Raw genomic sequence first — 144,179 nt, 5'->3', positions numbered from 1 at the left:
AGGGCTGTTTAGATCTATCAGCGCATACACAACATATAAAATGGATAGTTATTAGATGAGGAGTCTGACATCAAACTTATCAAGTTATTGTTTAAGGTGGGACACTTAATGTACTGTTCAAGTTTGAGATGTTGATCTATTATCTATTATTAACTAACAACTGGTGGTATGTTTTAGTTATTTTGTTTATCCTATTCATCTTAATTGCCTGACAAATGTATGCAAGTTAGCACATTTTAATTACTTAATGCCTGGTTTACATATCAATGAGGCAATTCTGATGACGTTATTAATTTGACTGTGTTCAGCTGTCGTTTCTCCATCAACTTAGCATGTATGCCAATGATATACTGCCTCAGCCTTAGGGAAACTTTAGCTATTAGCTTACTCATTAGCTCATAAGTGATGGATGTTAGCTAAACAATATTTGCAGTTTGTCTTTTGGATAATTAGGTGTGAATTCGAAAGCACATGTAGCTAGTCTGTTCATCACTCACCTCTACACCAAGAAGAAAAACGCTACTGCAAAGGATGGAGGTCTTCACTTCTGTGACTGTCTCTGCATGACGTGCTACACACACAGCTGTGCTGCGCGTGCCCGCTATGTGCGCCTGCGCGCTTGCGTGGAGACGCGGATGGGAGAAAGGCATCGGCAACTCTCAACATTTCCCGACCTGACCTGACATTTTCTAATTGTTTGACAAGGAAAGCCGTGCGCAAACAGAAACACATACGCGTACACATTCATATATCCAATTATAAAAAAATCCAAGAAAAAGGGCACTTTCTCTCGAGGAAGAAAATGGGCCTGGGCTCAAGCCCCCAAAGCACCCCCCTCTGCACGTGCCTGCTGAACAACATGTTTTTGACATTGACATTATTAACAAAAATATAGAAAAACAACTAAATCTAGATAAATGTTTGTTTTGCAGGGTGGCTACACCATTTGGTGGTTTTGATAAAGCCCCGCGAGGAATAACTTTTAAGCTTCCAGAGGTGGACTTGAATGCCCCGAGATATCCAGAGCTCCAGGATCATACAGCCAAGCGGCCTACTTTCAACAGGACCGCCCAGGGGTGGATCTCTGAAGGCCTGCCTGTCATTTTACCTACTCTCTCTCTAGAGCCTTTTGAGATTCCAGAGTCTGAAGACCTGTAACATATTCAACCCTTTCATGTCCCCTAAACCAACCTTCCTGACTGCAATAGGAATTTAGATGTCATTCAGAGCTTCTGATTTTAGACCAGCTTTGTAAAAAGTATTTAGAACTGAATTTAGGACTGCTGGTCTTTGAACAGCTTTTTTACATATCATTTTAGAGTGTTCGAGTTTTGTTTAATAAAATCACAATGTAATGTCTAGACAATTGAGTACCGCAGAGATGACGTATTTTTGTATGCAGACCCCAGAAGCAAGTTTAAAGGTGTCCTGAATTGGCCGTTTTTATTATTTTATACTGTTGTCTATGGGGTCTACTTATGGCGTTCGCGTGGTTTTTACTTTCTAAAACATCAAAATAAATTTTTTGGCCTTGGGTTTTATCGGGTTTTTATGGGCTTTTGCACATATGACACGGGGCTAGCCGCTCTCCAGGGTTGCCAGATCTTCACAGACAAAATAAGAAAATAAAGACAAGACAAAAACAAACCTTAAAATGCAAATTGTTTATATATTTTATAGACCAAAAATTCTTAAAATATGCAACAGACCATTTATTAAGACCTAAGTGCCGAGGCTTTTTGATCTAAGACCATACAACATGCATTAAAACTCTTTATTAATAAAAAACATGGCAACACAGCAAAAGAGCGCTGTGTGATGTAGTCTTCCGAGCATAAACACAACACAGCGCATATCAGCAGTTTAGTTTAAACTGACGGACAAAACGAATATTTAGCCAATATGTCGCTATGGGTACCAGTTTGTCAATCATCACAAATGCGGGAGTGTGTATGTGTGGCTAAAGCAAGGGGCAATCTTCCGGTCTCTCTCGTCTCGTGAAACCAATACGGAAGTGACTAAAACTGCAATTCATCGACTGGCCGCTAGAGGCTGTGTCAAAAACAGAGCAGAATCTCATTGAGCCCCATGTTAAAATGGCCAACTTTACAGCACAAAAAAACATGTTTAAAGCCTGGTACAAAAAATTATTTTGGTCTATAGGCCTATAGGTAATTTTACCCTTCATGACAACTGTGAGGAGGATGATTTTTTTATAACTCACCCGTTTAACTTATATTAAGCCTTAAAATTCTGCAGAATAGTTGCGTGGCCACTTGAGTGACAAGTAGATTCAGCCAACCGGGCGCCTCAGCTCCAACCACGTCCCGCCTCTTTGCCCATTTACGATTATCCGGGAGTGACGCGCAATGACGTGAGGCCAAGATGGCGACGACCGGCTCCTCCTACTTTAGGCTTCATTTTTACTCTTCACAAACCTACGGGTGACGTCACGGACACTACGTCCATATTTTACACAGTCTATGGGCTAAAGTCATTTTCGAACCAGTGGGCGGGGCTAGAGAAGTAGTCGTTGATATTTTTCTGTGGAGGCGGTGTTCAACATATCTAGATAGGGCACCAGTTATAACCCGCTTGTGATTTTTTAAACCTTTATTGTGTCTTTAAAATGGCGGTTGCTAACAAGTTGCTAAAAACGACTATTGGTGGATAGATTAATTAGATGTAATCGCGCATATAAATCTCACAAATAATGTCTAAAATTATTGTTGGGGATTCATTCACGGAGTAATTACTGGAAACACGTTTTTAATAAAGTTTGAGAAAGTTGTACGAGGATTGGTGGTGGTGACGTTGATATCGAGCGACCATAGTGTAGTCTGGTTATAGCCTCGTGTTTTTTTACTTCTGCCGATTGTATTTAGGCCTCAAAAATAGCAAATATTGTTAACCTACAAAAATACGTCATCTCTGAGCCACTCCATACGGGCTGCATGGAGAATAATACATTGTTGATTAGCATCAAAAGCAAAAAAATTGCTTTTCAACAGTGTACCTCTATCAGCACAAAATGCATTTTGTCAGACTTGTATTAAAAACCATAAGCATCATCATTGTTTAAAGCAGACAGTGAATTTTACTAACACACTGTGAAATTTAATCAGTACAGTGGGGCATAATAAGTCCTAAAGGTTTTTGTGTATTAAGTATTCATACCAATATAGTGTAAAATTAAAATCAGTACATTTTAAAACAGTGAAAAGATTTCCTGTCAGTAAATTTTAAAATCAAATTGATCAGGGATGGAGCAACAGTGGAAACAACCATGTAAATATATTTTGTGTTAGTGCCTAAAAATTGTTATTTCAGATTTTTGGTGAAATGTATTTCTGTCTTGGGGTGATGTTTAACATGATAGTTACACTTTGCTTGTATTGTAGTTCTAAACAGTGATGTACAGGACCTGTACAAATAAAATTCATATTTATTCAGAAAATGTATGTGCATCTGTACCTAAAAAGTATGCATTTGTCATAATTCATTATATTGCACCTGTAAAATGTAAAAACAAGTTGTTTTAATAATAGTGATAATAATAATTTAATATGATCAACATTAAAAAATGGCTTAAATATACTTTTATTCCACACAGTGGAAGAAGAACCTGTTTACTATACAGAATATTTTGCAAGGTTTTTTAAGCACATACTGCAGTATATTCGGAGCCTTCAGCAAAATAAATCATCACCCAAAACAGTTTCTAGAAGAATCTGTCTCAGTTACACTCTGAGACTTAGCAGACATATCTTCTGACACTGGCTATATTTACAGGGGTCATAAGTAGCCTTGAATTTGACACTCTCTGAACTACAGTTACAATAAACACAGAGACTTCCAGACAGTCAGCAAATGCTTCCTATGGCTCCGTCATTTGAGCTCTTTATTATAACATGCATTCTGTGCATCATGTTAGCTGTTTTACTGTTACATATTTTACTATGAAGTCAATAAAATACCCAACAGCACTACATATAAATCCTTCATAATGTAAAGCACATCTTAATGGCTAAAGTCACTATAGAGTTTTTTTAGAGTCTTATTAATTTAAAACACAGTCCATGGATTACTATGATTAACCAATAAAGGCCTTATCAAAATTATATATTTTTTCTCCACATAACTCCCTTTAATATTTTGGTGGGTCTCAAAATAGATTACTACTTCTTGGTGGTCCTGAAATAAAAATTTTGGGAATTTAGTGGATGAACACTGTAACTGCAGTGACAGATACACATCACTGTAAGGCTGATGTAATCTTTGTTGTCTCAGTTACAGAACCGTTCACAGGTCAGACGTCAAGGCAGTTCAAGCCTGCAGCATAGTACCAACTAATTATTCACAAAACAATGACCTAGAAACACTAATTATAGCCAACAAAATATGGGCAGTACATGCTATTCTTCAAAACCAGAACCACATGGCGTGCCAAAGGAAGAGAACATAAAAAACTCACATAAATTTGAAAACAAATGTGCGTGTATATTCACGTGAAAATGTAAAAAATATAGTGAAAATTACCAAAAATAAAAAAATGTATAGTTCAAACAAAATGTTTTTTTTAAGAGAATTTTCTTACATTTGATCATCTTTAAGTCTGGCATGCGACGTATTTGTCCCAGTTTTAAACAGAGTTTTCGGTTTATATCTCTGATTTCATTTACGTCATGCTGTTTTAAGGATTTCCTCAGCCTAAATAACAAATAACACCGTAACACACGATGAACCTAAAAACACCAATATAGCCTAAAGATAATTTGATTACAACCCTTAAATAACATATGCTATCTGTAACGTACATATGTGTATGTTTTTATACAACAAACTCTGTAATGCAGTTCAGAAATCTAATGTCAAATCGGTTGTTCGGTTTGTGAGTCTCGTGAGGAGGATATGACTGAATCCACGCCCTCCAAACACGCTGGTTATTCTGCGGAATGGCAGTAAATAGTGTAGCGGTATATGAGGGGCGGAGTCTGAGCTTCTAACTCCACATCCATCAGAATAATCTCTAGCTCAGGATCTGAAAGGACAACATGTCGATGAGTGTGGAGCAGGAAGGCAAGAACACGGACACAGTGCGGCATTAGGACTGTGGATTTATCGCGCTTTATAACCGAGCAAAGAAGGATTCCGACAACAAGTAACTTGAGCTAACCGTGCAGAATGAACTCTCAGCTTGTCATGTGTATGGATAAACATGTTTATAAAAGCAGGATTTGATCGCCAGTAAACTGGACACGTGTAGGTAAGCCGTGTTTGTTTATTAACCGCTGTGCCTTATTTTGGGGCATCATAGGCGCGTTCTAATGCCACAAAATGCGGCATTGAGCAGGTCACCGGATGCGCATGCGCAGTAACAGGTGTACAGGCATGCTGAGCGCATTTCTGTTTTTGTTTATCATCTCCTTTATCCAAATACCGTTACATAGCAATATCATATGCCTTCTGTTGCATACCTTCATTGAAGAAAATCCTGCTTGTCAGAGACAGTGAAAGAAATATAACATTTTGCAGTGTTTCAGTGTGTTTACAAAGACTGTAAAGGCAGACTTGACATTCTGTGAAGGAAAATCCGTTGTTTTTTTAACTATTGGGTGCTTCAGGATTACTTTACCCTACAATAATAACTGTAAGACAATTTGTTATTATTCTAGCAAGCAGTGTTGTTCCATAAACAGTCTGTCCAATGATAATAATGTACTTTTTTTCTATTTAAAGAAGAACTAGTCTCCATGGTTGTATTTACTTTTTGTCAGGTGCATATCAGAAGCACAAAAATTCCTCAGAAAATCCTTTATTCTTGCACATCTTTATGTCATACATCCTGGATTTTTAGTGATAAAGGGAAATAATTCAGCATCAGTGCTGCAGCTGCCTAAAGCCCATCATTTTCATGCAGTAGCCATGGCAATGGTCCAGCATTTACAGTAATATACTGCGACACTGCGGCAACAAGTTCCACATTCATCCTGACCCTGGACACAGAGGATCTGGATGAAGGATTGGTGCTTAAAACTGAACACCAGTCAGATTTCTGTACACAATACTCAGCCATTATCAATGACACTGGTAAACCTCTTGCTACAATAAATACTGTCTCTTTAAAGACATCACACATTTATGTATGTCTGATATTTAATCAACTGTGGAATAACAAATAATATGATACCTTACAAGTATGTCTTGACCGAAATTTTGTAGAAAATTTCAGGTATATTCAAATTTTTTTATGGGCTTGGTTAATTACGTCAGGACTAAAATGTCAGGATACGCTGTCCATATTTTATGAGTTCAAGCACAAGTGCAAGCAGCATGTGACTAATTAAGATCGTTTAAGAATTTAGTAGCCTACTATAAATGAGAGTTGATTATGAAACACAGAAGAAGAAAAAAACATTTTTAGATTCTTCTAAAATATTCTAAAGTTACATAGAAATGCATGTAGCCTAATGCATGTTCTTTAAAATTACCTGTTCCTGCATTGATTACTCATAAAGTGTGGTCTGATCTCAGAGGTGTAAAGAGTACCTGAAAACCATACTTAAGTAAAAGTACAGATACCTTGCAGTGAAAATTACTCCATTACAAGTTACAAGTCACCAATTCCAAAACGACTTGAGTAAAAGTCTTTGAGTATCTGATTTTAACAGTACTTGAGTATTTTACTCATACTGAATGTATAGGCTCAAAGCAGCACTAGTCCTCAACACTTAAGAGACACAGCAGTGAAAAACTAGAAACAGTTGATTTGTGAAGTGAGCAATCGCATTTATTTTCTTAAATCATAATAAGACTGAACACCTCAAAATTGCAACAAATCATGGTCGACACCATAACCTACGTCATTACAAACACCCTAAGTCTCATTTAAGCTCAAGTGCTCATAAGTAAACCAAAGTCCTTCAAAAAGGTCTCTTCAATATAACAGATAAATAAAATAATGTTAAGTAGAATTAAAAAGTCAAAGCCTTTTTGCACTGGACATGCTGGTTTGGGCCTCATCGCCAGCTGCAGTCATGTCCTCATTTCACATACACTGTTAGCCCTTACCTGCCATTTCTACAGTAATACATTGGCAACACTGTTGCCAGCTAGTTACTGTAGGTGTTTTACAGTAAACTACTGCAATGGCTGTTTGAAGATACATTATTAAAGAATCTATTAACGCACTTAAGTCACACAGTCTTAGATGAACAAGTGTAAATAACAGATGAACACAATAAATCTGTCAAGATTTCACCAGAGGATAATTAAACACAAACATCAATAACATCTTCACATATTACAGACACCACTTTCACTTTATTTCTGTCATCTGTGTAAGATCTTATTGAGATTTAACTCTAGTTCATAGTGGTTCAATTATGTTTTAAGTCACCATTATGGCGATCAGTGTTTGCTTTGGTTGGACTCTTTGACTTTCTTGTAGCTTTAAAATGTACACTTATACAATAACACTGAAAGGGACTTTACAGGAACCGCAACTTTATGTTTGCTTAGTAACTGAAGATACATCTGAAAGAATTCAATCATTAAATAATAATAATATAGCATTTAAGATTTATTAAGATATGTTTGGTAAAGTGATTACATGTTATAATGGAAAGATCTCTGTCAGAAAATCTTTCTTTGCAATTGAGACACAGTTAGACACTTGACATACAAACCTCATCAATGGTGACAAACAATCATGAATGAGTTTTGTACTATGTACCCAGCATGCATTGCAGCATGAAGCTGTTCAGTTGATTGTCACCATTGTTGAGATTCATATGTGAATTGTTCATTTCTCTGTGTCCGACTCATTCTATAGGTTAATATTTTGTCTATATAGTGTGAGAGCACTTTTGAAAATTGAAATACTATACATTCTTTTTACTGGTTTACATCACTTCATGGCAATAGTCCCACCATATGGTCAAATTTTGAGCAAACATGTTTAGAGCACATTTAGGAAGAGTTAGTTTTAAAAACAAGAGCTTTTGTAGATGTGTGACCTACAGTAACTAGCTGGCAAGAGTGTTGCCAATATATTACTGTAGAAATAGCGGGTAAGGGCTAACCATGTATAAACCGCCAGCGATTGACATCTACCTGATACTGCACTCACATTCATATAAAGAAGCCATGTTGACAAGTGTTTGTAAGTTATGGCAAAATCCACAAGATTGTAGTACCTTCATTGCCCTGTAAATGGCAATATTAATTATAAGATAGGTGGCATGCAAAATGTAATGTGTAATTGCATTAGTCATTACAAATGTAGTGGAGTAAAGAGTACATATACTTGTTCAAAAATGTAGTTAAGTAGAGAGTAAAAGTTGCTAATATCTTTAATACTCAGTACAACTACAAAGTAGCCAAAAAGATACTTAAGTAAAGTAACTAAGTACATTTACTCCAATACTTTACACCACTGCCATTAAATGTGTAGATTTGTCATACAATTTTTTTACAGTATTCAATTCATGCTTACAACTCTTCAAATAGTAAATATAAACATTCCTCTATTAGAAAAAAAGGAAAAACAAATGATTTTGTGAGCATCCATTACAGTAGAAAAGGCATGTCTAAAGCATTTTAACCTAAAACCATTATAGCAGGCATTTTATATATTTTATCTGATACTTGTCATTATGCCTCCCAGCACTGAGGTAAATACCAGTGATAGTCTGGCTAAGTATTTGATGTTACATTGGTGGATTGTTCCAAATATTACAATTTCATGTCACTGCAATCATTTTTTTCATGATGTAATATGACATATACAGTGTACAATATGTACAAACAGTATTTACTATCCAATATACACACACAAATGTGACTAATGTTGTGCCTGGTGCAATTGTGTCAACTGGACAGAATTATTGGGGGCACTGTATGTGAGAACAAGTTGTTTCTGTGTGAGTATGTTTTTGTTCTGACAGTTCGGCAGTACTTTTTGTAAAGATGAAAGACAGATTGAGCAGAGTATGAGAGGTCTTGATCTTGACTCATGAAGGCCCTGGAGGCAAGGCAAACAGCAACCAATAGTTTTCTGAGTTGAGCATGCAATACCGTAGTCTGCTCATGCCTCAGATCATGTGCTGGGGCTGCTTGTTGATTGTGAGTGAGAGATGAGGAGCAATATGCCTTAAATGCTTTAGGAGAAAGGTCCCGCAGTCCTGATTTGGACAAAATGGAAATAAATTGCCTGATGTGTGGGACATGTTAGCTTTGGATTATTCAAAACTATAGACCGTTTCATCTGACACCTGTGCCTGACCCCCAGTTAACTTCCGGTTTGTATTTGTCTAGTGTCTAATAATATAACTATTTATATATTTATTTAATTTATGTTCATATTAATTTGTATTATTATTTTACTGTATAATAATTGTATTAAATAAACGATTTGTTGAATTTTGTATGTTAATTTTATTAAATTAAAAAAATGTTGAATGGGTCCTGTAGGTCGGTCGCATTTAAACAAACCGTATGGTACATTGACATCTAGCGGTTAAACTTGGTAACGCAGTCTAAACTCAAAACATTATAGAGATACAAGTTTAACCAATTAACGGTTCTTCTCGGTTTCTTTTGATTGTTATCAGAAACAACTTACAGGCATTCTATTGTTTGTGAATGTGTACCAGAAGTTAAGGTGGGGGTCACAAAAGTGCGCATGCGCAGTAACATTTGTTTATGTTGTTAAAATGAAACCTTCTTTAATAAATCTTATTCAGATTATTAATATTCAATCAAATTAGACGTTTGGTTGCGTCTTACATTTATTTTCTGAGTTTAACCAGTGAAAGTCCACCTAGATTGAACCTTTCTTAAGTTTTGGCGAACTATTTTTTGAGCTATTGACCTGTAGACTTGAACATATTGTCATGGCTCTGCTTCATTTAGTCATGTTTTTCTTGGTCCTGTAGCAGAGCCATGACAAAGCCTTTGGTTATGTGTGGAGAGAAACATATTATTGTCCTTTTGACAATAATATACGTTCTCTCCAGTGTCTCGTCATTGGCCCCGCCCCTCTCATTTCTTGTATTGCTTTCCTCTGGTGTCTTATGTTCCACACCTGCCCTCGCTCGTTATCCCTCATTTGTCTTTCCTATATATACCCTCTTGTTTCTTTGTCCTGTGCTTGTGGATTGTTCTGCGTTTTGTACTGTGTATGTGAACCCTTACCATGTGCTATGTTTCGTGTGTTTGTCTACCTGTTCCCCGAGTTCTTGCTGTGTCTGTAAGTTTGGTTTATTTCTTTAGCCTTAGTTTCTGTTTTGCCCCATAGGGGGAAGTTTTTCTTTGTCTTTTTGAAAAGCTTTTGGTTATTGTGTTCAGTGATCCCCATCGTGGGTTTTTGTTTTGTCTTTTGTATTTATTATTAAAGTCTTGTTTTGTTAAACCCCTTCACGCCTGCCTGCAATTGGGTTCTTCCTGCCTCATTCGTGACAGAATCCACGAGCCACTATGAACCCAGCAGGCAGCACCTCGGCCTCTACCAGGCGGGAGTTGGCCAATTGGTGGCAGTCAACCACTGCCAGGATCCAGAGGGGCGACGGCCCATTTCCTCCGCAGGGCGACCGGGCCCTCGCCGAATATGCCCAGACATCGGCAAGGAGGAGAGGCTTTCTTCCCGAGGCTATTATGAACGCCTTCTTCCTTGCGGGCCTGGTCAACCCTCCATCTCTGGAGGACCGAGAGAGAATGGTCAGGGGGTCATTCAAAGACATGGTTAATGGCCTCTCCTCCAGCGACCACCCAGGCTCCTCAAGCTCCAGCCTACCTCCTATTGCGGAGGATTGTGTAGTGGCGGTCGCCACCCTTGGGAACGCCACACCTTCCGCTTCAGCCCCTGCAGTCTCGTCTCCACCAGTCAGCCTGGGTGGCAAGCGGGGAAGGCGAGCGTCCTGGGGATCCACCTCCGAGGAGTCCCAGCCGGAGCCAGCCGTGCCTTATACCTCCTTCCATCACCCGACCACCAGCCGGGTGGCTCGGCGGAAGAAGAAAAGGCAGTGGCGGGCAGCGTGGACTCCAACCCAGCCGGTGCAGCCGGCATCCAGTCCGGTGTCCAGTCTTGTGTCCAGTCCTGTGTCCAGTCCGGTGGTCCAGCCGGAATCCAGTCCGGTGGTCCGGCCGGCGTCCAGTCCGGTGGTCCGGCCAACGTCCAGTCCGGTGGTCCGGCCGGCGTCCAGTCCGGCGTCCCAGCTGGTGATCCAGCCGGCCTTCCAGCCGGCGTCATGCCCTGTTCAGCCGGCCTTCCAGCCGGCGTCAAGCCCTGTCCAGCCGGCCTTCCAGCCGGTCCCCAGTCCGGTAGCCAAGCCGGCCCCTGGGAAACTCCCAGGGCCAAAGACTGTCCCCCCCAGGACTCCCCCTAAGTCCCCCAGGACTCCGCGCCCTCGAGCGCAGCCGGGGACTGGGACTATTCCCCCCAACCTTGTCCTGTGCTCGTGGATTGTTCTGCGTTTTGTACTGTGTATGTGAACCCTTACCATGTGCTATGTTTCGTGCGTTTGTCTACCTGTTCCCCGAGTTCTTGCAGTGTCTGTAAGTTTGGTTTATTTCTTTAGCCTTAGTTTCTGTTTTGCCCCATAGTGGGAAGTTTTTCTCTGTGATCCCCATCGTGGTTTTTTTTGTCTTTTGTATTTATTATTAAAGTCTTATTTTGTTAAACCCCTTCACGCCTGCCTGCAATTGGGTTCTTCCTGCCTCATTCGTGACACATATAATCTCATCACTGCATACTCATCACTGCATACAGAATTCTGAAAGAGCAAATGGGCAAGTTTCTTCCAAAGCTTTTCACCATACTAATAGCACAGATCTCAACATTTAGTGTTTTAAATACCCATGTGAAGTAGCATTATTTTATTTTTGAAGCATGATTTTCCATAGTCAGTTAAGTGCCGCTTTTAGAACTATCACATCCGTAACGGTCCATATTCCTGATAAATGGGCACATGAAAATGAAAATATAGAAACTATTTAATGTTCTATAAGAGTCATCCCTTCTCCGTTTGTTGGGTTTTATTGCTTCTGGTTTATTCATTTTAATTCACTACGAAGTATGTAGTCTCTCAAAAATTGTCCTTTTGTCAACACCTTTTGTAACGTGTTTGTTCCCCTAGTAGAAAACGTGTATAGAGACAGATATTTTTCTGTTGTTTAGACTCTATCAGCAGGGGTTTGGTAAAATATAAACAGATAGTTTGCTAACAAATAGGTTCTCTGAGTGTTTATTTGTTGCATCCATAACGCAACATGTCATATCCAAAAGCTGGAATTCCCCAAACAGTTTTTTGTGGAATTCAAGAGGTAATAGTACTCTGTATGATCTATAAACCTATAGAAAATGTTGCTTTTTATTGAAATGGGAGTTCTTGTTATAACAACATATCAAATGTCTGTTGTAATCTGAAGTACCTTTTAATCATTTAACAACATTGATTTTCTTTTCTTTTACAATGTCTAATCTAATCTTTCTTTCCCCCTCTCTCTGTAGGTCTTCCCTTAATAGCCATTGTTTCACCTCAGTGCCTGTCCTAAGGAGTCCTTATGGATAACCCCCTTCAATGACCTCCGTTGACTTTGCTGGAAATGCTGAGGAGAGTAATGGATTTATTTTTCCATCTGCATCCCTTCCCTTATTTCCAGAGTGCCTGGATGCAGTTAAACCCAAACAAACAGAGGAGACTTAGTGTAATCATTGTCACAGTAACAGCAGGACTGCTAAAGCAATGTGCTGCAACTTGTGGCTAGATGTCAAAAGCTCACATTAAATAAAAAGCCACTGCGTTGAATGATTCGCTCATATCCCAATGGTGTGCTTTCAAATCCTGCACATTGAACGAATTGCAGTGCAGTATAACAGTTTTACTCAGTTTGTATTGCCACTAGAGCACTGTGAGGTTGTCCGCTCTGTCAGGTACTGGGACTGCTGGGCACTAATGTTGCCCAAGACAGAAACACCAACCTCAAGTTGCTTGAGTAATTGACTCCAGCTGTCTGCTGGAGAGGGTCAGGCTTCCAATCTTATGGCATGGGTCAAACTGTTTAAAAAGCCTGGAGGCAGCATGGCTGGTACTGGTGCCTGCAGCGGCACTGGGCTAGGCAAGTCCTACCAGCCAGGCAGCATGATCTCACTCGCCCTGACCAAAGGTCTTCTTAATGAGCCAGGCCAGAACAGCTGTTTCCTCAACAGTGCTGTGCAGGTGAGTGAAGTGATGACAAAATATGGTGGTGGATGATTGGGCAAAAATAAACCCTAAACCCTGTAAATGTGTCCTGAATAGCCCCCATATCCTTTTAATATAGTGCACTATTGGGGACTGACATTCTTAGTGGTGTCTGAAACTGAAAGTCGAGTGCACTTATTCAATCCCATGAGGCACCGTGATAATGAGCCCTAATAACCCCTAACCATTTACTGTGAGGGTTTGCACTGAATGAATTTCTGCATTGCAGAAAAAGATAGATGCACTCAATTCACTTGTTTTCATCTTCAAGTGAACAGTCTTGATAATATAGGAAAGAGTAAAATCCGGTATGGGGGGAATGGGGCGATTCTGGACAGTCAGTGACAATTCTGCATTTTTTTGATCACTTTTTTGGGCATGTATAGAAATGCCAAAAAAAACAGTATATGGCTTCTTATTGCAGCAGAACATGGATGGAATATGGTGTTGTATTGTACTGTAGGCTGTGTACAAATTAAACACCAGTTTCTTACAGGTTCTTTGGCAGCTTGACATCTTCAGGAGGAGCCTACGACAGCTCTCTGGTCATTTCTGCTTGGGTGATGCCTGTATTTTCTGTGCTTTAAAAGTGAGTACCGAAAGGTTCCTGCTGTATTTAGACAACATTGTTTGGCATCATTGACAAGCTTCCAACAAGTTTAAAATTGTTTGAAGAAATTTGTTTATAAAACAGGAAACTTTAGAACATAGAGAACAAAGGAATAACTGGATGTCAGGTTAAGTTAACTTAGGCCTGGGACACTAGATGATATCAAATCTTAACCGATTTTAAATCTATGGGAGACCACAGACATTAGGACAATTTTATGTTTGATCAATAAAAGCTAACAACATTTGGCTAAAGTTTGCTTGCTTCCTTTGGCTATTTTGGGTGTCTTGTTGGAAAAGGCTAGATATTTACGATTTGGGATCGGGGCGCCAACGTGATTGGGAGCAGTAAAGTAATCTAAATGTCACATATGTAAGGATTTATACAAAAAGTCAGTTGAGATAAGCTCTGAATTCGCTGGGGGTGCAAAGTGAAGTCTTCAGGTGTGTGGCCAGCCTTATTTACCTACATTCAACTTAAACCAAACTTGAAATATTTTTATACAACATTACAAAAATTGAATCTGTTGTGTACTGTGGTTGTTAATAGAGTTAACACACCTGAATCATTAAATCAAGGTTTGTATATGCTGTCTGTTTAGAGTTGGAGCAAAAGAGTAAGAGACACAAAATGACTGAGTCAGCTTACTGCTGTAGGACACAACCAAACTGTCAAAAAACACAAATTTACTCTCTAAAAACTATACCTGCATTTCTGAGTTTGTGAGTGAGAGGTTTATGGCACGCTTCGCTTCTGTTTCTTTTTGCAGAGCATTTTCTGTCAGTTCCAGCAGAGTAGAGAACGGGCTCTGCCGTCGGACACCTTGCGTCATGCTCTGGCCGAGACCTTTAAAGATGAGCAGCGCTTCCAGCTGGGCATCATGGATGATGCTGCAGAGTGTTTTGTATGTCTAAAGTGGTTTATACATCATCACTGTGTCAACATAACTCATTAAAATTAGATCAGGGTAGAGCTGAAGATCTTTGCCCGAACCTGACGTGACCCGACGGGTTCGGGCTAAATTTCTATCGTTTTACACGGGCTCGGGCCGGGCTCGGGCGGTAAATGAGCGGTCATGTGATGCGTTCCGATTAGCGCAACAAAGATGCAAAAATGGATGCTGAGGGTTGCAACACATTCTCACTCCCAACTCGTCACATATTTATGCTCGGTCAGCGCCCTTCGGCGTCACTTTTGAACGTGCAGGGTACTCCTTTGACGTCGTTTTTCGACATGAAGGGCACGCGAATTTCACCGTGATTATGAAAATGTATATTAGATATAATTTGCAATGATGATGTTTCGGGGTTTAATTTAAGTTTAATGGCCAGGATAATTGCATTTACATGACACTATTCAGACAGTTTGAGCAAGTAATGTTTATTGAATGTTTAAAACAGTTTATTTATCGTAATATAAAACACATAATACAAGCAGTCACAATGTTGTTCAAAAATACAGATATTCCAAGGGTACCACTACCAACGCGAAACGATCGATTTGTATGAGGAACAGATGCGAAAGCGATCACCGTCCGCCGTAAATCTCAAATCCAGTGAAGAACGAAGTTCAAAATTTGCTGCCCGAGGAAGTTACGTCAGCTTCGATGCCATTGGCTTTCCCGTGGCTCGTGTCCGATCGCGTCATTTTGTTGGCTTTGAACATGAAACGGTATTGGCTCCCGCAACCGACTGCATCTAGCTGTTCCGGTTTATCTTTTGAATGGGAGCCTCAGCCGAGTTCATGTATTCACGGACACGCACGGCATCTCCATTGTAATGTTATCGTAAGGCTTTGGTGCAAAAAGGTATGCGAAACAAGTTGTTTGTTTAATTTTGTAATGCTTTTGGTCAGTTTGTGTAATAAATACCTGTGACTGTACTTTTATTCGCGTGTTGTGTTTTATATGGCTGAGAAGTGGTTAGGGTTAGGTTTAGGGTGAGGTTGGGGTTAGGTGCTACAAAATATTAAAACCATAAATAATTATGAAATGCTAAGAATTGCACGCATCTCGGTCTGGAGCATTTAGAAAACAGCAACGCAGTTCCCTGTTTGTCGAAAAACAACGCCAAAGGGGTACTCTGCGCGTTCAAATGTGACGCCGTGGGGCGCTGACCGAGTGTAAATATGTGACGAGTCGGGAGTGAGAACGGGTTGGCTGAGGAGGTGAAACAGAGGCTTGCCTCTGGCGATTACGTTTTGGTTGCACCAGCAACTAAAGCAAAGTCTGAGGTGTGGAAAAGTTTTGACCATGTGCATAATGAGAATAATGAGCCAGTGGGATATGTGAGATGTTACGATGTTACAGAGGACTTATTTATTTCTTTGTTCCAACATCCAAGTGGCCTATAGCCTACGTTCAGGGGCGCAACTGCACATTTTCTGAGGGGTATGCGAGATCAGTATTGGCGCCCCCCATCGGCCACCCCAATGTAGAAAACACACAACAAATAAAAAATCCGCAGACAAGTTGTATATTACCTTTGGAGTCATTCTATTTTACATCATGTGAAGGTGACAATCAGATTTGCATCTATAACAGATGTCACGAACGAGGTGTGAGACACGGAGAGAGGACCCAAGTGCAGACAGGGTAAGGGGTAAACTAGACTTTAATAAATAATAAGACGAAACAAAAACCCACGATGGGGCAAAACCAAAACACGGGTATACACAAAACCAGGTAAGGGTAAACACGAAATACCTGGTCACATTACAAAGCTACACATAACATATACATGGGGATACAAAAAAACTAACTATACTAACAAAGACTCAAGACACAGACTCAACACACCGTCACACACGAGTGACAACAGAACAATGATCAGCACAGGACAGAAAACACAGGGACCTTATAAAGGGGGACAAAACAAGAGGGAACAGGTGTGGGGCATGAACTAATTAACAATCAAAACGAGGAGACGAAAGGGCGGGAACAGAGACGCAACACCGGAGAGTGGAAGGCCAACAGGGTCAAAACGCTTCTCTCCACATAAAACAAGAGGTTCTGTCATGGTTCTGCCACTAGGTCAAGAAAAGCAAGACAAGATGGGGCATGACAGAAGCCCCTCCTCAAGGAACAAACAAGACTAGACAGACTGTGACAAAACAAACATAACCATACAAAACACGACCAAAAACGTGATACATAGAAAAAAAAGTCCAAACAAAGACATGGCGCCAGCTGGAAGGCCGGCTAAACAGCACATGGCACCCGCTGGATGGCCGACTGGACAGTACATGGCGCCGGCTGGATGGCCGGCTGGACAGTACATGGTGCCGACTGGAAGGCTGGCTGGACAGTACATGGCGCCGGCTGGATGGCTGGCTGGACAACACATGACGCCGGCAGGACAGTATATGGCGCCGGCTGGATGGCCGGCTGGACAGTACATGGCGCCGGCTAGAAGTCTGGCTGGACAATACATGGCTGGGAGGCCGGCTATCACCGGCTGGTCAGGCCTGGATGCCGACGAGACGGGACGGGAAGTCGGTGACTGGGCAGCGCTCTCTGGCGGCTGGGCAGCGTTCTCCGACGGCTGGGCAGCGCTCTTTGGCAGCTGGGCAGCAAACAAGGACAGGAACAACACAAAACAAGGTGTCGACTTCGACAGGCCTGGGTACCAGCTGGGAACAGGACACCGGCGGTCTCGACCCTGGAGGGAAACCCGATGACCTCAACCCTGGAAGGGAGCCCGGCGGTCTCGATCCAGGACGGGGTTCCGGCAGTCTCAACCCTGGAAGGGAGTCCGGCGGCTTCAACCCTGGAGGGGAGTCCAGCGGTATCGACCCCTCCCGCTGCGATCCCTCTGTCTGCTGGGTCCGACGTTGACTGATCCTTCTGTCACGAACGAGGTGTGAGACACGGAGAGAGGACCCAAGTGTAGACATGGTAAGGGGTAAACTAGACTTTAATAAATAATAACAAGACGAAAACAAAAACCCACGATGGGGCAAAACCAAAACACGGGTATACACAAAACCAGGTAAGGGGAAACACAAAATACCTGGTCACATTACAAAGCTACACATAACATATACATGGGGATACAAAAAACTAACTATACTAACAAAGACTCAAGACACAGACTCACCACACCGTCACACACGAGTGACAACAGAACAATGATCAGCACAGGGACCTTATAAGGGGGACAAAACAAGAGGGAACAGGTGTGGGGCATGAACTAATTAACAATCAAAACGAGGAGACGAAAGGGCAGGAACAGAGAAGCAACACCGGAGAGTGGAAGGCCAACAGGGTCAAAACGCTTCTCTCCACATAAAACAAGAGGTTCTGTCATGGTTCTGCCACTAGGTCAAGAAAAGCAAGACTAGATGGGGCAGAACCATGACAACAGAAGCATAAAGATTTCCTTTTACAGAAACACTTTTCCAACTGCTTCACAGTATAACAGATACACAATTCTGAAAAGATAAATAACAATCTGAAAAATAATTAAACAAAGGAGCAAAAAGTAGTAAAAGTACATAAAGTTTATGTTCAGACATACACAACAAATTAGGGCAGAAACTAACGATTATTTTAATAACCGTATAATTGTGGACGATTGTTTTTTTTATTAATCGGATAACAGGCTGAACAGTTTTTAAATTGATCTTTTGATTATAATAACTAAATAAGACTTCAAATAAGGCTATTTATTGTATTCTTTGAAAAGTGAGTTTCACTTATGTAGTCTAGAATTTTGACATTTAAAACCTTTAACAAAAAAACTTGTCAAGTTTTAAACAATAAAACTTCTTTAAATATCCCAAATATAAGTAACAATCGAGTTGTAGCCCATTAGAGATATGCTGATGAGGAAATAAACTTATTTTGATCTTTAAAGTTATACAGTTAGGTTATTGTTATCAGAATAAGACGTATCACATGATATACTCGCATTGTATTTTTTTGTTCTTTTCCCACTTAGGCCTACTTTAAAACGAATGCTTAGTTTGTGGTTCATTAATATTGAATAAAAACACAACAATAAAATTAGCCTATGTTAAACATACCTTTACTGTGCACTTATAATTAAAATATTATTGAAAAAACGAAATAAGATGGATAACAGATATTATAACGCAAATAAATAAAAAATCTTTGGATTTTCCCCTTGCTTTAAGCATTTTTAGTTTGTGGTTCACATTTTATGAAAACATCATTAGAGTAAAACAAAGACAAACTCACTTACATTGAACGCTCAAATTATTTTTTTATTAACAAACGTTCTTTTGCGCTCTTGTCTCTGTCATCCTATCAATCATTGCGCTGTTTCAGTGTCCACACGCAATATCTCCGGTGCTCTGTGCTGCGCGCTGTTTGCAGAAGACGTAACTGCTCGCGTTATGTGAAGGACACGGACCTGACGTTCAAACTGCACAGCTCGCTTTGTCATATGGGGAAAACGCGTCCGACGATTAATGAAGAACCCGATAATGCGTGATAGTGGGAGACGTAACAGCTTTAACAACTCAGACTCACCCGAATGTAATTATAAAGTGTCATGAATGGTGGGTGGTGAGAGACACGGAGACAGAGGACCCAGGTGCAGACAGCGGGTAAGGGGTTAACACAAACTTTAATAAATAAAAAGCAACAAAACAAAGACCCACGTGGGGGTAAAGTAACAAACATGGAAACAGGAACAAGACTAACTAAACTAACAGGACTAGACTAAAACACATCACAACTACAAAATAAACTAAACTAAACTAAACTAACTCAAAGACAGGAACTCACCACATTACACAAACACGACACAGTACAATGAACCAGCATGAGACAGAAGACACAAGGGCATAAAGGGGATAAATCAAGAGGGGACAGGTGCAGGACATGAACTAATTAACAAACAATAACGAGGAGACGAAAGGGCGGGAACAGAGACGCCACACCGGAGAGAGGGAGTATATGGAATGCCAAAACTGACTCTCTCCACATAAAACAAGAGGTTCTATCATGGTTCTGCCACTAGGTCAAGAAAAGCAAGACAAGGTGGGACAGAACCATGACATAAAGCTCCTTCACAAACATAGATTTATTTTATAAGCGCCAAAGATGTAGGCCTAGAGGTGACCTGATATTGTATTATAATATGAACTACCTCTCAGGCAACGTTAAATAACTTGTTTTTTACTTGTCAATTTACTTTTCATTTTCATGTTCTGTTCTGCGCTTTGGGAAGTTTCTTTGCTCGATCCATTTGGTCATTTGACTGTGAAAGAGTGATTGGTTGACATAATAACTTGATTAAATAAATTATATATTTATTGAACTCGTTTAAAATGCTAGACAAAAGTGAAACTAAAACGTTTTAGATAATTACTTTTTCGTTATATTTTTTATAACGTTTTATTAAAAAAAACGTTAAATAATTTTTTGGCATAATGGCGCCCCCACTTGTGCGGCGCCCCATGCACCGCATATACTGCATACCCCATTTTTGCGCCCCTGCCTACGTTAGTCATTAATAAATTATGTTAAAACATGTATACATGACTCATTCTTGACAAAAAACTGTGTGCGTGCGCACATTTGAATAGCCTAATGTCGGGCTGTAAACGGGTTCGGGCTTTTAAAAAGCTGTCAATCAAAATGTACTTGTCGGGCTCGGGCCGAATTCTGTCGGGCTCGGGCACTGTCGGGCCTAACTTTTAAGGCCCGATTACAGCTCTAGATCAGGGTCACTGCTGGCGTTCACTTGTTGTGACCATCAGAATTTACGTGGTCAACGGTCTTTAGATTTCATGAGCTTTGCAGTTTGTGTTTTATAGTGTAAACTACACAACATAAAGCCTTTGATGACCTTTAAGCATCATAATAGTGAACACAATGGCGTTTAAAGGACAATCTCTGAGACCGTTCACCAAGAGACTGCACAGATTTTTGGCCGTACACATTTCTAGATACAGATTTTGTTCTATACGTGTTGGGTGCATTGGCTAGTTGTAAACTGTATGAGGAATCAAATATAATCACTGAATAATTGTAATCCTATTGGCATCAATTATTTGGAGTTGCTTTGTGTCTTTAATCTACTTTGTGATATGCTGCTTATGCTTATAATAATGACGATTATGACAAAAATAACAGTAGGAACTATCAGGTTACTGCTAAGAATAACTCTAGAAGGCAGTCAGGTATCAACATAATCTCATTCCCCATTGATCATTGCTGTTCTTTTCTGTACATTTTGGGAGACAGGAGAACATTCTGGAAAGGATACACCTGCACCTTGTGTCTGACTCAGCAACAGAAATTTGTACTTCCAAATCATGCATCACCCACCAGAAGTTTGCCATGACTCTCTATGAGCAGGTACTTTGTCTCTGACTCATGTTCATTGTTGCAATTACATAATACAATTGACTTTTCACACATTTAATGCAATTATTAACCCAAGCATGTTTTAAATTATTTCAAGGAATTAAATTCTTAATTCCAAAGAGTGTTTATACACTTTACAAATAGTAAAAAGCGACCAAAATAAGACTTATACAGTATGAAAGCACTATACAGTATGTTATATATTTATGTTACTAATCCACAGCAGTCTAATAAAGTACAATGTATGGGATGTTTCTGCTGTTATATTTGTTTGGTTAGACCCTCACTTTAGTTTCTTTCCCTGTATAGTTTGTTTGTCGTAGTTGTGGGGCATCATCAGACCCTCACCCTTTCACTGAGCTTGTGCACTATGTGTCTTCCACAGCACTCTGGTGAGTGAAATCATCAAGTGGTTTATATTCTGTAGAGAAAGTTTTCTTTACTCCAGTTAACAAATATTCCTCCAAATATTACTGTACTGTGTGTACTTTCTTTGTTAAGAACCCTAAAAATGAAAATTCTGAACAACGGCAAAACCCATTTACTTCTATTGTACAAACCAATGCAAGTGAATGGGTACCGTCGTTGTTCGGTTACCAACATTCTTCAAAATATCTTTTGTGTTCTGCAGAAGAAAGAAAGTCACACAGGTTTGAAATGACAAGAGGGTATGTAAATGATAACAGAATTTACGTTTTTGGGTGAACTATCCCTAAGTGGATAGTGTCCCGTTGACCCATTCTAATCATCTCATGGAAATTGTCGTCTTTGACAGGGACAAAAGATAAAATTTGACAGCTCGAGAAACTGCATAGAAAAACATTGTTTGCATTGAAGAGTTTAGGTTACATTTATTACACTGTCTACAATTAATGCTTCCTCTGTGCTCTTTTATCAGTCAACAAGTGGAGCGTGTCCTGGAGAAGACAGACAGACTGCGCTCAGACATGTTTGGTGAACTGCTGCAGGCAGCTAACACTATTGGAGATCTCCGTAACTGCCCAGTATATAAACTCTTATTTTCTTTAAACAAGTTGCATGCTCGCCAGATGCTGCCACATTTGTTTATATATATTTGTTTGTTTGTCTTTTTTAGAGGCATGATGAACTGAAATAATGGGTTACTTAATGTAATCCCTGGTTCTTTGATAACAGAGTGAACTGTTTCACGAAAATGACTTTAGGCATGACTAAATCCCAATTCAGACCGTACTTGTTTTCTAAACGGGTTTGAGTTACAATTCATATCACCTGATAGATGTGATTGCTGGAACTGATTCGGACGGGACTGAGATTTCTGTGTATATTGCAGAGATGGGAGTGTTCAACCTTTGGGCATTGCAGAAGATTGCATGCTTTTGATGTGTACATTGCTACTGTATGTTGCGGTATGATCAGTTCTTTTAATGGCACAGTTCACTCAAAAAGGAAAATTCTGTCATCATTTACTCACCCTCATGTAATTCCAAACCTTAGGGACATTCTTATGCACAAATGAAGAAATTTTGAAGAACGTTGGTAACCAAACAACAATGTCCCTTATTGACTTCCATTGACACAATGCGACTGAATCATCATCTTTTGTGTACCACAGAAGAAGGAAAATCATTTATGGTTTGAATATGGTTGGTGAATTATTTTTTAGTGAACTCTCCCTTTAAACTTTATCTTTGTACTTTGTTTGTTAATTATTTATACAATTTATTTCAGTTAACCCAATTGAAACTCAACTCTGTTTTTAAATTCAAATTACTGTGCCTGTGGAAGGAGGGAAGAAAATTAAAACACCTCAATCTGTTGTCAAAGAACCTGTGATTTTGTTTAGAAGCCCATAATTCTTGTTCAAACCTTGCTCTGTGTTAGTACCATAGAAAGTACCAAAATGTTGATTTCACTCATTTTCTCATTCTCCGGCTGTACACCAGAAACTGTCACCTGATAGGTTTCTTCCAAGATCTTTGCTTAATAACACAACAATAACACAAAAATATTAAGCAAACACCTTAAAAACTTGAAATGTGAAAACGAAAACAGGAAGTGCTTCTGGACCATTGTTATTCAAGCTCCTATTCAAGCTCATCTGCTGCTGGTTTCTTCTTGGAGTGCTAACTATCAACACATCAACAGGAAACTAGAACAAAATGACAACAAGAAATAAAAAATACACTCTGTAAGAATATTGCTATTTCAACTTAAAAGGCCGGCCTTAAATGTTTAAGCTAAATCAAATTGGCTTTACGTGTCATTTGAATTTAAATGATATTAAACCGATTTCCTACTAGCATTTTATATAACTTTTTTCATATAAATTTCAACTTCATTTTATAAGACAGTTTAATATAATTTCAATTTAAGTGACTTGTGAAGCTAATTTGATTTAATTAAAAAAATGAAGGCAGCTAGCTTTTGTACTACATTTTTTAAGTGCAGGTTTTAATTTTGTACAGTGCAAGTTTACAAAATAAAAGTAAAGAGTTAAACAAGCACACATGTACAAGGGGATTTTTTTAACTTCCAGCATTGTAAATTTGCAACAATAACACTGTTGGGTTATTGTGAAAATATTCTGCATTAGCTTTATTGTGACTGTTCATGTGGATAAAGACACTGTGGCCCGGTTTCACAGACACGGCTTAGCTTAAGACAGGACAATGCCTTAGTTGAATTAAGATATGTTGCTTTAATAAAAATGCATTAGAAGAATACATTACTGGTGAGAATCTCGAGACAAAACAATGGCACTGATATATTTTAAGATATTTCTGGCCAAGTTATATTCAGTTAAGACAGGTCACACATTCATTTTAGTCTGGGACATACAGCCTTAAACCTTGTCTGTGAAACCGGGCATGTGTTTCCTATAGTGTGTGTATACTACAGATTTCAATTCAGTTTTTATAAATTATTCAAACTTCAAATGAGTGCTGTCACAGGAACAAGGAGTCTGATGGTATCTGTAAAGCATCCAACATTTTTTGGCAACTCATATCTTGACCAAAGACTTCATATACTGTAGTATGGCCGCTAAATAAGGATGTTGATACCTCGACCACATCTTAATCTTGTGCTTGTCAAAATACAGTATTTCCCAGTTTTACATGAACAAGCTTTACATAAACATCTTGTTAAATCCAGTTAAATCTTGTTAAATCAGTTGCGATAGGTTACTTGTTTTTTTAAAGCGTATCATGCCCCTAAAACCTATCTGAGTTTTTCCATCCCTCCTCTTTCCATTCTTTGAAATCCTCTTGAGATTTTTTTTTGCTAAAGATTTGTTTCCAAATGTAAGTTATTGCAGGTCATTTAAAGCTGCTGCTTTTAGGCACTGAACATTTATCTTTTGCAAAAAAAAAGATTTTTACATATTTAACATTAATTAAACTGTTGATTTACTGAATAACTTATTGGTATGTATTTTTATTTCTAAATATAATTTAGTCAAATGTAATTTAGTCATGCTCTTGTGGATTGCAGAGTAACTGTGGGCAGAGTATCAAAATCCGCCGTGTGCTGATGAACTGTCCAGAGATTGTCACTATTGGCTTTGTCTGGGATGCTGAACAGTCTGACCTCACTGAAGACGTCATTCGCTCCCTAGGACCAAACCTCAATCTCTCTGGGGTGAGGGTCAAATCTCAGTTTTGATTCTATTGCATGCAGGAGGATTTTGTTATATATGTATATACATACACGTAATTACAGATTAGCACTTAATCTGACAAAACAAACACATTTTATCATATATTATAGATGTTTTGGTAAAGAATGTTGCATGGTTGAGAAAGTCCAACCGGATGGGAGTTTCCCATCACACGTACAACAGGAAAAGATTCTGAATTTCTTTGGGCTATACTTCTATTAAAAAATTGCACATTATAACTCAACCTTGCATGTCAGTTAAAGGCGAAATGCAAAAGTCTTTTTACTGAGAATAAAAATAGTAATGACTATATATATATTGGACAATTTCTATAGCTTAAACGGGAAAGCACAGTGCTTCAGAATGGCTTTCTCATCTTGCGTGTTTTTATTGTTCTCTCTTTCCTAAGCTGTTCTATAGAGTGACTGATGAAAATGCCAAGAAACGAGATCTCCACCTGGTGGGAATGATCTGTTACTCTAGTCGACATTATTTAGCATTTGCTTATCACAGCAAGTCTTCCAAATGGATCTTTTTTGATGATGCAACTGTAAAAGAGGTATTTAGCACATATTATACAACAAAATCTTTTGGAGTAGGGTTTTCTGTAATGCCAGGCTGTTGTGGTACCATGCAATTTTAAAGTTATATTTGGGTTCTGAATTACGAATTGTGGCAATTGGTTATGTTCTGGAAAACCAAACTAATGCAGCAAAACAAAATTTTTGACAGGTAGATGTAGGTGACATACTGGAAAGATTTTGTGACTTTAATAAAAATGACTGATTATAGAGTGCAGAAGATTGCTTAAATACTGGGGAGTTACACTTTTACAATCTTTATTAGTAATATGACAGAAGCCAGTGCAGCAATGATATGGTCAGATTTTCTCTTTCAATATTTAGATTGGCTCCAAGTGGAAAGATGTGGCATCTAAATGTATCCGGGGTCACTTCCAGCCGCTTCTCCTGTTCTATGCCAACCCGGATGGTACTGCAGTGTCTAATGAGGATGCTCCCAGACAGACCACCATGTGGTCCCGTTATAACTTCCCCCTTAATGGAAAAGGGACAGGTGAGACAACTCCTAATAGTGGATTCAAATCTGTGTACGTTTCTATCCAACAGTTTATAATGACAAAACATGTTAATCAAGCTATTGTAATAAAATATGTGCATAATAATGATATATTCATTTATTTAAGAGACTTCTGTATTACAAAGTAACTTTGTATAAAAGAATGTACAAGACCACCTTTTGACAGGAGCTGTGAGTTACGTAAATTGTGCTTTTATCCATTCCGACGTTCCATTTGTTTGTCTGATTTTGAGCACAAATTCCAGTTTTATGGTGAACATTTACTAGGTGGATGAGTTAATTTCTGCATGGGTCTCTGAACTCTAGAGGACAGGGATTATCACCCACGCGCTCACTCTCTCTGCTTTTACTTTCTCTCTCTCTCTCTCTCTCTCTCTCTCTCTCTCTCTCTCTCTCTCTCTCTCTCTCTGTCTGTCTGTCTCTCCTAATCCCTTCACTCTGGCCTCTGCATAGCGCTGTTATCACCCGTCCCCTCCACCGAATTCTCCCTCCATTCTCTCTTCCATTCTTGCTTTCCTCTCACTGATGTGATAAATGGATATTCTGCCCAGGCTGTCATACTCACAAACCCCTATTGGTATGGGAAAGCATTCTTATTTTCCCATGAATATCTGTAAGTAGTTTTACTTTTATTTTTCATTCTCTTTTTTTCTGTTACTTTATTTTTATGTTATTTGTCAAAACAGCTGGCCTCTGAAAGCAAAGGTTTTGCTGTTGTACAGTACATTTTCATTCGTAGTGGGATGCGGCAAAGGGCAGAATGCTGCATTGGTATCTATTGCAGTTCTACTAGCTATTTTTCATCGGTACTGTTGAATAAATATGTCCACTTAATAACTTACATGCTCTGCTGGGCTTTTGAGTATCTTACTGAGTCTTTTGGAGACTGTGAAAGGTCTTAATGTTTTTGCTGGATTTGTTCCTCTGGTGCTTTTGGAAGGATGTTTAATGTGGGATTTGTGCTGGCTTGCTCTTCTGGTCCCTGCTGAGCTTTGTGCTTTAGACTGAACTGGCAACATTTCTGCTGAGCAGAACACCAGTGCTGTCCCTGTAGTGATAGACCGCTTGCAGTGCCATAAGTTTACCAACCCTTTTACTGTCCTCAAATGTAAGACTATAATACAACATTGCCAATTAAAGTTTGGCTTTGCTGTCCATTACTGAATGGGAAACAGTTGCGTTTTATTTTAAATGTATTTTATTTAAAACCAACTAGTATTAACACTGTTGCTGTATTTTTATACTATATATTTAACAGACTTAAATGTAAAATAAAAATGTTTGTGGTATAGTGAGTTTGAATGTTGTTCCCTCTTCTCCTATTCTCTTCCCACTTCCCTGTTATTTAATTTTATTATATCACTGTGTGTACACTAGTCAGTGGCAGATTTGTTTAGCTATTCACCTGTGGGATGTGCAGTAATCCGTGAACTTGTTTTTTCCTCTGCAAACATCTGGGGCATCTTACAGGGTGTCCTATATAAGCACATAATAAGCAAGCGTGTCCTCTTTCTCTCTCAGCAGAAGTTTGCAGATGGAGCAGAGATGTAATGTAGTTTAGGAGGTCATCTCTACCCAAAGCTGTTTGCTCAGTTGAAAATTGCAGTGGTTTATTTGATTACACAATATACAGAATATATAATATATTTGTAATCTTAATTAGCATAAACCCCATTACAGCAGTTCTGTTAGGATAAAATATGACAGGATAGACTTTGGATAGATACATTTTAACAGGATTATTGTTAATAATAATAGATTGTGTATTTTGTCTGTGGAGCACAAAGGAGGTTAGTAGAAAGTTTAAACTGCAGTTATATGACTTTTTTGGAGTTCAACAGCTTCTGGTTACCATATGCGTACACTGTATAAAATGAGCAGCTTGGAGAATTTACCAAAAATGCGTAAATTATGAAAAGTTTTGAAAAGCATTGCATACTGTAGTATGGATTTGGAAAAAAAACGTTCGGTCTAAAGTTTAATTAAATGATTTCTCTCTCTATGATTTAGACACTCAGCTGTCAGGCTCTAGGAAACTCGACAGTGTGAGAGATGTGAGTGTTGGTTCCCAACGAACAAATCAGGGATCCCACAAAACAACAATGCAGTCTTCTACCAATCGGTGTAAGTCATTGACATCAGCACATGTCCACACAGTATTTTAGGCCTCTATAGGGATTGCATTTGAAAATCACTGTTATGAAAAGAAAGTACTTTCCATTAATGATCTTACCGAAATCCTTCTTTTCAATATCCCAGTTAAAGTGCTTCCAGAAAGTCCCAGCAGGTACAGGGAGTCTTCCAGGGAATTTTCTCACCGAGGACAGAGGAGAGAGAGTGAAAGAAGCTACCGAAGATCTGACTCCCTCCCACACAAAGGTACCCGGATAATTGTTTTGCTATTTCATAGCTCAGGAGATTTTATGGAGTTTGATTTAAGTATTAGCTTTGTCTCAGATGTCTCTTTTGAACCTTTAATGGAGACATTTGTCAGATTTGGCGCTGGTTTGTACGGTGTCTCTGAATTGTCAAAACACCTTTCAAAATCCTTGCTACGGATGCGAAAAATGCAGAAAATCGGACCCAGTCCGAATTTTTTTATGACGGACGAAAATATCGGAGGCAGTGTGTAAATGTGGTTGACACAACATGAGGTCGTGTTTATTTTTTAACGTGTGAAAATTTCGGATGCAAATTTCAGATGTGCAATGGGCTTTAATGTGCAATCAGTCATTATTGCAAAAGAACTCTGACAGTGTGACCAGGGCCACTTCGTAAAGTGAATTGACTGTAAAGGTCTTTGCACATACAGTCCGACATTTTCGTATGCGGTTTTTTCGTATTTGTCTCTCGTTTGTACGGTGTCTCTGATTTGTTATAAAAGGCCACTCAAAACGCTTGATACGGATGCGAAAACGCAGAAAATCGAACCCGGTCTGAATTTTTTAATGACGGACGAAAATATCGGAGGCAGTGTGTAAATGTGATTGACACAACGTGAGGTCGTATTTATTTTTTAACGTGCGGAAATTTCGGATGCAAATTTCGGACTCAATGTGCAATGGGCTTAAGACAGGAGATGAGGGTTGAGGGTTGTGATTCCTATAGGGAACACATATACTGAAAAGATTTATAAATTGAGAGAAAAATGTAAGTCACTTTGGATAAAATCCTCTTCCTAATGTGTAAAGGGCTGTCCCTACAATCAAAATGAGGGTTTGTTTGTACTTAAAGTGTAAACTTTTTGCATGTTCCCTTACCTACCATTTTTCATTTACCAATATGCATTGTATTTGGCAGACACTTTTGGATAACTTACAGTGCATTCAAAGTATACTTTTTATGATTATGTGTGTTCCCTGGGATCAAAGCCCATTACGTAATCCTTACTCCTATTAGGGGAATAAAAAAATCGAATTCAGGGCAGTAAATTAAAAACCAAAATGTATCGTACTTGGACCTTTTTAATTGATGCTGATTAAAGGCTAAACTAGAGTGGTCTCTTCATTTTTTTTCTGTGAATGTATGTACTGTCTGAACAGCAAGCTTTTGATGGAATTTGCCCCAAAAAATGTTTTTTTTTGTCTTCATAAGATGTGTTATATCCTCGCTCATCCTCTCCCCCTGAGAATGGCCCGAGATCTCATTCTGACCAGAGGCAAAGAACTCTCCCCTCACGAGTCTGTCGAGCCGAGTATTCTTTAACATACCCTCGCGGATCACCCCAGGAGTCTCGCTCAAATGACGGAATGGCAACCAGTACCATCCGTCACAACGACTCATCATCTCTCAGCCATCGCGGGTCAACGAATCTCCCCGAGCGGGGCAAATCCAAGCCCTCGTGGAGACCAGTGCGAGAAGTCCTAAATGTCGACAGCGTGTTGAGTGAGCTAGAACGACGTAAGCAGCAGCAACAGCGTGGAAGTCCTCGATGCATCCGTCGCTTTGGTCAGGAACGAGGTCTGATGAAGGAAAAGCAAAAAGGTCTGATGACTATCTATGAAGATGACTCACGGTTAGAGACGGAAAGCCAAAGCTCCCAGGAGTCCCAGCGTCAGATGATGGCAACGCGGCCTAAAGGCGGAACTAATGTAGCACAGCGGAGTGATAACTGGATGATTCAGAGGACGGAGTCGGGGTACGAGAGCAGTGATAGGTTAAGCAGTGGCTCCACCAATCCAGACTCACCAGGTGTGGAGAACTTCACAGGCAAAGAGCTTAGAGCCAATCAAGATGCACAGCACCTCAGGTAAGGAATATATTAAGGAAAAAAACATATTGTCGTTGTCCTTCCTAAAGCTCGGATGTCTAAATTGAAAAACACTGTACTTTTTAAATGATTAAATATTGTGTTGTCAAAGTTGAAAAACACTTTTTAATACTTTTAATTGATTAGATATTTGCAAAACCCAGTGACAAACATAAGGGTGAATATTAATATTGATTTATGGGAAAAATAGAAACCACGAAAAGTGGAGAGATACGAAGTGTAATTGAAGCTTTGGCGTTCTTATGCTGTGTTCACAATAAATCATGAACAATCGCGTTCCTCGCTCTTTATTACTCGTGGGAAAAGCAAATCGCTTAATTCGCGTTTGGTGTGAACACAGCATTAATCCATTAAAGCATTAATTTTGTCTGTTTCCTTAGGGATCAAGGCCATAATAGTCAAGGTGACTCAAAAATGGAGGCAGTGCGCTCTCCACTGTATCATAGTAAGTATTACTTTAACGAAACCTTTATGGCATGTCATCAGAAATATAGGGCAAATAAAGGACATCCTTACAATCAATCTTCACATTTTGCTTACTTTTTTAATAACCACGTTGAAAAACTTTAGTTAACCTCTTCAAATAAACAGGAACCTCAAATGATAGCATTAAAGTCATCTGTATTTTCATTCGCATTGCTTTAGTCCCAAATGAAAAAAGTAATGTAAAGTTATAAATAGCACTTCCCAAAGTGATCAAAGACAAAAAAACTTGTAACAAAGACTTAATGGCGATTAGTTATATAAGAATCCTGCAAAAATAGTAGACATATTTAAAAAAGCATCTTCTTAATGACCTACTCTGAGTGGCAGCACAGTACAAGGAGAAATATGCAGTGAAATGAAATACTTATTGTGGAACCATGACACAGATAACATTCCCCTTTCTGTATTTCATTCCTCTTTCCTGTGATGCAACTCAAATACACAATGCCAAGATCATGGGTTAAATTCCCAGGGAATGCATGGATGCAATAAAACATACAGTATACCTTGAATGCAATGTAAGTGGCTTTGGATATACTGTAGTATCTGCTAAATGCATAAATGTATAACATAATTTTCCACTTTTTAATTCATTTTCTCTAAGTTATAGTAATTTATATTAATATAGGGTGCAGATTTAAAAAATGTATAACCAGCCATTAATTTGATGTATTTATAGACTATGTTGTATGAAGCATCCGGATCTCATTTCCCCTATGAGAGCAAAAACTATTTTTGCTTTCATGCTTTGGAATAGAAATGCTGTTTTGTAGGCTGTTTTTGGTAAAGCTACGTGCAGAACTATACTACTGTAGATAATTCCCAAAGAAAGGAGTGCTGCAGAGCCATTAGTCATCTGGAGTGTTTCCAAAAGGCTTACAGAAATCATCTACAGTTTTGTCATGTATCCTTTGTGTGATTTTATGCAACCGTAATTCTCACTAATTCTACAGCAGCTTGCCAGAAACTGAGAAAATCCCCATCCCTCTCTCTCTCTTTTGCTCTACGTCCCCTCCGACTCTGTAAAAAGAGATCAGCTTGAATTTGAAACATCTCACAAAAGAGTGATGCAGTATAATGGAACATGGGAATGAAGCAGGAAGAGAGAGACTCTTTACTGTTGTTGCACTGCGGTTGCGGGGCAGTTTCAAAATCAAGCTCTTGATATCTCTGTGTTTCAAAGCTGCATGTAGTATTTACCAACCATCTCAGTTTCCCAGAAGGCCTGGAATAATAAAGCCCTGCTTGCCACAGAGGAAAAAAAACAGAAGCTTTTTAACCGTTAGGAGAGCACACAGAAAGAGAGAATTACAAGTGGCCAGAGAGAGAGTAAAAATCCAAAAACATCATCAGTTGTTAAATGTATTCCATGGGCTTACTAAAGCCTAAATCTTAGACTTAGCAGCACATGTCATATCCTGTGGCTCGATCCTCACATGGAGCTCAGCAGGTTGGCAGGAAAGAGATGAATAGTCTGTCTATTTATAAACAAGTGAGTAGGATGTGTCCTAGTGAGTGTGTCTGTGCCTGCTGTGATCAACTGAGGGGGATTTTGGCAGTTCTGTTACTCTGACACTACACACCTAAGCCAGAGAAACAAAAGCAACCTCTTAAACTTTACTGTCTGGTTTATGTATTAAATCTATTTTTGCATGTATTTTTGTTTTTTGTCTCTTGTCTCTTTTAGGCAAACAAGGGGTTAAAATTCAGGGACACATCTCAGAACATCTCATTAAAGGAAGTCCAAGTTCAAGGTATTGACTGGCTTTATCTAAACCTAGCAAGTATATCACAAAGTCATTGTTTGATGGGTATATTTTTACTTGGTTAATAAAGGCGAAATGGATAGTTTATCCCAAAATGTTATTAAAGCGGCCCTAACACACGAGGTTTCTGCCAATCTCATATTAATCTTGAGTACCTATAGAGTAGTATTGCATAGTTCGTATCTTCGAAGAGTATTTAGTTTGATCACATTTATAAAAGATAGATACAGCTGTACGATTATTTCCGAAAGTATACGGCACGTGCGGGAGGGAGGGGTAGGCTGAACTAAAGCACGTGCGCATCCATTGCCAACAAAACACAGACATCAGTTTCACTTACCGCATGCGGTTCAAGTCCGGCATCTTTTATCGCTGGGACGGCTCCATATATCAGTTTCAAATGATCTCCAAATCCAGCGTTATATCCACCGTTTATATAACATTCATCACCCAAATGCAGTGAACCTACAAACACCTGAACTTCGTGAACGTATGCTCTCTCTCCTGCACACAAGTGAAAGTGACGTCTGCGCATGCTCCTTCTCCTGCTCTCCTTGCTGCCGCGTGCTTTTCAGGGAGAATTGTCCAATAAGGGTCTAAGAAAAATAGTTATGAAACAGTTTTATATGTTCGAAAAAAAACTTTCCGAAACCTGTACAATCGCTGGGGGAGTGTATCGAGCACAGAAATACTACGTAATACGCCCAACTCGTTTTTTGACAAGTTGACCATGTTAAGCATTAGAAGACAACACGTTTAACATTGTAAAGAAGTCAGAATGCATGACACACCATTGCACCACCCCTTTAAATATATACTTCAGTGTAAAACCAAACATTTGACAAATTTTGAAAATGAAAATCATTTGACAGATATGTACTTACAATGGAAGGCAACCATATTTTGCATATTTGTAGTTTTTTGTTTGTATTGATAATCTAGGCAAAGTATATAAAAAATTATTAGGGCTGTCAAACAAAATGTTTGTCTATGTACTGTGCATATTAATTTTGTATTTATAAACACAAAAACATACACATACATGCAAATATATTTAGGAAATAATTTATTTATTTATTTATATTTACCGATTTAAAAAATATATAAACCTGGTTTATAAATACAAAATTAATATGTACAGTACACAGACATATATTATGTAAACACAAAATTTTATTCTGGATGCGATTAATAGCAATTTATCATTTGACATCCCTAAATATAATGAATATCTAAATACACCAAAATAAGGCAACATCTACTGTATACAGTAAATAAATCATTTTTTTACAGAAGGAAGGTTAGATATTCATCCTGCACTTGCAGGAAAGGGGGCAATGCAGAGAAGGCCACTGAAATTCAAGCAGAGAAGCAGGAAGTTTCCATGCGATGGCATCATAACCCAGAAAGCCCTCTACTGCGACGCTTGGGCAAGATCAGTAGTCCCGAGTGTAACAGTTCTGATGAACTCACAAACCCTCTTTCAGAGCCGGAAGACAGCGCTTATCGCTCCAGCACCAGTGAGGTGGCTCCTCACGAATCACCGGGCCTTAATCGCTGTGGTTACATGCAACCAAGGCAAGAGTCAGCCATACCTACATCAATACCAACTCACTCCAAACATGCACAACGACCGATTGAGATAAAGACTCCACCGTTTCGTCCCAGAACCTTACAGGAGATGTCACAGACCGTTTCCAAGGCGTCCGGTCGTGCCGTTCCATCATCACACTCCAACGCAGTACACCGAAGAACAGAAGTCAATTGCACATGCCCAAGCTCATCCGACGTGAGTTCAAAATCAGGTTCTGATCAGGAGAGGGGAGAGCAGGTGTCCAGTGAGCCTGAAGAAAAATCTTGTGGTTGGGAAAAGCCTTCTACTGTTGCATCCCAAGGATCAGGAGTAGCACTGACCACTTATTTCTCTGTGGATAACTGTATGACAGACACATACAGACTGAAGTATCACCACCAGAGGCCGCTGGTTCTCTCCATGCCTGAGCCCAGAGGACCTCTTAGAGAAGGGAGAGACTTGGTGCACATGAATTGCACGGAGAGCCAATCTGAGCGTGCCAAAACTAAACCTGACTCTGGTACGTTAAACCTCATGCTATGAATTATTTAATCTCTTGACTTTTGATTTATGTATTTTATACAATTAAGAATAGGTCAGTCAATGTCACTGATACTTTTTCACAATTACAGGATTAGTTCAGCCCAAAATGAAAATTTTCTCATAATTTACTGGGACTGCAAGATATTTGGAAACTAAAAGTTATATAACTTGCATTCATGCTTCACATTTTTTCTGGGAATCTCTCTGCTAGAAGTATTACAGTCATTCAGCAAACCACTGTGAAATGCACATTTGCGATGGCATAGTGTTGAATGATTTTGAATGTTTTAATGATTTTGTGTTCAGCTGAATAAAGGACATCATATACACAGTATGTGGGATGGCATAATATCAATAAAACACAAAAACGTGGCCTTGCTAAATATTGCTATGTAGGATATGTTCATACGATAATGCAGAAATTTTGTATAATCAATTAATTATATAAAGTATATTTAAAACCCATTTCTAGTTCACAGCATTGGAACCTCCTAAAAGCCCTTATATCCATCTCCAAGTAATAAATATGCTTTCTTAATCGAAACAGTAGACTTCTGAGAGAAAACAATTAATATTTAGAGTCATGGATCGAGCTCTAAATTCAAATGAGGTAGCACATTGATAACTTCAAATTTCATTGTATGCTCTTGCGTGTTTCGTGACCAGTTGTCATGTGATATTTTGTCATGCGACACCAATTCAGTTTGTCTAAATCTGTTAAAAACATTGCTTGTTGTCTCTCACACACCTATTGTTTTGCTTCAGGAGAAATTTATCAATCCACTTGAGTTGTTTGGGCCACTTTTTGTCACGGAATACGTGGCGAGAACCCAAACGCAGGAAAGCAGAGGATGAGGTTAACAAAATATATTTATTAAACAAATAGACAAAACAAAAACCCACGATGGGGTAAATCAAGAAAACAGGACTAAACTGAGAAACACTTGACAAACTATAACTAAACACTAAAAGACTTACTTGACTAGACTCACAATTCAACGGGAACAGGCAATAATGGTAACGCTGGACGAGAACAAGACAGCACATAGCACACGCAATGACCGACACAGGACAATGAAACATGAGGGTATTATATAGGGAAGACAGACAAAGGATAACGACACGGGGCAGGTGTGGGTAATAAAACACTCAGGGAAAGATAACGAGGAAACGAGAGGAGCGGGGACAATGACGAGACACTGGAGAGAAAGCATGTTATTGTAAAAAAAAACAATAATATGTTTCTCTCCACACCTAACCAAAGACTTTGTCATGGCTCTGCTACAGGACCAAGAAAAACATGACTAAATGAAGCAGAGCCATGACACTTTTATGATGGATATATGCTTTTTGGAGCTTCAACATTATGGGACCCATTCAGTAAATTTGGGATGGCATTGAGGGTTAATTAGGAGAGAATTTCCATTTCTGGGTGAACTAATCCGTGAATAACACAAAGGTTTAGCATCAGATAATAAGCAAAATAACCTGCATTCTTGATTTAGACATAACATAAATATACTGTTAGTTGCCTTTTATGAAAAACTTACGGAATATTAAATACTTAATTAACTAAACTAACCTTTACAGGCAATAGCAGCAATAAGCCCACTGCTAAATGGCACCCTGTCTCTTCAAAGGGACTGGATGAACATGGATATTTGTGAAGGTCATGGGTAAGTTCTTCTTTGCTTTAAACATTGTGAACTGCACTAAACATTAGGTAAAAAAATGCAATCTAAATGTAAGCATGCAAACAAAAATCAAATATACCCCAAAATTTAAAAGGTTTAATGGGTGTGCTTAATGACAATTTTAATACAAGTTTAAAGAGAGACCCCATGACGATTGGACCCTTTCATCTTTGCACTTACAACTGTTTAAACCCTGTTTAATAATTAGTATAAATGTCAAACTATACTGTTTTACTATGCCGTTCTGGCTCTTTAGCTGGGCAATTCCAATGTTATGGATGTGACATTTTCAGTCAAATCTTGAAATATAAATGTTCATATACTGTATATCAATTTATTGAATCATCTGTTTATATTTTATTAAACCCATGATAATAGAGTCCAGACATAAGAAAAATATACAGTCTATACAGAAGTTTTCTATTTTAAAAATAGAGAAAATTACATTGTCACACAGATGTGACAAAAAAGAGAGACTTCACATGAATAGTTAAACCACCAGATAGTGATATCTGACCTCTCAGGATTGTCGAAAACCTTTGGTAAAACTTGATTTTTTTCATCTTAACGTTGACATTTGCATGGAATTGCCCAGCTATTTCATATCTAAAGCTTATTTTATTGAAATCGAACAGACACAACCCAAAAAACAGCAGTGTAAGGAGAGACGATCACAAAATTGAACTGCTCAGTTGCTCTGCGAATTATAAACTATTTATAATATTTACAGTAAGCATTAAAAAGAGGGTGTGTCCCAACATTTGACTGGTGCTGTATCATTTAAAATGTTTAAGAAATACATACAATATAATCAGTTTATTTTCTTATTAGGTCCTGATGAACCAGTGAGAAATAATCCAGAAGACTTGCCAAAGAAGTTCACTTGATATAAATGGTTTTGCAATTGTAATTACAATGTAATTATGAAGACAGAGGGCAATGTATGGCAGACTCCTTGTATCCTCTTCCTGTAAATTGTGACGCCTGATTCTCTTAAAAGAGCCATCCACTGGAGGGCAGTATGCACTTTGGCTTGAAATATTTGCTTGTGAACACGAATAACCATTTTATGCTTAATATTGAATCTATTGAATACCTTTTACTGAACTCCGACTGGTAATATTTAAAACAAAAACGTTCTAGTCTTAAAGACCGAGTCCTAAAGACAAACATGGTATATGTGTCTATGGCTTTTATTTCACTGCAAATGGACCTTTGTAAATACTCCCTTGAGGTGGTTTGTGGAGTGCCTTCCTGCAATTTTTCATGCAAAATATTGACATGGTGACTCGAAATAAATGAAAGTGTAAAATTATACCCACTATATATTTTTGGAGATGTCTATGCATTTATTTTTATTCTTGTTTAATAAACTTCAAATGTTCCAGCGTTGATTTATTTCTGAGAGCGACTCGCTGACGTAACGCATTTCTGTTTTTTATTAGGTACACAACATGCAGCACAGAACTGAAAACAGTTCACAAAAGGCTTTGAATATCAAAACTCAGTGCAAATGAAACATGATTTACATGGACACACTTTGTATACATTAAATACAGGGCTGGCAATTCCTGTAAAATATTCAGTGTTAACACTAAAACGTTTTGAATCGTCCCAATACAGTTCTAACCCCTTTTGAAAATCCTCTTGGCATCGACACCTTCATAGTTATAGGTCTGTGGAGGAATAAAACAACACTGGTTTGTGCAAACAGACAATACGGTTTGTGGACATTATGAGGTGAGGTTAAGTCATCTACTCAGTTCTCTTATCAGTTTAGTTTTTTACTGTATGCCTACTGGATCGTGTGCTGGATAGCGAATGCTTGCATAATAGCACAGCAAGATTTTACCTGTACAAGTTCACCATCAACAATCTTCCTGGTTGTTATGAGCACCTTTCCATTGTCCTTGCGACTGAAGGTGCCCTTCAACATGTCACCCTCCATGACCCAGGATCCCTGTGATAAGAAGGTCAAGAGGTTAAGTTCAGTCTGAACTAAGCAGAAAAAATAAGACACATACTCTGGTTGGTCTGTGTCTAACTGTTTGCTTAGGAGGCTTCTTGAGTGTATGCTTATGGTAGGGCTAGAGGGTGTTGTAAAAGATACACAGTCTACTGAACTTTTCATGGCTCCCTCCAACCAGAAAAGAACAACTGTGGATTATGCAAAAAATGAACCACTGTATGACTTATTATTTATGGCTGCAAAGATTGTGTATGCTGTAAGTCTTAAATATGTATATGACCCTGATTTAGTTGAAGCAGTGAATAACTATTCCTAGGCAACGTTTATCATTTTGCCTCAATACAAATATTTTTTGAAATTCTCTGTTTATGCTGTGATAACACTACATTCTGGACATTACTCTTGTATTGACCAACTTTTGCAACTTTTAAAGTGATAGTTCACCCAAAAATGAAAATTCTGTCATCATTTACTTACCCTCTTGTCATCTCAATCCTGTATGACTTTCTGTCTTCTGCAGAACATAAAAGAGGATATTTTGAAGCATGTTGGTGACAAAACAGCGACGGTACCCATTCACTTCTATTATATGGACACAATACCAATGTAAGTGAATGGGTACCGCTGTTGTTCATTTTTCAACATTCTTCTAAATATATTCTTTTGTGTTCTGCAGAAGAAAGTCACACAGTTTAAAATGACAAGAGGGTCAGTAAATGACCAATCATTATAAGAGAAAAAAAGTCTAATCACAAATCAGACATGCTTACACTGAGCTCAGTGCCATCTGCCAGAGAATATTCAAAGTTGACGCCGAGAGTAAATTCTATGTCCAGTGTGCGGAAAGCACTAACTTCCTTCACTATGAACTTGTCACCGGTTTGCTCCAGGGTGATCTTCAGGTTGTCATGAGCAGCCAGTTTCCTTTTCACCATGTTGATGCCTGTTAACACAAACACATGCACATGCACTTATTGTAAATAATGACACACCCAGCAAGTCTGGATATTGTTTATAAAGAGTGTTCAAGCATTTGTTCTTAATACCAAAGACTATACATTTTTACAATTCACAGTTCATACAAGAATACATTCATAAGCATCTGCTGAATTTGACTCTGATGAATTTGATAGTAATTGCTATCTTCATTTCAATCTGATTAACTATAAAAGCTCTTACCCATTTGTTCCATAAACTTCTCGTAGTTCTCATTGCGGTCAACTTTCCAGGAACCATTATAAGTCATGATGACGGATTTGCTGTGATCCTAATGATGGCCCAGCTTTACTCCACGCCTCCCTTTTATACCCGTTTAAGTGACAACACACTTTCTAATCTGAGTATTATCTTTACGCTGATGTGGCTGAGTAAAGCTCACAGAGTGTAAATTTGACCCTCCCTCCAGGCTATACACTTCCCAGCATGCATCACTCTTTCACCGATTCTGAAAAAGAGTGGAGGCTTCGATTCATTCAATGGGAACAAGCGCTCACTTGTATCGGATGGTCAAATATTTACGTCACTGGTGGCTGTTGTTCGCACACAAAGTCCTGCTTGTGTTTGAGTTAATCACTGTTTTAACTGTGTGGGGTGTGTCTAGAGTACACATGTGGTGATTATGTGGTTAGAACTCCTGTGGCAGTATGAATAATGCAAATATTTACGCAATGATTTAGAAATATTAAAGAAATACAGTTTCAAGCATTTTGTCCATTGTATGCACATTCCAAACCTGCACAATCTCTGCTTACTCAGGGTCTCAAACGACAACATTTTGAGTTTGTCCCTTTTTGACCCAACCAAGAGTTGAAAACAACCAAGCATTTAGTAGTGTACAAGGCCCGCATCGAAGGTCAAATCCATGCAACATGCAATGAATGCATCTAAATAGCACTGGAGACTTTCATGAAAGGTTAAAGGAATATCAGTGTTGGCCTATCACTTCATTTGTAGCCTTGGATCTAAAATATTGATAATCTCTGATAATGGTGCATTTCATCATTACCTCAACCCCAATCCTCTCAACAGTTCAATAAAATAAGACCTTTGTATTGTCTGTCTTATTGTACCTGAAGATAAGAAAAGAGGTGAAAATTGATTTATTATAAGTTAAATTGCATAACTGCAACTTCACACAAATCGTAATGTTGTACTAGACCTTAAGTGAACATGCAGAATTGGTAAAAACAACACATTTTAACAAGATTTCGGCAAACTATTTAATCTAGATTGAGTCTGTATTTCATTTCATGCACAATTCATCAAATCAGAGGTGGACAGTAGTGAAGTAGTTTTACTCAATTTTTAAGTATCTGTACGGTACAGAATCAGAATCAGTGTTTTTACTTTGAAAATGTTTACTTGATTACATTATAAACCAAAAAATCTACAAATTTACTTTATATTACTTTTACTGAAGTATATTTCCTGAGTAAAAGTAAGATGATTTTAATGGCCCGGTTTCGCAGACAAGGCTTATCTTAAGCCAGGACTATGCCTTAGTTAAATTAAGATATTTAGCTAAGTCACTTTTATAAAAATGCCTTAGAAAAAACATTTCTGGTGTGCATCTTGAGACAAAACACTGGCTCAGACATATTTTAAGATATGTCAGGGCAAGTTATTTTCAGTTTAGAAAGCTCAAACATTCATTTTAGTCTGGAACTAGTTTTAAAAGCCTTGTCTGTGAAACCGGGCACTTACGTTTTATACAGTAGGTAAAAAATATTTATGAAAATTAAGTAAATTAAGTAAAAATCTCTTCCGTCAACACCTGACTGATCAGTTCTGACTTCTATCTCTTTTCTACTTCTTCTTCAAAAAAAAAAAAACTTAGCTCTGTATACTGTGATAGGCTATATGAGACCAATTTTCTTTTATTGCACTTATGCTTTTTGTTGTCCTTATGTTGTTCCAATTGCTTCCATCTGTAAGTCGCTTTGGATAAAAGTGTCTGCTAAATGACTAAATGTAAATGTATAAAGTATGACATTAAAAGTGTAGTGAAATCTAAATTTTCCACTTTAAACACTCTGATAAATGCAGATAAATGTACACCCATGTATTAGCCTATGTATACAAAATCAGATGCTGTTTGAAAACCTGGATTTTTGAATGCTTTGTAAATGTAATAGTTCTTTCACTATTACCAGTGCATTGACCTCCTTACTGACTCCTTATACACAGTTTAACAAGATCTTTTATTATGAGTCACTGTTGACAAACAGTTATCTTTTTGCATTTGACATGATGGTTTATTTTTGGACAGTACCGCCTGCAGCTGTAGGGCTGTATGCAGTGTTCTTATCATTAGCAGTTGACTTTACAAAGGTTTTCTCTCTGAATATGCTTTAGCAGTCATGTTTTGTGCTGTATTTCTGTCTGCTATTTAAAATCAAAACTGATGATGTCTGATAAGAAATGCTTTGTAGCCCACAGTTACAATAATGCAGCATGGTTCTCAAGTGTGTGTGTAAGTGACTATACCTTTAAGGTATAGTGTAGTTGAAAATGTTATGTTAGGTGTGTAGGTTAAAGGTTGGGTTGGGACACTAAAAGTATTATCACCCTCATTAACAATGGGAGTCTGTGAGACAATCGTATTAATATACTGAAACAGACATGTTTGTATGTGTTTGGTTATGGGGAAAGAGTTAGGCTTAGGACAGGAAACATCTAAATAAATCCTTACTTATACAGTGTGTGTTTGTGTATGTGAGAGAGAGAGAGCGAGAGAGAGAGAGAAAGCACACTGGATGCTTGCAGAGTGTCACGACAAAACTTGATTGCTTCTGTAATAATTAATGGAGATATCTAAATTGCAAGCAGCTGTTATGGCGTGCCTTATTAATTTTTTCGTTATGTGTATAAATAACTGGTGACCTCAGTTAACTTTATAGTAAATGAGTGTGTGTGTGTGTGTGTGTGTGTGTTTAAATGGGGTGCTATAGAGACTACAGAGGTGTGTTATGTAGGGTTGTAAGGGTAGTGTGCCAACAGTTTATGTCCAGGAGGTAATGTTTAACTGTACAAGATACAAATCAAAGATAATTTCTCTGATTAATGTTGAAAGTCTAAAAATTGTAATTGTGATATCATTGTGCATCAGAAAGGTTTCAAAGTCTATATAAAGTAATAAGCATATTTTAGAGAGATTTATTTAGAGAGATAAATATGCAAAATAGCAGCAATACAATATGATTAAGTCGGAGCAATGCTTATTTTCATAAATCAATACACACAAATCAAAATACTATTTTTTCACAAGACATACAACATAACTTACAGTAGCCTATGCTGCAAGGGTGTTAATGAAAGCATAGTGTTATGGGTAGATTTCCTATTAAAGTAATACATTTCTCTGCAAAATTCAATGAATACAAACTCCCATATCAATTAAATAGCTAACTTCTCAAATACTGAACACTCACTTATTTAGAAACATATTTAGAATATATTAACTTAATAACTATAGAATAACATCATAGTAAGTTTGTGCTGTTAATCATACAATAACTTGCTCATATGTACATGAATGGCACATTCTCTGCTGCAATGTAATTCTTAGTTTACACATTGTCATAGGAAAATTTCAAATAAAGTTGATGAGGCTTAAATAACTTATTACACTCATACAGTAATAACATGTGTTGTGTTCATATACAGTACTTGACATCTTCAGATTATTCCCTAATTAATGCACATTTTAAAAAAAGTTTTTAAAAGTGTAAGTGTTCAATTAACTATAATTAACATTAAATATTATTATATATCCAATATCAACACACAGCAAAAAAAGTGATAAAATGAAAATAACCTTTTTTGCTCAGTGATGAAATTATATTTTCCTAGACTTGCTAGTGACTTGAATAATGTCACATCCTCTACGATAAACAAAACAGGATGAAAATAGAAAAAGTCTTTTTATAACAAGTTCCAGTTGTATTTATTCTAATGTTCCATCTTAAATCAATTATATAGTTGGCACTCCAGGTACTGTAGCATCAAAGCTGACCAAATTGGACGAACATTTACATATTTTCATGTAAAATATATCCATTCTTTAATACTTTTCCATTATGTTTCATTATTTGTGAATCAGAAAAAATTGGCACTTCAACAGCAGAGGGCACTGAAGAACATTCTTCGCTGTGTCTACATCTGACCCTCAGAGGTGAAAAATAAAATGATCTTGATGAATAAACCCTATTCACATATTTCAGAATAAACACGAGACAGCTGAGAACAAAATGACAATGACATTGCTGTGGCTCCACTGGATGTCAGTTAGGTCTTACGTGAAAGAAACCACACTTTCATTGGCTCTTTTTTCCCCTTCATGGTTATGGGTCCTCTGTATTCCAAATGAAACTGAGGATCAGCGTTCTCCGCTGACAGCAAACACCTTAGAAAACGACACAATAATAGCATTACATTTATACAACTAATTCTTATCAAATATTAACTGTAAAGTTGTTCACAATCTAATTATAATATTTAAACCACATTGTACATTAGTAATTTGATAACCCTTTACAATAAGACTGTATCTGTTGAAATTGATAAATATAGCTATAAAAAAAAAACCTAACCCTCTCTCTTTCTCTCAACAGGTGGTGGTCTAGCTTTCGTTGAAACTAGTAACTTTGTATTGGCACCTATTTCCTTATTGCTCCTGTATGACATATCGCTTATTGCTCCTTAAACTCTTTGTAAGTCGCTTTGGATAAAAGCGTCTGCTAAATGACTAAATGTAAATGTAAATAGCTAACAATAACCAATATAGTTTTTTATGCATTTTTTTATCTTTGTTAATGTAATTAAAATGTTAAATCCAATACAATTGTTCATGTTAGTTTATTGTGTCTGAACTAATATTAAGAAATACAACAGTTTATTTAAAAAATGTATTAGTAAATGCTAAATTTAACATAAACTAACATTAATAAATGTCGTAGAAGTGATGTTCATTGTTAGTTAATGTCAGCTAATGCATTAACTAATTGTTACTACAACCTTGTCGTATGTCACCAGTAATTCTGTACTACCTATATAATAAAAAGACAAATAAATGAATAAAATGCATTTTCAAGTTATAACATGATTGTCTCACCTGTATGTGTACTCAGACACATTTATCTTTCCTTTCTCTCCTGTGGTCTCTGTACGACTTGTCAGGTTGACTGTATTTCCAAACAGGCAGTAGCGGGGCATTCTTTGACCTATAACCCCTGTGACCACCTCTCCTGTGTGGATTCCAATGGTGATCTGCTCCAAAACATGGCAGTTAGAAGGTAAACATATAAAGCTTAAAAACACTATACATAACCTTAATATCAAGACATGACTCTTAACAAAAGTAAATTCATCATAAATTACAGTGGAACATATTTTGGGGTCTCTGGCATTTAAAAATGTTAAGGGAAAAAAAGGACCAATCTTTGTCATCATTCTCCATTGCCTGAATCTGATGTTGCCATGTTAAAGAAGTGCCAGAGTAACATAGCTTTATTGTTTCAGGATCAAACTGATCTGGGTTTATTTTTAAATACAAAAAGAAAGGATGATCTGACGGTGTCTGCCTTTGCCAGACTGTGCACAAGCTTTTGTATGAGTCTCACTTTCTTTGTGTAAATGTGTGTAAATGTGGCCATGCCATCTGTCTAATATAGCAGGTTCTCTTGTGTGGATGCTTTTAGTATTCAAGTGGCATATCTCTAACAGTCGCACATATAATAACAAACCTGTGTCGTGTGGTTAAACAAAAGCCCCTGTTGAGACTACTGCAGACATGTCTAACGTGTTTGAGATATATTTTTGGAGCTATTTTTTGGAAGGATAATACACACATTAAACACTGGGTAAAACGCACACCCACAGGAACATCCCTGAGGCGGATCTTATCTGACATTATGTTGCATGTACAAAATATTTGAATATCATACTTTTCAAATGCTGAGTAATGTTTCGAAAAACAAGTACCTCTAACAAGTAATTAGTACTATAATGTACTACTGTACATGTATTTACAGCCACAGCTATAATCAATAAACAGATTGTTCAAATGAATTTAAAATACATGGCATAGAAAAACAAGTATTACCTTATTTGCCCTCAAGTGTATGGCTAATGTCTTAAGTATCCACAAATACTATATTGTAAAGTCTGTTATTTAATGAACACATAAATGTGAGTTTGGACTCAAAGGCATCATCACACGAAAAAAAGCATCTATATTTCGCCTCCAGACAGCTATTTCAGCCATAGCAAGACCACAGTCCTATCTACTTGAATGGGGGAAGACAGATATTTTTAAAAGCTCTAGGAAAAATCACATTTAAACATCATATTCCTGACCAACAATTTTTGGCCATGCCTCGGAAGAATGAACTCGGATGGATGCCCTGCAATGACTCATGGGCAGTGGCGGCTGGTACACAATTTTTTTGAGGGAGCGCAACAAACCATTTGACATGTGATGTAAACATATCATCACCGCTTAGCTAAAAAAAAGGTTTAACTATTAAAGCATGTAATGGTGTTAACAGTAATAGGGTGCCAGTCCAAATGAAGAATTATTGCAGTAGAGTTTATTATTATTTTAGTAAACTGTAGTAAAATTCCTAGATGGTGACCCCTTGAAAGATACCAAAGTAAATATTAAGGTATAATACACAGTTTTTTCTACAGTTTATCAATTCACTATTGTAGGGTTTGGAGTGTTCAGGAAACTCTGGAATTGAGAGAGTAACTCTGTTTAGTGTTTTGGTTTGCCATCCATCTCTTCTGTAACAAAATACGAGAGTAAATTTTCCATCACACTGTTTTGATGGACAAAACAGTCCATCGGGTGTCTCGTCATTTATTTGTGTTAAGCTATACAAGCACAACAACTATTTAGTACTACTCAAAATCGTTTATAAAATCTATATATAGCTATAAAATATAACAGCACCTTACAATTTACTACAGTTTACTAGTGTAAATACCAAAAAATGTACTACAGAATTACAGAGAGTAAACAGAAAAATCAATAACAGGGATTACTTACTCAGCGCACAGCATCCAATGCAAATAGCATCACTGATTATTGGTTTTGACTAGAAGGGTTACAGCTACCGCCACTGGGCATGTGCACTTCAATACCGCATAATGTTTGTCACAGTTGATTGATAGTTTTTTATTATTGTAAGGTTAGGTTTAGGGGTAGGCTAGGGGTAGGTGTAGGCGTTAGCTAATGTAATTTATTGTAATTATGTGGCGAGATTTTGCACCACTTCCGGCCGTAGCTGTATCCCGTCACCACTTAACAACCGAATAGTGTGTTCTCTGCTTTTGTTGCGTTGCTCGTGTGCAGTGTAAACATTTCATACTAAGGGCGAGTAAAGTTCACCCTTTATCACTGTTGCGGTGAATAGTCTACTAGTAGACATGCAGTCTAAACTTGTATTTAAACTTCATAATGTTCTGTACCGGGGTTCTGGGTGAGAAAAGGATTCTCTGTGAAACGGTTGAGAATTGTCCAATCACATGAGGTCAAACATGTAAAAATCAATATTGAAATGCTATCAGAATAAGTAGGAGGGTCTTGAGCTGCAAAGCGGACATAATTCACACGGGGACTGAATATGTCATGACACCGGCGCCCTGCATGTACAATATATATGTATTGTCACCGAAATTAAGCAAATACAATTTTAAATAATACTTTTAATGAATGCTAACACAACTACCAGGCAAATATAGTGTGAATAAATCTGTTTATTTCAAAATTATTTTGCAATTTATAATAATAATAATATTAAAGCTAAAAATATTGTTCGTGTTAGTTCATAGTAGCTAAAGCATTAACAAATGTTAAATAAAACCTTGTAGTAAAGTGTTACTGAATTTTCTGTCATGGCTCTGCCTCACTTAGTCATGTTTTTCTTGGTCCTGTGGCAGAGTCATGGCAAAGCCTTTGGTTATGTGTGGAGAGAAACATATTATTGTCCTTTTGACAATAATATGCGTTCTCTCCAGTGTCTTGTCATTGGCCCCCGCCCCTCTCGTTTCCTGTATTTTTTCCCGGCCGTGTCTGATTACCCTCACCTGCCCTGTGTCGTTATCCTTCGTTTGTCTTCCCTTTAAATAGTCCTCATGTGTCATTGTCTTGTTGCTCGTGGATTGCGTTCTATGTTTTGGATGTGTCCTGTGCTGTTAAAACCTCGTACCTTGTGGATGTTATCATGTTACCTAGTCCGTTGCCTTGTTCCTGTTTCTGTTCCCTGTCTGGTGTGTGTATTCTTCATTTATAGTAATCTCAGTATAGTAATCATAGTTTGTTTTGCCCCCCCGTGGGAAGTCTTTTGGTTTGCATTTTGTTACAATTAGTCTTGTCTGTGTTTTCCCCCATCGTGGGTGTTTTGTTTGGTTTTATTAAAGTCTTTGTGTTAATCCCTTCATTGCCGCTGCCTGCATTTGGGTTCTTTTCCGTGTGTCCGTGACAATTTTCTTTCACCATTTCCTGCACAATTTGTACTTATTTCTATTGATTACATATTTTGTTATATGAGTCTTTTTGTGTTACAGTCTCAACATTGCTTGTTTAGCTAGATTGGGTCATCTGTAATGTTCCCAGGCAAGTCATCCCAGGTTTAGGATGTCCAGCTACATCTGCAAGTCATGCAGTTTCTCGACTACATTTCAATGAAATGATTTAACAAAAATATTTTTGATACAAATATTGCTTGGATTGCCTTTTGATTCATAATGTCAAGTATAGCAGTTTTGTAATATGAATAACTAATAAAGTAATTATTGCCAAAAGTATTAAATAGTAATAATGTGTCAATATAGGTATATTGACAGTATTACAGTATTGTAAAAATGCAGTACAAATAGACCAAAATACAGTTAAAATACAGTAAAGTACCGTTTTGTAGCTATACAGTAATATTTTGTGTACCGTATAATTTATTACAGTACATGTACTGTAAATTGAAATACAGTAACTTGCTGGCAACCGTGCTGCCAGAAACTTACTGTAAAAATACATGGAAATCGTTTACAGTAACTGAAGTAAATATCACACTGTTCTGCTGATTTTCAATTCAACAGCACTTTTTCTCGTGTGAAACTTCTCAAATGTCCTACATGTACTTGAACCGGTAGTAAATCATACTGTCAAGTCATTGACTCAGAGACTCGGAGATAAGATTTGAGCAAACATTTTTCATATATTATGTCCAAATAGTTCAGGGGTTCTGACAGAGAGTGCTGAGATATTATAAAACACTTCAACTGGGGAAGATAAGATGTTCTAGAATAAAAAGACCTTAAAACAACCCAATGTGTAATGCACAAAAGATGTCGAAGCTTGAAAATAGGTTGTAGTGAAGGTTTTAAAGAGGCACTGTTTCTAAACAAACTGAACTCTGAGTGCTTACCTGCACTGGGTCCTCATCCACTTTCACCTGCCCAGCAATCTCCATCATGTCCAGCGCCAGGTGACAGATGGATTTCGCATGATGGGTGCAGGGCTCTGGGAGACCACTCACTGTCATGTACTTATCACCAACAGTCTCCACCTGTGAGTGCGAAAAACAAACATTTGGAACTAAGGGTTTCCATTCAGAAATGATTAATGTACCCCTTGCTATGATGAACCTCACAGGCGCAAATTACAAAATACTTTCTATGGGAAAACATGTTAAACTATTAAACTATTTACCATTAAACTAAAATGCACAGTAAAAATCAGCCTTAGTTTACTGTGATGTACAGCAGAAGTCAAGTAAGACTAGTCCCTCATGAGACCTTTGGACCACATAGACATCATTGGCTTTAAGTAAATATTCCTTTTTTTGGTGTGCTGGCCCTCAAATTCTACCGTTTGTTTGGTTAGCAAAGCCACATGAAGTGCATTCTTGTCTGTATGCCTAGGATGTAAATCAAGGACATCTTCTTTGCCCTTTTTTAAAAGAGCATTGTATGCGATGCGTAGTTGGGGGAAAAGGCATAAAATCTTAGGACCATTTGCATCCCTTATTTCCCAGTCCAAATATATTACAGTATTTATCGAAACGGTAAAGACAATTTTGTGTGACATCACACGACAAACATTTTATATTACCATCCACACCAATCATAAATGTAGGGCAATTACAATACATAACTGACACTGCAATTGAAATTGTAATGATAAAATATTGTTCAGAAACTATAAGAGGAAAATGTGGTGAAATTTCTTAAAAACTCTTTCTGGCTGTGTCTTTCCATAAAATTCCGAAGGACCATAACACCACAAGCAGCTGAGATTTATTCATTAAAAAGGCTGTTGATTTTGTCTGTTAAGCTTAGTGAAAAAAAATGTAATGACCCTTTTATACTGATTTGATGCTGTCAGAGTTTAATTAAGCAATAAATTCAACAATCCAATTACATTTTTAGGCCACACTTGTGTTCTGTTTGAGATAGCCAAGTTATTTACTTAAGTTATCCAGCCAAGAGTATGGTAACACTACTGTTTCATTTAATATTATATGATTACCATATGCGTTGGTAAGACCTCTGGTGAAAAACATTAGTAAATTAGATTAGGCATAGGCAGCATAAAGCAGAAGCGTTGTGGCGATTAGTCAAATCTGGATTTTTTTTATTCTAGTTAGGGTTTTTACAATTTACCCTATTTGATTTTTGGCCCTTGAATTTCTGAAGCTCATAAGTTAAATAAATTTGTTTACAGCAAGATTTTCATATTTTGGAGCTTTACAAGGCCAGTGGCTTGGAGACAGTGGTTTAACATGCTCATTGTACCTCAAGTTTTGTCAATGTATTTAAATAAATACTGTACATTTAAGAACTATAAATTACATTAAATATCTATGCATGTGCCCCAAAACATTTGTCATTGAGCATGGTCGCCAATTCATTAAATATAAAGTATTAAACATGTTTATGTGTCCTTAAGACATGAAGAATTTTTAGCAAAAAACGTTTTTCCCTATTTCCGGTCTCTGTGAAATAGGCCATTTTGTGAAATAGGCGAATTCCCCTGAACCAAAAAGACAAATCTGAATAGACACAATTTCCCCTCACCTTGTAGACATAAGGGTTCTTCCGAGAAACGGTGAGAATATCAAATCTGGTGTAGATATCGTTGAGCAGGTTGACAATTTTAATGGCTCCCTCTGCAGACGCATGTTTGCTGCAGAACGCATTGAACCCCACGATGCCGCTAAAAAGAATTGTCACGTTGTCATATCGCTTAGCCGGTACGGGCCGTTTGTGCCGCAGCTCATTGGCTACAGAGGGAGGCAGAACTGAATACAGCAACCTGAAACAAAAAGACATCCATTATTTTCATGCGCATTCCTCAATCAAACATATTCATTGCATTTAGTGTCACGAAAAAAAAGACAGATGCCTTTTACAGATGTGTGGCCAATCGAAGCAATCCAGTTGCTTACTGCAGTTTGTGAAAAAGGTTGTTCAGCAAGACATAATAGACTTTATCTCGTTCAGAATTAATTCTTTTGTTAAATTCCCGCAAACTGACCCTGGAATATCACAGTACTAGCCCTGAAGGTTAAGTCCTAATTATCCTCAGAGCTGTATGTGTACTCGCTCCCTACATTTAGACATTTATCCATCTGTTCCACCTGGGGGATTTATGGGGCTCTTAGTAATACAACATGATGAAAAACAGATTTAATCATTTTCATCATTTCATTATCATTTCATTTATTTATATTAAATAAAATAATCAAGATTTAAAATAGTATTGATCTCTATCAAAGCTATATTGCAGAAAACACGCCTTCTCACATACACTGCACTGCCATGGTAACTGCCTTTAGTATTATTGTCTGGCAAAGCTCCTAAATTATGGATAAATATGGCCGGGCTTGCTGCAGCTGAGACTTTCATGGGAAACATTTCAATGATTTGGTCTGCTCGTGGTCTCACAAGAACACAAAACAAGCTACTTATACATTTTCGTGCTATTTTTCAGACAGCATACTGTAAATAATAGACGTTATGCATTGCAGACCAAGCAGATCCTGTATGTAGTGAACAACAGTGGGATTCACAGTAAAAATAACAACCAAAACAAATAATCTGCTCTATGTGAGGCGAGACTAGCACAGAATTCATCTGCATATAAAATGCTCTGTATTAAAATCAAGTACAGAAAATGCCACGGTCGCATTTTAGTACCCCAAATTGACCAATTGCACAAGTTTAAGTGTAGGACACCTGCTAGTGAAGATAAGATGACACTATTCAGCACCTTCGGAATATTGCCTATTTTTCCACCTTTATCAAAAAGTCACATACATCCAAGAAATAAATGCAGAGTGGAAAATCAGAGAAGGCAAATTTGAAATGAACTGAAATATTTGTTCTTAGAAAGACTTCAAATCTGCTCTGTGAAACCATAACTACACGTCAGCTACTCATACATGTACTACTCAAATCAAATTTAGTAATTTGCAACACGGATGAGAATATATTCTAGTGGCTATGTATTTACTAAAGTCATGTCGTAAATTCACATTACAGAATTGTCTAATTCTACACTGGCAGTTGTGTAGCTGCAGCCAGTGTTTACTGTCTGGGAGAATGGGAGATGGAGGACCTAGTAATGTTCAAGGTTCTCCACCAAATTTAATAAACAAACACACAGCTCACTCGCTGAGGCAGACCCACTCACCCCCACAGAGGGTGCAAACACTGCCTCACTTTCCAAGAGGAAAAGAGACGGCCATCTTAAACAAACAAATATATTTGTAAATATATCAGGATATTTTAATGCTTATGCCTTTCTAATAATTTTATGTGAAGAATTGTCCATGTCATGTCACATATCTCAGATGTTACACTGCAGAGACCTGCCATGCAACATGTACTATTACAATCTTTGCTGCAATAATACATTGCTTGATAAGATCATTTATTTCCACGCAGCTAAAATTACATAAATGTTTAAAACAAGTGTGAATCTTCATTTAAACAAACACTGAACACCAAACTGGAGTTTTGCATCTATTTTCATATGATTCCATGTATGAATAAAAAGTTATTAAAATGCTTCACCACTTGGTTTCCATTCAACATAATTTGCTCACTCAGACAAGGAATTCACCAGGGCATACTGTGACCTAACACCATTTCATTTCCTTCCTCTGGATTATAAGAACCTTTATTTCCCCGAATGTGGCATGCCGGAAGCCTGACCTGTCTGTCTTCTTTTTCTCATCCTCCAGGGCTCGGAGCGTGTGCTGCAGTCGGTCAGTAAGGATCTCCAGCTCCTGGGTCAACTTGTACTCTTCACGAAACTGCTCACCCAGCAGCACAAGGTCACGGGTGGCATCGTGAAGGGGAATGTCACTTAAATAGAGACCTCTCCTCGTCAGGTCATCCAGATTCATAACACTAGGATAAACAAATAACAAAAAGCTGCATTAGGGCAATTATTTAAGGTAGCCTACCTCAAGTAAAAACTCCTAAACCCAATCTACCCATCAGGAAATGGGTGTACATATAAATGGAGATGAAAATTTTAAATTAGGCAAATTTAATGTTTCTTCATTTAGATGAATTGGCCGTAGCCTTAAAAAAATTTGCTTAACATTTTTTACAAGTTCTCTGTACTTAAAGGGCTTAGAAACAAAGTATTTGCATTTCTTTGAGTCTTTGTAATAATCATCTCATATTTTTGTTCTATAATTTTAGAGTTGCCTTCTTAAAGGTAGTTAACAGACTTACTTTTCCTGAAAATGACATACAACTGATATATTTTTTAAATGGTTCAAAATAAAATTCACTAAAGCATACTGTATAATTATTCATATTTCAGCCACAGAAATCAGATATTTTATTTTTTGTTTTTTAAATTGTATTTTTATTTTTTTGTTAATTGTTATTATTGGTCACACCACCTGTTGCAAGCTGTGTTTTTTGTGTCTTAACCAAATAACCAGCTCATATAAAGCAGTGATGACAAAAACAAGCAAAATTCACAACTAAAAGAACATGGCCTACAAAAATTTTTTTTGGCTTATTTGCCCAGTTTTTTTTACAAAAAAATTGTAATGCATCTATACTACAAATTGTGTTTTATTTCATCCTGTTTATACTATCTTCTTCATAAAAAGTGCATGAGTTGTATACATGAATGAAAACAGGGGCTGTCCAACATCTAATTTTCTATATTTAAAGTTCATGTGGAGGGCAGGAGATTTATTGATAGATGCAATATCACTGTGAGCTACAAACCATTCGGTTCATCTTTAATATTGCACATGGGTTTACCTTGGTGAGCACAGAAACAGGATGTTTTCAGTCTCTGGCAGTGAAATCATCTGGCCCTTCAGTCTGAGACAGCTGATCTCTGTTCCTGTGAGTTCATCTTCACTCTCAGCAGTCTCTACGTTCAAGAGTCCCTCCTACAGGAAGTCAAGGCAATTTCATGTTTCATATTCTCTTGTGAGCAGTGCAAGTCAAATCTTTGCTGTTCTACATGTTTTACTCCCTGCACTGTGTGTGTGTGTGTGTGATACAGTATGCAGAACAAACTCAATTTACATGTATGTCACAAACCATTAACCACAGAACAAAAGGTTTCAGTTAATGAGTGTTGATGTTTTTGTACGCATGACTGTAGTGTGTTGTAGGTCAAACAGACCTTACTCCGCAACACAAAGACGGTGTTGATGTGAGACAAGATGCCATGGAAACTGAAGTCTATGTGCGGCCGCACCAGAGAGAACACCGAGGACAGGTTACAGATGCCAGGCTGCAGCTGGAAGATAACACACATAACTTGACACTTTTTCTCCATCACACTTTATTTATACCTTCATATTTATACTTTAGAAATCTCCCATTTTCCACTTTTTAAAATAAACGATTCTTCTTGAGCAGACAACCTGTGGCAGAACTCTGAAGATGGCATTGCCACACTGTGTGAGCATGAGGTCTTTGTCAAACATCAGATGGAATGGGAAAGCCTTGCAGAAGGTGTACGGACTGATTCGTGTCTCTTGAGTTCCGTTCTCCTCGAAACCATCCAGGTCTTCATAAAACGCCTCTTCCTCTGAGTCCTTCTCTTCAATCAAGAACTTAATGTGATCGCACTCTTCACTCTTCTGCTGAATTACCTGATGCACGCCACAAAAAAAATATTTACAGTCTTATTAGTGGACTATATATTTTTAAAATGTTTATATAGATTACATGTAGACCAAGCAAAAGGAAACACTACTGTTAGTCTAATTGTGGGTGTGTTTAATAAAAAGGAATGTCTAGTATATTTATATTATGCAGGAGACACAGAACGGTCTCTTATTTTTCCCCATCTAGCAATGTTACTGAAAATTGGTCCTAAAATTGTTTTTATCGCAGACATCATATCATGTCTGAGCTGAATGCAGAGAAGCTGTTGTTTTTTTCTCTCTCAGCTTGAAGTTGAGCCCATTTCACTGACGTCAAGCCGCTGTCTCTTTGCCCTGCCATCACCATGGCGACGCTAGCTAACATTTTTTTCAACAAGTCAGGTGTTACATTTGGAGGGTCTGTCGATTGGACTCCCTCATTTCACACTAAGCCCAGATGGAGAGAGTGAGATAGAAAGAGCAGTCTGCCGTCTGGGAAATAATTAGCTCTTATTGGTTAAGGGGGATTTATTTGGAAAATAAGGCAGAGACTACAGCGCGGTGTCAAAGGATAAACCTTAGGGAGTCCATCTTACCGTTGTGTACCCATGGACCCCTCTCAGTGAGATAAAGACAACAACAAGCTCTGCTCCAGTGGAGTTTTAATGATTTTGGTGTAGTGCACTTCATTGTTTGTTTGCATTGCTTTATTTTGAGGGGTCTGGGATTCATACATTATTATTACTGTCCAATGTATTTTCCTAATTTAGTCATAACGTATGCTAATGCTAATAGTCTTGCCAGACGTACTGTTAAGGAGATTTGTGTATTTTAACTGATACTCTTGTTGTTGGTACATTGAGTATATTGAATAGTTTTTGCACCAAGTATATGCACAAGTAGTCATGTCTTTTGATGTGGATAAAAACAAGACACGAGAAAGTTCACAGACACGCCAGCAGTAACCTTTGACAACCTATCTGCCAGACAACAGACAATCAACAAAAAGACAAAGCACAGGCACAGCACAAACCAACCTTCATCTCAATCTCGGTTCCATGAATCTGCTGTGCAACTGTCTTGATGATCCCAATGACGATGTCCTGGAGACCTTCTCTCTCGGAGTAGTAGTGTAAAATAAGGTTGTTTCCTTTCTCTGCATCCGTACAGCGGAAGGAAGGCGCACGCATACCAGGGTAGATGGTGCCCAGATGGTCATGCAATGCATCCAGATTCTGAGGGAACAAGCAGATCTTAATGTGGTGATGCAATAAAGTGGGCACAAGGAAAAAGGATGAAACACAGTCTGGAATTTTAAGAATGACAGCATCAAACACATAAAAAAACACCAAAAGTAGCAAAGACATCATGAGAGTTCAAAAATAATACATTTGCCAAGTTTTAAGATGATGATGTCAATATTTATCAGTAACGATTTCACTGTTTAATCTAACAAAACTTGTATTTTTTAACCTAAAACTATTATGCAATGTTTGAAATACAAAACAGTCTTGTTGATTAATTTTGGTTGACATAAACAGTAGCCCCTTACTTGTAAAAATTCACGAACATTGGAGCCCAACACTCTGAGGATGGTGTCATAGCCTGATTCCTGACAGAACTCAAAGAACATTTTTCCAAACAGTTGTAAGATTTCTCCTGCATCTATTTCTGTTGAATCCAGTTTAGAATCAACACGGGAAAGAAAAATAGTAAAATGTCACAGTTGTTTAATGATAGAGCATTCAGTTAAGTTAACAACAGCAAATGGCATTCATGATGGCATTCTGTCACAATCTACAAGATCACAATATCTATACAGCCCAGTCAATAATAATAATAACAAATCTGAAGATATGCCCTATAGTTTTGGAAAAGGTGTTTCAAAAGGGAAAATCATTGTGCACTGCACATAGATGTAATTTGCGGGTGGGACAGATGGGACATGTCTCCACCACTTTTTGGAAGAAATTAAGAAATGCTTGCGGAAGGTGTGTATTGTTTAGGGGCCATTAACATTTAAAACTCATGGAAAACGCAGGATGCTCCACTTTCTCACCATCTCCCATTGCTCACACTCATAAGTTATATTTGCGGAAGACAGAGAGCCATGACTCCAGAAACGTGGCCAGTATGAAATGCGTGCATCATCCGCACTCGCGGCACTTGCTTGTGCATCCAGTGTCCAATGAACAAGTGACATTTTTAGTAGGAATAAACTGTTTTTAAGTGTGCACCACAACAGCCAAGTGATCTTCCCCAAATGACAGTTTGGGAACCACATACTGTGAGAGGTGGAGTCGAAAAGCGGAGTAGCCAATGAACGGTCACTATATATGATAAATATTCCCAATGAGTTATAACTAGTTATAATTTATAAAAGTATTGTTTTTGTCATCTCTGTCCCCACCACTTTTCAAAACAAAGTTAAGCCGCTGGCACTGCATTAGTGACACAAAAGTTGTGGGTTTGTTTCAAATGCATAAAAATGTAAATATGCTAAAAAACTTTGGACTGTTTTCACACATTAATTTGGCACCACAGAGTTCTCACTTTAACCTCAATTAAACTCTTTGGCGATGCTGGAGAAGACTTGGTGGATTTGGTTTCACTCTCCCATCTTGCCAAAAACGTATGCAACTCTGGACAGAAGTATTTTTTGTAAGTGATGTTGCATAAGGCAGCAGAAACAATGTGAATATGTGTTATAATAAAAGCCAGTTTTTTTTTAGGCAAAATTTAGGCAGTCCAACTAAATTTTGTATGCAACCTTTCGATTAGGTGTATGTGTGTATGTGATTGTACTCTTCTGGAACAGTATTGTAAATAAAATGTAACCATTCGTTTTTAGTTGTCTCATTTTTACATCACAAGAGGTTCATTACAAAATTCTATTAGCAATATACAGAATATTGTAACCCACCCATCCAAAACAAAACAATACATTCTTACTCAGAACTTTGCTTGCAGCAGCCACAAGGTCGTATGTTTTGGCATCTTCATATATAATTCTGACGAGAAACTGTCCCTCTACATCAACTTGAGCTTCTCTCCTAAAAGAATATAAATTTACATGAGATTTCTTCTATATAATACCACAACATTGAATTTACTGAGAATTACAATATTTGTTATTTGTTAAATATTATTATGTCAAGGCATAAAAGTGTGTGTGGAGTACATAAATACAGTATACTATTAAGACTCAAGTCATAATGAGAGAGACTTAATCATCCTGTATTGCAAGGATAAGTTAGAAAAAAAATTAAATAAATTGATCAAGTATGATGACCAAAAAAAATCTCAGAACAGCAATACAACCCCATGGGAAAGCAAAAGACTGTCTAAAAAACACAAATGTATTTTATAACATCTTGTACAGTTCACTGAGAACATTGCTAACCTTGTGATAATACTGAACCTCTGGAGTAATGCTGCAGTAACTTTGGGTCTGACTAGTATAACATTGCCAAAACATTCAGTGAGACTCACAACTTGAGCCGAAACAGACTCTAAAACATGTTTACATTAAGCACAGCTGTGACTTGAAAAGGCTGCTCTTAAAAGTCACGTCAAAGAGACGAAGGAAGTTAAATAAAGCTGTTTGTGCAAAAGGAAAAAGTTGTACGTACGTGACCTCAAGCCCACATGCTGTGCTATGATGTCTCATGCTCTGAATTCCTATTGAGCATACTGTAGCAAAGACAGGCTATCACAAAAAGTGTGAAACTAAATTTGCAATTTGATTATGTATCTAATATATTTTCACTATCATATGGATATGTCCTGTACTGTACCCTTGTACTTTTTGTACTGAAATTCTGTTTGAATTCAGGAGTAGAGAATTCCCCTCATATAAATCACATATTGTCACAGACTTTTTAGTGATTCATTAATACATATAGGTCTGAGAACAGACACAACATGCACAACCAACATGCACACAAAGTCTTTTCAAATATTGAAATCAAATGAAAGATTGGTCATGAACTCCACATGGAACTCACTTAATGTCCTCCCATACATCAGGTCCATAATTTCTCAGCACCAGAAGTTCAAGTGCGTGGTTGACAAATCCGTACTGCAAAATAAGAAATTAGAATATAAAATTATGATATTTATATATAAAACATCAATATATGCATTTATATTAAAACAACATAATCATGTGCGTTGACGAACACTGTTTACATATTCTAGCGTAAATACAAATATGTTAGAAGCACTATTTATGCGCAAATCAAAACATGAGCTGTGCGCCTCTGAAAATAAGTTAATGCAGTAGGCTAATTAAATATCTAAAACAAGACTGACAAATCTCAACAATACCTTATTTCTATTGCTTATATTTACCCAGGCGATGCCACTGTAAACTACAGCGCAAACATGTACGGCATTACTAACCAGAGAATTAATAAATATAAGGCATGTAAAAACCTCCGTCATATTTTGCTACATACCATATTTCGCCAAATTCGCCAATTCCCTGTTTTCCGTTAGATTAAAATACAAAACACCAGCACACCAGCATTGACACAGCATTCAGCGGTTACGAGAGGACCACCATTCCTGAAACGAGCCCGTTGTTATTGACAGAGGATGTAGCCAACGGGATCGCAAGGATGCAAGAGCTACGCGCAGTTGGTTCTCATTTCAGATCCCGTATTCAGGAATTATACTACGTCAAAACATTGGTTCATAAATATTCATTACGCAATCTCACGTTGGCGCAGAAGGACTATCTGATTGGCTGTAATGGAGCCGTTAGAAAGTGGACGCTAGTCAGTAACGAATCCTGCCATGGTGGAAGGCGTGGTTCATAAATATTCATTAGATAATTTGCCGCCCCAGGAAGGTTACTAAGCAACATCAGCATGACCTTATTAATATTCAGATACTATTAATATTCGATGCTTTAGCCAGTGAGATTGGTAATTACGTACTTTCATGCCGTTTACATAATATATTTATCTGCTCTCGGCATACATTATTATTGTAACGTGAGTCAGTAGAAAGTGATCGTGATTTTGATCAAATTAATGCAAAAACGACAAGCTGATCTCGTGTTTCTATATCACAAGTTCATCGACAAAATCAGTTTTTAATCTTTTTTAAGTAGAGAATCTAAATAAAATGTAAATCTAAATAAATATGAAATTCATATAGTGAATAAAAGCCAAATATATTTCTTCAGATGCTAGATTCTTTATAACTTACAACATTCCATTGAAACAAGCACACAATTAAACAAATCAAACCTTGAGTCAAGTATGTTTATTATAGATCTATGACAAAACAAAAAATCACAATGAAACATTACAAATGTTTCTTTAAAGAATGATTGTGGTCAGGCTCTGCTAGCCTTACTCCACTGAGTGTGTAGTACAATGTCAATGACATGACACATGTGCAAGTGCTCTAGTTAGATTATTAAAATAGAACTAAATGTCTTTATACGCTACAAATCACTCTTGACTTTGAGAATGTAAAGAAACCATCAATCAATATAGATACAAATGTGAATGCTGTTAGGAAGTCAAGAAATAAATCACTTTTACCAGAATAACAGAGGTTCAGTCTTTTAACATCACAAAAACCAGACAATAAAATCTGGGCTCATTGAAACCCTTCTAACGAGCATCGTTTGATAGATTGTTTGGCAACATTCAACACTTGGATGGTAATATTCCTCTGTCTCAACTAAAAGATACACAGTGACAAGCATTAGCCCACTGTTTCCAGCATTCATGGTCTGAAGGATTATTTCACGTTTCATCCACTGGGTTGAGCTTCCTCTACATAGCATCTGAAAGCAGGACATTTCCTTTGATCACAGGCCTGGAGGAAGTAACAAACACCAGGGATGTTGACGGGAAAGTTGGGTGGAAGATCCTCTCTCGTCCGGGGAATAAGGGTGAACTCTGGACAATCCTTTAACAATCTGGAATGGAAAATTTTCTCAAAAATACGGATGCAGGTATACTGTATAAAGTAGTTTGAGTAATTATTCCAGTAATTAATCTGATATTTCTGATCTGAATCATATTATGTTGCTTTTGATTAATTTAAAAATGATGAATGAAGTTTTGCATTTAGTTAAAATCTGACAATTATTAACTGTTGATATGTTTTAAAATAAAAAATACTGTACAAACATGTTTAGATTTATTATTATTATTGTTATTATTATTATTAATAATAATAATAAGCGGTTAATTAAATAAACTACCCAGTATCATTGTAATAAACAAGCAGGAGAGTGACATCTGTTTGTACCTGTATGTGGTGGGACTGACATTTATCTGTCTGGGCAGGCTACAAGACTCAAACTTATTGGCTAAAGTAACGTTGTTGCCAAAAAGGCAGTAGCGGGGCATTTTAACACCAACCACACCAGCCAGGACCGAGCCCGAGTGGATTCCGATACGCATCTGAGAAAAAAAACAGTTTCAGTTAAACATTACAAATTTAAGCTTTGAAATCTATGTTCAAACCATGTGTAAAATAAACATTTCTGATTAAATTAATTAATTTAAATAATTTATGCTTAAAAGATGTTAGATTTAGCAGCCCCAATCGCAAAACCAAACATAAAGATTATCTTATTCCAAGCAGTAAAACAAACATTTTCCTTGAGATAAGAAACATATTCAAGTTGTATCTATGAATATCAGTTTTATCAGCTCTCAAAGTCAAGCAGCAGTTTTAATATGTTTTACATAAAGTTTTATACATAAAGTGATTCACAGATCAGAGTAATAAATGATAAAAACAAATAACAAATAGAAAACAGAATTAAACAAGAATTAAAGCTATATTTTTTGATATTGCTATAGGAGCAAGTCTATTGTTTAGTATATGAAATGTGCTATATTTTGACTTCTGAACCTCAAATCGATACATAAATTGTTAGATTGCAAGTCCTGTGTTCATATTTGTAGTCATAAACATTGTTAAAAGATTTTTTCTACATCAGCAGAATAAATGTTTACTGATGAGAGAAAGATTATTTTAAATGACCAGATATTAGATATGCAGAATGTACACAGAATGCAGAAAACTTGATGAAACACTGACCTTGATGACCTCCCCCATGGGAGTCATGACCTCATCAGACAGTTCCATCATCTTTAGAGCCATGTGAGCGATCTGGACAGCGTGGGTCGGACTCTCTTTGTGTAACCCTCCAGCTACACAGTACGCATCGCCGATGGTTTCCACCTTGAGTGCGCAAATGAGGACATATAAAAGGTTACAGGAGCAGAGTGCTAAATATTTCATAACACACCTCTGGGTATATTCAAGGTTAATAGTGCTGAGCTGCCATACATTTTCATTTGCCATTTTCATTTAGGTGTTAACTAAATTTAAACAGGACGGCTGTGAAATGAAATTAATTTAACACACAAAAATTCATGTTTAATTAATAATTAGGCAATGAGTGCATTACATATCCAGGCAAGTAGACTAACACACCATTTGTAATTCTGGCCAACCGGAATTTGTTAAGTGTCTTACAAAGTGAATGACAAAGATTCAAAGCTGTTTTGAATCCAAACTAGGTTTATGTTATAAGAATTGTACATCTTGACAGCTTGAGAGACATTAATTCCCTGTTATTGCAAATACAGTATGGAGATGTTTGAGGCACCCATCAAGAACCAGCTGAGAAATGTGGGGAGAAGACGAGGTGGATCTATTTTAGGATATAGCCGCCTGTAAGAACGTAAGCAAAGCCAGACACTAAACTAAACTTGGCTTCCACTGTCTTTTACAAGAAATTCATCTCAACTGTGTATGAGAAATTCTGCTTTGTATAGACACTACAGATTACATTAGCCAACGTCCCAGCAGTTTATGAGTCTGCTTGTCTAAAACTATGATAATAATTATTTGAGGCCAAGATAGTTGAAAGTTACCCCCTTTATGTCACGTTTTGGAACTAAACCACCTAAATAACCAGAAAGAGTAGGTAGGTAAAGTATCTTTTACAGTTCTTTTAACAATATCACCCACCTTATACACATCCAATTCTCCGCAGTGGTGGTCAAATCTAGTGTACAGCTCACTAAGCATATTCACCACCTGCATGGGCGTGCATCGTGAGCAGATCGCAGTGAAGCCCACAATATCTGAAAACAGCACCGTAACGTGATCAAACTTCTTCGCCTGCACAGGAAGCCCCTGCCAGAGACGCTGAGCGACGTTCCCTGGAAATATTGTGAAGAGCAGCTCTACCGTCCGTCTCTTTTCTTCTTCCAGTGCCTGATGTGCCTGTTCCAGGGCGGCTTTGGCTTTGCCCAGCCGCTTTTTCAAACCGTCCTGGGCCTTGGTCTGCTCCCCGACCAGAACAACGTCTCTTAGTGCATTGTGGATGGGAATGTCAGAGAGGTAGAGGCCTCGGCCTGTCAACTCTTCTAGCTTATCAACACACGGAGAGCCGAGGAAGAGGAGTGCACTCATCTCTGACATGAAGATCATCTGTCCCTTCAGGTCCATATGCTACAAGGAGAAGGTCGAGAGGATGTTTTATCTTTGACTGTTTTGATCTGCTATGGATATGTCAAAACATCTTCAAAAAATATATATTTTACATATTTTGCATCTTACAGTACATACTTTTTTTCGGTGTTTTGCATAAATTTACAGACTCATAGTTTCATAGGTGTGCCAAGTCACCCCAACCTAACCTTATTATTAAACTTATTTCTGCAACATACTTTTGTTAAAGGGATAATTCCCCCAAAGATAAAAATTCTGTCATCATTTACTCACCTTCGAGTTGATCCAAATCTGTATAAATTTCTTTGTTCTTTGTTCTGAACACAGAGAAAGATATTTGGAATAAAGCTTATAGCCAAACAGTTCTTGGAACCCATCGACTAATAGGAAAAATTACTTCTGATAAACATAAAAGAAGATATTTTGAAGAGTGTAAGCAAATCGTTCTGGGGCACCTTTGACTACCCTTGTAATTCTTCCTATCATGGTAGTCAATGGGGTCCAAGAACTGTTTGGTTACATGCATTCATCCAAATAACTTTGTGTTTAACCAAACAAAGAAATTTTAATTTTTGGTTGAACTATCCCTTTAATACTGAAAACACTGAATGTTTTATTTTACCTAAATGATCTGTACTGACATTAAGCACTAGTAGTGAAAATGTATGTGCTATTCTTGAAATGCACTGCGTTCTTTTTTCCCGATGCTTATAAAAAGCAACAAATTATGCAAATTATGCAGTCATTCATAAAATAAATGTTTTCATCTCAAATTTTTTGATAGGAGGTATCAGTTGCTGTGCTATTTCATTGTTGTTGGCATAAACATGGAAGATCTCATTAGAGGCTTTGAAAGGCAAACCTTTAACTCATCTTGACATTTGGAGCCATGTTCGTTTCATCATCTGTGTGTTGCCCGGGCTTCATTGCGTTGCCCTTATTATACTGATCTACTGCTGTCCAAGAAACTGAAATTTGTTTTAAAAAACAGCTTATAAGAAAAACCTGTTCTCTCAGATCAACGTGCACCTTCCACTGACTCACGTTGGGCTTTTTAATCATCTAATCAACATAAACCCTAAGACAATCTTTGATTAGCCTTTCTGTTTGATGCCAGTGTGAGAAAATGACCTGCATGAAGTTCACATTTCCAACTTGATTTAAACACAGCAGTGCCATGCACAGCAATGCATTTCAACGCATTCAAAGCTGCAAACTCTGATGATTTTTCCCACCCAAGCAATAAGCCTGATGTTTCGAAAATTCTCAGTTAGCAGTTTCACATGTAACGGTTGGCCCGTTGTTTGCATCAGCTTTTCGATACAAGGGCAGAGAGCGAGCGAGAGAGAGAGAGAGAGAGAGAGAGAGAGAGAGAGAGAGAGAGAGAGAGAGAGAGAGAGAGATCGGAAAACAGAAAATACCTTTCCGAGACTGTCTGCAGAGCTCGTTCCAGGTTGTTTCACCCGCAGCACAAACTGTGTGTTAAGCATGGTCAAAATATCCTGGAAGCTGGCACGTATCTCAGGTGAAACAATGGTAAAGTGCTCGTTGAAGGCAGATCTCCTCTGACCTTCTCTGCAACGCCCCAGCCTCCTCCTCAACCCATCTCCAATCTGCATCAGGCACATTTCCTGATCAAAAAGTATGTGGAAGGGAAACGTGGAGTAGAGCAGCGACAGGGGGATGTCTCCAGACGAATGTGTCCTCATTGGGCTTGGCGTGAGGCTCCTGCCATCTCTGACCACCACAGAGTACACCAGATGAGGCTGATGATTGGCCTGTAGAGCACCACTGTCTTTACCCCCAATATCCATTCTGACCTCCACCCGAGTGCAGTAGAGAAAACGCGCTGCCGCCTGGATAATACCCGGGAAGAAGAGCTCAGTGGTGGGGAGGGGATTGAAGTAATAAACAGTCAGGAGTCCTGGATCTTTGTCCAGACAGAGGATGGAGGCTTGGTGGATGTAGCGCTGTACCTCAGGAGTGGGCGGTGTGCTTTGCTTTAAGAGAACATTAAAGCTGTTGAGAAAATCATGGAGCGCTCCCCCCACTACTCTCAGAATATGACCATCCTCTTCATAACAGTCCCGAAATACCTCCATGCCTAGAGAAATCCTGAGAGCGTCCATGTGGATACCTGAAATTTATTGTACAATTCATTAACAATTAGGCAGCCGGAAGCTGTATGTGGAAATTGTATTTTTGTCATGTCTGCTTGTTACCTGTTTTAAGGGAATGGTTCCTCATGACATCTGATAATTGTTCAGATTTCTCCATTGTCTGAGCTATAGCAGTAGTGCATGCTATAGGGCTTTGGAAACATGATGTATTGAGCCAGAGTCAAGAATTATTTTAATATGTTGAATGAAACATGGACATGTGCCACATTCTCATTGTGCCACATACTGTAGTGTGTAAGACAAGTGTACCATAAAACATACATTCTATGAAAGGTATATAAGACTATAATAGAATGCTGAATAATAAAAAGAAGCTACATTTAATGATAAAATCATATTGATATTATACCTTATTAAATGTGAAAAACTTTATTTAAAACAAACGGAAAAAATACTGATACATACAGTACAATGACCATACGGATTTCTAATGCGTGACAGTTGTATTGATTTTACTGACTGCGTGCAAATTAAAATGTTCCTAAAATCGTCGGTGAAACGGTAAAATAAAGGACTCATTAAATACTGTCAGATCAAAGGCAACATATAATAAGCAAAAATCATATCTTACCATGTCACGTCTGACTGCTCTTTCATGACTCTGACCATTGCATTTCGTAATTTCTCGAACTAAGAGTAAGGAAGAAACATCTTTATATATATTCTATATGTTTGTGTACATAATATACAGTATAGCCTTTGTGTGTGTGTGTGTGTGTGTGTGTGTGTGTGTGTGTGTGTGTGTGTGTGTGTGTGTGTGTGTGTGTGTGTGTGTGTGTGTGTGTGTGTGTGTGTGTGTGTGCATTTCATCTGAATAAATTAATAACAAGTGCGTAATAACAAGCCTAACCGTTTCTATTAATTACAATGTTTTATTTGGCTATTTGGCTTGGCATTTTACGCAGAGAAATATAACGGTTTATATATTTATATTACACACATATGAAATTACCTCCGGACACACCAGTTTTCGGATGCTCTCGCCCAGTGAATGCAGATTAACTTTGCTCCGGCTTGTATTGCGTCTGGGTAGAATGTTTGCAATATTGCCCTGCACCGCTCTGGATACTGGCAAAACATTCACTGCATTGCTTTCTTTAAAGTCGGCGGGTTCCTCATTTCCCACGACCATGGAAAAGGGGCATTCGCCCGCAATCTTAAGATCCTTCAGTTTAGCGCAAAACATTATTTGCGTAATACTCCTCTCCAAACGCGTATCCGAAATAATTACATTGTGGGTATCCGACCGTTACAAAAGCATAAAAGCATTCTTGACAGATGATGAAAAATATCAGCCCAAGAAATATAATTTACCCGCGCGCACACGTCTAACCCAACACAAAGGTATTTCAAACTTATCAGCACCCTGTCCGCCAGCACACAATATTCATAGTAAATTAAGGTAGCAAATGACGAGCCAAGAATAATTAGGTATGACCAATCACAGACGACAGCGAAGCTTCCAGCTAACCAATAGATGCACTTGCAGACATATCTCCTTAAAGATACATAATGTTGGTCTTGGGATGCGTTATTTTCTTTGCAAGATGCATAGGTCTGGACATGCGGTGTACCAGCATGCGCATCATCCAGTGGACACCTGGAGTTGTCGGATTGAAGGGGATTGCGTGTATGTTTGCCCGGTTCAGATCATTTGAAACGCTTCCCTAGACGCATAGCAAATATATGTAAGTGGTACATCACTCCTTATTTAATTCGCGTCCGATTGATACTATGCGCAAATAAAAACTCTCTCAACATTTCGGACTTTGATATGTCATTACCATCTCAGAAGCAAACAGTCTGCATACATTCTGTACTTTTGGCCACCCAGATGTCTGGCCAGAGTCTAGCAAACATAAATTACCATGTGTGAGCTCATTAGCCTACAGTCGCACACAGACCGTTATGTAACGGACTCAATGTATTGCAGGTTTGCCTCACTGAATCCTGCTAGAATAGACATTAGAATAGACAGCCATACATTGGCAGACTTATGATGGGCATCACACTGAAACAACTTATACCCAAAATACACGCTGGTATCAATGAAATGGATAAAAAGGAAAACAGCTGTGGGTCTTACAATGGCTGGTTTTTGCATTGCATTGGAGATGTGAGAAGAATCTAGGCAGTGCAAAACAGATTAATAGCATATACACTCATCAATGAAAAACTAACAGCAGTCAGAAGTCAATTATTTTGTTCCTCAATAATCTTTGGTCGAACACAAAAAAATTATCAATGACTTGTTCCAGAAATAATGGGTTTTAAGATGGTGAAGGGTGAAAGATTGTCCTAATGTGATTATGGATTTCTGTCAAAATAATGTCAATCCACTTCTTGCTATTTGATATATAGATGCATAAATACAGCTATTATTACAGTATGATAATACAAATAATCTACACTGTAAAACTTTGCTGTAGTTTTTGCAGCAGGTTTGCCAGTAACTTACTGTAGCTTTACTACTTAATATACTTTCCAATTACTACTGTTTTCAATAACTTTATTCAAAATGAAAACACTTTGACTTTTGAGATTCAAAATGAGCAAGAAGAGACTGGCATTAGCACAGCAACACTGCAAAAAATGACATTCTTCCTATGCATTTTTCTCTTGTTTTCTGTAAAAATATTGAAAACTTCTTAAATTACCATACATTTACATAACAAGAAAAGTGACCCAAGATATTTAGTCTTGTTTTATGAAAGAAAAATATATAAACTAGGTAAGTTTATGCTTGAAACAAAATTGTACATTAAATCTACAGTAAGTTTCTGGCAAACCTGCTGCGAAATTACAGCAAAGTCTTACAGTGTACTATTATTTGTATTCTTCTGTGAATCTTCAGAGAAACATCTGTGACATTTACATGATGGCATGTTATGATATGTACAGGAGAATTTGAAAATAAATTAGCGTATGAAGTATACACTGCATCGAAATTAAGAATGCCATGTTAGAAAAGTCGGTACTGAAAGCTGTAGACATTGAACCCCCATCAGTACATGCAGCTTAATCAGCTTCATGAGAGCACACTAATTAACAAACCAGAGGAACCATGTGGGCAGCTGCACCACAAAATCACTTGTCTGATTTATAATAGACTTTAGACAGAGCAGTTGCAATATTTAATATGAAATGAAAACATTTCCAGTAGACAAACAACACTAGAAAACAAATGTTGTGAAAATGAGACATGACTTCCTTAGGAATGTCAAATCTATTGAATGGACTGTAGTTCTGGCCCCTCAAACCCTGGATCCTTCATCTGTTGACATTATGCTTTCTAGAATGTGCTTTGATCACTTAATGTGCATAAAAGGTTTGCCTGTTATCAGTAACTCTGTCTTAGAACTGCCAACAAAGCACCCAATAACTCCTTCTAAAAGACAGAGAGTTTTGTAGCTAGTTTAGTGTCATGCTCATTTGCCTTCTGTGGCGCTTCTTGGTTGTATGATGTCTGTCTCTGCCCACATACTTTAAATATCGCACAGCACAAGCCATACTAATCATCTCTGTCGTGTCCCTTCCCCATGCACTTTCTCTTCATGCATAAACCTGACAAATTAACTGTCTCGTGCTAAAACAGCACTCCATTAGGAATCCATTGCTTTTAACGCTATTACATATTGGCAGAAAGCCATCATTTTTGTTGCTGGGGATGTAAACGTTTGTTTACACCATATAGCGCTACTGCCCTTTTCTTTTCAACAATGCAGCCGTAGCTAATGTGGAGGTCTCTATTAATGTGCTCATTACAAAGGGCACCGGCACACAAATACGTTTATTTTACCTCAATCTATCACTGAATAGATTAAAAATACATCAATACCAAAATACTCCGTGTCTGTTACAAGCATGACTCATTTAATCTTGCTATCAGTTAATTAACTAACGGCATGTTTAGTACAAGTTTCTAATGTTTCCCCTTGGTGCCAAGCATGAATAATTCAAATTCCATGGGTGCTTGGAGACATATGCCAAACCAGAATCACTGCTCGATTTGTGCCTAATTTAATAGAGCGATGGGATTGATTTTGAAGTTTGTGAGGACCGGAGCCCTCAGGGAGGCTGCTGATTGGCTGGGTGGCTTCTGTAGCGATGCAGCAAGTCCAAAATCTTGTGTAAGGCAACGTGACTCATTCCTCTGAGGTGGCAGAGGGAACAAACCTCTGTGCTGCTGATGAAACCAGCACTGGGGCTGCGGCATGGTCAACAGAACAATGAGAGCACATTGGTTGAGCAGGTGTGTATCTGTGTTTTTCATTTTGTGTACGCTCTTAACCAAATTAACAGTATTTTAAATATCTAAATAGGAACAAGAATGATTTGAAAGGTGAAGGGGCACATTAAAACATGATAAGAATTATTTTGAAGAATGTAGGAAAGCAAACAGTTCTGGGGCACTTTTATACCGTTGTAATTGTTCATACTATGGTAGTCAATGGTGGCCAATAACTGTTTGGTTAAAAGCATTCTTCCAAATATCTTTCCCTGTGTTCATCAGAACAAAGACATTTATACAGATTTGGAACAACTCCATGGTGAGTGAATGATGACAGAATTTTATTTTTGGGAGAACTGTCCATTTAACCACAAAGTAACATCCCTGACCGTGTGATCAGCCACAGTAAGAAATGTTCACCTCTGCAGCCAACTGGATCTATTGAATGCTCCTACATGTCATTTTTTATGTACTTACATACTGTATAAATGACAGGACACAATGATTCAAGACATTAAATGCGTGAAAGTTTAGATTGAGAGCTCATAATGCCACAGAAAACTCAAACAGTTCAATTCAAACAGTGCATTTATTAATTCAAGATCTTTGTTCTTAAGACGATGGCAAAAACTGAACAGTTGATTTTGCATGCAGACACAGATCTTGGACTAGGATTTATGTGACAGCATGATATGAAACAAACTGCAATATGGCATTAAACAACATTCTGTCTTGTTCCATGAGAATCATTGCATATCCTTCCATTTCATTCTAAGCAGAAATGCAACAAAATTATTCATAAATGTCAAATGTTTCATAATAATTAGCGTGACATAAATCTCATTAAGTATGATTACAATTTAGTGCCAATATTTGCTGCCAACTGTGATTCCAACATTTAGAATCAATGTAAGGGCTTGCGTACAGTAAGTGAATTTTAGTGGCAATGTGCAAAACTATTTACAGACTTCCACTCCTCCAGGAGATTAGTCTCGGCTATATCCAGGGAGAGAGCCTAGATCATTATGTAATATTGTCACGCATTTATGAACGCAATGATGGTTTCAAGCAGCACTGGGAGTTTGTGTATGTGTGTGACTAGAATGTCATAGCTCAATGCCATAGCAACACACCATCCACGAGAAAAAATGCTTTCCTAATAACGGGGCTAAAACACTTTTTTCCAAGGGAATATTAGCTAATCGCCTCTCTTTCTATATGATTTTAGCAAGCACATCTTTGAATGCTCATGTATGTTTTCAAAGCGCCTATTAAAACTCTTGCTCAAAGGATTTTGATCTTGTTTGTGGGCTACATTTTGCAATTATTTTTGCAGGGGGCCATTTATTCTTCAGAGGCTTTAGACAGCGTGATGAGCAGTTTAATCAAAGTGTTGTAGGCAGACTGGCCCCTGGAAGCTCAGTTCATTACAGCACCACCACGATTGCGGTTATTATTTTTAGCAGTAGTGCTTTTGTTAAAAGTAGATTGGTCCATGCACACTAAGAAAATGAATGAAATCAATCATTTATTTCACCATTTCTCTTAACAAAAGCAAATAAAATGCACAATAATAGCAGTCTGAAAATAATCAATCATTTTACCAAACACTCTGCTGTATGCAAAGCCCAAAAGCGGTACGTAAACACAAAGCAAATGAATTTAGATGCTTGTTCAAAGCTCTTATCCATGATAATATGAGGGCACTTGGGCATTGACCAAGGCAGGAGACATTCCTCTAGAGCATCCTCACACGGAAACATCACAAACATAAATAATAATAAATATAAATAATAGAGAGTTGAGGAGAGGGACTGAAGTGGCTCTTTCTCCTTCGCTGGAGTCTTTAAGAAAACCTTGAGCCAAATAGGAAAAAAACAATCAGAGCTGTCTTATTAATATATTATTTCACCTAACACCTTTATGAATTGACTGTTACACAAATGTCAAAGAGATCCCAAGCGGTCAGATTTGGCGTATGGATATTTCGTGCTTGTTCCCTACATTGTGACCCTGGATAACAAAAAAAAATGTCTTATGGGTCAATTTTTCTAAATTGAGATTACATCATCTGAATGAACAATTAAGCTTTGTATTGATGGGTTGTTAGGATAGGACAATATCTGGCGGAGATACAACAGTTTAAAACTCTCGAATCTGAGGGTGCAAAAACATCAAAATATTGAGAAAATTGCCTTTGAAGTTGTTAATCAGAGGCACTGTAGCAGGCCATCCTGTCACGGAGTGTGGAGTGAAGGAAGAACCCAGATGCAGGCAGCGGCAATGAAGGGGTTAACGCAAGACTTTTAATTACAAACAATGAACAAACAAATAACCCACGAGGGGGTAATGAAGACCAGACTAATCTAAAAACTGAAACAAAACACTTCCCTCGATGGGGCAAAAATAAACTAAACAAAACACGACACAACGTCAAGGCAGAACAAAAATGATACAATAACTTACACGAACTAAGCCACGACTGAGACAAGACCATCCAAGGGCAAGGTAACTAACTGGGCGAGCACGACACGCAAGCATACAGCACAAAGACAAAGCACAGGTACATACACATGCAACGCAAGAGCACAGGACAATGAAACAAGAGGGCATTAAATAGGGAAAGACAAACGAGGGATAATGACACAGTGCAGGTGGGAAACATTAGACACGGCAGGGAAACAATACAGGAAATGAGAGGGGAGGGGCCAATGACGAGACACTGGAGAGAACGCATATTATTGTCAAGATAGACAATAATATGATTCTCTCCACATAAAACCTAAGGGCTCTGTCCCGATCCTGCCACATGACTAGAAATTCATAAACAAGAAGGTAGGACCGTGACACCATCCACTCACAAAAATAGTTTTTATATATTTAAGGTAGGAAATTTACAAGATATCCTCATGGAACATGATCTTTACTTAATATCCTAATGATTTTTGGCATAAAAGAAAATTTGATCATTTTGACGCATACAATGTAATTTTGGCTTTCACAAAAAATGTTCCTGTGCTACTTAAAACTGGTTTTGTGATCCAGGGTCACAATTGTGGTTTTATAGACTTGCTTATACAAAAGAGAATTATGACCTGTACCAACAGACTAATGGCAACTCGAAAACAGAGACCCCACCATCACATTTTTCCATGGTCAAAACCTTGTCATTTTTTATAAGGGGCCATTTGAGCCCTGGCAAGGGAGTCAGACATGAAAATGAACATCTAGTTCTTTTTTACTACAAGGATTTTTCAAACAGATTAAGTGAGATTTAAACAATGGAATAAACCACACCGTTTCATTTGTTCTTAGGCTCCTAATATGGTCATCATACGTTCAGTCTGTAAGAATGTGTTATAACTACGGGTGAAATCAATACATTATAATGATATGATCTATAGATGCTGGTTATTTCACCACACATTCCCAGCTACACTGAATAATCCACAGAACAATTTGTGAGTTGCAACAGTTTTTAAACATAAACCAAATCAGCTATAAGTCTCCTTTATGCAGGGTAACTGTGCCTTTGTCACTATGCCATGGCATGTTTACACATATAGAAAAGGGATTTATCACAGCTTCGTTTAAAAACCCCACGTCATGTGTTTACAAAAAAACCCCACGACTGCCAGCCCCTGCACTTAAAAGGTAACCACGATAAACAATCGTAGGTTTCCCACAGTGCTCAGCCCATGACCAGACCTTTTAAGACTGGGGCACTGGCGCTCTGTTTACTTGGAGGAGAAGGGCAAAGGGAACCACATGGAGAACGACAACTACACATCCAAATACTGTAGCAACCTGAGATCCAGGGCTACACATCAGGAGACAAAAACATGATGGTCTATATCTATGTGTGGACACAGCTGTCTCTATAGCACAAATACAAGGAGTGTTTGCACAGCAAACTGTGAGGTACCATATGGCCATACGGAACAATACAGGGCAGAACAAAATATTCAAAGTTAAAACGTTGTTTTAGAGAATTGATAAGTAAATCCTTATGAGGAGAATGGGGGTTTTGTAGTTGCTGTTACATAAAGCATGGCTAATTTAATAGAATAATTTCTTGAAAGGTATTTAGCAAAAAAGACATTTAATTTGGCCTTTGAAGTAGAAGAATATAACCGTAAGGTACACGTGCTACACATACAACACACACACACATCTGAACAAATATTTCACATTGAAAATAAATACCTAATTTCATCTTCTAATTTTTATCTTTCTCATTTTTAAGAACAATGTCAATATTTACTGCCTATTCAAGCTTAAGACATGGCCCATTGTGGACAGACGTGGACACTTGACGCATAATTGCCTTTTGTTATTGTTGTTACATTCGGGAATTACGATAAGCTTACATTAAAACTACGCAGACTACAAATACAAACCTGGAAAACCAAAAAAGGGATACCATTGACGTACTGTATGCTATTTTAAAAGCCTATTTCCTACTTTCTTTGTCACCAGCACCAGTATTAGTTACAGTTTTATAGTTCATTGACAAAAAACACTCATGCTTTGTTGGTGTTCAAAGACATTTCCCATTTTGTTTGACACAAACCAGCAAGCATCTTACAACTCACAAATCTCAGACATTTAAAAAAGTCTAGTCCTCCTAGAAAGAGAATGTTGTGTAGAATACAACTGGTGCATTTATGCTTTATGCTTTAACTTTTACAAAGTTTATTGGTTCTTATAAAACCTACAGTTTACACTGACAACCAGCACCCATCAGCATATGCTTTGGCTTCTTCTGTTCCGTGGTGTTCTAGGTTAATTATATGTAAAATATGACAGAACATGGCAGGCAGCCTTGACCTAAGGTCAGCTGTGCACCTGTAGCAGGTCATTCTGCACAGGTACAACAGTGTTTTTCTAAATTGAATGCGCAATCAGATCACAAGGGCTGAAATGTCAAATATGATGTTTACAAAGGAGACTGATAAAGTGTGACATTTTGGAGTACTCCATCAGAATTAATCGAAGGATTTCAAAATGTAAAACACCTTGTGGATGGTGTGGCTGCAGTCGGACATTGACAAAGAGGTAATTACTAATCCAGACATGCACCCGACCTCACAACAAAAGGTTCACAGTCACACTCAGAATTAAGTGTGATTACATCGTGTTGGGCTGGCGATACATGTGGATTGAAAAGTCTTTGTGCGTTATATTGTATTGGAGGAGCCATAATGATCATGTTCTATTCCTATTATGAGCGTATTTAGTAAACAATTTATAATAATATTTTATACCTGTTCTAAAGCTTGTAAATTCAGCATAAATTTCTGCATATCAGCAGCAGATCAAAAGCAGCGTCACAAAGGATTTGTTGCTGGATGGGGAGGCTGGTGTGAGCTGTTATCAGTCTTTACTGTGAAACTGGAGCAATTTTTTATCTTTAGTGTGACAGATGATGGGCACAGATGCTCCTTTTAATGGATATAACATTAAGATATTTATAATGCAAATTTTCTGGCATTAGGTTACTTAGTGATTTTGCATTCTCCTTATTGACCCATTGTCACATACTGAATACCACTAGTTGAGTTTAGTTGAATGCAGAAAACCAGTTGCCTTAGACATCCATCATGCATTGCAGCATTAACTATGCTATTAAATAGCTTATTTTTTATTTTTGTTGTGTTGGTATTGATGTGACTTTCAGTATCAAATTTTGTAATGTTCAGAGTTTTCTTACTTTGTTTTGTGTCATACTTTTCAGTAACGTCTACTCAGTCGCTCAAGAGAGCCTACTCAGTTATACCACAACATACCATTTTATACCTGATTATTTGTAATATTAAATAATAAGAAAACTAAAACAATGTTATCCTTATAAGGTATCATAGTGCAAGAACACAACACTGTTGTACTGTTTGGAACAAGCGCATTTAGGTCCAAGTGGTTAAGCAAAAGGCATGGCTGTTTCCATGTGACTCAAATTAATAACCTTAACCTGGATCTAACCTATTTCACCGAGGTGGTAACACTGTCTTAACATTATTGTTTTTGTTTTTAAATAATGTTAGGCTAACAAACAAGATCATACTATATGATGCACATCGGTCATCACCTAATATACATTAAGCTAAAATAAGCCTACTTAAATAACATTAAAACCTAACTGGATCTCTGGACTCTGGAGCGTTTTTTCAACTCTTATAATAAGAACTCTCGTCCTTACAGACGCTGAACTGATTTAAATGTGATGTAGACATGTTTGAGACGATTCATGACCCCACCGAGCCTCTGTTATTACAAAGTAGAAAACTTTCTGATGTCTCCCTCTAGTGACTGATACTATATTATCAAGGATTTTAGACAACATGCATTTTATATAATATTTATATTTTCATTTTATACATTTTAATTATACAAATGCAAACATGTAAATAAAGCGTTTCTGTCATTGCTAATCTGAATATTTTAAATTACGTCTGAATATTATCAGCGTAACGTGACGTTCGCTCAAGTGGGGCTATCTGATTGGCAGACATAAAGACGTAGAAAGGCGGGGGTCCAGTCGGCGAATTAAACTTAAAATACGAGTTCGACTGCGCATACGGATCGACATATGACAGCAGGTACAGCGAGAGCTATTTAAACGCATACACAGCAATCTGTTCTCGAATCGCTCTCGCGGTACTTAAACATCACACGGCGATCAGTCTGCGCAGCATGAGCGAAGGCTTCGTCATAGTAGATTTCATAAACTCTCATCCGGCCGGTGGTTCCTTTGGTAACACAAGTAAACAAATAGCGCCGAACACATCAAATGAACCGAATAAAGTGCTGTAGCTTACACATTTGTTGTGAAATTCCGGTAGATTTTGTACTGTATGAGTGAAAACTGGATGAGTGTTTTACACGAAGCCGATTTGGTGTGGTTTTATTTGGTCCTAACAAAGCATTGCATAATAACTGTTTGGGAGATGCAGTAAGATGGACGACGATATTTTTTCTACAACACTTGCTTACACGAAAAGTCCAAAAACGTCAAGAAGAACAACGTTTCAGGTATTATTATCATATAAGAGTCATAAGCTATAAAAAGGTATAAAGCGCTTATGGAGCTGCATACCTAGCAGTGTTGTTTAGTATTGCATTCAGTAAAATAGATTACACATGTAACAGTTATGTTGTTGTTGCATTTCAGTATGAGTTGGAGGCAGCCGTGTCTGCTAGAGCCAACAGACAAAAACCGAGCTATAGGTACTCTGATGATTTTGACGACGATGACTATGGTAAAGATGATGATGACGACGACGACGGTGAGTTAAACAATGTGGTTTGGAATATCTGTGCTTAAATGTAAAAATAGAAATGTATATTTAGAAATGTAGCCTTTATCCAGTTAGTTTATTGCAACAAGGCACCTTAATCTCATTATATCACAAAGTTAACCTGCATGCAATTGAACTCTCTTATTAAAATTAGCCATGTTTTTACTACAGTAACCACAGTTTCACCACAGAAAAAAACACAAATGTTGGGTTACAATGGTAACCATAGTTTAACCATGATATTAAACCTGAAAAATTGCTCTCTGCAGACATGCTCGGCAAACTTCTTAGGATACAGAAACAGAAAAAGGACAGATTTAAAGCTGGGAAGACAAAGGGCAAGATAAACGATTTCAAACTTTCAGACGATGAAGAAAAAAACGTCAAACCCCACAAAGTATCTTTCTTAAAAACCAAAAGGAACAGCTCACCTGTCCACACTGAACAGTTAGATTCAATGAGAAGCGATAGCCATCACGGTTCTTTCCATTCCAGTCAATCCAGGAGTACCCCTCAAAGTCCATGGAGTTCTGTCACTGCAGAGAAAATTCAACAGTCGGATTCTCCTTTCTCCTCTCAGTCTGACAAGCCTCAACCAGAGAGCACTGTACAGACTGATCAGTCAGAGTCCGTAATGAAGATGAGAAATCAGACAGAGTCATCCTTGGTGAGGAAGAGTCTTTCAGAATCTCCTTTGCCACTAAATTCTGAGAATAGCCGACAGGAATCTTCAGTCCCCCTTCTATCAGAGGGCTCTCAGTGGGACAGTCCTGTCTCACTGCTGTCAGAAAAAGAACGCAACCAAAAAATGTATTTTGGTGAAGAATGTGAACTTCCCATTCCTCACCCTCGGGAGCGAAGTGTTAAACCAAAACTTCCCACAGGTGAGGACTCAAAAACAGATTTATTATTGTACAAAGCACAAAAGATTTAGATGCCAATATATAGATAAAATTCCTTTATTGGAAGCAGGTTGTCTTGCACAAGACATGTCCCCCAGGCCCATGCCCAGGCAGAAGACAGGAAAAATGTGCGACAGTGGTCAGTTAGAAGAGAACACAGAAGCGGAGACCCCGGCCTGCAGCGGTGTAGCCACCTCCTCTATGTCTATAGTGCTCTCCAACACATCGTCTTTAGACAAGATTCGAACCTCTACCAATGATAGTGTACAGGTGAGAATTTTCAAAGGTAGCACAATATTTAGTTTTATTGGTTATTATTTTTACATGATATTTGTTTTACATAATCATTTTAAATATGCTATGTATTTCTATAATCATTTATCCCCCAAACACAGAAGATGCCTACCCGACGAACCCAGTGAAACCTCAGACCTCCTTTCCTCTATTCATATTCTTGACTGCTCCCCCTGTCATGCATACGGCGTGGGAAATGTCCTATTGGGCAATTCAACTGTGCTGAAATAGTGGGATTATAACACCTAGTCCTATTAGTCAATTCTTCGTACATTATGATGCATTGTTTATATTTTTTAAAAGTTTAGAATGTTGTTTAGTTCGTATGTTGGAATTGTCAACCAATGGAGTCATACAGTAGGCCTATGTTGATTCTGTGGTTATGTGTTAGCAGTAGCTCATATCTAACAGAAACAAGTCTGTCGGTTTAAAAGACAAGTGCAGTTCAGCAGATGATTTGTCATTTTGCCATTGTAGGGTCAGTGTGAAGACTCGGTCATATCAGAAAAGTCCAAGACAAATTCCTCTTCAACACAGAAACACATGTCTGAGGCTCCGACAACGGCAGAAAGCGGTAATTGTCTAAATGTGATTAAGAATGCTTGTATATTGGTAATCTCTGACTTGTTTTGTGACCTTTTCACATTTTGTTTGTGCACAGTAGTTATATATTAATAAGTTAATAAATAATCTTTATCTTTGATTGTGGTTACACTAGAAGAGAACAGAGAAGGAACAGAGTCAACATCCTTTGAGGAAAATGTAAGTTTTAACAGTGAAAAAACTGTGAACATTTTTCTTATTATGTAATGTTTTAGAAGTCTTTTCAGTTTCGATTGCTAATGTCTCTAATTATTGCAGTACTCTGTAAATTATGATTTTAATGCAATTCAGTTAAGTCTTATTTTCTTTTTGATCAGAAGGTTTCTCAAAGCAAACTTGACCACACATTCACTGTAGGAGTGCAAACTACCAAATCAACAGACAGGTTAGTGAATTTGTTTAACCCCTCATACTCCCTTTTTTACCGCTTATATGAGTGTGCATCATTTCTGAGTGTCTCTGTATTTATAAAAACAAGGAACAAATTACTGAGTGCATTGCTGCTTAGATGACTGACCACTGAACACCTATTAAAAATGTTGTTCAGACATTATGGACATTAGGCTGTCTGTCATATTCTAGAAAGTCGAAGAGCTCATACACCGCAGAGTCTAAATACCTGGGAACACTGAAAATTCTGGATCAAAAAATGCAGGAGACCCAACAGATTCCTGATGCAGCAGATTCACTAAGAGCTGCTGTGTACCAGGTTAGACAAATCATCATTTACTACTCTGTCTTGAGGCTTGCATCTGTTTTTTTCATAGAAACATTTGTTTATTTTATGTTTCAAAAATTACTAAACATTTCCCCACAAAATGTAAATCTTGCTCAAATCATGCTTGTGTTTTGTCCTGTATAGGAATGGCTAAAAAAGAAAGAAGAAAACATCAAAATAAAAATGAGGGCAAAGAAGCAAGAAGAAAAATTGAACGAGGAGAAAAGGCAAGAGGTAATACAGGCAAGAGTAACCAAGTGATCGATTCATTATTTTTTTTTGTCATTGCATATCCTCAATCCTAATGTTCTTCCTAGGAAAAGCTTGCAAAAATAGCAGATGCTAAAGCCTCTTATGATGCCTGGAAAGAGAAAACAGTGGACGTCATCAGAAAGAAAGTCAAAGAAAAACAGGAGGCAATCAATGAACAACAAATGCAAATAGAAAAAAATCAAGAAAAAAAGGAAACCGCAATACAGGTCAGTGTTTTTCAGTGAATTATTAAAGTGGTGTTATGTTTCTTTAAAATTTTGATTACAAAAATTTTGGTTGGGATTTCTCAACACAGAAGCACACACAGACCCTACCAGTGAATACATTTTATAACTATATTTTATAACCATTTTAATCTTTCACATAAAGCTATAACAATGTGAACATTTACAAAAGCAGGTTTTTGAGAAATGGAAAAAGGATCATGACGAAATCCTTAAAGAAAGGATGAGAGAAAAGAAACAGAATGAAAAAAAAGAGAAACAACAGCAGGTCAGAGAGAAAGAAGAGAGGAAGAGTGACTGTACCTCTGCTTTCATTCAATGGTAAGAAGGACATTCATGTCTTTAATAAAATATAATTCTATTTTATTCATTTTTTAATATTTGTTTTGTTAAATAGCTCAAAGTTGGTCATGCTGAAGTCTCTCAAGCAATTGCTTCATTACAGTTTTTCTCGATTGCTTAAACACATTTCTTGAAATTATTCCTCCTTTTCTCGAAACACAAATCCCTAACTTCTCACCCAATTCCCTAACATCTTATTTTCGGGTCAAATTGAAGGTCTCCACTCAAAAATTCATTCAAACTTGCTAAAAAAACACTCACACTACAACATAGTCTTAGACTCTGGCGAGATCAATTCTAAACACCTCTTATTATAATTCAAGAATAATTTGACATCTCAGTGTTTATTACAATATATACAACACAAAAGAGTGCAGATAGAGCAAAATGCAACAATGAGCTTTAGGAAAAAAATAAAACATTACACTACTGTAAAGTAATCTTAGATGAAAGTAGATGAAGTAGACGATCTTACAAGACAAGAAAAGTTAAAAAACCAAAGAACAATATGAACTGGTCGTGCGACACAATACAGTTCATAACTGCATAAATAACATTCACATCTAGGCATTAAGCAGAAGCCTTTATCTAAAGCGACTTACAGAGAAGATAAAGGAAACAATAAAGCGATTTGTCAATAGGAGGCAATAAATACTGTAAATATGGCATCCTCTGCACCTATGGCCCAATTTCGCAAAAGTATACTATAGCAGATTTTTTTACTGTAAGCAATTGTCTCTGAGTTCTGCAAAAATACAGAACATACAGATACAGAAATACAGAAAAAAAGGGCTGCAAATACAAATTTGTAAACTTGACAATCACATGAGGATGTACATGTGCTACAGTTTACTGGGTACAGAAGAGTTAATTTTTTTCTCATATAAAGCTCTGTTACCATGCACTGTAATTATACTGCATGTGTACAGTAAGTAAAGCCCTATAGATGATTCTAGGATGCAATTTCATAGCACTATCACTTGTGCTCCTATTTATATAATTATGAGATTCTGATTGGTGTGTCATGCAGTTTTGCTACTGAATGTTTAATGATGGATAATTGTGTGCTATTTGAGTTTACATCGTGACACCTCAGTTCATTATATTATGTGTTTATGTTTTCTGAATGAGCATATGGTTAACCATTTGCAAAATGAGGACGTTTTTGTGTGGGGTTTTGCAGAAACCGCTAAAAGAATTGACATGTGAGTGAAAACAAGTGAAATGTTTTAAATGTTTTGAGAAATGTGTAATTTTTTTGAGAACTGAATGAATTGTGCCAACTGTATCAGTTTTTGTGTGTTAGCAATCGAGAAAAACTGTAAGATATTTTTGTAAAGCATCAGGTTTCAGATTAATAACTGTGCCATTGAGAGTAAAATACCATAATGTTATTTATCTTAAATATTAGGAGTGCGCAAAAGAAGAATGTAATTCAAGAGAGAGTTAGAGAAGAACACGAGAATAACAAAATAAATGAAATGGAGGAAAAATATGAAAAGGAGGAAAGAGAAAAAATGGCCTTGGAGATGTATGACAAATGGATGGTATGTTACAGTAAATATATATTTGAGTAATTTGCAGTTCGCTGCCATTCATTTTATATCAAACCATTTACAAAATATTGTGAGTAGCCTACATGCTGTAGTACATGCATTTCTGTGTATATATAGCAATAGTTTTGGTGAACACACTATAAGCGTTAAGTATTTTATGATGCTGATGGTGAATTTTGTGGTCTTGGCCATTTTATCACAGAGAAGAAAAGAGTTTCAACAAAAAAGAGAGAGAAAAGAAAAGAGGATACATGTGATTCTTCAGGATGAGCCACCTCCACCATGGAGCCCCCCGAATAAAACCATTCCGTTTGGAAAATAAGCTTAATAATGGTAATATCTCCATTTTTTATAAACTTTGAAATTATGTGAAAATATGCAATTTGCCACTATAACTACAAGACATTATCATCAAGGTGTCTTTAAAAGTGCTTTGTCAGAAATGAATTTTTATATTTGTATATTGTTTAACATGTCACTTAAAATAATTCAGTGCAGTTTATAGCATAATTTTAAAGATTTGTCTCAGGCATTTAATTTTTAAATAATGTATTATAGTTATGCATAAATTTATGAGATTTATTTAGACGTTGACAAAATATTCAGAGTTTGAACCATTTTAGTGCTTGCTCTGTTTGGTGATTTATAACAATTCTGTTTAAACTCTGTATTGCTTTTTGCAATAAAAAGTATCTTGAAATTCTTGGAACATCATTGTTCCTAGTTTATATGCAGATGCATGTAAATTAACCATATGAGTCATGCTGACTTTTTAAATTCTGCTCAAGTGATTTGTACTTAAAAATTGTACTGTACATTTTCCCCTCAATAATTTATCTAGAAGCAACCTTTTGTTTTACCAAGCCGATTCCCTAATTCTTACAATATTACCACCTAATATAAAATATGCTGAGAAAGGATAGTAGAATAACCTTTATTTATCCCTATGTGAAGGGGAATTGCAGTGTTGCAGCCCAAAATGTAACACTAAAGCCATGAAAATTTTACTGAAATATGGGAGATGAATAATAGGAACTACCTTAAACTAATTTGGTGCCTGGAGACAGAGCAGTTTTTGCTGATTAGCAAAGCGTGACCATGAGATGGCAACATTTCTAGTCATGAACATGCTAAAGCTAAAAGCCATCTGCTTGAACTAAAATCCCTAATGCAAGTCTAAAGATGTGTGTCTGAAGATAAATTGTTTAGTGTGGAGATAGAAATTCATTACTGTAGATAAAATGCTAGAAGCTTTTTGGGGGACATACAATAGAAGACATGTAAGAAGACCCTCTCATTTTCTTTTTATGTTGTTCTCTTGTACCAAATTAGTATTGACTGGTCAGCCTTTTTCTGTCAGATGATTGATCTTCCATGGGCTGGTTGCTGATCAGAATAAGGAATTTATAAACCAAATACATCTTTTTGAAGAAATACATTTGCTTAATGTTTTAGTGAGAATTAATTTCTCGATTCTTGCTACTGAATGTTTACTGATGTGTAAATGTGTGCTATTTGAGTTTTCATCTTGACACTTCAGTTCATTATTATGTGTTTGTGTTTTCTGAAGGAGAACATGGTTAAACCTTCGCAAAATGAGGCTGTTTTTGTGTTGGGTTTGTACAAGTTGGTGTATTGTTCTGAGAATGTGTTTATAGTTTTCAGAAAATGGTGAATTGTTTCATGATTTGTGTGTTAGCCATAGAGAAAAACTAATTAGTGTAAATTAAAGTAATTCAACCCTGGATTCAAAATAGTCCGATCTTTAACAGCTTTTGATGTAGGATGTGGTATACAGTGTAAAGGCTTGTACACACCGAGACGATAATCGCACGCGCTTATCGCCAGCGTTTTTCGAGACGTTTTTCAACGTTCATACCCAAGCGATTTTCACTGGTGATGAGCTTGTAAGGTCGGAGCCAAGATGTCCCGACCAGAGACTATTCTTCTCCTGAGAAACAAAGAATGGTTCTAAGCACAGTGGGGAACCTAGGCCAAAAGGGTGCCCCTTCCTGAAAGAACAACACACCGATTCCTGATGAAAAGATAATCATCTCGGGAAAAGGACAGAGAGCATCTCTCAGTACAGTGGAAACCTGAGCCAAAAGGATACCTTCCTTTGAGAAACAACGGACTCCCTCCAGTACAACAAACTCCCTACTGAGCTAACACCTACATCTCAAACAATGCATACAAGTGAATCACAGATGCAGACCTCACCCTGCACCCCAACTGTTCCTTTCCTCCCCTCTCACTCAATGCAGGACACCCAAAAGCTCTTAGAACCTACACAAGAAAAGAACACGACACATACACAAAAAACATACACATGTTTGGTATCATCCAAAAGGTCTCAGTGCAACTGGTACAATGGTCTCACTCCCATGACACCAATGTAATGACAAAGTTTTGTAAGAACTTAGCAAACTTCCCTCAGTGCTGGAACATTTCTCACACATTTGGTGACTTTCACCAATCACCTACTGTATGCAGATTAAATACAGCCCCAGGGATCACAAGACCCAATCACATTCCTAACTCTAAAGAATATTTCCATAATGCTTTGTTCTGGTTTGGTATTTAAGGGAGGTTGACAAAAATATCGGCGAATCTGTAGCCAGATCTCCCGCACAAATTCCTGTGTCGTCTCTTGCCAGGTATGCAACATTGAACTTCTCTTTGCTTTATTTCTTATGATTTTCTATTATTTGTTATTTAATTATATTGATTGCCATTGATTATTGAATTGAACCTTGAATTGGATTTTGAATTATGCTTCCCTTACCTGGCTAATAAATTGTTATGTTTGAATTCATTCTATATTGTTCGGAGTTTATAAACTTTAGTAGATCACGCTATATCCTTTGTTACCGCAAATCTACGTTCAGGTTAGTGACGGACTAGAATCCTGTATTAGGTGGAGCATTGGGCATGCCAGCTGAGATTCTAGAGCTCCGGCTAACTTGGCATTAGTTTAAGTGTAATTAGACCGTAGGGGCTATCGTTTCCGTTTAGAACAGCACATAGGTTGTCTGACCAATCTAAATAGGGCAAGTCACCAAAACCTCTGGTTATTGTAATATTATTCTAACTAAGTGTACATAGGAAACTATGGCATGATTATATAAAGCTACCGTCAGAGGAAGAAAGATTGGTCTATTTATCTCTATGGAGTGGTCATGACCTATGGTTGGAAATAATCATTACTTTAATTAAGTTGTCATAGTCTTAAGGGGACTAGATCAAATAATGTTTCAGGAAGTGCTGGTTGGAGACGGCCATCTGAGCATTACTAGTCATAGAAACCTCTGGCAGTGAACAAGACTGGCGAGTTTATGACCGTGAGATCCGCGTATAACGGCCGGCGCGAGACTCTAAGCGACATTGAGAATCGGATGGAGGAGTGTAATTTAGAATAAACCAGAGGAATCAGACATCCATCCAAATTTCACAATTATTAATGATAAAAGTTCAATGTAAACTAAATGAGAAGTCGAGATATTATTAAATTGGAGTCAGATAAAATAGAGGTAATTAAATGAAATATGCTTTCATTCAAATACTGTTTCACTAAACAAAGGAAGACAAGAACACGTGTGAAGCCTTCGCCACGCCTCTGGATACCGTCATTGGACCAGCGGGTGGTGCCTTACAAGCTGAGTGAACGTGAAAATTCACACCCTTACATAAATGCCTCTTAATGAAACACAGAAATACCCTGGTACACAAGGTGACGCTACGCAACTTTATGCTTCTGACACTTGCTTGCCACACAGAAGAATTCATCTTGCTTCCTTCGTCAATGTGTGCTCGGCAAAACCGTTTTGTGCTTGAGCGCCACCAAGTCGTGTTTTACTGTAACTTCAGCAGCTCCAGGCACGTGAAAAAAATCGCCAATCTCATTGGTCGGCCAGTTTTAACGCGGTCCGTTTAAAAAAAGACGCTTTTACGGCTGCCGTTTTGCGCGTCGGTGTGTCGCTTACATTGGCGCCCTTTGTTTAGTCACGAGGCGTTAAACGCGTTAAACGGGTCATTTGACTACAATGTTTCACACATAACGGTTTGTTTCGGAACCTGCTGCGTTTTCTCTCTTGGTTCGGTTCATATGTGAACACGGCAATCGCGCTAGGATCCGCCCCAAAACAATCGCTCCGAGACCGCCTGAACAAGGTGGTCTCGGCCCGATTGCAAATGAACTCTGGAGCGGTTCGCTAGACGTTTGCAGGGCGTTTTCACACATTTGGATCGATTGCTTTGTTCTGAAACCGGGGATTAAATCGCTACAAGATTGCCATTTATTTTAGTTTGGTTTGCATTCACAAGTGAATATTTCCAAACGGACCAAACTTTGTTAAAAAAAGTCATGTGCGCGTAAACCGTCCTTCGATTGGTCAGAGTGCATCTGTTTATTTTCCGGGATTCCGCACAAAGATGTCATCCGTCAGGATGGACAGACAGCAGCTACGCTGCATTTTTTGGCTTGTTTGGTTACTGCTGTTACGGAGTTTCTTTGCCTTCGCACTGTTCAACCGACCGATTAAATCCCATTTGTTTTAAGCGCTTGCTAAACACTATAAATTTCGGTGTTTTTGTGAGTTCTGGAGAGCTGTTCGGCAATGTGTTTCTTCTGACCAAATTTCAATCAAACACTTCACTTCTTCCCTGCTCCAAGTGAGCCCACGGTTCATTTTGGGAGTGCGACAATCAGAGCGGGACAAGGGTCGTGAGGGAACGGCGCGAGGCAGATGCGCGTTGCGTGGCACCGGTCTCGCATCTTCCACGGCGGAGCTCGGGAAGCATAAAAGGAGGAGCGACAGCAGTGAAGGACGAGAGAGAACCAGGCTTGGATTTTATGTTATATAAAAGGAACAAAACGCAATAAATAACAGAAATACAAAATAACAGAAGAAATTAGGATATGGTAAAAAACTGCCCCGCATCCTATTTATACTTTTGGAATCTGGCCCTCAAAGAAAAGTAGTTGAAGACCCCTGATGTAACGCAATGCACACTTTTTGTGTTTGGATTTGTGTTTAGAGTTTCAAGAAAAGGAGCCATAATATCAAGAAATGTGTTTAAGCAATCGAGAAAACCTATCATAAAATGAACGGATCTCTAACCGTGGTTTTAATATCACAGTTTTTGACCGGTACATTGTGGCAGCCCTACTCAATAGAGAGAATGTTACACAAACATTTAGTTCAAAAGGCATGCATTCAATGTTATAAATACAGTTTCTGCAAAAGGACATTTATTTTAACAGGAACTTTTTTTCAGTCTTAAAAATACAACTTTTACAATGCAATTCAAAACAATACAATAATTTCATTACATGATTTTTAACTAAAACAAATATTAATTTAACCTAAATAGCAATATTAAAAATAATTAAATAATTACATGACATAATCACATACAAATTTGTTAAAAATCTAATTTAAAAATAAAAATAAAAGCTAAAGAGAAATTAAAAGCTAAAATATTAATCAACTACAATAAAACTAAAAAAATAAATCTATTTTTCTCTTACCAATCTGAAAAAAAAAATGAAAATGTGATGTCACAAACCAGGCAATGCATATAGACATTTTCATCTCACTTTGTTAACACTTGTCCAATTTATGTATTCTTTTATATGGTGAAGTTTTACAAAGCAAATGGCCATTACAGTGCATTTCCCTGTGTAAATGTAACGCTGATTGTATTTTGCTCATTGCGTGCTGCACATTTTTGTCTCACTGCCTCACTGCAACAAACTCTTCTCATTCTGTTGTTTAACCTGCCACACTTAAACACAGCCACAAAGGATCGTCTATAGTTCCTGTTCATCCAGCCATAGAGAATAGGATTGGCAAAAGTGGAGCACATGGCCACAATATGGAAAGCTGTATAGAGCAATTTAAAGTCTTTCATTTCCAATACACTGCTATCAATATCCACGGCCAGCTGGAAGGCGTGAAAGGGAAGCCAACTGATGGTGAATACCACCACTACAGCTACCAGCATTTTCGTTGTTTTCTGTCGCCGTTGATGGCGGTCGCTACGGCCTCCACCAGGACTAATGTGATTTCTTAGCTTGTTCCAGATCTGAATGTAGGCAAATGAAATTATACACAATGGCAGGCCATACTGTAGTAAAAACATGGCAATGCTGTAGATGGTTCCATCCGCACTGCTTCCAGGCCACTTTTCGGCGCAACCCTGAATCGACTGCTCAGGTGTTAGGTCAAAGGTCACGTATTCACGAAAAATCGCCAGTGGGCTGGCAAGGATGGCGCTCGCAACCCATGTGACCACAATGACGACTCCACACATGTCTTTGGACATCTTGGTTTCTGTGTGATGGACAATGCTACGGTATCTGTCCAGTGCTATAACATTGAGTGTGATGGTAGAAACATGCACTGCTAAACCTTGTGCGTATGGCAGCAGGTAACACATTACCTGTCCAAATTTCCACTGTCCGTATAGTGTGTACATCAAAGTAAAAGGTAGACACAATGTGTTAACCATCAAGTCAGCCACAGCCAAGTTGACAATGAAATAATTAGTAACTGTGTGTAAATTTCTGAATTTGTAAACCACATATATGACCAAGGAGTTCCCAGTCACCCCACAGAAAATAATGGTGCTGTAAGCCAAAATCAAGATCACTTGAACACCCACTAATTTTGTACTGTCTTCCAAACCATCTAGTAAGTCGTCCTCAACATGGATAGCGGTTGGTGTACAACAGTTTGTGGACTCAAACTGGGAGCTCAGCATTTTGTCTTCAGATATGTTTATTTCAGTTCTTCTATCCATATTTATTTGTTACCTTAGGTCACTTAGTCTGAGGAAAAAGACACAACCATTCACCATAAGTTTCTGATCAAAAGTTCATATTATGTCATTTGTGCTGAGCTAAATTGACATATCAGTATACTGTCCTTCTGAAAAATCTGAAAATATCTCCATATTTTGAGATTTTTATGTTTGCAATAAATCATCATTTTTAGTCACCCTTTTTGTTTGTCACTAGGTTTTGCAAATATCTAACCAATAAAATGTATTATAAAGTGCTTGTCAGCTTTGACAACACAGCATTTAATCATTTTTAAAAGTGGTGTTTTTCCATTTCCTGAAAAACTAAACGTTTTTTAGACATCCAAGGTTTCTGAAGGACAGTGACGATTTAACATATTCGAAAAATTCAAATCAGGATCCTATTATTGTAATACATTGTGATCACTGCATTACAATGAAATTAGTTAGCACATAATAAAGTAATAACAATTTAATTATTAATCTTCAGTAAATGCATTAAATTATCTACATTTATTTAAAAACTGTATTTCAGTGGAAAATCCTTATTTCAATAGAGACGAATCGAACATTCCATACTCTTACCTTTAGATTGTTTAATTCTATTGAAGCTCGACCTTGTATCTCGCAAAAGAGAAAAGTAGACCAAATCCATACCAACATTATCTTGCACATGTTCTAAAAAACGTCTCCATGTGGTCACATCAGCACGAGTCCTTAGGCTACACAGACACAGCGTCTCCAAAGTGTCTGCTGTGGGGACAAACCCTTGCGTGAGCTTTACATGCGCAGTTCAGCAGTGCGCTCTATTCTGACATCGGTCTCCTGATCACACAACATAAGTTAAGAATGCATTTCAGATACATTAAACGTTCGGTAAGACAAATGATTGTATTAATTAAAACATTGCATAATGCTTTTTGTACACTTGATCGAATTAAAATACGGGTAAATTCAGGCCACTTATTTTTAATTTACAAAGACAAGCGTTAAAAATAATTTTGCGTAGGCTACACTCAAATCTAGAACAAGCTAAGAAATCATATTAGCACCATTTTCCAAAATACCTTTTTGGGTTTGATCGCGTCGGCAGGAGCAGCAGTCCAATAATTTGAAACATCGATTGATCCGTTTAAAAAATCGTAAAATAGTCGTTCCTGTTATGCTTTCGGTGATGATAAAGAGATCTTACAACATCTCTTATTGACCAAACAATGGGTTGAAAATAAAATTGTTGTTAAAGACAGTTAAATCAATAATTATAACACAATTGTTACACGTGCTTAGCTTTCCTCATACAGTCAGGTGTGTAGGCACAGGGTACTGCCATGGCACAGTATACGGTGGATGTCAGGGGCGTTACTAGACCTAAAGCTCTACTGGGGCACAGGCCCCTATTACTTTTTCTATCACTTTTTTTATTAAAACCCTGATGTGTGTAATGCAACACAATGCACTATACGAACTTCTCTTGCTTAAACCACTATTCATATAGAGTGCGGCAATACTGGGGAAGGTAAACATTTATGTAAACATTTATGTCCTCGTTATCTCCCTTTGTTTGTCTTTCCTATAAAATGCCCTCATGTCTCTTTGTCCTAGGCTGTTGGATTGTGCTATGTACCTTGTACTGCGTTCAGTGTACCTTGTTCGTGTCCTGATGTCATTGCCCATGTGTCTATTTTCCTGCCTTATCCATGGACTGTGAGTTTTGTGTTTTTCCCTGCCTTGTTTTCAAGACGTTTGGTCGTGTACCTTAGTTTAGTTTTCGCTGTCCTTGTTTTACGTTTTGTACCCCTCGTGGGAAGTGTTTTGTTCAAGTTTTGTTTACCAGTTCTGTTCTCGTTTTGACACCCCCTCGTGGGTATTTTGTTTGTTATTTGTTAAATAAAAGTCTTTTGTTAACCCCTTCATTGCCGCTGCCTGTAATTGGGTTCTCTCTCCACACAATCCGTGACATGCATGCACTGTATAGAAATAATGAAAGCAGAAATATATTTTTCTTCACATCTGCCTTCATTCTACATTGCACAATGATAACAATCAATAATTACATCTTTTCAAGAATGTACAATTACAATAGGCCTATTTCAAGAAACCAGTCATTTTATGGCTCCAACTAATATAAAGAGCATATTTTATCTTAAAAAAACACAATATCCAAACAAAGTTTGTTCATTTTTTAACCAACTGTACTGCATTAAACTGTCTATAATAGCACATAGTTATCTCAGCCATAGTTGCTGCCAACTTTTTTATGTAATGTCCTAAACTAGAGCTAGTAAATTAAATATTAATTTAATTTCTGAAAGTACAGAACACAAATGTTTTTCTAAGCAACAATGTAATTTTACAGACTTGACAAAGGTTTCCCTGAGACACTTTACTCTAGTGTCTGAGACCTGTCTGGCTGGGGATGCAGTTTGTTTATCAAGTCTTACCTCCCTCAAACTCATCATCTCTCCTTTCTACTTCCATTTCCCTGCTTTGCACAAACAAATGCTGATGTCTATACACACAGGGCTATTAATGATCTAGTCAAAATAAGATGATCGGTATTATTTAGAAACCTACTTTAGTTTCGTCATGTTTTCATAACATTTACTCAGTCGCGTGTGTCGTCACCCTTGCGCGCCTGCGTGCGTGTGCACTGCGTGATAGACGTTGCAAGGAAACACAGACGCGCGCGGACATGGTTTTCTGCGCGAAAGGACTTTGTGTTTTCGGACAGGTTAAAGCGCGCGACTGCGTCGCTTTTACAAGCGTGAATTAGGTTACTATGTTGCCTATATAGGTCTGTTTTTGCCGCTATTATTAATGTAAATGATTACACTGACAAATAAAATAAATTGTTCAAACTTAAAATTCATACAGGGCGTCTAGCGACGCCCCAGGTGGATGTCAGGTAGCCTAATGTAATATTTAATAAAAACGGACAAAAGTCTGTCAAACAAACGCAACTGATTCACATCATATAAATTAATTAGTGCATAAAACGTCAGTCATTGTTGGCAGACCTATTCAGTTTAAACAAAATACTTATCTTTTCAGGTTATATTGTAGGCTATGAGACTAAATATTGCTTTTTGTTAAGGGTATTCAACACATGCACTATAGTCTAAAAATGATAGTACTGCTTTAGTATTTAGTTTTGTTGGGATAAAATATTAGCCTCCATATTACATAACTTATCAATAATTACAATAATTAATGTGATTGGGACTAACTTTTGTACTGATAAATATAAAGTTTTGTTTAATGATGTAACATAAACAGAAAACCCACAGAACTTTAGTCGTTTAGTTTTAATTATGATTAAAGTTTCTGTTGTGTTTTTGGAAACCAGCATTAAAATTCTCAGTCACGTAAGACCACAAGACACTATGGTAAATTAATTTGATTCGTTTCCATGATCTAACACTCTTTGTTATAGCCTATATACACCAAAATGAAAGTGTAAATGAGCTATTTCCTCCACTGCTTGATCTAAAGTAGTCCGATCAAAATATAGTACATTTATAAGTTTCCTAAATTCATTATAGCTTTTGACCACTAGAGGTCATTGGCCCGAAACTTTGCAGATACTTTCAAACTCCGAGTAATGAAGCATTCATTCTTCATTTGTGTAGAATACTGCATTTTATGATATAATATAAATTACCAATAGCTGAAATAGCAACACAGGCTCATTGCAAATATGTACCTCTGCCTACATTTCTGCATAACCCGAAATACGTAGCTCCAGGTACAAATCGCTGCATCTTTCGGTTTCGGGTGGAATGTCCACGACTCATTTAGTAAGGCTGCGTCCTCCAGAGGCCTCATTTGAAGCCTGCTACGTCATCAAGGCTGTCTCGTTTCATAAAATCAGGTCGGACTCTCCGGAGACACCCTTCAAATGCGACCTTCTTTGACAGAAATTCGGAGGACACATGAGCTGTATCCTTCGTTGCTAGAGATAACCAACAGTTCTTTGCGTCGGCCAACGTCTGTTATTTGAATAAACGGCAACAGCTGCACATTCAATCAAATATGTGGTGTTTAAACAGTTTGGTGTTAACAGTTTACAATTTGTGTCACGTTTTTTTTAATCTTAGCAGGCATATGTAGTAAATAGGTTGTAAGTGTTTAGTGATTTTTAAACGTTTTGAAACCTTAAGGCAAAAAAATATATTTGTTTAACTCTTTTGGCATTGTTTAGGGTAGAATGTAACCAACTTTTTACCTCTTAAATCATTTTAATTAATTTGACAGGTGTGCGAGTGCAACGTGGTACTTCCTGTGGTACTTCCTGTTTCCTTTTCTGCCAGTATGTCCTACTAAGGATGTCTCGTTTAATTCTAAGTTGAGAATCCTCAGTATACCGCATCCTTAGAGGATGATAAGGTACCTCTGGGGGACACAACGACGCAGCCTTACGAAACGAGACGGCTATAAACCCTTAACTTCTGGTACACATTCGCAAACAATAGAGTGCCTGTAGATTATTTCTGATAACAAGCAAAAGAAACCGAGAAGAACCGTTACTTGGCTAAACTTGTCTCTCCAATATTTCGAATTTAGACTGCGATACAAGATCAACCGCAACCACTTGGCAAAATCAGGTCGAGCATGTCAATGTGCCATAGGGTTTCTTTAAATGCGACCAAACTAGGACCCATTCAACAAATTGTTATTTAATAAAACGAATATACAACAAAATTAACCCAATTGTTTATTTAAAGCCACAATATAGAATATTTGGACAGCTAGATGGCGCACTTTCGAAACAACAATAAAAGGCGAAGCTAAATTACGTTATGTAGGAGAGTGGAATTATGGGACATGTCGTTTTCGCCATCCAGAGGCGTATGGAGATCGCACATCATGTTCACGGACGAGGTAATGAATTAATTTTATTTTATGTCATCGTAATGAATTAGCTTGCAAGAAACGTGGAATGTAATGCTACGTTAGCCCGCAACTGATATTGGACTTTGTCAATTGATTTGGTAGCGTAATGCTACACAGTTTTACTTATTTAAAACAGTCATTCAGTCGTCGTTTAAAAAGTAAATTGTAACGAACCCACAACATTTACAAGTAACGTTATTGGCTACATATTTTTGTGCGACATATACTGTATTTCATAGGGTAACTGCATTCATAACTATTCAAATAATCTGTGCATGAGTATTTCGTGTACAATAAAAAAAAGTGCTTAACGTTACTTGTCTATTAAAACACATGCGAGAGTGGAGTCTGTGTCGAGTCCAAGTTGGTCGCGAAGCTCTCTCCATTTAGATATTAATCCTTGTTTTATTTCTTTGTTTGTCCATAAGCCTGCTTGCCTCATTTGGCCTACGTTTACACTTTTTGGGTTTGCCTTTACTCGCCAAAGAGTAATCGTGATCCATAATAACAGAACAACAGATGCTGCGTCCCAGATGCTGTAACCACTTCCGCATTTGCGTGTTGCCATAGTTCCTACAACCGGAAACTGAGGGTAGTGCGGAGCACCGGATATTAATTCACTGACATGCGACAAATACAAGGGAGACAAGGGACGGGCCATTATTTTAAATAGGAATTTCTCTCTATTTGCACATTCTTGGGAACATATGGGATAATGTAAGTACACAACTGCATGAAATATCACTGTGCAAGTGATTTTTGGATATTTCATAACAAAATTATTCCATATTGTGGCTTTAATACAATTATTATACAATAAAATAATAATTATTATTAATATTAACACAAATTAAATAAAATATACTAGCCAAACACAGACTGGAAGTTAACTGCAGTCCAGGCGCATCCGATGAAACGGTCTATATCTGGGCTAGTAATTTAGCCACTAATCAAAATAATGGATTACAGAGAAATAAACTGTGCCATTACTCCTTTAAAAATAATGACCGGGTTGTTCTATATAACGTCCTATATAAGGAAACAAAATTAATTGTTAAAAAATGTGATAGCTCTCTTAAATTTCAGTGTGAATTGTTTCTAATACTGTAGAATAGAACTGGGTTCTTCAGTCATTTACAAACTGTGTAATTAATTGATATGGATTTTCATTCCCTTCCTGAGGAAAATGTCCAGTCAGACTAATTGACACAAAAAGCAGTAGTACAACAACACTCCACAGAACACAAAGACAGAAATAACCTGCTCCCTGAAGTGATGCTTCTGATTGTAAATCTTGTGAGTCGTAGTGTTCTCAGCTGTTTAGGGTAAGAATAAAGCAGCAAAATATAAGAAGAATTGAAAGGAATGTAAGAGAAACATTGTTGTTTGTACATTTTGTCTTCAGTCCTTCTTGCAATAAAATATATTGAAACATAAAGTATATTATTTATTATTTTATATTATTTCATAGTAATGCTAAATTAGTAAATGTAAAAATAATAGTATTTGCTAAATAAACAATAAATGTTTAATTGAAGAAAAATTGTTTCTTTCTATTCACAGTGTGATTATTTTTTCAGCTTTTTAAAATGCATGAAAAAATAAATGCTAAACAATGCATTCTACAGTGCATATAGAAAATGAAATTATGAAGATGTGTCATTTTTTCCCTTTATTCTCTTCAAAGTTAGTGATAGATGTAATGCCCTCTCAGCGTATCAGATTATCTCTATCTGTCTTTGTCCTGCTCATTCTGGCATGTATGGGCAATGACATATGTCCTACAGTCTTGGAGTAATTAGCTAATATATACAATAGTCTGTTTGTTACAATGTGTCACATAATTCCAGGATATAACATATCACATTTATGCAATTTCAAAACTTGTTTTTGTTTTTGTTTGAGTTTGAATTTATTTTTGCCTGGTTAAAATCTCAGGTCACTGAAGTTCAGTGTGTCTGAACATAAGTGTTATGTCCTTAATATGAAGGTTTTTTTAATTCAGTAATAGAGTTGTTAGTAAGGTTAATGTTCTGATGATTTTGTTGTTATTTCTAGATCGACAGCAGAGGACAAACTCCACCCGGAGTGTCTTCAAGATGCCATGCAGATGTTTGAAAGATTGATGACAGTTGGGAGGGTGTGAGGGCTGTCATAGTGCCTAGATACAAAAGGACAAAGACTCCAATCATAACTGACAGGAAAGCCACTGTCCTTATGAACAGGGTCATCCTTAGAGTAAAACTGAACATAGCAATATTATATGTAGCAAGGATATCCTTTATCGTTTTATATATCTCCACTAGATGGTGATGTTGTATCAAAATTAATTTATAAATAAATCACTTTCTCAGACTTCATGCAACTCAGAATGTGGACTTTTCCACAATCAAAGGGTGTTGTGAGTATACATTAACTACAGTTTTATCTGTTATTAACATTTGTTGATGACGCTCTTGTGAAAATAGTTGAATATATTCTACCAATCTATCTATTAGTTCAGGCACTACATGATTATTACTTCAGCAAAGTGTTACCCATAACATGGGTTACAGTTTGGTTCCAAATACAAGATCTGTCTTTATAGCTCAGTAAATTTTTGTGCTGTGAAAATAATCCTGAAGGTTTAAGATTGATCTTTTTTATATTTTATCTGATTTAGCAGCCTTTTACAGAGGGTTACTATAAAACACATTTTTTATTCCAGAACCATTTTCAGGTCTGTCAATGAGGAATTGCCTGAGGAAACCCAGGTCACTGACATATCCTAGTAGTTCACAAGTGTAGGAGGAAATTGTGAAATCCTGTTTGGCAAACAAGTAGACATGTATTACATTTAAAACTCAAGGGGGGCGGTTTCTCGGACAGGGCTTAAGCCTAGTTTCAGACTAACTTAAATGTTAGAGGTGTCTTAATCGAAAACAACTTGCACCGACATATCTTAAATATATCAGTGTGATTGTTTTGTCTCAAGATGACCAGTAATGTTTTTTTTTTGTAACATGTTTTTAAAACGACTTAAATATCCTAATTTAACCAAGGCCTAGTCCGGTTTTAAACCAATCCCTGTCCGGGAAACCGCCCCAGGGAGTTTAAACTTTGTTAACATTCTTCTTTGGTTTAACCTCACTGAGTGTGATTTTTTAAGCACAGATATGCTATCTGTAAATGACCACAGATCAAGAAAAACAAACACAGTTTTTTGTCTCTTTAGTCTGCAACCTCTTAGATCCCAACCTGCATTTGAAAAACACATAAGAGACACTGTCAAACTCACAGCTCCTATCTCCAAAACACTTTACAGGAAGTGATAATGAACTGTTTTCCAAAAATTAAAAACTTTAATTTTCAATACTTGTTATTGGTTAAATATTGGTTAAAACCCAATATTTTGTCAAACATAAAGGGTGACCAGAAGTAATAATTAATAAAAAAATCATCAAAAAGGGAGATACGTGGTTTCAGTCCGAGGGTGACAATGTATTTCAATGAAATTCCACCCTCTATTTTATTTTTATTACCTGATAGTTTGAAAAGAGAATTGCATCACCATACAGTAGCAACAATACAAGCTGTGCCACGGTAAGATCCAGTCAGCTTTTTGACAATTGTGTCATGTCCTCTCCTTCCAGGCTGTAATGTGAGAACTATATAAAGCTGCTTAAACTGCACATGAAGGGTGTATTTTGACCTCATATACCTAAATCACTCTATCATTGGTCATCATCCAAGAGTTGACTTTTACATTAAATCATTCTTTAATTGACTCACTCTAAATTCTAGTTCTAAAATTGATTTTTTAGAATAACAGTAAACTCATTAAAACTATGAAATTAAACAATATAAAAAATTAAAACCATGTTTTATTTTGATATATTCAATATAAACACACTTCTTTTCCAGAATTTTCAAAATCTACATTTAATAAACAGTACTGAAGGAGTTCACATCTATTCTTGTCTCTTATTAATTGATTTTTTTATTTACTTTTATACTTGTAAAACTTTATCTCAAGAATAAAGACTTTCCTTAATATTTATTATATTGATATTTAATATTTGGATTTTTTTTAAATGGAAGTGATGTTCTTGTTCATTTGAACACATCTGGACTTTTTAATCTGTCTAAAATGTGCAGAACCAGCAAATTGCAGGTTCAAACACAGGTCATATATTCAGAATATTTTGATGTTGTTTTAGTTTTAAGTACATTTTATATATTAGATTTATAAAAAAAAACAAAGCAGTTGTTTACAGCTGAAAGCTAAAATGATTATAGTATTTACCAGTCATTTCTATTAAAAATCATACAAATTTTAATTTTCCTCAAAATTATTCTAATTAAAGACAGAAGAATGTTAAAGTAACTGTACTGTATAATGTTTACTGTACATACTCTCAGAAATGCTGTCAGAGATTTTACATCATAATATTGTGAAATTCATAATATTACAAACACTTTCATGAATTTCATGTATTCTGTAATTGACCTTATGCTTCACAATAATGGCTCTAATAATTTTCCGTATATAATTTAAAATGAAAAACATACAGCATGGCTGTAAATACACTAGAGTTAATAAAGAAACTATATAGAGAAATACTCTACATAAATATTACATTAAATTATAATTTACAAGTATAGACCGTTTCATCGGACGCGCGCACGCCTGACCACCAGTTAACTTCCGGTTTGGCTGGTGTATGATAATGTAACTATTTTATTTTATTTATGTTAATATTAATTAGTATTATTATTATTTTTCTTTATATAACGATAACGATATAAACGATTGGTTGAATTTTGTTGTATGTTCATTTTATTAAATAAACAATTTGTTGAATGGATCCTGTAGTTCGGTCACATTTTAAACAAACCATATTGTACATTGACATCTAGCGGTTGAGCTTGGGATCGGAGTCTAAATTAAAAATATTGAAGAGACAAATTAGCGAAGTAACGGTTCTTCTCGGTTTCCTTTGATTGTTATCAGAAATAATCTAGACACTCTATTTTTAAATGTGTACCAGAAGTTAGGTTGGGGGTCACAAAAGTGCGCATGCGCAGTTACCTTTGTTTATGTTGTTAAGATGAAACCGTCTATAGTCGCAAAATGCAAACCATAATCAAACATTGATCAGAATTTATAGTGGATTAGATATACATGTATTCATGTATTATTGTGTAAGTGTCCCAAGGCCAGGCTGTGTTCTGCCGGATATGTTCTCTCAGCCTGCCATCCACAGAGTGAAAGGAATAAGGATTGTGGGTAGTGTAGTTGAAGGTGCCAGTCCAAAGCAGATGGTGTACATCATTCCCAACAGAACAGTTAAGGCCACACTTCTCTGGTCTCGGATGATGGATTTTAGACAGCTGCAGAACTGTAACAACAAAAATAAAGTTTGAGGGCTTAATTTTAAAAGTACTATTCTTGCACCATTTTTCAAGAATATGAAAACAAAACATTTTATGTGAATATTATTAATATATTTAAATGTAACAAGACTTTTTTATTATATTTTTGGGTATATTTTTTATTATAGATATTTTTACTATTATAAAATATGACTATATATGAACTAAACTAATATTATTGTTTGGTTTAAATACGTGTTGCATTTTCCTCCAATAAGGAAAACTTACCCTCTCTGTCTGCCGGCTCACAGGTGTCCCATACCTGCAGTACGTCACAAAATGTTCGCAGTTATTCCATAATAAGCTGTACTGGATCGAACCGATCAGTTTCTCGGCTCTCCTTGCCACGTCCTCGTTCGCCAGAGCCTGGCACTTTATTTGCATATCCATATCATTCACCAGAATCTGAGCTCCGTATGCGAAATCTTCAACCGAATCAACACGTACACTCGCGATTTTGTAAATGCATCCTAAAATGAGTCTTTTGTTGGTAACGACTGGTTTAATGAGCTGTTTGTTATTGGTTAATACAGGCATGATGTCGGGCATCATGTGCGCCACTCTGTTCTCGCCCAGATAGATGCCGTAATGAGTGAAGAGAGTGCGCGGAACCTCCAGCAGATCTCCTCTCCTAAACACAGAGCATCTCACTGGACTCTTCTCCTCCTGCTGCCATATACTTTGAAAAAGTTTAAAAGTTGAGAAAAGCAAGAATTTCTCAAAAATAAATGTTAGTGAGTCTAGCATTTTAGTTGTTTTTCCGAAAGAAAGCGAGATCTTCAAATCGATGGAGAATTTATATGTGTGTGTTTTGGGAGTGAGGAGGTCCCCAAGAATCTGATTGGCTGAAAGTTTCCCACACTAAAACACTCGACTGCTTTAACTCTTATTTTTTAATCATGACTTGTTTTATCAAATAATTAATTATTGGTAATACACCTTAATTTCTTTCATGAAAAAGCTTCTTTCATAGCTTTTACATTAGAACTCTTACATCTTTACATCAACCACAGATCTATACATTATAAAATGCTTGCAATTATGGAAAAATGTTACCAGTTTTGTATCATAAATATTTTTAGCAGTTATAATTCAAGTTTATGCCCTTAGCTCATGCATTGTCTTTTTGTGGTGTGTTCTGTGAAATGTCTGTTGCATGATGGTCTTCCTGTAACAAACATAACTGTAATATAAAGTATCCTTTTCCACTTTCTATTTCTTTTCTTTGCTATTGTCATTTCTTTTGTGTCAAATATTTGGAACTGTAATTACCAGGCGGTCTGAGGTCATAAGGGTAGATGTGAAACTGTGGTCACAACAGGGCCACACTCAGAGTGACGGCCGCTGAACTTACGCTGCCCTTGCTATAACCTCCCCTTACAATTTCACTGTGATCATATTTTCGGCTTGCAAGATAAGAGCACTCTTGAGAAAATAAATACACTAAACTTAACCATGACTACTGAACTTGTGTGACCTACTAAACGTGCATTTATTCACTGTTCCATCTAAGACAATCTAAACCTGTTTATGACATTTTTAAGCGAATTATGCTAACAAAAAAGGATTGACTTTCTTAAAATAAAAAATCTTTAGGGGACTAATATAAATCAAATTAATAAAAGACATAAACCTGAGCAACTGCTTTGCAGACCTACAACATACATAAAGGTATAGAGCATTAGTTAGGTCATTATGAATGCAATCATCACTAGTCACATGACCTCCAGAGCTGTTTATGTTTGATATGAGACAAAACAAAACTGTATTTGTACACATACGATTATTATTAATAGGATTTTATTCTTGGAACTGGGGATTTGCTTGGGTCTTGATAGGGCATAGCTGTGTTGATATTTAGCTTTACACCACAAAGTTGATCCATGAGCCTCACCATACAATATCATTTTTGTAAAAGCATTTCAAACTAAAGCATATTAATATTTAAAGGTTTGCAGTGTTATCCTTATTGTTGTATCCCAATCAAGCGTAGCATCAGTTCTGGCAGGTCACGTGAGTCCAGCTGACATCAGGTGCAGCTAATCAACGTTAACCAAAAGTCATACAACACATAGTCTGCGTCTTATTTAAGTTACCTTTCTTTGCTCCTTATCAGCTGCCTAACCGTGCTGCACTTAAAACCCACCTCCATCCCCATCTCCTCCATGTCTGCCTGTATCTGTCGGATCATTTTAATTTAATTCTGTTACGCATCATGAACTGTTCTGGTTCCCCAGGCCGGGGGGACATGTATTGCTGCGCTCCCGCTCTTTCCATGCAAGGCTGCATGGAGAGGCGGAGAGTTTGCCCAGAACAGTTTCATTGTTCACAGTTTCACAGTTCCCGCCAACCTTAAATATTGCTATTGTTTAAATATTTGACGACAGTGGTCTTGACAGAAGTTGGATATTGTATGTACTGCATTGATGCTTAATTCAGTCAGTCATTACACTATAACCTTAAAGTAACCCCAAACTTTTTGTACAGTTTGAAATGCAATGACCTCCCATGATCACTGCAAAGGCTGTGACATTTTTTATCTTTTGTTTGGGAGTCTGGAGAGTTGGCACGGTACTTCTTGGGACTTGTGAAATGAATGCAGCTCTCCATCTGGTTTTAAGAGAGGTTCAGGCAAAGTTCAGAGCTGTTTAAGTTCACAGACGCTGAAATTGACTATTAGGTCAGTTGTGCCTTGTTGTGCTCTCTGTGTCTACAAAATTCAATATGGTTCCACTCTATGAAATCTGGCCGAAATCTGTTCAGATTAATGATGATATTAATGAAAATACACAGAAAATAAAAAACCTTAAAGGTTCTTCAAAGATGTGTAAACATAAATAACTTCACTCTCTCTCCAGTCTCACTGCCATAGTTACCTTAACTAGAAGTTGTAAATCCACATCAGAGTTTACATTTATTCTGATTTTAGATGTTTTCTCACAGGTTGTTTTTACATTGAAACTGTCATGGCGAAAAGTCGATCAGCCAATGTAGAAAGAATTCACGGAGACCAGAGAGCCAGGTTTCAAGAGGATTCAATCTTTATTTGCTCGAGCAAGCAAAGTGAGACATACAGAGTTCATCTGTAGATGCCCAATGATGTCCAACGAATACATGTCTGACTCCATCTTTTATACATTGTTCTCAAGTTGTTATCACAGTTCAAACCAATCATGTTTTACCTGACATCATCTTCTACCAACCAGGTTTTACATGACATCACTTATTTTTATTAGTCCATCCCCTTATCACTCGCTACAGTTACATTTCACGTTACAGTTATATTTCCAGCCTACCATATTAGGATTTAATCGTAGGGAGCGCCTCTCAATCAACACATACGTATATCATGTGCTCTTTATCTTGACACCTTTCCGGGGGCTTTTCGGACGATACATGATTTAACGTTTTAAAAAATGAACTCATGGTTTAGTGATAATGAGCACCCCAGCGTCCTTGGCTGTATGCGACAAGTTAAACTCCTCTACAAAAAGTGTGTGGTTTTATTAAAAATGAGCTCATTGTTTAGCGTAAGAATAAGCAACCCAGCGTTTTTAATTAAACTTCTCTACAAAAGTGTGTGTGGTGTACGTGCAGTTCCTGTCTTAGTTTGATAAGATATTTGGTGTGTACGCAGGTGTTCAAGTGTTCAAACTCATACATGAGTCCTGTAGCCCTTGTTAAGATCAGAGAAGTACATGAACTCTATAACTACCTTTAAATGTATTATTTTATATAAGAAAACTATTTTATATAAGAAAATTCAGTAATCTATTTAGAATATAAGAAAAGTCAATAATATGTCTAGAAAAACCACCATAAAACCTGTAGTTGTATGTCTTGAACTTGTTGTTAACTGTTGTTTGTTACGTAACTGTTGTTTGTTACGTAGCTGTTGTTAGCACCTAGCCAGCTAGCTTGAGCTTTTCACCTAGCACTTTTAGTCACTTTGAAGCCTTGAGCTGTTAATTGAGTAATTGGGCTCAGCTGTGAAGCAATCACTGACCCATTAAGCAATCAGTGAGCCTGTATTATATTAGCACTGATATCTGACACGCAAGAGGCAGCCCTAGTGTGCAGCCTTTCTCATCTGCAGACCGATGAGGTAAAGACCTGGGCCCGGTTGCATAAAGCACCTTAAGTGTAAGTTTCCCTTAAGTGTGTCCTTAAGCATACCTTAAGTTTTACTTAAGTTATTCTCCTATTGTCTTTGCTAAAGGAAAATCACCCCTTAAGTGTCATACTTAAGGGAAAAACTTAAGGCGCTTTATGCAACCGGGCCCTGCAACTCTACCTGCGCAACTCCACCGAGCAGCGACACCAGCAGGGCTTGCTACGTTAAGCTTTTATTTAATTTTTCTTTCCCTTGCTTTCCTACTGTCACAGTCATCAGCTGCAGTGCCCTCTCAAAGCCACAAGAGGCCACTCTCCACATCACCTGGACTGTCATTCACTACATTTCCCATAAATCACTGCCTGGACTCGGTTTAATCATTCACACCTGTTTCTTGTTATCTGTTTAGTTCCTTCTATTTAAACCTGGTTTTGTCAGTCATTCCGGGCTTGATTTTGTGTTATGTCACAGTTGCTTCTGTTCCTCATGTTCTTTGTCATGCCCTGGATGTTTATATTGTTTGGACTGTCTTTCTGTGTATGACCCTTGCCCAGTGGCAGAGCCAGACAATTTTCATAGGGGTGGCCAGACTGAGACCATAGCTCACACAGGGGTAGCACAGAAACTGATATCATCTTTTTTTCCCTATGTGGCAAGTCACTGTGGATCTAGTAGTGTTTCTTAGTCACTCACTCATTTACTTAAACAGGTAGTGATTCGTAGAATTACATCATGAAGATCCACATAAGCTTTTTAATGTATTACTAAAGATTTAAAAAAAGATCTGAAACACTGTGGCATTGCAGAAGGTGGTGTCTTTTTAATTGGTGATAAAGCTCACACCATAATGACATTTTACACGACATAAGAATACACCAAATACACTTTTATCAAACAAACATTACAATATCACAGAACACACTCAAACTTACATAAGTCGTATTCTTCGGTTAAAATTATGACACTAATATGTCCTGATATCACATCAAAACCACATTTTTGAAATAAGTTTCTTGAAATGTTATCATTTAATGCAAACAGATACAAACAGTAACACTGCAGTAACTTCTGGATTGTGGTTGGCATCCTGTAACCTACCTTGACATCCACTTTGCAGAGCACACTCTGGGGGATCTACTCCACCATCACTGTCACTATCTGAATTGGCAGGATGATCATCTGTTGGTAAAGACAGAAAAGTATAAATTGTCAGCATGCCAGATTTTAAGCTAATTAACTCCCCCCCACTGATATGGCTTTGAAAAGTAAATTGCACATCGGCTGTTGAAGGCAGAATCCTGCAAGTACTTCAGCTAATAAGGCAGGTGGTGTACTGTACCTGTATGTTCACTTCCATGAAGAGCAACAGATGAGCGCAATGTCTAACTCTGTCTCATCACTGTCATCCTATGGCGTTCCAAATGGTCCTAAAAAATGACTTTGCAGCACACACTCGTCTCACTGAACGTCTCACTCCACGTCTTAACTTTTGTATTCTGCTATTTATTGCATTGAATTGAAGACGCAGACGAGACGTTGACGTAACGCAGACGTCACGTAAATCACGTGTGGCCGTGAAGCGTCTATGCAGACGTCACGCGTCATTCACGTGTAGCAGTGAAGTTATTTGTTTTCATTTTTATGGCGTTCCATACGGTTCAAAAATATGACTTTGCAGCACACACTCGTCTCACTGAACGTGACGTTCCATACGGTTCAAAAATATGACTTTGCAGCACACACTCGTCTCACTGAACGTGACGTCTGCGTCTGCCAAACGTGACGTCTGCGTCTGCCAAACGTGACGTCTGCGTCTGCCACTTCACTCATTCCTCTGCATGAACGTGACGTCTGCGCCTGCTAAACGTGACGTCTGCGTCTGCAGCGCAAAACGGACGGAGCTTGATTTAGTCCAGCTCCACCTCCGTGAGTTTAGTGAAGCGCTATCAAGCGCCCCCGACTGGCTGTTAACGTTAATGTAAGTCTGACATGCACCTATGTAAACAATTATTAACAGAAAATAATTGTATACTTTCTGTTTGCCACTGTTAGTTAAAGCAATAAACACACCGCCAAGTAATAAATACATGTTCGCATGAATTTGACTGATCTTAAATTAAGATTTTATTTAAACTAGCAACTAAATGCCTCTTTATATTTAAGGCTTTTAACTTGAGGTTATTTAACATAAAAAAATATAACTTAACACAATTAATACTTTTCAGAAGATCGCATGACATTACCTTCTTCTGCGTTGCTGCCACCTCTCCCATGCAGACACTGGCACTGTACCTGTTACGACCCCCATAAGTCTAGGGTTCAAAAGGAGGCACGTAACAGAATAAAAATGGTGTTGTGTGTGTGTGTCAGCTGCAAGACTTAAGATCACTCAATTAAAAAAAGATCTAAAAAAAACTAAAATGTCAAAGGAAGCAAAATAGTTATTTTATTAACAAAATTTTGAAGGGTTTCAAGCTTCAAGAGGGGGGTTAAGCCAAAATAATAAACAAAAGACACTCTACCTAGTAGGGAAAGTAACTAACTAGACTAACACAATAAAAAGAACCAAAATACAGCAAATACCCTACCTTCCTTACTAACAGGAGAAAACAAGAACAAAAGAAAATAAATTGGCACCCACCTCTCTACTAACTTTTAACTTATGTGTTAACAAAAATGGATCAGTTTAGCAATAATACAATAACAAACACAATTAAATAAACTTAGGGATATGGGCATTTTTCAATAATTTCATATTCGAATATTTGAGCTAATAAAAAACGAATATTGTTTATTTAAATTAAATAATAAAGACGTAATTTTTTACATTTTTCATAACGCACTAATATTATATCCTGCATATAGGTTTTTTAATGGTGAAAAGATAGCAACTTGAATTTTTTTAAAAATACATAAAAACTGATTTAAACATGGCAAAGGAAATCATACAAAAACCAGACATAAAAAACTAAACGAACAAAACACAACGATATATGGTTATCTTGTTATTTTGTTTTACATGTTCTTGATAAGAAAAACAACTAGTCTATTTTATTCTGTGAAAGTCTGTTCAAAAGTGGACGGTTACAAGCCGACAGCGGAGAAAACGCGCTGCTCGTCTCTAACTCCCGGTAACAAAACCCAGATCTGACAAGAATATCTGGCTTTATTTTTATAATGTTAATAATAAATAAAGTAAACAGCCTTACCTCCATGCGACTGTTAATTGATCCTAAAAACAAAGACGGAGCCATTGTAGTGTTGTTTATTACGTGACGTCATCTGAGGAAAAATTACTAATCCTGTTGATCACCACGGCATATAAATATTGTTTCTTTATAATATTGTGTCTGTCTTGTTTAGCTTTGCATTGCATTTGCATCAATAAATAAAATCAACTAGGTAGCCTAACTATGGAATTGCAGCGGTTTTAAAACAAACAAACAAAAAACATTTATTTCAGGCGAATGGTAAAAGGTTTATGCTAAGGCCAAACTTATTAACATTAGTTGCAGTGAAATGTACCCCACATTTTAATGTTTCAAGTTGTTGAAATCAGAATTAGTTGCCTAATATACACTCACCTAAAGGATTATTAGGAACACCTGTTCAATTTCTCATTAATGCAATTATCTAATCAACCAATCACATGGCAGTTGCTTCAATGCATTTAGGGGTGTGGTCCTGGTCAAGACAATCTCCTGAACTCCAAACTGAATGTCAGAATGGGAAAGAAAGGTGATTTAAGCAATTTTGAGCGTGGCATGGTTGTTGGTGCCAGACGGGCCGGTCTGAGTATTTCACAATCTGCTCAGTTACTGGGATTTTCACGCACAACCATTTCTAGGGTTTACAAAGAATGGTGTGAAAAGGGAAAAACATCCAGTATGCGGCAGTCCTGTGGGCGAAAATGCCTTGTTGATGCTAGAGGTCAGAGGAGAATGGGCCGACTGATTCAAGCTGATAGAAGAGCAACTTTGACTGAAATAACCACTCGTTACAACCGAGGTATGCAGCAAAGCATTTGTGAAGCCACAACACGCACAACCTTGAGGCAGATGGGCTACAACAGCAGAAGACCCCACCGGGTACCACTCATCTCCACTACAAATAGGAAAAAGAGGCTACAATTTGCACGAGCTCACCAAAATTGGACAGTTGAAGACTGGAAAAATGTTGCCTGGTCTGATGAGTCTCGATTTCTGTTGAGACATTCAAATGGTAGAGTCAGAATTTGGCGTAAACAGAATGAGAACATGGATCCATCATGCCTTGTTACCACTGTGCAGGCTGGTGGTGGTGGTGTAATGGTGTGGGGGATGTTTTCTTGGCACACTTTAGGCCCCTTAGTGCCAATTGGGCATCGTTTAAATGCCACGGCCTACCTGAGCATTGTTTCTGACCATGTCCATCCCTTTATGACCACCATGTACCCATCCTCTAATGGCTACTTCCAGCAGGATAATGCACCATGTCACAAAGCTCGAATCATTTCAAATTGGTTTCTTGAACATGACAATGAGTTCACTGTACTAGAATGGCCCCCACAGTCACCAGATCTCAACCCGATAGAACATCTTTGGGATGTGGTGGAACGGGAGCTTCGTGCCCTGGATGTGCATCCCACAAATCTCCATCAACTGCAAGATGCTATCCTATCAATATGGGCCAACATTTCTAAAGAATGCTTTCAGCACCTTGTTGAATCAATGCCACGTAGAATTAAGGCAGTTCTGAAGGCGAAAGGGGGTCAAACACCGTATTAGTATGGTGTTCCTAATAATCCTTTAGGTGAGTGTATTTCTAACAACCGCTCTGAACAAGTTATGGAAATAAATAAATAATCATTTAATATTACGTTGGTATTCTTATTCCAACTCATATTTAAGTAATGTTAACGAATTTTGTGGCTCACGTTTTTAAAACATTTTAATATGGTGATGTGAGCCGAGCATAAAATGCGATCCGAGCATCCGGTGTGTAAACTTAAAATATTTAAACTAGCTTGCATCTGAACAAAGATTTAGGAACATATGATTTTTTTATATTTTCTGTATATTATAAATTCATTACAGATGAAGGGAAGAAGTGTTAAATAAGACGTGACAACTCTAGGGTCTTCTGCAGAGGTAACTTAACCCTGTGGTGACGCAGTTTTTATTCTTATGAAAAATAGAATATTCGAATAGCTATTGTGATGCAGTATTTGAACATTCGTGCACATCGCTAGTTAAGAGCCTCGCTAAAACCAGACAAAAGTGAACATGTTGGTTTTCCTCGCACGAAACACTAAGACCTTGCAATTCACTAAAGCGGCCCAGTAGTTGTACAACAGCCGAACACTTGTCTACAGGCTAGCCCGATATTCCCTTTTTGTGTTGCGCTTTGAAAAAGGTTGTTTTTATAAATGTAGCCTAATTAATAGTTATATAATATTAATGATAATTTGCTGTTAAAAACGATAAATTATTCAATGTTTCAAGTGCGTTTATATTGTTACCCTGTTGTTCTTTCTGTAGCTTCTGCGGAGAAAAACCCTCTTTTATGTTGCACTCTGAAAAAAAATATTATAAATGGTATATTTGTGGAGGTGTGTTGTTGGGTGCGATTAACCGCCAAACCGCATGATTTGTTACGTCTTCACCGCCGGTAAGAAACAAAAAAACTTACCGTCAGCCCTACCTCCAGCAGCAAACAAAAAAACAGTAAACTTTCCAATTTAAGCACACAACGCCTTTTTTACAAACCTGTGATATATTCTAAGGGAGACTACAATAAGAAGAGGGACCATAAATTGTCAAAATCAGTCTCATTTCCATAAATGATGGCCCCAAGCCGTGTCAAAGGCAGAACTTTAAATATCTCACTGGCCCACTGTTGAAGGTTTATTTTATCCATGCAGTAGTGCCGTTTTTGTGCAGTTTATGTTACCTATAACCATAATTACAGCATACTATTTAATTTGATACTATTTAATTTGATCTTCAGCTTTCTTCAAGTCTTGTGTAAGTTGCATAAACTGCTCAGACTGGTCTTACAAGTTAGTCATCAATTTTTTTTCTGTTAGACTGGTCCTAACTTATTTACATTTATGCATTTGGCAAACTCTTTCATCCAAAGCGATTTACAGTACATGCGAGCTATACATCTTATAGTATATCTTTAAATCAGTTACATTAAAAGGCAGATGTCAAGCGTTTACCACCGGCCCTGAGAATCGAACCAGCGACCTTCTGGTCACGAGCCAGAATCGCTAACCATTAGGCCACAACTTATATTCAACATTATATGTACAATAAACACAAATACAATAATATGACATGTGCCAGTAAACTAGTAAAACCTTGCAAATACATACACATTAAACAACAAGTAAAATAATGTTTGATAAAATAAAGATGCTAAAGCTGAGCTTTGCAGCAAAAAAACAAATGCTAAAAACAAAACAATTGCATGTAAACGAATGAAACCAATCAAAAGTCACAATGGAGTTAACAATAACATAGTAGTGCGCTGAATAATATTGCTGTAAGCAATTACATAATTACCCAGGAATGCAACGCTACAGCATGGACAATGATGTACGTTTTCAATGATTATATCGGAAAACTCGGCAGCAATAATCGATCGCACCAGAACCATATAAACATCAGAAAGCAGCAATAACATGCACAACATATAATAATGAGATATAAAATGGTTCTGGACTTAAATGTATTGCACAAACACATTACACAAAGCATAACAAACAGCATAAACTAAGATTGACAGCTGATCCTTGCCAGTGCGCAACACAATTAACAGAATGTCAAGGAAACAACACATAAACATTAGTTCCTAGGACAGACGCAGACGTCACGTTCAGTGAGACGAGTGTGTGCTGCAAAGTCATATTTTTGAACCGTATGGAACGCCATAAAGTAGACGCTTGACACTCTGCATTAAGCCGTGTAGAGTAGCGTGTCTACAATACGTGTTAGCAAAACTGAAAACAAATAACTTCACTGCTACACGTGAATGACGCGTGACGTCTGCATAGACGCTTCACGGCCACACGTGATTTACGTGACGTCTGCGTTACGTCAACGTCTCGTCTGCGTATTGAATTCAATGCAATAAATAGCAGAATACAAAAACAGTTAAGACGTGGAGTGAGACGTTCAGTGAGACGAGTGTGTGCTGCAAAGTCATTTTTTAGGACCGTATGGAACGCCATACACGTGTATTTTCAATAAAATTTTTATATACGCCGTCGTAACGTCACCGCCAGTAGACGTTCCTACCATGACGTCGCCGCCAGTCTATCGTCTGCATTCCCTATCAAATCCATTAATAACTCCACACGGACTGACCGCGACGAGAGAGTAGGCTGCTCCTTCTCCTTCTCCTCGTTAGGCTTCGGTTTGGCATATTTCAACCGCCATACACTTGGAACGCCATATCATCTCGCATCTCCCTCTGCACACCACTTTCCCTCCTCTCATTACTCGGCTTACTACACTGTCTGACGAAGTAGGAAGTAATTTTCCTCTTCATTTTGCCTGAGAGGTGCAAAACCAAAATATAGTAACCTTAACATTATGGGCAAGCATTTCAAAAATATTCCTTTGCAATACTTTGCATATTATCATTTGGCTGCCAACTGCCAACAAAACATTTTATTTCCCTTTCAAGGATATGACACAGACAAGACCACCACGCACCACCATTAAGCTAAAATCAGCAAGTTGACTTTACTTTTAATGGCCTTCTACAACGCTCTTTTAAATGACACTGACACAGTGAAACTATTTATAGCTTGCGGCTTTCATACTGCTAAGTTAGCAGCCTAAATTAATTTAGCAAACTTTAACATGTCTGTTTCAACTTCAGCACGCCAGCCATAATATACATACATTAAGACAAGAAACATTTCAAACATAGTGAATAAACTTAATTCTTCTTGTTAACTTACCTGTGACCTCTTCTCTCACGGCGGGAAACAGACAGTCCTCCGACTGCAAGCGCAAAGTCTGTTGGAGCACACGCGAAAAACAACAACACTACTTCTGTAATTGTGTTGGTGGTTGAAATTCAAGTTGAGTGTATTACCGCCACCTTCAGTTTGGGTGGAGAAGTACTTGTTTGAGGTGCGCTGTTGAAATGCGTCCATATGGGAACAACTGTGTACAGAAATGGTTCCGCAAAAAAGTTGCCGGCAAAGCGGTGGTGGGGCCGGGGGGGTTGCCAAAGATTGATTTATGGTGGCCTTGGCCACCATTGGCCACCCCCTGGCTCTGTCGTGTGGCTCTCCCTTCACCGTGGGAGAGGTGGAGGCTGCCCCTAAACATTTTTTAGGAGGGGGCAGTTGGCCTCAGGCCCCACTAGCCAATGAGGCAGACCCAGCATGGCAAGCCTGCATGCCCCACGCTAATGGTGGTCATCCCGATATTCAATATAGCCGCCAAGCCAGAGTCTCCAGCAGTAGTGGCCGCCAAGCCAGAGTCTCCAGCCGTCGTGGCCGTCAAGCCAAAGTCTCCAGCCGTCTTGGCCGCCAAGCCAGAGTCTCCAGCCATCATGGTCGCCAAGCCAGAGTCTCCAGCCGTCATGGCCGCCAAGCCAGAGTCTCCAGCCGTCATGGCCGCCAAGCCGGTGGTCCCAAGTCCGGTGGTCATGGAGGTGTCTGCTCCTGAGGTCCTGTCCTGGGAGTCTGCCCCGCTGGTGATGGTTGCTGTGTTGGGGTGTGTTTGGGCTGTGCACTGCTCTCCCATTCCTGAGGCTATTGACGAGCTGGCCGCTCCAAAGTTCCCCAAGCCGGTCCCATCCGGCCTTCCAGAGATCTTTGAGCCAGTCCCGTCTGGCCTTCCAGAGATCATCGAGCCAATACTGTCCGGCCTTCCAGAGATCTTCGAGCCAGTCCTGTCCGGCCTTCCAGAGGTCGTCGAGCCGGTCCCGTCCGATCTTCCTGTGTTCTTCGAGCCAGTCCCGTCTGGCATATCTGAGTTCCCTACCTCGTCCAAGATGGACTCCTGTGATCTTCCTGAGATCCCTGCCTGCCTGGGTCCGCCTCTGCACCACGGCCCTAGCCCTGTGCCCCTTCATGGGCCTGGCCCTCCGTCCCTCCCCCTGTTCCGCCTCCACTCTTCCACCCTTCCACCCTCCTGGACTGTCATATAAGGGCGTCTGGAATCCGCCCTTAGAGGGGGGGTCTATGTCACAGTCATCAGCTGCAGTGCCCTCTCAAAGCCACAAGAGGCCACTCTCCACATCACCTGGACTGTCATTCACTACATTTCCCATAAATCACTGCCTGGACTCGGTTTAATCATTCATACCTATTTCTTGTTATCTGTTTAGTTCTTGTTATCTGTTTAGTCAGTCATTCGGGGCTTGGTTTTGTGTTATGTCACAGTTGCTTCTGTTCCTCGTGTTCTTTGTCATGCCCTGGATGTTTATATTGTTTGGACTGTCTTTCTGTGTATGACCCTTGCCTACTCTCGGATTTGCCTTTGGATTACCCCTTAAATAAACTGCATTTGGATCCTCACCTCTGAGTCTGTGCAATTCGTGACACCTACTGTCTATTGTTTTGTTTTATTGCTACTAACATGTATTTCCAGTTCATTCAGACTCTCCACCATAGACGCACTTACAAACGTACACAGCGGTCTTCGGTCACTCTACACTAGCCCTCCAAAATCTGCTTGTCTGGCTGTAGGGCTCTAGAACTGCCAGTCACCTGTCAACAAGGCAGATTTCATCCCGGCCTTCACCAGTCAGTCTAATCTCAATGTTCTGGCACTGACTGAAACATGGATCTGTAAAGATAACACTGCTACTCCATTGGCCCTCTCCAACAACTTCAACTTTACCCACAATCCTCGTCCTTCTCGGCGAGGAGAGGGAACCGGTTTGCCTGTTTCCAACACCTGGAAATGCACTCCTCTGTCTTTTCCTTGCAGCAACTCCTCATTCGAATACCATGCAATCACCATCACTTATCCATCAAAAATACATTGTGGAAACTTCTTAGAAGAGCTTGACACGCTGCTGTCCTCTATCCCTGAAGATGGCACTCGGTAATGCTAGGCAACTTCAACATCCACCTAGACAAAAACAAGCAGACGAGTTCTTAGCTCTCCTCTCCTCGTTTGACCTTCACAGGGCCAACAACCCTCCCACCCACAAAGGAGGACAACAGCTAGATCTTGTTCTGACTTGTTACTGCACCACTAATAATATTCTAGTTACTCTGACCTTTTCTTTATAAAGTCCCCACCTCATTAAAACAAGCCCTGGTAATACCTTTACTCAAGAAACCAACACTCAACCCCTCAGTGGTCAGCAACTACAGAACAATCTCACTCCTGCCTTTCCTTTCCAAGGCCCTCGAAAGGGTAGTGTTTAACCAACTCTCTGCCTATCTCTCACAGCACGACCTTCTGGACAGTCAGCAATCTGGCTTCAAAAAAAGGACATTCTACGGAGACCCCTCTCCTGTCTGTCGTCGAAAACCTATGGCAGACAAGGGCAAAATCCTTGTCATCTGTCCTTATTCTGCTTGATCTCTCTGCTGCATTTGACACTGTGAACCACCAGATCCTGCTGTCCACTCTCTCCAAACTGGGCATCTCTGGAACTGCACTCAACTGGTTTGACTCTTACTGTATCTCACAGGCAGATCCTTTAAGGTATCCTGGAGAGGCGAGACATCCAGATCTCATCAGCAGACAACTGGAGTTTATCCGGGCTCAGTTCTTGCTCCTCTCCTCTTTTCTATATATACCACATCCCTGGGTCCAATAATTAAGCCACATGGGTTCTCATACCATTTTTATGCAGATGACACGTTGCTTTATTTCTCTTTTCAGCCAGATGACCCCACCATCTCTGCCTGTGTCTCTGCCTGCCTTCTGGACATCTCTTCTTGGATGAAAGAGCATCACCTACAACTCAACCTCTCCAAGACAGAACTCCTGGTTATACCGTTCCAGCCATCAATTGAACACCCACCAAGTCTGCAAGGAACCTGGGGGTGATGTTCGACGACCAGTTGAAATTCACCTCCCACATCGCAGCAACCTCTCGAACTTGCAGGTATGTGCTCTACAACATCAGGAAAATCAGGCCGTTCCTGTAGGAGCATGCCCCTCAGCTGCTAGTCCAAGCTCTAGTCATATCTTGACTGGACTACTGCAATTCTCTACTGGTCAGCATTCCAACCAACGAAGTCAAGCCCTTGCAAATGATCCAGAATGCAGCTGCACGTCTAGTTTTCAATCAGCCTAAAAGAACCCATGTAACACCCCTCCTGATTTCACTTCACTGGCTGCCAGTTGCCGTCCGCATCAAGTTTAAATCTCTGACACTGGCCTCAGAACTCAGTGATCCAGGTCTACATCCCCTCCTGTCATCTTTGGTCTGAAAATGAGCGACGCCTGATTGTTCCATCACAGCGAGGCACCAAATCGCTTTCAAAAACCTTTACTTATTTGGTTCCCCTGTGGTGAAATGAACTACTAGCCTCCAATCAAACTGCAGCATCCTTTCAAAAAACAGCTCCAAACATACCTGTTCCGCATTTATTTGACTAACCAATAAATGTCTGTCTGTCTAAAAAAAATGTTGTTAATTCTCTCCTTTGCTTACTCCAGATTTAATCCTCCTTAGGCCGTAGCATGGCCTTGTAAACTAACGATACTGTTTAGCATGTTGACAACATGTTCATACGCTCTCCTACTTTTAAGTCGCTTTGGATAAAAGGGTCTGTCAAATGAATAAATGTAATGTAATGTAAAGTCAGGGTTGAAAATGGGGGGAACGCGGAGAGACGGGTGCATCGTGGGGGCGGTGAGTATCACCTCTAAAAATGTAGAGGAATTGCATCTTTTATCCATGAAATAGTCTCCAAACATTTTGCACGTTTCATACATTAATATAGTTTCCTGCATCTATGGTTTAATATAAAATATTTTAAAAAATGAATAATTTAATTAAAAGCAATTAAGATCCCACTTTCATACATCCCCTGGCACAGAGTTATTTTTAGACATACAACACGGGTCACTCTACACATTGAACACAACTTCTACCTCTGGTCCCACCACATACACCATTGGTACATAAAAACATGACCATTTATTACCATAAGCTTGTTTTAAGTCTTTAACATTAAGAAGGTTTGAACACTGTTCTACCAGAGATTGTATACTGAGGTTTCATCAACTGAAAATCTTCCATATTGCAAAACTGTATCAGATGCAGGGTATAAGAAACAAAAGAAATGACTCAGATGCCAAATGTTTCCAAAAAAAGAATAAATGATAAATAATAAAAAATATATATTTCCCCAAAGTACACATAAAACAGTCCCAAGGCAAGGTAGATGGAACAAGCTCTGAAATCAAAACCATCTAACAGACCAAAAAGCCCCCCATAAAGCAAAATGTTCAGTATAAAGGAACAGAACAGATGAGGTAACTAAACGGGTAATAATCCGGCAAACAGAAAGAAATCAAAAACCACATGCTGACAAAGAACACAAGACTGAAGAAGACCATGAAGTAAATGATCACCAATACAAGCAATGTGCTCAAAAAGAAAGTGCAAAATCTTTCCTGGTTTCCTTTAGCTCAGTAGTTAGAGCATAGTGCTATCGAAGCCAAGATCATGGGTTCAATCCCAGGGATTTCACATACTCTGATACAAATGTATAGTATAATGCAATGTAAGTCGCTTTGGATAAAAGCGTCTAACAAATGCATAAATGTAAAATGTAACACAAGAGTGCACAAAGCCAAACCTGAAACAATAAAACAGTAAGGATAAATGTATCTTCCAAAAGACAAACCATGTGCTCAACATAGAAAAAAACACATTTATACCACAAGACAAGTCATCTCTCCTCTCTTGTGAAAAGCTACCAAAGAGATGTTTGAACAATTAAGCAAAATAGTATATGGTCTTTCAGAGGCAGTATTTATGTTTGTACCCTCATGCTTGACAAGATACAATGACTGGCACATTTGATATCACCATTAATTTTACTGTAGCATTGTGCTGTTTGTACACTAGGTGAAGCATATTTTATTTTATTTTATTAATGCTCTTAGTACTCAATAATAATAGTAATGAAAACATATTTGTGTACTTAAACTGACACAGCTATCATATCCCTGAGGTACGACTACCACATTTTACTACCGTACTGTGGCGTGAAAAATATTGTTAAGACACAATATTTACATTAAAGTGATCAAAGTGAAGTGTCTTACTAGAGAGAGATTCACTCCTCAGCGATCCCTCCATATTTAAATTATTCAAGTGAACTTTCTACATGTAAAAATGTAGATTAGTTTATTGAATGAGAGCTGTACAGGTCATATCAAAATCTACACTTTCTTGCCAGTAAAAAAAGAATGACTCACTGATGTCAGTGTTTGTCCTGACATGACATTTTTGTTGTTTTTTAGGTGGTGGGGATTAAAGTATGACAGCATATGTGTCTACTGAAGTGAAATGTTGAAAATGTTGTGAAATTATTAACTTACAATAGAGCAAAGACTGACCCATAAGCTCAGCAGAAATGCGATTGTGCTGTGTCATGGTAAATAATCTGTTTGACTTTTTAGTTTGTTTAGTTTGCCCCTTTATTTTGAATGATAAACATTTTAAACAAGCAGTGATATGGTTAACATGTGTACCTACAGTCTATTCAGTGAGATATTTTGGCTATCTTCAGTAATAAAATTCTTCATTCTGCTGCGTTCCTTATTTACGTACATTACTTTGTACTTGGACATTAGCATGGACATGTTGACTTAAATGCTGAAGCATTTACGGTTAGTTCTGAGTCAGGCAGTGAGTATGAAGGGGTGGTGGTATCTCTTATTTGTATAGTGGACCGTTATCTCCATCTCTGAGTAGGACCTTGATCGGATAAATATACTGCGGTAGTCAACGGTCACTCACAAAGACTGCAGGACCAACATGGCTCAGTTCATACATGTGGCTGCTTTTCTTCTTCTGCTGTCGACGTTATCGACAGCGGTGAGCGACACAGAATTTTACTTTCACTGCAATGGCAAATTTGTTGTAAGGTTTATTTGCTAATCTTCTTTTTCTTGCTTTTTCACCCTAAGCAAATGAGAGGGGACTATTCACCATCACAAGAACAATGTAACCCCAACGATGGTTTTGTAAGTATGGCATTAGACATCTATTCCGAATTCCATTTAAAATATTCAGTGTATCTGTCAGCGTTTTTAAGGGTGCTCACGTTTTTTTTTTCTTTCTCTTGAAGGGGAAATACTGCCCAACCACATGTGGAGTCGCAGATTACCTGCACCGGTACAAACCTGATGTGGACAGACAGCTGGACCTAATGGAACAAGATCTGGAGGAAATCGCCAACCTTACCAGAGGAGCACAGGACAAAGTGGTCTACCTGAAAGACTCAGAAACACAAGCGCAAAAGCAATCAACAGGTAGCACCCTTTAATACTTCATAGTGCGAAAAAATCCTACATACAGTTTTGGATAAGATCTCAGATTCCTCATATAAAATAACAGTACATAAAGGCAGTCTAGTTCTAACCTTTGAATTCTTTGTCCTTGTTAAGTATCTGGTTTGTTTTTAATGTTGTTTATGAGAGTAACGTTAATTTGTTTATCAGATACATACATCAAAAAATCCTCAAGCATGCTGGATGATATACTACGGTTTGAGAAGAGCATTGTCACTCAGGAGGATCAAATATAGTGAGAACTTTTTGATACCTTGTTTTAGTCCTATTTAATAAACAGGCGTCACTTAACAAATCACAATCCTAATGGGTTTTATTTCCCTCTGCCTAGTCAACTGCAGGCGACCCTACAAGCTAATGAGAAAAAAATGGTCGATCTAAAGCAGATGTCTCTCCAGCTGGACCAGATGTGCAAAGAGCCCTGCAAAGACACCGTGGAAATTCAGACAATAACAGGCAAAGGTAAAAAAGTGATAGATGTTGCAACACTGATTGAAGCATTTTTACAAGAGTAGAGCGCTGCAGCATATTTGTACACTTTATCCTCAGACTGTCAGGACATCGCGAACAAAGGCGGTAAGGTTAGTGGACTCTACTACGTGAAACCAGCCAGAGCTCAAGAACCATTCCTGGTCTACTGTGAGATAGACAGCTTTGGAAGAGGATGGACTGTCCTTCAGAGGGTACACATTTTCTATAGACATTTTCTAAAGAAACACAAAATTATTTCATAAAAAACAAGTGTTGAATGTCAATCAAAATGAATTGGTTAAATGTTTTTCAGAGAAGTGACGGGAGCGTTGACTTTAACAGAAACTGGATTCAGTACAAGGAAGGCTTTGGGTACCTTTCGCCAGATGACAGAACAGAGTTCTGGCTGGGCAATGAGAAGATGCATCTGTTGTCTGTTCAGTCCAGTGTGCCTTACGTTCTGAGGATAGAAATGGTCGATTGGGAAGGCAACAAAAAGTAATGAATTATAGAAAACCCTCACACACTTTCCTTTCTAATGCTGTCAAAGTTTGTCAAAACTGGAACTCCACACTTCATTTAGTCCTAGTACCTAATGTTTTATATATTTGGAAGGATCTTGCACACCTGAGCATTATATTTAAAGGGATAGTTCACCCAAAAGCGAAAATTCTGTCATTATTTACTGACCATTTCAAAGCTGTATGAATTTCTTCTGCAAAACACAGAAGTTATTTTAAAGAATGTTGTAACCGAACGGGGGACCCATTGACCTGCATTGATTTGGTGTCTATACATAGAAGTGAATGGGTACCACCATTGTTCGCTTAACAACATTCTTCAAAATATCTTCTTTTGTGTTCTGCAGAAGGAAGAAAGTCATAGAGGTTTGAAATGACAAGATGGTTAGACAGAATTTTCCTTTTTGGGTGAACCGTCACTTAGATCTAAAGTAAACCAAACTTTTTGTTTTTGTTGTCACACAGGACTTTGTTCTGCTACCATATTTTTTTTCCAAGTAACATTGCATGACCTCTTCTCAGATCAAACATGTTGCTAAATATTAGGAAACACTGCAATCAATAGAAATAGAGTATAACCAGTTTTCAACATTTTGTCACAAGTGTAAACATTTTCCTCTTGTAAACTTCTCTTATCAGGTACGCTGATTATGCCACATTCAAAATTGGACCGGAAATCGATGCATACCGTTTGACGTATGCTTATTACTTTGGTGGAGATGCTGGGGATGCTTTCGATGGCTTTGACTTCGGGGATGACCCCAGTGACAAATTCTACACGTCTCACAATGGCATGCAGTTCAGTTCACCTGATAAAGACAATGACAAGTTTCAAAAAAACTGTGCCTTGCAGGAGGGGTCTGGTTGGTGGATGAACCGTTGCCACGCTGCTCATCTCAATGGAAAATACTACACGGGTAAACCCATTACTTTCATTTAGACTTTGTTTAGTAAACCAGTCGTAGGTGGTTGTTAGACACTCTTGAACTGTAATTTGTCAAGGGCAAATAACAATTGACAGTCTGCTTCTTATACACCAGTCTTATATCAATAAAGGACAGAATAGTTTTTTTACCTCTTTTCCGAGATATTGTTTTTCTCTTTACAGGTGGCAAGTACACAGAGAAGGACAGTCAAAATGGACATGATAATGGAATTATTTGGGCCACATGGCACAGTCGCTGGTATTCTCTGAAGGAGACCACCATGAAGATCATTCCCATCAACAGAATTGGTGCCGGAGGCCAGCAAAGTGGTGTCAAGCAGTTTGGAGACATTTAAAGACCTTACCAATGCATTTTGCTTTTGCAAATCTAATTTTGAAATACAGAAATGACATGAAGTTTCAAGTGAGTGTGAACATCTGTCTGTTGGAATCAGATTTTTTCATTCTGTTACTTGTATTACGATATCCTAGACGTAATTGTTTTCTATATGGAAGATTCATACATAAACCATGTTGTTAAATATCAACTTGTTTGAATTGCAACTGGTCTAATGCACTGCACCTGACAATAAATTAACAAATGTTTCCACTTTTTTTAAAAATCAAAGTTCTTCTCTAGTGCTCCTTACTTTACAATATAAATGAGGTCAAACACAAATGAATACATGGGATCCTTGAAACTGAGGAGATAAGAAGAGGTTTTACATTACTGAAAAATTCTCTGTTGGCTTGCAAGTTACAGTTTGAAGCAAACTAGAGATTGCAAATTGTTAGTGAAAGTAAATGTAAGAGAATCATAATCACTATTAAATACATGGTGGAGTGTGTTGGTGTGTTTGTTTTTCAGGTTTAGAGTGGGTGTCTTTGTGGGAATGGTCAATAAGTCAATATTGCCTGACTTGCATTGATAAAACACTGCAATGGTGTCAACTAGGATTTCACTCCAAATGCTGATGTTCTCTAGCTCTCTAAATATTTCATAATACTTGCTGTGGTGCAATAAATACCAAATCAGCCATTTCAACACATGTAATGCCTTCTCCCCATGGAATAGTTCACTTAAAAATGACTTGCAATTGCTCAAGTATTAGCTCAAGCATGGTACCTAACATGGAATTATTAAGCAAATCTATACTTAAATTCAAGTACTGTTGTTTATTGAATTAAAACCAAACCCCGCCTCTTTGCTCGCAAGTGACACTTTCTAGGAGGAAAAAACATACAAATATGACCGTAAACTTGTAAAAGTTATTTTAATGCCAAACAGCGACACCAGTGGATAGTTTCAGACTAGTCCTCACTCAAGCCTGATTTAAAAAAAAGACTTTATTGCTGAAAAGCTTTAAATTCTACATCTCATGTATTTTTCATTTGTATTTTCAAGTATTTATATACATTGAAATATTGTTTTAGTGTACTTTTTAAATTGTGCAAGTATTGGTGTCATATTGTAACAGCATAATTCCGTTTAATTTAATGGCAACTGTCTTTGAAAACCTGTAATACTGCTGAAACGTCAATAAACAAACAAAAATAACTTGTAATAGTTTTAACAAGCACGACTTTCCCCTTTTTGTGGAGATCATATTTACAATAGTACAAATAAAAAGATTTCACTGTTATTTTATTCTTTACATTAACTAAACTGTAGTCTACACAGCTTTTAGAAGTGCTTTGACCTATTTCTCATGTGTTGCCCATTGTGCTAAAATTGACCTTTTATTTAAGAATTCATTTTTTTCTTTTTAAAACTAACCCTAACCCTAAACTAAATACAGGAATTGATGATGGTCAGTTAATAATAAGAAAACAGTTTGTTGTCTGGATTCCAGAGTTCTTTATTTTACAAAATTGTTGTAGCAAATGTCAGGTAATACAACATTTTTACAGACAAAATGTTATTTTTGCCTTTTAATGTTTTCTGAATTATTAAACATAAAACACTGAAGTAGAAAATAGTCAGATGTGGAGTTCAGTTATACCTGGCAAACATGTATGGTCATCATTAATATAACTGAATTCTAAAAGATGTACACGCACAAATGAAACGATACTTGTTTTATTTGGGTCTCTGCACATCTGAATCCTAATCCATTCCAACTTATTATGAAGAATTTATTGACAATCAAAATTAACAGTTGAAAGGACTGGCCTTGCACACACCAACACTTTTTGTTGTAATTTTCATATTGTTAAATGGGCAAATAGAAGCAGAATGCAACACCTTATGGAGAGTTGTTTCACAATTACTTAATTCATGAGTGTGACATTTACAATCATGCTACAAGCAAACAGCATATTGAAAATCATCTGACAATAAGTGTAAGCAAAATGAAAGGTTCCAAATAAAAATAAAAAACTAAAATCTTTTCCTCTTCAGAATCTCTGGTTTCCAATTAACGGGGTGGGATTCTTCAGTCTAAAAGAGAATAAAAACGTTAAAAAAATATCTACAGAAAAATAAAAAAACATCCACATTTTTAAAAACAAAATTCCTAAAAATTATTTGGTGCCATGCAAACAAATCATTATGAAGCATCTATGAATCATCTAGTTCATGAGGATTTTACTTTTCCCACTATATACAGAACTTTCTTAAGAGTTTTAATTATTATTCGATTCCGGTAAGCATTAGTAGTGAAGGGAGAGTGTCTTACTGCTGTGTCATCCTCCTTGTAGACTTTAATAGTTTTGTCTGCCTCTGCTGTTATGAGTCGACTCTCAGACTGATCGAACACACAGGCGAAGATTCCGGACTCACTGTCCAGAGAACCGGGCTGCACCGCAGCATGAATCCTCTGGAAGTTATAGCCAGTTCTCCAATCCCACATATGAATTGTGCCATTATCAGCTAATGTAATAAATTAGAAATTAAATTGTTCATGTTAGGAATGCAAGGGAAAAAATGTATAGGGTGACAGTAAAACAACAGGACACAACACAATAGTTCCTAATAGATCTATCAACATTACATATTATCTTCACATTGGTAGTCAGACATGACATTTCAAATGAACTCCTGATAAAAATTATACGACAAAAACATTCACACAAACCTTTTTATTAAAAGCACTGCCTAAACAAAACGCACAATACACAATTGACATTAAAAATGACAAAATAGCAAAAGAATGTGTTGGTAAATATCTATAGTGGGATGATGGTGGATACAATTGCAAAATATTTTTTAAAACTGGCTTTGTAACACAAAATGTGGGTTGTATTTTACCTCCTGACACCAGTACACCATCTGAATTGACAGCCAGCGTGTTGATGATGGCGTTATGTCCTGAAAGATTCTGGATGAAGTTTCCGTCAGGAAATTTCCATTGCTTAATGTTGTCAGGAGAACCAGATGCAAAAGTGTATCTGTAAAATGAAGAAAACTGTGTATATAACAACTCAAGAAAGCTTCTGTAAAATCACTTTTTTTTAAATTGAAAAAAATTGACTGGGATACCTTTATTGTGTTTACAAGTTTATTATTCTGTTTATGTTAGTAAGTTGTGCTTTTTATACAGAGCAACTTGTCATAAAACCATATCACATAGTAACTTACTGTCTGGGATGGAGCACCAATGCTCTGACTGATTTTTTGTGATTGGTCAGTGTGGCTCTTGTCTTGCCAGCAATCAGATCCCAGAGTCTAATGGTCGTGTCGTGACTGCCTAAAGGAGTAAAGCACATGGAAAACAGAAAACCATTAGTTAATTCCATGAAAAATGTCAAATCAACATGTTTGATGAAGATTTTTTTAAAGCACTTCTGCTAATTCTGTGTAACAAGATTTATAGGCAGCATCTGAATGACATGAATGCTTACCTGTAATCACCTGTGGCTCAGCACTTTGACATTTGACTGTAGCTACTGTGTTTGTGTGTCCAGTTAGGGTGTGGACATTCGCCTTGGTCCTGATATCCCAAACCTAGCACACACAAACAACATATCTACTACTTTGGTACAGCAGATTCATCGTAAACCATTATCATCAAGACAATTAAAAAACTGAGGCATGAGGGATTGCATGATGGCTTACTCTTGCAGTGGCATCTCGACTGCATGTCACCAGAACATCAATGGTAGGGTGGAGGTCAATGTCATAGACTGCACTCAGATGACCATGATAGTGTCTTATAACCTTATATTGGCAACAAAAAATACATATAACAACCGTCTGCATAGAAGAACATTAACCATTAACACAGCACATGCATTGTTGCAGAATATGACTGGAGACGCGATACATTTATATTTTTTGATATGTAAAATGAACATTTAAACGGATTACAAAAAGTTTATACCTTGTTATATTCTAGATCCCAGCATTTAACCTGTTTGTCCTCCCCACAGGAGAAGAGGTACGGGCTACGTGTGCTTACGGCCACACCTCTCACTGTGCTGATGTGACCCGTCAGAGACAATTTAAGCTTTCCACTGGCGAGATCCCAGATCTGTCATTACAGAACAAAGGATGCATTAATCCAAAAAGAACTTGAGGTACGGGGCTTCCCTTGTCGCAATGCTCGGAACGCCTGGAGACATGGAGGAGAAACTTGTTGTGGCTGTTTCGGGTTACCTAGCAACATACAAAAAACGCTGCGTCCTGCTCTTTTCAAAGAGTCACCAAAAGAGCAGCGCGGAGCGCCTCGCGTTTTCGAACATGAAAAGCACATTCTGTGTGATCGTACCTTAAGGCATCTATTTTATAGGGATGCACTGATATGTAAATTTTGGCCAATAATGATAACCGCTAATTCTTTAACATTGGAAGCCGATAACCGATATATTGGCCGATATACAGTATCTATATGGAGTATGCTTCCAGCTTTGCTACTGTTTGGACGCATTTACTAGCGCTCCGTGCTTTGCGCTTCTGCTTTTATGCTTTATTAAACACCAGCAGTTCAGTGCAGTGCTCAGACTAAACAATTAGGAACTAAAACCAAAGACTCTGGGAAATATTTCAAAACTTTTGGAATGCTCAGCAACCAGGATTTTTTCTAGGATAGTGGTTTGCTAACTTACTGCTGACAATTGAAACTCTTAAGGATAACTCCGCTGCCCACACTCAAACTGGTGTGAAAATGTCTTCTTTTGGATCAACAACCACCTGCTGCTAAAACTGCCACAAACTTCTACAAAAGATTGCAGTTCTCGAAACAAAGTTACTTTCGATACTGCCGTCTCTGCAGGAACACACAGCTGAGCCTCGCCGTGGACCCCCTCAGCATATAGCCGGTGAGTTCTGTGAACCCAGTACCAGGGTTTTTCCTGCATAGAGAAATTGGAGGCGGCCACCTCCGTCAAATGTCGTGCCGCCTCAGGCTCTCGCCAAAATTATGTTGCGAGTCTTCACAAGTAATGCTGCGTGCATTTAACAGACTGTCATTTGTAACTGCAGTTGCAACATTACGCCACAGTGGAGGCGTTGTTTCGTTATCAGCACACTGAGGCACTAAAAAGAGTTGCAGAACAAGAGCCAGCCTGTGTTTCACAGCTGTTTGTTTTGCATCCAAGTACGTTTAATTTCTTGATATTTATTAAATTAACATGACGCACATCATTGTAATGTCTTTAGCTGTGCAGTTGGATCGTTGAATCAGCGTATACTGTACACAGCGAGTTCGCCAGTATGAACGCACATTGCATTAAAAACGACTCGTACACGAATGACTCATTTGAACCGATTCATTTAAACTATTGAACTTTTCAGTCACTAGCAAATATAAGAAATCATTGAATCATTTAAAGTGAACCACAGAGAATGGAAGATGTGAATGAGCTTTGCTCATTTAGAAAGACTGGTTAATTCAGTTGGCTATTGTGGGCTGAAAAGTTAGTTGAAATGATAAAAAAGCTGTATTTGATTAAAAAAACATTTCTGTTTGGTTGAATAAAAGTAATGTTTTATTTAACTTAATAATTGTCATTTTTATCTAATTTTATTAGAACTTTTAATATGTCAAACTCAAAGTCACTCTGGTTAAGCCACTTAAAGGTACGGTAGGCCTTACGTGTGTGTGTCTGTGTACAAGATCAGGATGGCACCACCTCCACCTCATTTTGAGCCAGGAAAACCCTGAGTACTTCTCAACAGATTATAGTGAGCTCAGACAAACCTGTACAGATGCAAACAAAGGTAACCGAGGACACAAACCGTTGGCAGAAACAGGGCGCAAGACCTAAAGGTGCTCGTAATATTAGACTGTCACGAGTTTCACAAATTTCTGCATTAGCTTCATCTACCCCAGATATGGCTAAGACTCGACTAGACAATGTTGGTATTCTACCACCCCTTGTACATCTTGAAAATAGATTTGAGGCACTAATGAATATGGGTGAAGAATCCCCAAATGTGGTCAGGCAAAAATCAAAAGTGGACACTGCAGCTGGCAGACGCTCTGTGTCAAACAGGCAAAGGCACTCTGCTCAGAAAGCAGCCGAGCCCAATACTCTGATAGTGGGGGACTCTATTATCAGAAACCTTCGTAGCAGGGCTATACTTACATACTATTTCCCTCAAGCAATGATTGCTCATGTAAGCAAGGAACTGTCCAACATCCTGACACAACATAAGTCTGTAAATCGGATTGTCATACATGTGGGGAAAAATGATATTCGAAAAGAGCAGTCAGAGCTCTTAAAAAGGGATTTTAATGAACTCTTTGAAATGCTTGGAAAACTGAAAGTTCAGTCGTTCATCAATGGACCTCTCCCAGCTCGGGGAACAAATATGTTCTCTCGGCTACTCAGTCTGAACACATGGCTGCAAAAAACCTGTAACATGAGAGGACTGAACTTCATTGACAACTTTAATCTCTTTTGGAGTCAAAGACAACTTTTTACAACAGATGGCCTCCACCCAAACAAACTTGGTTCAAGAGTGCTAAAGGACAATATCCTCTTCTCCCTCCTTCACCCATCAGCAGAGTGTGCCAGTCCACTCCTGAATGGCACACATACACCTCAGTGACCCACCTCAGCAGTCGGATGGACATTTGGATAACACCACTCACGCCGTACCCTGCCCAGTGACATCACATCAGTTGGACGATGACGAAGACTCAACACTCAAGGACATTTCAGTGGATAACAACCGGGAGAGCCAAAACAACATACTTCAGTCTTCAGAAACACCAGACTCACAGCCCCTCTCACTACACACTCTCTCCCTCTCTCCCTCTCTCCTACATCATCTCTTTTGAGCTTCTCAGAGAAAATGGAGGAACTAGTGTTTGCTGGAACAAAACTCTCCCACTCTATTGTCGAGAGTCCACAAGTTTCAACTAAAAAGCGACGGGCCCCACAACCACCAAAGCCTCTGGGTCAACCTAGCCAACCTCCCTCTGAAAGAGCTCTCCGGCCTCTGCCACAACGCCAGGGATCACACAAACCCCCATCTGCTGGAGGTGGACTAAACAAGACTGCAAAGAGCACTGGTAACTGATATGAACTGGGTCCCCGCTATGATAACAGCAACAATCTCAAATATTTACAGAACAAGTGGGAACCCAGTGTTCCTTTAGTTTTCCCTATATCTGTCCTGATAAGTAAGCAAAAAACTAAGGCCCTTTCCAGTCGTATGGCAAACCCATCTAATCTACTACCTATTAGACGTCACTCTGAGAATGACAGGGGTAAAAAACAAAAAACAGTTACTATTAAATTAGCACTTTTAAACATTCGTTCACTAAAAAACAAATCCTTTTTGGTCAATGACCTCATCACCAGTAACAAACTGGACTTCATGTTTCTAAATGAAACTTGGTTAGATGATAGTTGTAGTGATACAATCCTCAATGAATCTGTCCCCCAAACTTTACTTTTATAAATGTTTGCAGAGCTATTAGGAGAGGTGGAGGAATAGCTGCTCTATTTAAAGATCTCTTTCAATGCAAGCAAGTGTTACTTGGTGACTACCTGTCCTTTGAATACTTGAGTATTGCTTTAAAAGGTGCACCACGCACTCTGTTTACAATTATGTACAGACCTCCCAAATACTCCTCAGTCTTTGTTGATGACTTTTCAGAACTGCTATCAGCTATTTCCTCAGAATTTGACTGCTTTGTTATTGCTGGAGATTTTAATATTCATTTAGACAAGACAGAAAACAACACTGCAAATGAACTCTTAAATGTTTTAAACACTTTTGATCTGATCCAGCATGTGCACGGTCCCACACACAATCGTGGACACACTCTGGATCTGCTCATTAGCAAAGGCCTAAACATTTCATCCACTATTATTAGAGATGTGGTGCTGTCTGATCATTTCTGTATTTTCTTTGATATATCAATCAGTCCTGCCACTAAAGATAGACCAGTCTCTGTAAAAAAGAGATTCATAAATGAGAACACCAATGAGCTATTTATGAATGCTATGTTTTTGTCACCAAGTATATCTGAAGACTCTATCGATGTTCTCCTCGATAACTTTAATGCAAAAGTAAAAAATGCTATCGATTCCATTGCTCCAGTAAAGGTCAAGGCGATAACTGGCAGGCATAAAGCACCCTGGAGAAACACACAAGCAGTACAAAGCATGAAAAGAACATGCAGAAAAGCTGAGCGTATGTGGCGAAAAACAAAACTTGAAGTTCACTATAACATCTATAAAGACAGTCTGCATGCCTTCAATGTTGACTTAGGCAAAGCTAAACAGAACTTTTTCTCTAACATTATAAACTGCAACTTAAATAACACTCGCACTCTTTTTGCAACTGTAGAGAGACTAACAAATCCCCTGAGTCAAGTTCCGAGGGAAATGCTGTCTGATGACAAATGCAATGAGTTAGCAACTTTTTTCCTTGAAAAGATCAATAATATCTGAATGGAAATCAGCAAAGCTCCATGCGGCAGTCAGGTCAGTCTGACTTCAGTACATCAGAAATTAGTAACTCTGTCAGAATTTCAGACAATTGATCACAAAACCTTGGAGGAAACGGTACAGCATCTTAAAGTGTCAACTTGCAGCCTTGACACACTTCCCACAACCTTTTCAAAAGAGTGTTTAACTGTTTGGAAGCAGATCTCCTAAAAATAGTAAATACCTCACTGCTCTCAGGAACTTTCCCAGAGTCCCTTAAAAATGTAGTTGTCAAACCTCTACTAAAAAAAGAGCAATCTAGACCAGTGGTTCCCAAACTTTTTGAAAGCAAGGCACCCCTTTGTAGTGTTTTCTTTCCCACGGCACCCCAGCCCTGATTAAACTAAATGTACATGCGTGCATACATATATAAAATTAAATCCAGATGAGCAAACAACAAATGAAGTATAAACAGCTGCATGAAGTTATTACAAATGCATTACAACGGACATTATATGAGGTGAAACAAATCATTTAAATTAACCATCTGTCATTTACAACTCGATGACACGTGTAAACAAATCTTATAGACTGATATGAACCATTTGCTGTATGTGGAAATCGTTAGAACAAAACACATTAGAATAAAGATTGATACTTAATTCTTTAAATAATAATAAACAACTCACATTACATTTTTCTTTAGGTTCTTATTTGCTTTGTTCAAACTTGACCTTACGACCTAAAAAGGAAACTTAAATACCTGTGCATGAAACTGTGTTATGGGTATTTTAATGTGATACATGTGCCTGCTTTTGGGAGCACAGCCTCTTGATACGGGGGTAGATTGTGGATCGTGCTCCACTGACAGGCGCTGCCTTTTTTGTTTTTCATGTACGCCAGGGATGAGAACACTAGCTCACACAAGTAGGAGGTTGAAAACGGCAACAACACACTTACGGCGCAGTCTGGCGGTTTCATATTAGCAGTTTTGGTGAGCACCCGGGTTCGATTAAGGTCAGAGTTCGGTTCGTTTGGTTGATGTGAAGGCTGTCTTCTGAACCCGGGTGCGCACCTGCGAAAGTGTACCCGAGTTCGCTTAAAAAGGGAGGTCTGGGTGCAGTTCACGTGAACTCCAGTACGCTTCGTTGCTGATATGAACGCAATCGTACCAAATCGGAGGAGGTCCTGGCTGCAGGATGCAGTACGGGGCGGTGCTACATATGGGGGCAGAGCTCCACGTGATGAAGTCACAATGTCCACAATGAACTTGATTGTCATTGATAAACAATTGAATAGTTCAGATGCAAAACCCTCTAAATGCCACATCATTAACTTGTGATGTTGAGAGAATGTTTTTTATACATAGCAGTTTGCTTCAAAAACGGCTAAATACCACATTCTGCCCTGTCGGAAATAAATGTTATTAATGGATAAAATGCTTGTTTAAAAGAAACGACATCTGATGGACTCTCCAATTATTAAAGATAAAAAAATAAGATCACTGTAATGAAACATGTTAACAAATCTGATAAAACTGACATTCTGTAGCCCACTTATTTCTGTTTGCTGATCCTTGGCATTGCAGGTTTTCCCCGTTTCTCCTTGGTAACATGCATAAAACAGTGTTAACCTAAGGGGAGTGTGAGAAATTGTTAAAGGAATGTACAAGTCAGTGCCCTTTCTGTAAGTACACCAGCATGCCACAGCTGATGTACTATCACATTAAAAATCACATTCAGATGGCAGTGATACATTCACTTTATTTAGTAAATCTGGTTAAAATACAGCAAAAAGCCACGGTGCATGCTGTTAATCTTATTATTTGTGACTAGAATGTATACAAAATTAATTTAACATTGGTTGATCTTTTGATCCTTTCAGATTTCATAGAGGACCCAGAAAGCTGTTTTACTTGCCAGTAATTGTATGTGTAGACACATATTTACACACAAGTAAATGTAATGCAAGTTGTTTATCGTTGTAATTTTATGTTGGTTATATATGCTTATGTTGTAGTATTTTTTTTAATCCTTCAATATTCATATACATTTTAATCATTTGTTGTAATTGAAATAAAGTGAATGATGTAATTCAGTAATTGTGTCTGCTTGTTTTTTTATAGACAAGGAATATTGAAGCTATGTTAGATAAATAATAAGCATGATTGTATAAAGGCAACACACTAATTGGCTATTAAAAATTATGGATGTATAAACCTAAAGAGAAACAATTTAAATGTTTTTGGACTGTTTTCTTAGAAATTTTCTTGCTTCACTTCAAAATAAAAATTAACATATTTATATGGAAACAGTAATAATGTTCAGTAGACTTTTGTCATTTTTCTTTTATCTTTATATTTCTCTAAAATTTTCTCTTAGAACATTCTGGAGGGCCCCGGATCACAGTTTGAAAATGCCTGGATTAAATAACTGTAATAGAAAGAAGTAGGATAATAAATGATAAATAAATTTTAATAATGATAAAAATATTAAATAAAAACAAGTAAAGGACGGTAAATAAATACATAGACAATGACATACTTTGTTAAATGAAAAATGAGAAACAAACTGTAAACAAAGACTTTGTAAAACACCACAAACTGCTACGGTAACCATATTCTAACCATAATATGTGTAGTAAAACCATCGTTATAAAAACAATTATCAATACACCCTAAACAGTCACTACACTTATTAACAGTTATGTTAGTTTTCGCAAAGGACAAGCCAAAATCAGAATCAAAATCAACCTAAAAGTAGTAGAAAGACTCTTGCTTACAATCTTAAAAATGAATGAAGTTTTTAATCATACCATTTATATTAATAAATAAATACAGAGTTTATATTACAATCGGTTTGAACGGCACCGCATGAAGTCGAACAATAATGTTTTTAACCTCAGTTCCTGGTTTCAACGTCATTTCCTGCTAACCAATGGGATGTGTTGAGGGCGGAGCTGTAGCACCGCCCCGTACTGCAGCCTGCAGCCAGGTGTACTTGCCAAATTACATATTATTTGGTTAAATTGTGCTTGTTTCACTCACTTTTCTGACGAGCGTGACTGACGCGCTCCAAGCAGAGAGCTGATGTCTCATTTCTGTGCGCCTTCAGCGTTCTTAAGAGCATTTGCAGTACATTCATAGACGAAAGTGCCATTATGTACTGAAGCTTTGGAAACAAAACATGTATAAAAGTGAAGCGAGCACTGTAATGCATTTTGCCGCCTTCTCCTGTGTCGTCGTTACAAGCGACAGGGTAAACAGCTGCAGGATTGATGACGCAAACGACCCCTGGTTCGGACCCAAAAATAATAATATGAACGCAGTCCAGCAGGGGCAGTGGGAGCAATCAATACCATAAAGGGAGCGGTTACTATGTGAACATAGGCAACCATGAATCTGACTGGACACTAGTGATGGGAAGTTCGAGTCATTTTTGCGATTCGGATGTTTGAATTTCGTTCAGCAAAATGAACAAATCTTTTTTCGAGTCATTTCGTTCATCTGAGCAAATTAAATTAATGTTGCATGTTAATAGCCAAATTACCCCATAACGTTTATGCTAGTTTTAATCAGATATATAATAAGAAATAACTTATATTGTAGTTAGGGACAAGTTATGAGAAATAGTTATTTAATTATTTCCTGACAGCATTTCTGTAAAGTTATGTATTTATAATTCATTAACAATTTTGGGTCACTCGGGTATGCAATAAGGTTTACAGGTTGTTGTTTTTTACTAAAAAGTCTCATGCAGTTTGCAAAGTATATAATAATAGGCTATTGAAATCATTTAAATGTGCAATTATTTAATAAGAGATCACTTGTGTTTTTTACTAAAACGTCTCGTGCAGTTTGCAAAGTATATAATAATAGGCTATTGAAATCATTTAAATGTGCAATTATTTAATAAGAGATCACTTGTGTAATATATGCATTAGACATAAACACTGACTTTACTAGTGTTGCTTATGTTTATATTTTGCCAGCACAGTTCTTATGCAAAATAGTTAGTTATTAAGATAAATTAAAAACACATGCAGAAATCCACAAGAAACATTTATGAATATACTGACAGAAAAAAGAACAGAACGGTACGTTTTAGAGAAGATGTTTATTGCACATATATTTTGATCATTTTATAATATTTCTTCCTATAATACAACATATAACACGTACACCATGCATTTGACTGATGATCTGGGAAGTGGTCACATAACGTTAAAGACTCGGACTCGAAGACTCCAGTACAGGCTGCAGGTTTGCCTGCGGAGCTACCATTTGATAAAAGAACAAAAGGGCTCGGACCCGATGACTCGAGAGACGAACTAATCATTTCTCTTTCCGGTATAAGGACTCGGACCCGATGACTCGAGAGACGAACTAATAATTTCTCTTTCAGGTATAAAAGGACTCAGACCTGATGACTCGAGAGACAAACTTCATTACGGTTTCTGGTACAATGTTGCACATGCGCGGTCAACACAAAATGAACGAGTCATTTTAAAGATTCGTTCAAAAAGAACGAATCGTTCGTGAACGACCCATCACTACTGGACACCCATGAGTGGTGGTGTTCCACAGGGCTCGATTCTTGCTCCGCTCCTCTTCAATTTGTATATGCTCCCACTTGGCCAAATAATGCAAAAAGTACGATGTAAGATGACACTCAGATCTACCTAGCCCTCTCACCCAATGACTACAGGCCTATTGACTCTCTTTGCCAGTGCATTGATGAAATGAACAGCTGGATGTGTCAAAACTTCCTTCAGTTAAATAAAAACAAAACTGAAGTCATTGTTTTTGGTAACAAGGATGAAACTAACAAGGTAAACTCATACCTTGACTTAAGAGGTCTAAAGACACAAAGTAAGGCAAAAAATCTTGGGTGTCATTTTAGAGTCTGACCTTAGTTTCAGCAGTCATGTCATGTCAAAGCAATAAGCAAATCAGCATACTACCATCTCAGAAACATAGCCAGAATCAGATGTTTTGTCTCAAACCAAGATTTAGAGAAACTAGTTAATGCTTTCATCACCAGCAGGGTGGATTACTGTAATGGACTCCTTACAGGTCTTCCCAAAAAGACCATCAGACAGCTGCAGCTCATACAGAATGCTGCTGCCAGGATTCTGACCAAATCCAAAAAATCTGAGCATATCACTCCAATCCTCAGGTCCTTACACTGGTTACCAGTTACTTTTAGAATTAACTTCAAAGTATTATTAATTGTCTATAAATCACTCATTGGTCTAGGACCTAAATACATTTCAGATATGCTTATTGAATATAAACCAAACAGACTTCTCAGATCATTAGGATCAAGTCAGTTAGAGATAACAAGGGTTCACTCCAAACAAGGCGAGTCAGCGTTTAGCCATTACGCCACCCATAGCTGGAATCTGCTTCCAGACGACGTCAGATGTTCACCAACAGTAGCTACTTTTAAATCCAGATTAAAAACACACCTGTTTAGCTGTGCTTTTACAACCTGAGCACTGTACTGGTTTACATCAACTGCACTTCTATTTCTAATTTCTTTTTCTTTTGCTCTTATTCTTTTTATATATACACTCACATTTTTAAACAATTTTATTGCTGTTTTATTGTCTCTTAAAATCTAAAGTATTTGTGATCTTAAATCATTTGCATTTTATAGATACATCTTATTTCTCTGTCAATCATTTTATGTAAAGCACTTTGAATTGCCCTTGTGTATGAAATGTGCTATATAAATAAACTTGCCTTGCCTTGCCTTGCCTAAATATTAATATAAAATTCCCTAAGACTGAAACAAAATGCAAAACGTGCCTGCTTTTGTTTGAAAACATTCACTGTAGAAAACAAGGTAACCATTAGTTCTCTTTTCCCCCTGAAAATCATGTACCAAGCCTACTTTACACTAGTTAATGATTCTTTAACCTGCAAACTTTTCTGGTGTATATTTGGTAACACTTTACAACAAGGTGCTGTTTGTCAACAATTCGTTTATGCATTAGCTAACTTAGACTAACAAGGAACAATACTTCTAAAGCATTTATTAATATTAATTCATGTTAATTTCAGCATTTACTAATACATTATTAAAATCAAACATTGTCACTGTTAACATTAGTTAATGCACCATGAATTAACATGAATAACTGTATTGACAAACTAAAATGAACAAGAATCAATAAATGCTGAAAAACTAAATTGTTCATTGTTAGCTAATGGTATCTAATGTATTTCCTAATGTTAACTAATAGCACCTTATTGTAAAGTGTTACCATATTTTTTTTAATAAACAAATTATAGATGTTCTTCCAGAGCAACCCAGAAAAATGTTCTTAATAGCCACATGTCTAACAGGTCTCCAGACAGAAAGCATTCAGACAGCAATCTGATTTAAACAATATGCTTTTGTTCCTATAATGTACACATTCATAAATACTGTATCTACATGCTGTACCTACATCAACAATGTTTTGCTGATAGCAGTAAGTGAATGACCATTACAGAAAGGGTACTGTACTGTATTTTAACTGAGCAGCGTGCAGCTGAAGAAGTTTAACCAGAGGAAATGATTTAGGATTTATCGGCTAAAATATATCTGACTAAATTTTATTATCGACCGATACCGATAATTTATCGTGCATCCCTACTATTTTACACTGATCTGATTTACTGAGGTGATAAGTCTATACACGCAAAATGAGTCACTTTAATTCTGTGGAACAAACCAAGGGGAAAACTCCAGTTTACGGCAGATTTTTACTTCTGCGTCAGACTTACGCCATAACCTCTACGCTGCAGGCAACGCGCCGGTTTTCTTTATACATTGTCCTCATCGACAAGCAATAGACACTAGGCGTCAGTGTCCACAGGCGTGTTGCTTTTGTAACCAAGAGCCGAAGGGGTTCGTTGTGTACGCTGTCTGAGAAGCATTTAGCAGTGATAGCAGCAAACAAAACTTAATTTATTTAGATAATTCGGAAATGCGCATGAGTAAATCCGACGCTATCGCAGAGTTTTTTGACCTGAAGGGAGGGGGTTCAAGCAGACCAATCACAGCGCTTGTGGTCCGTGTCGCATTGACGAGCAGTTACATTTTTAGAGAGGTGCACGTCAGGTCAGCAATTGGATACGAAGTAAAAGTAAAATGTAAAAACTTTCATTTAAACAAATTAATCTTTCATAAAACTTTTTATTTACTGCCAAGGACAGCTTGTTTTAAATATTGCCAAAAGGATATCTGTCTTATTTGGGGAAATAGTCTTAACTTACACTGAAGACTTATGTCTGTTCGTATAGCTCACCTTTATAGTTCTGTCTGCTGATCCAGTCACAAACCACTGGTTACCAGGCTCCACTGCTATAGATCTGACCCAACCAAGATGCCCACTGATGACCTGAGAGGCACAATAGGACAAGATCAGTATTACGAACTGGAAACAATGTCCACTCAAACACTGCTATTGTAAACGGTAAACACATTGTAAACCAAGTATTTTTACATGTGAAGATTTATGGTCTTCAAAAAGAGCGTCCTTTTTACCAGCATGCAAAATACACAAAGAACAAGAGTTTTCCATTCATTAGCAAAGGAATGATATGAGGGTCAAAGATGTTAACACATCCACATCAAAAGAAATTTACAAAAGTGATTTTATGTCTATAGAAAGCACATTAAATGTTAGTAAAATGTCTACTTTATGGTTTCAACTACGTTTTTGGAGAATAAAATGTCAACATTTGGTTGAAATAATGTTACATTGTCATTCAGTGTAACACAATATTTATGTACAAATTCAAACAACATGCTTTTTCTGACTTGTACACATAAGGGAGCATATTACATTTTATTGTGCTCTAAATGAGTAAAAATTATTATTGACAAATGGGCAAAACCTAGGGTAGTGGCAAATTTTAAAAATGTAAAATTACAACTAATTAGCATTTGGGTGAAAGTAACTAGTCTTTTAGGCCCAGTTTCACAGACACGGCTTAGCTTAAGCCAGGACCATGCCTTAGTTGAATTAAGATATTTATGTCGCTTTTACGAAGAATACATTACTGGTGAGCATCTTGAGACAAAACAATGGCACTGATATATTTTAAGATATTTCTGGGCAAGATATATTCAGTTAAGACAGGTCACATATTCCTTTTAGTCTGAGACTAGCCTTAAGCCTTGTCTGTGAAACCGGGCCTTAATGTCATAAATTGATTTTTGTTGTAAATATGCCTGACAAGATTGTTACACTGAATGACACTTTAGTGGGCGTCTTCTGTAAATCAGGGAAAAATGTATGATATTTATTTTTTGCACAGAAAAACAAAAACGCAATTAAATTAAACAGAAAACTTTCTAAGCCAACAATTTAAAGCAGTATTACACTGTTTTTATGCCTAAACCCTTTCTCGTCTTTGACACACGAAGAAACGTGCTGAACAACTCTGAAAAAGATTGCAGTGCGCTTACTCTGAAGAGTTTCCATGGTGGATGCCACTGAGGTTTGGGCATCGTAGGAGCTTTTCTTGGCACGAGCACAGTATTCCTGGTGCCTCCTTCTACAAGAGACTGCCAGGGAGCGAAAAACAAATGTAATACATAATTAAAACAACATCCAAGTACATAATTAACTACACAATGTGATGTACAATGAGAAGATTACAATAGCCTGCTAATATATAAAACAACATGTGACAAAATAAGTGGAATTAAAACCTAAAAAGCTTTTAAGGGACAGAATCGCAATTTAGGATATAGGAGGTGCTTACCAGTGCGTGTTGTGGAGGCTGAGATCTCTCTGCACCTCCCGCATGTCTGTGAATATCTGCCACACTGGCTGCAGTTCGACTTGCATCTTGCCTGCAGAACAAAAAATTACATTTGAAACATTAATCTACCAATACAGGGCTGAAAGGAAACTTACAAAACATCTTATTTTGAAAAACTATTTTTGAACATCCTAGTTTAATTTCATAGATATGACCGACAGGAACTGAAGCTTCCTTTTTTTTTGAAAGAGAGAAAACAGAAATTTGAGATGTGTGTTTGCATGTACCTTGCTTGAGACGGAGGAAGGGCAAGAGCCATGGAGTGAACACTTGCTTCGCTGGGCATCTTCTGCATCAGTGTGTCGGCAGTGAGTGCAACTCCTGATGACATTACAAATAAATTAAATTAGACCTCTGAAGAATAATATTTTAAGCAATGCATTTAAAATTATATTATATTTTGAGAGCCCGACACCATACATTTGTCAGTGGCAGAATCAGGGATGTGATTTTCCATATAAATACGGATTTCCGTATTTTTTGACCTTGCTGGGATCACCCGCGTAAATTGCATACATTCGATTTACTTTAATTCGTGGCGGGATTGGGGATGTGCACGTGGTAATCATTCAGCCGGCCAACAGGATCATTTCTACGCTCTCTACGTCATGCACACGCTTGTTATAAATGCTGAGCGACCGCTTCATTCAGAAGAACATCATTTTGGGAGTTATCTTTATGTTTCCAGAGAGTCCAAACAGACTAATAGAAGCCAAACACGGCTGTTTTGGTACTCAAAAATGTGTGGTGTCATTTTTAATTAAGTGGGGAACTGAACAGCGTTTTGTAATTTATACAGAAAATCCTGAGTCTGGAAGTTGAGACGTCTATATGATATGATTTAACATTAAAACATGATCTATATACAGAGACTAAAATAGGCCATTCTGTGATTTGATGGCTTGAAACTATACAAATGGCAACTATACAAATGGCCGATCTAGTCACTGTAATATAATCGCGTTCAAGTCTCTACTTAAAACATACATTTAAATGATCTAAAACCGCTACATGCAGCGTTTGCCCGCAGTATGAATGACGTAGATGCGCCATCTAGTGGCTGTGTATGGAAGTCTCTTGAGGCCACAATATTCTTTACTTTTTGTTCAATTATTGTTAGAGGAATACAATTTAAAGTAGGCCTAGTATAAACAACTCAAGGGCCATTTGTAAATGCCATCTTATTTGACATTAGCATAATATATTTGCACAAACCTATTTTATTAAATATTGTTTAGGTGACTGTTAAAGCCACAATATGGAAGAATTTTGTTATGAAATATGCAAAAATCACTTGCACAGTGTGATATATTTCATGCAGTTGTGTACTTACATTTAGGGCTGCAACAACTAATCGATAATAATCGATAATGAAATTCGTTGTCAACGAATTTCATTATCGATTAGTTGGTCTGTGACGTCACTTGCGAGCTGCGCAGTTATAAATCAAGCGCATCTTCTTCCCTTTTAAAATTACCGTTTTAGATGTGTCTCTCTGTGCAGCATGAGCTGCACAGTTTTAAAGTCAGATGTGGTTCTCCGTGGATGCGTCTCTTCGTGCAGCGCGAGATGCGCAGTTTAAAAGTCACACGTTTCTCTCCATGCTGCGCGAGATGCGCAGTTTAAAAGTCACACTTGTCTCTCCGTGCTGCGCGAGATGCGCAGTTTAAAAGTCACACTTGTCTCTCCATGCAGCACGAGTGACGCAGTTTTAAAGTCAGACATGTTTTGCATGCATCTCTTCAAGCTGCGCAGTTTTAAAGTTTAAAGGGGAGAGGTGTTTTAAATGACACAATTAAAGATTATATTAGTAAAACCCAATTTGTGGCGTTTGCACTTTGCAAAGTACATAATAGGCTAAATACCCTGATTTGGTGGTTTATTTAGTTCAGAGGTGGGTAACGAAGTACATTTACTTGAGTACTGTACTTAAGTACACTTTTTGAGTATTTGTACTTAAGTATTACTTTTTCTGTTTACTTTTTACTGTACTTACTGTACACTACATTTGAATGACAAATATCTCACTTTTCATGGCACAAAAAAATGATTTCCTTGGCCGACCCTCCCCTCGCTCCCATGTTTGGGAGAGACTATTGTCAGTTGCTTCTAATATGACACACCTGAATCAACTCACCAGGTGTGTTAATTATGGAGACATTCACAACATTTTGGGAGAAGGCTAATGAGTTCAGTTGTGTATACTTTTCCCATATCTGAGTTACTTATTATAAGCAAAAGATGTAATTACATTTCATCTGATTAATCGATTAATCGAAAAAATAATCGACCAACCAATCGATTATCAAAATAATCGTTAGTTGCAGCCCTACTTACATTATCCCAAATGTTCCCAAGAATGTGCAAATCCAGAGAAATTTCAATTTAAAATAATGGCCCGTCCCTTGTATTTGTCGCATATTAGTGACTTAATATCCGGTGCTCTGCACTACCCTCAGTTTCCAGCTGTAGAAACTATGGCAACACGCAAATGCAGAAGTGGTTACAGCATCTGGGACGCAGCATCTGTTGTTCTGTTATTATGGATCACAATTAGGGCTGCAACTAACGATTATTTTAATGATCGATTAGTTGGGAGATTTTTTTTTCCATTAACCGGATATAAATGTAATTACATCTTTTGCTTATAATAAGTAAATCAGATATGGGAAAAGTATACACAACTGAACTCATTAGCCTTCTCCCAAAATGTTGTGAATGTCTCCATAATTAACACACCTGGTGAGTTGATTCATGTGTGTCATATTAGAAGCAACTGACAATAGTCTCTCCCAAACGTGGGAGAAATATTTTTTTTGTGCCATGAAAAGTGAGATATTTGTCATTCAAATGTAGTGAAGTACAGTAAAAAGTAAACAGAAAAAGTAATACTTAAGTACAAATACACAAAAAGTGTACTTAAGTTCAGTACTCAAGTAAATGTACTTCGTTACCCACCTCTGAACTAAATAAACCACCAAATCAGTGTATTTAGCCTAATATGTACTTTGCAAAGTGCAAACGCCACAAATTGAGTTTTACTAATATAATCTTTAATTTTGTCATTTAAACACCTCTCCCTTTTAAACTTTAAAACTGCGCAGCTTGAAGAGATGCATGTAAAACACGTCTGACTTTAAAACTGCACACCTCGCGCTGCACGGAGAGACGCATGCACCGAGAGACACGTCTGACTTTAAAACTGCGCAACTTGTGCCGCACGGAGAGACACAACCATGGAGAGACACGTGTGACTTTAAAACTGCACACCTCGCGCTGCACGGAGAGACGCATGCACCGAGAGACACGTCTGACTTTAAAACTGCGCAACTTGTGCCGCACGGAGAGACACAACCATGGAGAGACACGTGTGACTTTAAAACTGCACACCTCGCGCTGCACGGAGAGACGCATGCACCGAGAGACACGTCTGACTTTAAAACTGCGCAACTTGTGCTGCACGGAGAGACGCAACCATGGAGAGACACGTGTGACTTTAAAACTGCACACCTCGCGCTGCACGGAGAGACGCATGCACCGAGAGACGTCTGACTTTAAAACTGCGCAACTTGTGCTGCACGGAGAGACACAACCATGGAGAGACACGTGTGACTTTAAAACTGCGCACCTCGCGCTGCACGGAGAGACACGTCTGACTTTAAAACTGCGCAGCTCATGCTGCACGGAGAGACACATCTAAAATGGTAACTTTAAAAGGTAAGAAGACGTGCTTGATTTATAACTGCGTGACGTCACAAACCAACTAATCGATAATGACATTCGTTGACAACGAATTTCATTATCGATTATTATCCATTTTATTGACTAGTTGTTGTAGCCCTAACCACAATTACTCTTTGGCGAGTAAAGGAAACCCCAAAAAAGAGTAAACGTAGGCCAAATGAGGCAAGCAGGCTTATGGACAAACGAAGAAATAAAAAAGGGATTCATATCCTTTTTAATATTAATAAAAGCGTTTTCTAAATGGAGAGAGCTTCGCGACCAACTTGGACTTGACACAGACTCCAATAATTCATTACCTCGTCCGTGAACATGATGTGCGATCTCCATACGCCTCTGGATGGTGAAAACAACATGTCCCATAATTCCACTCTCCTACATAACGTCATTTAGCTTCGCCCTTTTGTTGTTTCGAAAGTGCACCATCTAGCAATCCAAATATTCCATATTGTAGCTTTAAACTAATAAACATTTGATTCCCTTAATGGGACTAGGTGTTATAAAAATCCCACTATTTCAGCACAGTTGAATTTCCCAATAGGACATTCCCACGCCTTATGCGTGACAGGGGGAAGCAGTCAAGAACAGATGGAATTGGAAAATTATAATAGTTTGTTTTTGTGTTGCTAAGTGAAAAATATCTATTTTTGGCAAACAGTTTCCTGTTTTTAATCATGTAACATTTAATTAGTAACATTAAAGACCATTTTTGGGGGGGATTGGGGTTGGGCGAGGGTGCGTGAGGTCTTCCTTCTTTTTTGTCCTTGGCTGATCAGTGATCACATGCCTGCAGAATATAAATGCTACCTGGGTCTTACCTGGAGCAGAAGGATATGGATGTGTTCCTGTCACCATGTAATCTGGAGTAGAATCTGCATTGAAGCAATATGTTATTATGCATTGTTGGGCTGGTTAATCACTTAAAAATCATTAATGTATCAAAACTTTGGTTTGTGTGTAGTACTACATGAAAGAGAAGTACCTGGCAGGGAATATCCTGGCTGGCCATATGGGTCAGAAGCGTGGAGTGGCCCTTTATCTCTCCCCTCTTTCAGTACTGGCATGTGTAACACAGGTCCATACTCTGTTCGCATCTTTACTGCCATCTTCATCTTGTAGCTATAGAATATGTGAGGTGAAAGAAAGAAATCATATAAGAACCTAAAGGACCAACGAAGTTCGTCGTCTTATAGGTAATATCACTACTATTTCTTATTCGCGACCGTTTACCTCTGCTCGTCCAGCGCTATTTGTTTGGCATGATCCGACACAAACATATCATGAGTCCTCTTTAACGATCGAAACACAAGCGTGTGCACTGAGTGCTTCTGTACATCCTGTAGAAATAAAACAAAACACACAATCAATCTGTATCCGTTCAGGCAGAAATGTGATAACACACACGAGCACACATGGGCTGAAATAAAGCGCGCCATCATTCCTAAACTCGTTGTTATGTAACGTTACTCAAACAACTAATATGAACACCCGTTAATCAAAGCTCAGTTACCTCAGTCATGTTCGCTTTAACTCCTTAAACACGATTGCGGCGATTAAACTGAAATATAAAAACTTCACACACCAAACAATCACAAACCAGCCCGGATGTAAAACAGCAAGACTTCCGGAGAAGAACACGCAACTTCTGGTAGAGCGGAAGTCAGAAGGACGCTTTGGCCAGTTTACATAAAAATGATAAAGTAATGTTTACACGAGAACAAAGTTGATGGTTGGTATGTATAGAAGGTATGGTAAAAAATTGGTAAGAAATAGAAGTGGACGGGACACCTTTCTTAAAAGCACACTCATGGGACTTTTATATGTAAAAGTTTATTCATCCACATGCCGACTATTACTTTATAATTGAGTGATAATGTATTTATAGTTAATTATACTTACTAATTAATTAATTTTGGGATTATAAACCAAATGTTAGCGCATTCATGAAAGATCTTCATCCAACCCCTGTGATATTTTTACAGTAAATCAGATGTTTCAAAGATTAAAAACGTTTCAGCTCGCAAAAAAATATATTTAGAATAATAATAAGAAAATATTATGGCTAATTTGTATTACCAGAACAAGATATCCGTCGGTCTGTGATAGGTCGTTAAACGCATACACGCTTGTAATGTGTCTGTACTTGTTCGTGCCAGCAGGTGGGACTGTTGTGAACAAACAGATTAATTTACTGGAAGAGCTGGTGAAGTAATAGAATAAAACTTTTCTGCGAAATCAACATCTTATTTCTATATAATTGATTAATCATCTTTACATAGCATCTTTGTAATGTGACGGAATTAAATAACTTTCATGGAGTACAGATTACTTAACCAGCAAGGGGGATAACTTTCCTTTTGCTTTTTTGACCTGTCCGAACAGGTTGTAAAATTGGTTGTATGCTTGCTAACATCTTATTACTACCATCTTATGTGTGCAGGGATCTCGATTGTCAAGATAGTTAACTAAGTATTAGCCTACTAAAACAACATATCGAGGACATGTCATTACTAATGAATTTAATGATGATGACGAAGACATGTATCATGTGAGTTCTCAGGGGGGCCTATCTATTCTGAGCCTATAAACGCTCCTGCTTCTCATGGAAAAACATGGACAAAATAAAAGAATAATGTCTTTGGTATTTTATGTCAATTTCTGCCATCTTTAAACTATGAAATAAAATACATCATGCATTTGAAAAGTATACTCTTTAAAAAAATGGTTCTTGGGCTTGTAACAATAGCAGAAGCCTTTTTGGTGCTATATAGAACCCTTTAAATTCCATAAAGAACCTTACCATGAAAAGTGCTGTGTAGAACCTCAGTGGTGCTGTAAAGAACCCTTTTATTATCAGAAGACAGGAGGAGTTTTATTTTGTTATTTTTAATTAATTAATTAATTTATGTATGATATTTATTTATTTATTATCATCGTTATTTATTCTGTTATCTACGATTCTTTTTTTTGCAGTTTAAAACAAGAAATGTAAACATCATGTAAACCAAATAATACTTTCATTTCCTACTACTCAGAACATAAAACATATGCATTGCAATATATTTATACATATTAACATTGTGTTCCTTTCACAATTTTGTATTGTTGCAAAGCAGCTTTACAGAAAAAAAATATATACGTTTTTAGCGCATTTAAGCTCAAAAGCAGTAGAAGTGTAATAAAAAACTGTATAGGTTACATGTAAATTATAACTATAAAATTATAAAAAAATACATTACAATTTGAAGTTATCTGAGCTACAAGTTTATAAAGCAAGCAATCCAACCAGGCAGTCAGACAGGCAGTAAAATGATGACATCATGTATTGTTTACTGTGTTAAGTGGCAGATACATCCATTGTTTTTGTGTGTGATTATTGTAAGGCACCACCCACTGGTCCAATGACGGTATCCAGAGGCGTGGTGAAGGCTTCACACGTGTTCTTGTCTTCCTTTGTTTAGTGAAACAGTATTTGAATGAAAGCATATTTCATTTAATTACCTCTATTTTATCTGACTGCAATTTAATAATATCTCGACTTCTCATTTAGTTTACATTGAACTTTTATCATTAATAATTGTGAAATTTGGATGGATGTCTGATTCCTCTGTTTTATTCTAAATTACACTCCTTCATCCGATTCTCAA

General features: G+C 37.7%; 10 protein-coding genes across 15 annotated transcripts in view; 4 read left to right on the top strand and 6 right to left on the bottom strand.

The window, feature by feature from the left end:
- The window catches only part of myoz2b (myozenin 2b), a 20,673-nt gene extending 17,224 nt beyond the window's left edge, over positions 1-3,449 (top strand). Inside the window, exon 6 of the mRNA XM_057330865.1 lies at positions 933-3,449. Coding sequence (XP_057186848.1) covers positions 933-1,158 — 226 coding nt within the window. The 3' untranslated portion in view covers positions 1,159-3,449. The remainder of the gene's footprint in view (positions 1-932) is intronic.
- Positions 3,450-4,934: 1,485 nt separating this feature from the next.
- On the top strand, positions 4,935-37,612 carry usp53b (ubiquitin specific peptidase 53b). Of its 2 annotated transcripts, XM_057330717.1 has the most exons (18): positions 4,935-5,266; positions 12,512-13,220; positions 13,741-13,833; positions 14,624-14,758; positions 21,071-21,184; positions 21,503-21,585; positions 22,092-22,197; positions 24,668-24,814; positions 25,243-25,392; positions 25,739-25,907; positions 27,942-28,055; positions 28,191-28,310; positions 29,526-30,180; positions 30,582-30,646; positions 32,375-32,441; positions 33,747-34,546; positions 36,160-36,245; positions 37,095-37,612. In XM_057330717.1, exons 2-17 carry the CDS (start codon positions 13,044-13,046, stop codon positions 36,234-36,236), a joined length of 3,072 nt encoding a protein of 1,023 aa, XP_057186700.1. In that variant the 5' UTR covers positions 4,935-5,266; positions 12,512-13,043; the 3' UTR covers positions 36,237-36,245; positions 37,095-37,612. The 2 variants fall into 2 exon arrangements, with proteins under 2 accessions (XP_057186700.1, XP_057186701.1); XM_057330718.1 differs by lacking the exons at positions 4,935-5,266; positions 12,512-13,220 and having other exon boundaries at positions 21,067-21,184.
- A 62-nt stretch (positions 37,613-37,674) lies between these two features.
- fabp2 (fatty acid binding protein 2, intestinal) lies at positions 37,675-42,793 on the bottom strand. The gene is made up of 4 exons (XM_057330723.1): positions 39,412-42,793; positions 39,003-39,175; positions 38,116-38,223; positions 37,675-37,939 (listed from the first exon to the last, which is right to left on the bottom strand). The coding sequence occupies exons 1-4, from the start codon at positions 39,476-39,478 to the stop codon at positions 37,889-37,891; spliced, it is 399 nt and encodes a 132-aa protein (XP_057186706.1). The 5' UTR covers positions 39,479-42,793; the 3' UTR covers positions 37,675-37,888.
- A 119-nt stretch (positions 42,794-42,912) lies between these two features.
- Positions 42,913-59,009, bottom strand: gucy1b1 (guanylate cyclase 1 soluble subunit beta 1). Its single transcript, XM_057330721.1, has 13 exons — positions 58,832-59,009; positions 58,379-58,452; positions 57,324-57,424; positions 55,924-56,042; positions 55,409-55,606; positions 54,147-54,377; positions 53,903-54,019; positions 53,530-53,663; positions 52,453-52,650; positions 50,311-50,548; positions 48,660-48,800; positions 44,345-44,499; positions 42,913-43,636 (listed from the first exon to the last, which is right to left on the bottom strand). Exons 1-13 carry the CDS (start codon positions 58,832-58,834, stop codon positions 43,519-43,521), a joined length of 1,827 nt encoding a protein of 608 aa, XP_057186704.1. The 5' UTR covers positions 58,835-59,009; the 3' UTR covers positions 42,913-43,518.
- Positions 59,010-59,630: 621 nt separating this feature from the next.
- On the bottom strand, positions 59,631-66,696 carry gucy1a1 (guanylate cyclase 1 soluble subunit alpha 1). Of its 2 annotated transcripts, XM_057330720.1 has the most exons (9): positions 66,006-66,696; positions 65,625-65,683; positions 65,096-65,184; positions 64,850-65,010; positions 64,295-64,729; positions 62,388-62,873; positions 61,449-61,592; positions 60,648-60,802; positions 59,631-60,312 (listed from the first exon to the last, which is right to left on the bottom strand). In XM_057330720.1, the coding sequence occupies exons 1-9, from the start codon at positions 66,237-66,239 to the stop codon at positions 60,144-60,146; spliced, it is 1,932 nt and encodes a 643-aa protein (XP_057186703.1). In that variant the 5' UTR covers positions 66,240-66,696; the 3' UTR covers positions 59,631-60,143. The 2 variants fall into 2 exon arrangements, with proteins under 2 accessions (XP_057186703.1, XP_057186702.1); XM_057330719.1 differs by having other exon boundaries at positions 64,295-65,010; positions 66,006-66,692.
- A 9,323-nt stretch (positions 66,697-76,019) lies between these two features.
- map9 (microtubule-associated protein 9) lies at positions 76,020-84,262 on the top strand. Of its 4 annotated transcripts, none has more exons than XM_057332667.1 (13): positions 76,020-76,316; positions 76,456-76,570; positions 76,852-77,466; positions 77,552-77,754; positions 78,256-78,352; positions 78,497-78,540; positions 78,702-78,766; positions 78,964-79,090; positions 79,244-79,333; positions 79,417-79,578; positions 79,769-79,917; positions 81,350-81,485; positions 81,697-84,262. In XM_057332667.1, exons 1-13 carry the CDS (start codon positions 76,242-76,244, stop codon positions 81,814-81,816), a joined length of 1,998 nt encoding a protein of 665 aa, XP_057188650.1. In that variant the 5' UTR covers positions 76,020-76,241; the 3' UTR covers positions 81,817-84,262. The 4 variants fall into 4 exon arrangements, with proteins under 4 accessions (XP_057188650.1, XP_057188646.1, XP_057188649.1 ...); XM_057332663.1 differs by having other exon boundaries at positions 78,699-78,766; positions 81,697-84,261; XM_057332666.1 differs by having other exon boundaries at positions 77,555-77,754; positions 78,699-78,766; positions 81,697-84,044.
- Positions 84,263-87,158: 2,896 nt separating this feature from the next.
- Positions 87,159-88,298, bottom strand: npy2r (neuropeptide Y receptor Y2). The gene has a single exon (XM_057330917.1). The coding sequence runs from the start codon at positions 88,296-88,298 to the stop codon at positions 87,159-87,161; it is 1,140 nt and encodes a 379-aa protein (XP_057186900.1).
- A 9,811-nt stretch (positions 88,299-98,109) lies between these two features.
- lrata (lecithin retinol acyltransferase a) lies at positions 98,110-99,353 on the bottom strand. The gene is made up of 2 exons (XM_057332465.1): positions 98,835-99,353; positions 98,110-98,572 (listed from the first exon to the last, which is right to left on the bottom strand). The coding sequence occupies exons 1-2, from the start codon at positions 99,351-99,353 to the stop codon at positions 98,420-98,422; spliced, it is 672 nt and encodes a 223-aa protein (XP_057188448.1). The 3' UTR covers positions 98,110-98,419.
- A 17,280-nt stretch (positions 99,354-116,633) lies between these two features.
- fgg (fibrinogen gamma chain) lies at positions 116,634-120,259 on the top strand. Its single transcript, XM_057332416.1, has 9 exons — positions 116,634-116,748; positions 116,841-116,897; positions 117,002-117,185; positions 117,375-117,459; positions 117,556-117,686; positions 117,774-117,907; positions 118,009-118,193; positions 118,856-119,133; positions 119,325-120,259. The coding sequence occupies exons 1-9, from the start codon at positions 116,689-116,691 to the stop codon at positions 119,495-119,497; spliced, it is 1,287 nt and encodes a 428-aa protein (XP_057188399.1). The 5' UTR covers positions 116,634-116,688; the 3' UTR covers positions 119,498-120,259.
- A 728-nt stretch (positions 120,260-120,987) lies between these two features.
- Positions 120,988-142,153, bottom strand: plrg1 (pleiotropic regulator 1). The gene is made up of 15 exons (XM_057332440.1): positions 142,043-142,153; positions 141,763-141,869; positions 141,515-141,651; positions 141,351-141,404; positions 137,019-137,112; positions 136,732-136,822; positions 136,433-136,531; positions 135,267-135,359; positions 123,464-123,613; positions 123,199-123,300; positions 122,985-123,087; positions 122,722-122,830; positions 122,392-122,531; positions 121,820-122,013; positions 120,988-121,581 (listed from the first exon to the last, which is right to left on the bottom strand). Exons 1-15 carry the CDS (start codon positions 142,049-142,051, stop codon positions 121,522-121,524), a joined length of 1,542 nt encoding a protein of 513 aa, XP_057188423.1. The 5' UTR covers positions 142,052-142,153; the 3' UTR covers positions 120,988-121,521.
- Between the last annotated feature and the right edge of the window lie 2,026 nt (positions 142,154-144,179).

Source organism: Triplophysa rosa, linkage group LG4, assembly GCF_024868665.1.
Source record: "Triplophysa rosa linkage group LG4, Trosa_1v2, whole genome shotgun sequence".
NCBI lineage: Eukaryota > Metazoa > Chordata > Actinopteri > Cypriniformes > Nemacheilidae > Triplophysa > Triplophysa rosa.
The sequence above is the reverse complement of the archived record's forward strand: the minus strand, read 5'-3'. Positions and strand labels throughout refer to the sequence as shown.

Excerpts from the sequence above, each read along its gene's own strand:
- lrata (XM_057332465.1), bottom strand. The coding sequence starts at position 99,353 with ATGCTAGACTCACTAACATTTATTTTTGAGAAATTCTTGCTTTTCTCA. Across the intron at positions 98,573-98,834 it reads TGAGCCGGCAGACAGAGAGG|TTCTGCAGCTGTCTAAAATC; the intron begins GTAAGTTTTCCT and ends TTGTTGTTACAG.
- gucy1a1 (XM_057330719.1), bottom strand. The coding sequence starts at position 66,239 with ATGTTTTGCGCTAAACTGAAGGATCTTAAGATTGCGGGCGAATGCCCC. Across the intron at positions 65,684-66,005 it reads GAAAACTGGTGTGTCCGGAG|TTCGAGAAATTACGAAATGC; the intron begins GTAATTTCATAT and ends CCTTACTCTTAG. Across the intron at positions 62,874-64,294 it reads CTGCAGACAGTCTCGGAAAG|CATATGGACCTGAAGGGACA; the intron begins GTATTTTCTGTT and ends TTCTCCTTGTAG.
- plrg1 (XM_057332440.1), bottom strand. Across the intron at positions 136,532-136,731 it reads AGCCTCCACAACACGCACTG|TCTCTTGTAGAAGGAGGCAC; the intron begins GTAAGCACCTCC and ends GCTCCCTGGCAG. Across the intron at positions 123,088-123,198 it reads GTCGAGATGCCACTGCAAGA|GTTTGGGATATCAGGACCAA; the intron begins GTAAGCCATCAT and ends TGTGTGTGCTAG.
- fabp2 (XM_057330723.1), bottom strand. The coding sequence starts at position 39,478 with ATGACTTATAATGGTTCCTGGAAAGTTGACCGCAATGAGAACTACGAG. Across the intron at positions 39,176-39,411 it reads GAAGTTTATGGAACAAATGG|GCATCAACATGGTGAAAAGG; the intron begins GTAAGAGCTTTT and ends TTGTGTTAACAG. Across the intron at positions 37,940-38,115 it reads TTGATGGTGAACTTGTACAG|ACCTATAACTATGAAGGTGT; the intron begins GTAAAATCTTGC and ends ATTCCTCCACAG.
- usp53b (XM_057330717.1), top strand. The coding sequence starts at position 13,044 with ATGGCATGGGTCAAACTGTTTAAAAAGCCTGGAGGCAGCATGGCTGGT. Across the intron at positions 13,221-13,740 it reads TCCTCAACAGTGCTGTGCAG|GTTCTTTGGCAGCTTGACAT; the intron begins GTGAGTGAAGTG and ends AGTTTCTTACAG. Across the intron at positions 25,908-27,941 it reads CCTTAATGGAAAAGGGACAG|ACACTCAGCTGTCAGGCTCT; the intron begins GTGAGACAACTC and ends TCTATGATTTAG.
- gucy1b1 (XM_057330721.1), bottom strand. Across the intron at positions 54,020-54,146 it reads TCTTCAGAGTTCTGCCACAG|CTGCAGCCTGGCATCTGTAA; the intron begins GTTGTCTGCTCA and ends GTTATCTTCCAG. Across the intron at positions 43,637-44,344 it reads GTGTCTGAGTACACATACAG|GTGTTTGCTGTCAGCGGAGA; the intron begins GTGAGACAATCA and ends TCGTTTTCTAAG.
- map9 (XM_057332663.1), top strand. The coding sequence starts at position 76,242 with ATGGACGACGATATTTTTTCTACAACACTTGCTTACACGAAAAGTCCA. Across the intron at positions 78,541-78,698 it reads CAACATCCTTTGAGGAAAAT|AAGGTTTCTCAAAGCAAACT; the intron begins GTAAGTTTTAAC and ends CTTTTTGATCAG. Across the intron at positions 79,579-79,768 it reads AAAAGGAAACCGCAATACAG|CAGGTTTTTGAGAAATGGAA; the intron begins GTCAGTGTTTTT and ends CATTTACAAAAG.
- fgg (XM_057332416.1), top strand. The coding sequence starts at position 116,689 with ATGGCTCAGTTCATACATGTGGCTGCTTTTCTTCTTCTGCTGTCGACG. Across the intron at positions 117,186-117,374 it reads AGCGCAAAAGCAATCAACAG|ATACATACATCAAAAAATCC; the intron begins GTAGCACCCTTT and ends TTTGTTTATCAG. Across the intron at positions 117,687-117,773 it reads TCAGACAATAACAGGCAAAG|ACTGTCAGGACATCGCGAAC; the intron begins GTAAAAAAGTGA and ends CTTTATCCTCAG.
- npy2r (XM_057330917.1), bottom strand. The coding sequence starts at position 88,298 with ATGGATAGAAGAACTGAAATAAACATATCTGAAGACAAAATGCTGAGC.